The 121,896-nt window shown below is 52.9% G+C and overlaps 5 protein-coding genes across 11 annotated transcripts; 1 reads left to right on the top strand and 4 right to left on the bottom strand.

Moving 5' to 3' along the window:
• Positions 1-604: 604 nt before the first annotated feature.
• LOC135972714 (interferon-induced protein with tetratricopeptide repeats 5-like) lies at positions 605-38,712 on the bottom strand. The gene is made up of 3 exons (XM_065551739.1): positions 36,606-38,712; positions 28,794-34,681; positions 605-11,498 (listed from the first exon to the last, which is right to left on the bottom strand). Exons 1-2 carry the CDS (start codon positions 36,608-36,610, stop codon positions 33,319-33,321), a joined length of 1,368 nt encoding a protein of 455 aa, XP_065407811.1. The 5' UTR covers positions 36,611-38,712; the 3' UTR covers positions 605-11,498; positions 28,794-33,318.
• Positions 38,713-39,293: 581 nt separating this feature from the next.
• On the bottom strand, positions 39,294-43,177 carry LOC135972712 (interferon-induced protein with tetratricopeptide repeats 5-like). Of its 2 annotated transcripts, XM_065551728.1 has the most exons (3): positions 42,859-43,177; positions 42,452-42,520; positions 39,294-41,355 (listed from the first exon to the last, which is right to left on the bottom strand). In XM_065551728.1, exon 3 carries the CDS (start codon positions 41,199-41,201, stop codon positions 39,996-39,998), a length of 1,206 nt encoding a protein of 401 aa, XP_065407800.1. In that variant the 5' UTR covers positions 41,202-41,355; positions 42,452-42,520; positions 42,859-43,177; the 3' UTR covers positions 39,294-39,995. The 2 variants fall into 2 exon arrangements, with proteins under 2 accessions (XP_065407800.1, XP_065407790.1); XM_065551718.1 differs by lacking the exon at positions 42,452-42,520 and having other exon boundaries at positions 42,859-43,166.
• A 2,499-nt stretch (positions 43,178-45,676) lies between these two features.
• LOC101935812 (interferon-induced protein with tetratricopeptide repeats 5-like) lies at positions 45,677-66,033 on the bottom strand. Of its 5 annotated transcripts, none has more exons than XM_065551677.1 (3): positions 65,879-66,024; positions 49,495-49,724; positions 45,677-47,728 (listed from the first exon to the last, which is right to left on the bottom strand). In XM_065551677.1, exons 2-3 carry the CDS (start codon positions 49,497-49,499, stop codon positions 46,369-46,371), a joined length of 1,365 nt encoding a protein of 454 aa, XP_065407749.1. In that variant the 5' UTR covers positions 49,500-49,724; positions 65,879-66,024; the 3' UTR covers positions 45,677-46,368. The 5 variants fall into 5 exon arrangements, with proteins under 5 accessions (XP_065407749.1, XP_065407758.1, XP_065407762.1 ...); XM_065551686.1 differs by having other exon boundaries at positions 49,495-49,707; positions 65,879-66,023; XM_065551690.1 differs by lacking the exons at positions 45,677-47,728; positions 49,495-49,724 and adding exons at positions 56,873-58,905; positions 60,209-60,431 and having other exon boundaries at positions 65,879-66,033.
• Positions 66,034-68,927: 2,894 nt separating this feature from the next.
• Positions 68,928-80,358, bottom strand: LOC112061019 (C-type lectin-like). 2 transcript variants are annotated; one of them, XM_065552017.1, is made up of 6 exons: positions 79,627-80,358; positions 78,392-78,471; positions 74,088-74,182; positions 73,652-73,789; positions 70,443-70,557; positions 68,928-69,271 (listed from the first exon to the last, which is right to left on the bottom strand). In XM_065552017.1, the coding sequence occupies exons 2-6, from the start codon at positions 78,456-78,458 to the stop codon at positions 69,255-69,257; spliced, it is 432 nt and encodes a 143-aa protein (XP_065408089.1). In that variant the 5' UTR covers positions 78,459-78,471; positions 79,627-80,358; the 3' UTR covers positions 68,928-69,254. The 2 variants fall into 2 exon arrangements, with proteins under 2 accessions (XP_065408089.1, XP_023969184.3); XM_024113416.3 differs by lacking the exons at positions 78,392-78,471; positions 79,627-80,358 and having other exon boundaries at positions 74,088-74,396.
• A 14,906-nt stretch (positions 80,359-95,264) lies between these two features.
• LOC101936071 (C-type lectin BpLec-like) lies at positions 95,265-107,107 on the top strand. Its single transcript, XM_065551997.1, has 6 exons — positions 95,265-95,463; positions 96,639-96,718; positions 99,548-99,681; positions 99,965-100,102; positions 104,190-104,301; positions 106,762-107,107. The coding sequence occupies exons 2-6, from the start codon at positions 96,652-96,654 to the stop codon at positions 106,827-106,829; spliced, it is 519 nt and encodes a 172-aa protein (XP_065408069.1). The 5' UTR covers positions 95,265-95,463; positions 96,639-96,651; the 3' UTR covers positions 106,830-107,107.
• The last annotated feature ends 14,789 nt before the right edge of the window (positions 107,108-121,896 follow it).

Genomic DNA, 121,896 nt, shown 5'->3' with positions numbered 1-121,896 from the left:
GGTCCTAATTCTATTAAAGCGTGTACTTTACTCTCTGTAATTATCGGTTCTAACGCTGTAGCTTTTTATGAAGGCAGGAGTAAAATAAAAGCTGCAATAGTTCCACAGTTAACTAAAATGGAAAATGTACATAATTTAAGTCAGACTCCTAGTCTTAATTTTTGCTTCATAAATAAGTCCAGAAGAAAACTCTGTTGGGAAACGGCTACAGTTTACTGAGAACGTGCACTTCTCCAAGGATCCTACCTGTCTGAATACTGGCTGCTCTTCCTTTCTTTGATCTGCAGAGTGACTGATGCTTCTCAGGTATCAGTCGTGGGTACAGGAGGGATTCATTGCATCTTCTCTTGGCCCCAGCTACTGTTCTCCCTTCTTGTTGCATTGATAACAGGTGGGTGTGTCTTGCCTTTTTTTAAAAAATCATATATGCTAGGGACAGTCTTGTCCTCTTCTCCTCTTCTGATGTCAGTGTAGATGCAGGCAGTGCAAAATGTACTACAGTCATATAGTATCTCAAATGCAAAGTTGTGTCGGGGACTTTTTAACCCAGACAGCAAGGTTCGTTGTCTGACCGCAGAGTGAGAGACAGGCAACACCAGCAAGGTCCAATACAAGCTCTTTATTGAAGAGTGCACACAACAATAGAGAGCGGCCCGTCTCCAGGGAGAACCAGCACACCTCTACAACAACTAGTGAGATTATATAGACAGTCCCGTCGCGTCATAGTTAAGCAACTTAAAACCCCCAAACCCCCCTTTACTAGTTAAAAGCTTCTAATATTCATGCATATCTATGTTCTTTGACAGTACAAACAGTTCATGATTCCTCAGCAGCTTCTTATCAGCTTTTTCGTCATGCACTAGAAAGTAGGGAGTTAAGAACAGAAACAGGGAGTGAAGACTGCAAGTCTCCATATGTCCAAACAAACTGTTCCTAGTACATTTGGTACAAGAATACGGCCCCCCCTTTATCTCATTCTTTGAAGCCCAAGCAAGCATGTCCTCATGTTTCACAGAGAGACAGGAATGGCCCAGCAACTACAGTTAGCCTAACTTTGGCTAAGCTGGCCAAACAACCTGTTCTATACTCCATTTTCCTTGGACCTAACAGTCCCCCCTTTGTCCCTGGAGTACCTCGAAGGGACTCCTGGGACAACTAACTGCTATGAGACCGCTATGAGTGGTAAGCTTGGGAGTTGATTACTTTTGGACAGAACACATCTTGGTGCCCATCCAACATCCAATCTTTATCATAACATACAAAGCTAGCAGGCCACATATAATTACAATGGCGCTTCGGAGTACATTATGGAGCCAACCACCTATATCGGGAATCCAATTGAACAAGTTACTCCACTAGGATTCAATTCGCTTCCCTCGTGGTCCTTTGCTACCTCCATAAGGTGGTTTGCTCTTTCCCAAGTGGCATTATAAACGTCTGGGACATACACACAGCATTCTTGTCCAATTAATGCACATGTTCCTCTCTGAGAGGCCAGTAAAATATTTAGAGCCAAGTGGTTCTGGAGAACCATCTGCCTTAGTTTTCTCTGTGCGGTTGCCAAGTCCACCAGGGCATCGGCGTTAGTCTAATTTCCCAGATGTCTCGGTGAATTACCCAATCCCACATGCATCCTCCCCATGGACCCGGCAGAATTCGGTATGTGGGAGCCCACACCTCCCTAACCGGTCCATATGCTTGGAAGGAGCATTGAGAATGTCCGCACTTTCACAAGGAAGTCTCCAAGTATTTCTTTATGGCCACAGATCAGATGGTACTCCTGATGTGTCTGTAAGGGCAGTGGGCCAAGCCTGAACATGCTAGATCCCACTGCAATGCCTTCCCAGCCTCAGTGATATTCAATACCATCTCTATCAGCAACTTTTGGGTCATAGAACTAAGGGCGGAGATAACATGTAACTCACCAATTCCAGCCTGTACCTGGGTTAGCTGTGCTCCACAAATAAGGCTTGTGGCCTTCTTTAGTTGCCCTAATTTCTTATTATGTTTTTGGTTCTTAAAAATATTTTAAACTGCTGCTGTACTATTGGCCTTATTTTATAGGGATCCGGTTAAGTCTCTTTTCTTTCTAGAGGAAATAACCCAAGCCTCTGTTGTGCTAATCTAATAGCAGCCCCTTTTGCATTTAAAATCCAATTAGGGAGGGCAATACATGCTGAAGGACTCATTCAAAACACAGGGCGCAGCCTGTAGAATAAACCCCCAAATCCAATCAATACCACATTCCCAAGCATGGGTCCCACAAGTTTCTTCCTGCCAGTGTATAATTCTTTGTTTCTTCACCAGGGTCAGTTCTTAATGTCTCTTGTAGTCAGGAATTCCTGGACTTTGTGGTTTCAGTGAAGCAAGTGTTCCTTCTTCTCTTTTCCTGAAACAGTGTGGTTTAGCATCATACAGGGGAGAGGTTACTAGCACATCACCCTGTAATGGTTTTGCTTCTTCTAGAAAAATCCAGAGGCACAGTAGGTCTGTCAGTGGACAAGGGAGAGGTTACTAGCACTTCACCTTGTCTTTTTTTTCCTTTTCCCTGCTGTCCAGAAGGCACAGCAGAGTTAGAAGGAGGAATAGGCTGATCATCAGTCGGAGAGTCCTCCCGAGGTGGAGGGGTCTTTTTACAGTGAGAAGCATGGGTCCAGGTAGGCAGTCCTTGGCACTTCACAGCAGTGTTGGTGGTTAACAGGACTTGGAAAGGGCCTTTCCAGCATGGAGTCAAAGCAGTCTTTCGTTGATGGACTTTACGTAGACTCAGTCTCCTGGTTTCAATGAATGGCAGGACTGCTACTGTTTTTAGGTAGTGCTTCTTTACCTGTGAAAAAAATCTAACACATTTCATTAATGCCTGGCAGTGTTTTGCAGATCTCATAGTTGCTTGGGCACATTCAGGCCCCCCTTTTCTTGGCTGTCAGCCAAGTCTTAGCTGTGGACAGTGCCCTTGGATGGGCCAGTATCTTATCTTTAGACTGAGCTTGCTAGCTTTTTTTTTTTCTAGTTAACTCGTTCTGTTCTTTTTCCTTCTTTCCTTCTTGGCTTCTTTTAACCTACAAAGGAAACTTCCACTTTTCACTCATACACCTTTTCCCAACAATGAACACATACACATTGCCATTATACAGTACATTAGTCTTATTATTCAATGTATGCCATGTACACCCTTCCAGTAAAATAACTTTATTACAGAGCTTTGGAGCAACAAACCAGGACAAGCACACCCACTTTTGAGGAGTCCACTTGGTACAACCTCAGGTGTCCAATAGCTTTCCTCCCTCCCCAGCCCTCTGGCTAGAAATCTGAGGTAGCCAGAAGGATCCCATGTGCAATATGGGGAGTGGGTTAACCTTCCATGTCCTTGCTTCCAAAGACTGTTGATATGCAAATTTTAACAACATTTTTTTTTTTCAATTAAAAGATTTGACCAATGAAGCCTTTTTTTTTTTTTACTTAAGCAAATGTATTAGACTTTAGTATATCACATTTTTTTTGATTTATCCAAACACTTTGTATTTCAAGTTGAATAAAACAAGTATCTGCTTTTTTATTTAACCCTTTTATTTAATTTTGAACTAGACTGTCTTATGAAAATATTAAACACAACAATTCTGGTCACAAGACAAACACCACAAGACAGGACAAAGAATACAAAAATAATTCTTATTGTACCAGTAAATGCATGGTACGTTGAATGCTGTTCAGCTGGCATCCGTTTTCTCTGATGATTTAAAAGACATTACTTAAAATATTTCCTTTATATACACATACTTTTGTTGATTTTAGGCAAAACAGAGGAATTACTCCATATTTCTTTGTATTTGTTTTATAGGCAGCCCAGGTTTCAGTGGCTTCTACCTTATTAGTTAGAAAATTGCATTAATACAGATGCTCTCTGGCTTGCTTCCAGATCCAAAGCTATCCACAGCTTAAAGATTCTTACTTTTAAAAAAAGACACAAATAACTTTCCCAGACTTTTGATTGCCTTTTACTTCTAACTCCTGCTTTCAAACGCACAGTGTTCTGAAAAAGACAACACAACCTATATTGGCAGGTTTGCATTTCTTTTACCTCTGCTACAATATACACTGCACATATTCTGGGGAAAATGCACATCCTCTCCACAATTCAATTTCCACAACACTAGCCACATCAATTTCTACACAAGATGTAACTGTTTCTTTTATGCTTACAAAATCTCCATGCCCCCACAGCAAAGTGACAGCTTCACTACACAGAGCCAGGGGCACTGTCTTTCTTTCTCTATACCAGATCTTTTATCTGCTATTTTGTTACCCAAAAACAAATTTAAATCTTATATTCTTCTGGCTTTGACTACCCTGCTGCAGCCACAACTTTTGGTCTTTATTTAAAACATTTTAAATCTTGTAGCATTAAGTCACTTTAAGGATTAAATGCTAAATACCTTAAACAACACTAGTTTCCTGTGCCTGGCAAAAGTATTCTCGGTTTTGCAACTTTAAACAATACCAATTCATCTTAAACTTATAAAATACAGATTGTACACAGCAGGAGTGTTCTTCAGCAAATTAGACTAACGTATTCATAGTCGAATAATTCCACTTAAATAACTTCTTGCCTGGATTACTTACAGAAATTCTTACTAAGTTTCACTGCTTAATTCTCTCTAGCAACTATAGAGTTAACTTCTCACTTTTGGGAGGGCTGTTCTTTTACACCTTGGGGTCTCCTGCCGCGTCAGAGATTCCAGTCCAGGCCAGCTGCCTGGGGCTTCTTCAGCGTCCCCAAACCACACCAGCTCCAGGGTCTCAAAGGCAGACTGTTGGATCTCACTGGACAGTTAAGCTTTGCAAATGTAATCTCAGCACTGTAACTTGTACTGCCTTTGGTTTGCCTCTGTCTATATTTTTTCACAGCCAGCTGGGGCCGAAAGCAGTTTTTCTTTTGGTTTATAGTTATACCATACAAATAAATAATCCATTTCTCCCGGTCTAAGATCCACCAGGATATTCCTGAGGGAATCCATCCTGTCAACAGAAAAGGTTCTGCACCTTGGCCAGTCTTTAGTCGGGGACAAATGAGTAGTAAAGGAAGGCCATTGAATTTGGCATAAGTTTCTCATTTAGATTTAGTCAAACCGGTTGTTCCAGAGATTTCCTTCCAATTTCTAAGTACCAGAGACAATGGGGCGTCCCCCGGGCACTTGCTGCCAAACTGTCCCATTTAGCCTGTAGGGACTCTAACCCTACTCCGGGGACTCTAACCCCTCTCTGGGGACTTTAACCCCTCTCTGGGGACTCTAACCCCTTTCCCGGGGACTCTAACCCCTCTCCGGGGACTTTAACCCCTCTCTGGGGACTCTAACCCCTTTCCCGGGGACTCTAACCCCTTTATGGTGATCGCTTACCTTATTCAGGGACTCGAACCCCAAAGACCTGACCTCCCCAGGGACTCAAACCCCGAAGACCTGGATCCTACTCAACGGGTAGGTGGATATTGCTGGGTTTCTACGGGCTTCAGCTGGTTCACAGAACTCGCCTTATCGCCGATGCAGGGATCAGGTTACCGGGCAAGGCTCCTCGAAGCCAGAGGATGCGCGCTGCGTTGCTTCGGAGTCTGATCCCGCACCGGAGAGTCAGACGAGTCCCGGCGGAGTCGCCAAATTTGTCGGGGACTTTTTAACCCAGACAGCAAGGTTCGTTGTCTGACCGCAGAGTGAGAGACAGGCAACACCAGCAAGGTCCAATACAAGCTCTTTATTGAAGAGTGCACACAACAATAGAGAGCGGCCCGTCTCCAGGGAGAACCAGCACACCTCTACAACAACTAGTGAGATTATATAGACAGTCCCGTCGCGTCATAGTTAAGCAACTTAAAACCCCCAAACCCCCCTTTACTAGTTAAAAGCTTCTAATATTCATGCATATCTATGTTCTTTGACAGTACAAACAGTTCATGATTCCTCAGCAGCTTCTTATCAGCTTTTTCGTCATGCACTAGAAAGTAGGGAGTTAAGAACAGAAACAGGGAGTGAAGACTGCAAGTCTCCATATGTCCAAACAAACTGTTCCTAGTACATTTGGTACAAGAATACGGCCCCCCCTTTATCTCATTCTTTGAAGCCCAAGCAAGCATGTCCTCATGTTTCACAGAGAGACAGGAATGGCCCAGCAACTACAGTTAGCCTAACTTTGGCTAAGCTGGCCAAACAACCTGTTCTATACTCCATTTTCCTTGGACCTAACAGTTGCATTTCACTGATCTGAGGTTCGAAGAACAATGTGGAACTAGCTATTTTACGGGATGTCTAGATTTAAAATTAATGGAGATATCCCATCTCCTAGAATGGGAAGGGACCTTGAAAGGTCATTGAGTCCTGCCCCCTGCCTTCACTAGCAGGACCAAGTAGTGATTTTGCCCCAGATCCCTAAGTGGCCCCTTCAAGGATTGAACTCATAACCCTGGGTTTAGCAGGCCAATGCTCAAACCACAGAGCTATCCCCCCCCTCTCTGTAGTAACAGGATTGGTGATAGGAAAGCAGGAAGAGAGAGAGAGAGAGAGAGAGAGAGAGAGAGTGAGTGTGTGTGTGTGTGTGTGTGTGTCTTAAAAACTCTAACTTTCAGTACTCAGTTTTTCAAAAATGTTAGACTGCCAACCTGTGTCATAGAGATGTCTTTTGTTTTAAAAAAAAAAACCATGAATAAAGCTACTTTAAGGGAAATTACTGCTTTGTCCAACCCCAAAGAGCTATGAGATCTTTGCTCACCAATTCTCATAAAACTTGTATTTGTCATGCCTTTTTGGTGGCTTTAGTATTACGATCTATTATAAATAAAGTGCATTTCATCGATTGATTTTAAAATGAAATTAGTAACTGGAAAAAATGGCCAGTATTTTTTTTTAAACCTGTGATAATTATAAATTACTGTATTCTGTCATTTACTTTCTAGAATCTAAAGTATATCTAAGTATAATCTAAAGTTCTCCTGTGAAATGCCGGCTGTGCAAACCCTTCCTTGGCAGGATCATTCTTGTGTTTTTATTTTAAGTACAAATAAATATGTACAACGAATTTAAAACTATGTAATTAGTAATTTGATATGTCGAGTGGTGCCTTTTTTTGCATTCGCTCCCCCAGATGTTAGAACCTGGCTACACCACTGGCTGCAGCGGGGGCGCAGCCAACGTTATTCCACTTGCTGACGGGGAGTAGCAGCAGTGCTGTAGCCGCGGCGATACAGCGCTCTACGGGCCTTGCCAGTGTGGACGGGGAGTGAGCTAGGGCGCCCGGGGCTGCTTTAATGCACTGTCACTCACAAGTAATTATCAAAGCCAGCCAGTGGCTCAACTGGGGGGAGGTTTGGTGGCTGTGACTGGACTGGGAAGGAGATACAGTGTGAAAGACGTTGGGCCCCTGCCGCCTGTGTTGGGTCGGACCCAGAATGACTGTGTGTTGTGTCACTTGGCGAGTTATTGTTTGAATTCATAACCTGTGCCCAGAGGAAAGGGCCTGAAAGAGCCTTGGGTGTGGTGTTAATGTGACAAAGTGGGGTATTTTCTTCATGTTTTGTATGCCTCGGTTTTCCCTATGTGTTGCATGATTCACCCGGTGGTGGGACAAGGGTGTTTGATCTCTGCAGAGACCCCTAGAGGATCAGGTGTGACGGCCGCCTAGCTGCTTGGACCCAGATAATGGATGTATAGTTTGTGACTTAGCAACTGATGGCCGGGGGGCTACAACTAGTTGGAGAACAAAGAAAGAGAGGTGGAGGCCAGGTGACCAGTTTTGCCTGATGGGAAACTCAACAAAGGACAGAGGAGGGGCAACTGTTGGAAGCAGGACACTGTGTGGTTTGGGGTCTCAGGGGGGAGAGCCCGGGCTCTGACCAGATGGACTTAGCGGTAACTTTCTGGGTTCTGTGCTAACAAAGAACTTTCCTACGCTGTGCTCCAGACCATTAATAAACCCTTCTGTTTTACAGCGCTGCTGGCTGGGAGTCACTGCTGACTGTGAAGTTGGGATGCATGATTCTCCTTTGGGGGGGCGTGTGAGGCTTCTCCCAGGTGGACTCATTGCAGGGCGCGTGGAACAGGGGGGCTGAATGCTCCGAGGTCAGACCCAGCAGGTGCTGAAGCCAAGGGGGCTTGCCCTGGTGAGAACGCGCCCTGCGGGGTGTCACACTGCAGACGGTGCTGCCTGGGTTTGATTGAGAGGTGTCCAGGGCCCCAAGCCTGTGGCAATTAGTCCTTTCTGAGTCGTGCAAACAGTCCAGCAGCAGCCCTTTCCTCTCGTCCAGGCCACACTCATTCTTGTTGCTCTTCTCTGACCCCCCCTCCAGCCCTGCGATAGCCTTTGGGCTGGGGGGGACCTGCACCCCGTATCCAGGCGAGGCTGAATCTTTGATTTAGATACAGACACTACGACATTCCCTGGGTTATCCACCATCCCTTTCCTTACGCAGCCCAGCTTCGTGTTTGCTTTTCTGACGGCCGCTGTCCCTTGAGCGGTCCCAATGCTGCCAGCTCCCGTGCTTGGGTTGAGACAGTCTGTGCAGAGCCCTGGACACCGTCTGAGTAGGTTAAATGTTTCCCTCCAATGTGCCTCACTTCGCATTTATCAGCATTGACCTTCATTCGCCAGCCGGTGCCCCAGAGACCATCCTAGGTGAATACAGTGCAGTTCTGACCGAGCGAACTCGCTGTGGCATCTGCACGTGTTGCTATCGCACGGCTCAGTCTCCTTTTCAGAGCGTAGTACAGGACCTAGTACAGAGCCCCACTGTTAGCCTTTGCCCAGGAGAAAAACTGACCCTTTAGTCCTACTCTTTGCTTCTGTCTTCCAGCCCGTTTTTGACCCAAGACAATACTTTGCAGGACCCAGGGGCACCATTTAGGGAGGGCATGGGGGGCAGGCCCCCTGTTTCATACAGGAGGGTGCCAGCTCCTGTCAGTGGAGTTCTTAACTACAGCACAGTAAGTTCTGCAGAGGAGCGGTGCCCCTGGGGCAGGGAGTCAGGGTTTTGTTTACAAACAGAGGCCCGGTGATTAAGAGAAGAAAGGGCTGGTGATTAAACTAAGGATCTGGAAGTCCTTAGATGAGCCTGTAAAACAGGAATCCCTGGGGGCTGGGGAGAGAACATAGGCAGGGACTCAGGCCTCGGTTACACTTGCAGATGTCCAGCGCTGTGAGTTAAACCTGACTTCGTGCAGCTGAGTAGGGAAAGCGCCGCAGTCTGTCCACACTGACAGCTGCCCAGCGCACGGTCGTGGCCACTTGTGCGGCAATTGCAGCGCTATTGGGAGCGGTGCATTATGGGCAGCTATCCCACAGAGCACCTTTTCCCATTCTGGCGCCGTGGGTTGTGGGAAGGGGGAGTGGGTGCGGGGGATTAAGGGTCCTGTCCCAATGCCCCGTGATGCATCACTTCGCATCCCAGAAATCCCTTTGTTTCCGTCCACCTTTGGCGCCATCTTTCAACGGTTTCTGTGCAGCGTGATCTATCTGCGGGAAATGGGGTCCGAACTGCTGAGGCGTATGCTGACGAGTCTCGCCAGCACATCACGTCTGGCTGTCGAACTGTTCCTTAAGATCCAAAGTGAGAGTGAGGGTGAGGGTGAGGAGTCCGACGATGCTATCGAGCTGCGTAACGCGTACGACACGAAATTGCTTGTGGCATTCACGGACATGCTCAGCACCGTGGAATGCCTCTTTTGGGCTCGGGAAACAAGCACCGAGTGGTGGGATCACATCGTCATGGAAGTCTGGGATGACGAGCAGTGGCTGCAGAACTTTCGGATGAGAAAAGCCACTTTCATGGGACTGTGTGAGGAGCTCGCCCCCACCCTGCGGCACAAGGACACGAGATTGAGAGTTGCCCTGCCAGTGGAGAAGCGGGTGGCTATTGCAATCTGGAAGCTGGCAACTCCAGACAGCTACCGGTTGGTCACAAACCAGTTTGGAGTGGGAAAGTTGACCGTTGGAATCGTGTTGATGCAAGTTTGCAAGGCCATTAATCGCATCCTGCTCAGAAGAATCGTGACTCTGGGTAACGTGCAGGAAATAGTGGATGGCTTTGCACAAATGGGGTTCCCTAACTGTGGAGGGGCGATAGATGGGAAGCACATTCCTATTCTGGCACCACCCCACCTAGGATCCGAGTACGTTAATCGGAAGGGGTATTTCTCTATGGTTCTCCAGGCGCTTGTGGATCACCATGGGCGTTCCATTGACATTAACACAGGCTGGCCCGGAAAGGTGCATGACGCACGCATCTTTCGGAACACTTGGCTGTTCAGGAAGATGCAGGCCGGGACTTTTTCCCCAGAGCGGAAGATCACGGTAGGGGAAGTTGAAATGCCCATTGTGATCCTTGGAGATCCGCTTACCCGTTAATGCCGTGGCTCATGAAACCCTACACAGGGAGCCTTGACAGCAGCAAGGAATGGTTCAACTACAGGCTGAGCCGGTGCCGAATGACTGTGGAGTGTGCCTTTGGCTGTTTAAAGGGCCGCTGGCGATCTCTGTATGGGAAGCTGGACTTGGCCGAAAACAGCATCCCCGCGGTTATATCCGCGTGCTGTGCCCGCCATAATATTTGTGAAGGGAAGGGTGAAAGCTTCACTCAGGCATGGATCTCCGAGGTTCAACACCTGGAGGCTGAATTTGCACAGCCAGAGAGCAGGGCTATTACAGGGGTCCAGCACAGGGCTGCAAGGATTAGGGATGCCTTGAGGGAGCAATTTGAGGCTGAAAACCAGCAGTGATATCTGGTGCTCTGCATGGGAGTGAAGTGCAGTAGTTCCAATCTTTAGGAATCAGTGTCTGCTTAGCAGACTTGCAGTGCCTGTTTATTTCCTGGGCTAGGGAGTCTTTTACTTTATGCAATAATAAAGAATGTTTTCAAAGCCAAAGAATCCATTTATTGAAAAGAAACAAGGGGGTGGAGTGGGGAACGGTACAATCACAGATTCACGTATGTCCTGTCGGGTGGGCTGTGCAGTGAGTGCTGCACTTCAGGATAGCTATACTGCATGGTGATGGCGGTTGAGTGCAGAGGGTAAGGGTCGTGGTTTTCAGGGCTGGGTGGTGAAGATACTGGTGTTGGAGGCAACAGGTGTCGTGAAGAACACGGAAGTAGGGGAAAGTGGGTTGGAGGTGACAGTGGGGCACAACGGAAAGAGCTTTGGGATAAGGGCTGTAGGGGGGGTGGCGTTTGCGTTTGCAGTACTGCTCCTCTTTCTGCATGGCTACGAGCTCCTGGATAGCGTCTGCTTGGTGCTCCAGGATGCTTATGAGCCTATCAGTGCTTTTCCGCCGGTGCGCTGCGTTTTCCTGGCGGATCCTGCTTTCTCTCTCCCTCCAGTTCTGTGCTTTCTCATTCTCTTTAATAGATTGCCGCATCACTTCTTGCAGCATGTCTTCTTTGCTTTTTCGCGGTCTCTTCCTGAGTCTTTGCAGTCTCTGAGCAGGCGATAAGAGGGACGGCTGAGGTCTCAAGGTTGATGCAACTGTATAGGCAAAATGCAACATTTAACAGAGGCAGCATTGTTTATACCAGACAGAGTAATGATCACCCCCCCCCCCCGCACTTAAGGAGTAGAAAACACACAGGGTCTACACAATAGCATAATTTTCCCATCCGAAACAGAGCACACATATCCCACGGGAGCCTCAAAATGGTAAGTAAGGGGGACTGATTGTTTCAGGGCTGCACTGTCCTCTGGGTTTCTGTGCCTTGGGGAGAGCCAACAGCTTCAGGGGGCACCTATACTGGACACTGTCCCAACATTTTCCACAGGAGTTCGTCCTGGACGATATCTCGCTGCTGAGGGTGACCTGGGAAGCAAGGGAGGATCTTCTACTGCAATGCGGCTTCCGCCCTGGCCCATATGCAGCTTGCCTGTGTGCAGCAATGGTCCCCCTGCCCCTCACGGCACAGTGGCGCGGACACGTTAGCCTGGCTGGGACAAGGACCACGGTGGCTCTCCCGATAAACCTGCGCAAGCGCATTGCACACGTTCTGGATGAGACATTCGAGAAGATTACTGAGGCCGATTACTGCGATGTGATAAACCACATCAATGCACTATTCCGCATCTAGGCATGCATGCCTAACCCTCCTCTCCCAAAGAGCCCGCTCCGAAAAAATTCCTTCCCGAAAAAAAAAAACCCGCTTACCGGGAACCTGCTCTTCTGTTTGTCCTCCACCAAGTACCGGCCGCTGCGACTGGCTACCTTCCTCCTGGCTCGAGAAGAGCTCCTGGCTGCATGGCTCCAGGGATTCTGGGGTGTCTCCATCCGGCCCACCATCATCACTCCCATTTTCCTCCTCCTCCTCTTCCTCCCCCCCCCGCACCAGCTCTGAAGTGTCCATGGTGGTGCTCAGAGTGGAGGTGGGGTTAACCCCAAGTATCGCATCCAGCTCTTTGTAGAATCGGCAGGTCCTGGGGGAGCACCCGAGCGGCCGTTTGCGTCGTGGGCTTTGCGGTAGGCACTCCGCAGCTCCTTCACTTTAATCCTGCACTGCAGGGCGTCCCGGTCATGGCCCCTTTCCATCATGTCCTTTGATACCTTCCCGAAGGTATCGTAATTCCTACGGCTGGAGCACAGCTGGGACTGGACAGCTTCCTCCCTGCAAACACTGATGAGGTCCAGCAACTCGCCATTGCTCCATGCTGGGGCTCGCTTGGCACGTGGAGGCATGGTCACCTGGAAAGATTTGCTGATAGCACTCCACGCCACGCCGGGCTGAGCAAACAGGAAGGGGATTTTTAAAATTCCCGGGGAATGTAAAGGGTCGGTCACATGGTTGGTTACCTGAGGCCACGGCAGTAGAGTTTGATGACCAGAGTGGCTAGAACAGGCATTGTGGGATACTGCCGAATAATTCTGGAGGCCATTCACAGCGCATTGGGCGGCCACACTGGCGCCACAGCACTGCAGCGGCAGCGCAATACTCGCTATTCCTCTCGGAGAGGTGAAGTACATGCAGCGCTGCAACCACAGAGATACAGCGCAGCAAATGCCTTGCCAGTGTGGACGGGGAGTGAGTTACAGCGCTGGGGGCGGCTTCACAGCGCTGCAACTCGCAAGTGTAGCCAAGGCCTCAGAGAAAATAAAGCCAAGGCCTCGTGCTGCAGAATTTCCGGCGGCCCAGGTTGAGAGGTATATTCCTTCATGAGATCTGTGCCCATGTGTAAGGCCACTAGGTCTTCTCCAGCCTTTGCCCACCCCTTCTCGCCTCTGGCCCTTGGCATAGGCGCCAACTCTGTGGGTGCTCTGGGGCTGGAGCACCCACGGGGAAAAATTGGTGGGTGCTTATCACCCACCGGCAGCACCCTGCCCCGCCGTCTCAGCTCACCTCCGCTCTGCCTCTGCCTCCTCCCCTGGGCGCACCGCATGCTCGCTTTCCCCCCCTGGCTCCCAGTGCTTGCGCCGCGAAACAGCTGATTCGCGAGGCAAGTGCTGGGAGGGAGGGGGGAGGAGGGGGAATGCAGCGCACTCGGGGAAGAGGCAGAGTTGGGGTGGAGATTTGGGGAAGGGGTCCAATAGGGGCAGGGAGGGGGCGGAGTTGGGGCGGGGACTTTAGGGAAGGGGTTGGAATGGGGGCAGGGAAGGGGTGGAGGCGGGGCAGGGCCATGGAGGCATGAACACCCACCAGCGCCAGGGAAAATTGGCGCATATGGCCCTTGGTATCCTTGGACTTCACTGTAGAGCCACACACTCCCAGGGTTGCACCAGCATCCTTACCACCGTGGATCTCCTCCCTACGATGGCACACTTGATTTCCATTCACTCCCTCCCAACTGCTCAGGGAGTGACTTGCCTTTTTCTAGATCGTGTTTTTCAGCTCCATCGGAGCAGTCTCAGATCGAGGTTCACAATACACTTCCTGTTTTTGGCGTGAACTTTGCAGAGTCCTAGGAATGGAATCGCTTACCTCCTTGGCCTATCGCCCACAGACCAACAGGCAGGCAGAACAAGCGAACCGGATCCTCGAGCAATACCTCCATGGCTCTCTCACTTATCACCAAGCTGACTGGGTGATCCTCCTGCCATATGCAGTTTGCGTACAATTCCTCCACCCATGCATCTGCTGACACAGCCCATTCTATGCAACCTACGGTTTCCACCCTCAACTTCATTCGGCTGCACCTCCAGACTCCCAAGTCCTTGCCACAGCAGATGTAGTTGCCCACTTTCACCAGGTCCACCAAGAGCTTACCGAACACGTTGAAGCCTCCAAGGAGGCACACAGACATCATGGCGACTGAAAATGCCAAGTCACACCAACCTTATCTGTAGAAGATAACATCTGGTTATCCTCAGAACACCTAAAATCCACCCGTCCTTCAGCTAAATTAGTACCTAGTCCTATTTAAGATCGCGGAACAAATTAACCCTGTAGCATTTAGGCTCCAGTTGCCAGACTCCTTGAAGGTCCACCTCATTTTCCACGTGTCTGAAACCTTCTGTGGAGAACCCCTTTCCCAGATGCTCTGCTTCACCACAACTTTCCGTAGTTGTCCAGGACCAAAAGGAATACAAGGTCTTGGAAATTCTAGACTCCGAGCAGGTTCAAGGCCAACTCTCTTATCTGATAGACTGGGAGGGCTATGGACTGGAAGAGCGATTGTAGGAGCGGATAGAAAACATCCATGCTCCAGAAGTTGGAGGTGCCTTCCATGAGAAATAACCCCTGAAACCATGTCCTATGGCCCCTCGCAGGTGCCTGTGCTGGGAGGATACAGCCTGTAGCAGGGCCAGTCTCCTGGCAACCCAATGAGCGCAGCTGGTCCACCCGACGGGCGGCAGGAGTCTGCAGGTTGATACTTAAGCTCAATAGCAGCCGCGGCCCAGTGGCTGCCCAATGCATTCCCAGCCCGCAGCTGCACGTGGTCCTGTCCCTGCCTCCACTGCCTCTAGTCTTGCGCCTCCCCCAGCCTGTATCTGCCCCAGCCTGCAGCTCCTTCCTGACCTCTGACTCCCAGCTCAGACCCTCGGCTCCCTCTCCTGACTGCGACGCCGGCTAAGGCTTTGGTCTCGGACTCTTGGCGAGGCTACGAGCCTTGGCTTCGCTCCTGAACCTGCCCATCTGGATTCAGCTCTAACTGGGAGGCCAGACTCTTGCTCCAACCGCTAGGCCAGACAGCTAACAACTCGGTCACTGAGGGATCTTGAAAGGTGTGTTGTGAGGGGTGTTGAGCATTGTAGCAGTGGAGATATGTCTGCAGGTTTTCCATCTGTTCAGGGCTGGCCTTACCATGAGGAGAACTGAGGCAGCTGCCTCAGGTGCCAGACTGTGGGGGGCACCACTAGGACCCAGAGAGTAGAAAATTGTGTCTGCTGCTGGTGCATATGTATTCTCTCTGCTCTCAATGCACAGAGATGGTGGAGCGCTGTGCTGGAGGAAGGAGGGCACAAGAGACATAACAGGCAGGCAGGAGAAAAGGGGAGAGGGAAGAACAGAAAGCAGCAGGAGCTGCAGGAAGAGAGAGGAGGAGGAGCCTCTTATGTATCTCTCCAGCACCCCCGGGAGCCTGGACTGATTAACACCAGCTTCTCAGGGAGCTTCCTGTTTCCTGCTGCTTCCCTGAACCCACTTGAGGAGAACAGGCAGTCAACGGAAGTAGTAGGAGCCAGTCAGGCCCTTAAGACGCTGATATCTTCCCTCACTCAGGCCCTGCTACCAGCCTGCTTATTTGTCCCCTTCAGTTAAGTGTCGAGAGCCACTCTAGCTGGCACAGAACTGCAGTCATGAGTGAAAGAAGAAAACGCCCCTCTGGGGCAGCATTCAGAAACAGAAAGAAAGCAAAGGAAGCTTTTCTATCTAAGCAGGAAGGAGCTCTCCTGAGATACATAGACACAAATGTTCACGGTGAACCTTCCGGCCCCAGTGAGGATGTGAGTGGTGAGGAGATGCCTGATCTTCCCGTTAGTCAGAGTGCAAGTGACCTGGCAGCTACTGCAGCATCCGTATCTCCATCTCAAATGGATGTAACCATGCACATTCCTGAAGAAAAGTGTAGCTCAGAGAAGAGTGTGGTGGAGGCGCAAGAAACAGCTGCTGCTGAGTTTAGTTCCTTAAGTCTAGATGATCCAGGACTGTGGACCCACTTGAGCAGTAGCCTGAGGGACTTCCTTGTACGGCATGGGCCACAGCAAGTGAAAAACTTCATGTGAAATGAAAACAGAAGTTTCCATCCAACACATTACTGGCGTGAAATCCCCAACGGTGACAAAGTGGAGAGGCCATGGGTTATGTACTCAAAACCCCAGAATGCTGCATACTGTTTTTGTTGCGAACTCTTCCAGTCTAATGTTCCAGCCACATTGGGTTCTACAGGAACAAAGGACTGGACAAATCTGTCTAGAAATCTGGCAACAAAAGTCAAACAGAAGATTGTGGTAAATCTGAAGTCAGCAAGATATTACTCTGTTATTCTGGACTGCACACCTGACATCAGCCATACGGAACAAATGACTTGAATGGTGCGTTTTGTCACAACAACAGAACCTAGTGAAAATGTCCCTGCAGTGGTGACTGTCAGAGCATTTTCTAGAATGTATTGACATTGATGATACTACAGGAGCTGGAATGACAAATGTGCTTCTTAAAAGGTTGGAAGATACAGGAATTGCAATAGCTGACATGAGAGGTCAGGGCTACGATAATGGTGCCAACATGAGTGGAAAGAACAGAGGAGTGCAGACACGGATCCGAGAGTTAAACCCTCGAGCTTTTTTGGTCTCATGCAGTTCTCATTCATTGAACTTGGTGGTCAGTAACGCAGCATCAGCTTCTAGTGAGGCTGCTGAATTTTTTAATGTAATTCAAAGCATCTATGTATTTTTCTCTGCATCAACTCATCGATGGCAAATTTCGAAGCAACATCTGGGAACATCCTCTGACTCTGAAACCACTGAGTGCCACACGATGGGAAAGTCGAGTGGCGGCGATAAAGCCTATCAAACACTAAATTGGGAAGATAGATGATGCCATAGTTGCCATTATGGAGGATAATGCTATGACAGGAACTGTTTGTGGGAGAACAGTGGCAGAGGGAAATGGAATCACCAGAAACATACATAACTTCAAATTAGTGTTGTGGCATGATGTACTGTTTGAAATAAATGTTGTAAGCATGAGACACCAAGGTGTTGACCTTGATATATCTGGAGCAATGGAACAACTGGACAAAGCAAAGTCATACCTACAGTCTTACCGATCAGATGAGGGATTTCAAAACGTTCTGAAGAGTGCACAGAAGTTGGCAGAAGAACTTCACACTGAAGCTATTTTCCCACCCATTCAAGAATACAAGAGTCACCAAAGAAGACGAAATTTGATGACGAGGCATGGGATAATCCCATAAAAGACCCCAAACAACAATTCAAAGTTGAATTCTTTAACCAGGTGCTAGATTGTGCAATACAGTCAGTTGAAGAACGTTTCATGCAGCTCAAGGAACACAGCAGTATATTTGGGGTGTTGTATGATATTCCAAAACTCCTCACTGTACCCGAAGAAGGCCTACACCAGCAATGCAGGGCACTAGAAACAGTGTTGACACATGAGGACATGCGTGATATTGATGCGAGTGATTTAGGTGATAAACTGAAAGCCCTTTCAAGATGCGTTTCAGCAGGATTAACTCCAAAGGCTATTCTGGAATATATGTGCACAAATGAGATGACCACCCTCTTTCCAAATGCTTTTGTTGCTCTGCGCATACTTCTAACACAGGGGCTCTCAAATTTTTTTTACTGGTGACCCCTTTCACATAGCAAGTCTCTGAGTGCGACCCCCCCCCTTATAAATTAAAAACACTTGTTTATATATTTAACACCATTATAAATGCTGGAGGCAAAGCGGAGTTTGGGGTGGAGGTTGCGGGTCTGGGGGCGTCATTTGAGCTCCCCGCCTCAGGTGCCAAAATGTTGTGGGCCGGCCCTGCATCTGTTGATCTGGCAGGGTCTGGGGCTGCTTTGAGTTGGTGGGTCCTGGTCTGTGGGGAGCTTGCTTCTGGTGAGCTTGGCGAGGTTGGGGGGTTGTTTGAAGGCCAGAGGAGAGGGTTCGGGAAAGATTTATTTCAGGATGTGGGCCCCATCAAGCATGGGTTGTAATTGTTTGATGATACTCTGTATGGGATGGTAGGTGACAAATCGGGGTGTGCGGTCAGAGGCCTCCTCCCGCCCTGTTCCTGCATTGAAGCAGATTCTCTTGGGGCATTTGCGGGGCCTGATCCAGGATATAATTGTAGTTACTTGAAGGCTGTGTTTGGCATAAGCTGTTTTGGTTACTGTGAAAGCACTTGGCGCAATGGAAGGAGATTTTCTCTCCAAATCAAAATAAATGTGAAAGTAAGATATGAATAACCGTGGCCCCAAGCACACAGGACGACCCTTGTACTGTGTCACCCCAGTGCGGCTCGGCAGAGGGGAAAAGTCCACTCCCAGGACTCTGGCTGCAAGAGCTGGGCCAGAGCCAATAGTTGCCTCGTCACACGGAGCTTGGACAGTGAAACTCGACCAGGCAGTTTCACTTTGTCGGTGCTCGTGTCACTGGTTCCCCTGCACTAACGCCGGCATGTTTGGGGTTCCAAAGTCGGCCTTCTTTAAATGCCCGGTCCCTTCTCTTATTTTACAAAACCTAACTCCTGGGGCTACGCAGCTTGATTGGGCCTCTTTAAAGTACAGGCCTGACGGGGGCCTGAGCAAATGTGATCAGCAGAGAGCGTCGATCGGGGATTAAAGCAGGGAGCTGGTGACTCAGATTTTCTCTTTCGGAAAAGCCAGGCCAAAACCTCCGTAATTACGTCAGTGCAGAGTGGCTCAGGTGTAACTAGGAGTAGACTAACCTAACATCCCAAACCAATAGGAGCTGGCCTGTGAGATCGGCACAGCAAATGCTGCCAATAATAGGGTTACCATATTTAACAAATAAAAAAAAAGAGGACCCTCCACGGGGCCCTGGCCCTGCCCATTTCCCACCCCTAGCCCCTCCCCAACCCCGCCCTAACTCCGCCCCCTCCTCCCTCCCACTCCCAGCCATGCGAAAAGGGCTGCCCAAGTGCTACCGGTTTCATGGTTTGCCGGGCAGCCCCCAAACCCTGCGCCCCTGGCTGGCGCTTCCCCAGCGCAGCTGGAGCCCGGGAGGGGAAGTGCCCAGCCGGGGGCGCAGGGTCTGGGGGCTGCCCGGCAAACCGTGAAGCCGGTAGCACTTGGGCTTCGGGCAGCCCCTATGCCTCCGGACCCTGCACCCCCAGCCGGGCACTTCCCTTCCCGGGCTCTGGCGGCGCAGGGTCCGGACGTATGGGGGCTGCCCAAAGCCCGTAGCGCTCGGCTCTTAAACAGAGCTGAAGAGTCAGGGGAGGAGCAGAGCCGCCGCAGGAGGGGAAGTGCCCGGCCGGCATTTTCCCGGACATGTTTGGCTTTTTGGCAATTCCCCCCGGACGGGGGTTTGATTGCTGAAAAGCCGGACATGTCTGGGAAAAACCGGACGTATGGTAACCCTATTGGGCCAATAAAGAGCTTGCAAGGATGTGATGTGGCTCCCAAACTCTAGGCCCAGCCCATTGGGGAGGGATAGCTCAGTGGTTTGAGTATTAGCCTGTTAAACCCAGGCTTGTGAGTTCAGCCCTCAAGGGGGTCACTTAGGAATCTGGGGCAAAATCAATACTTGGTTAATGAAGGCAGGGGGCTGACTTGATGACCTTTCAGGGTCCCTTCCAGTTCTATGAGCTAAGTATGTCTTATTATTATTATTTTTTTTAAATCAGTGGGATTCCTTCCAAGGGCTTTGGATTTGCTATTAACAGAGAGGTGACTAGTGCCCTCTGGTGGTGGAAGGTAGGGATGAACCGAAGGCTTTTAGATGAAAAAACAGTTCTGATTTTTTCCTTGTAGTTACAAGGCTTCCCTGCTGTGTACAGGCAAACAACAAAATCCCAAACAGGTTCCCTGAAGAGCACCAGTGAGATTTTCTCTCTCTCTGGGCCGGAAGGAAGAAATCACTTCATATTCTCTGGGCAGGAAACTGGGGAGAAAAAGAAAAACCCCAAACAAAACCTATTTGACATCAAGGCTTTGGAGCGGTCGTGAATATTCGAGAATGAGCGTAATGTCAGTCTCACCCCCGCCAAGCAGTTACCAACACAAAGGTCAGAACAAGCCCAAGTCTTCCCGCTCACGCCTTGAGGAGAGATGGAGCTGGTGTCTAAATGAATGACTACTCAAACTTATCCGCAAAAAGAACAGGAGTACTTGTGGCACCTTAGAGACTAACAAATTTATTAGAGCATAAGCTTTCGTGGACTGCAGCCCACTTCTTCGGATGCATGTTCTTTTACAAATCAGTTTCATCTAGGAGCGGTGACACACACTAAAATACCTTAATCACAGCTGTAGCATTATTGCATGGAAAAAATTAAGCTTTTTCCCCTGCATTTGTAGATTTTAAAGTATTTGGATTTCTTTCAAGTGAAACCTTCATTCTGAATTTCCTGGGTTTGTAATGCTTGCTTTTGGGCTAATTCCAACATCCCTGTAATGGTTCTTTTCTACCTTTAGGCTACTTATATGTACTCTCAACCTGACCTCCATCTCAGTGCAGATTTTAACAAATCTAGAGTTACAAACAGCATCGTCAGAGATGTAATATGCCCCCGCTGCTTTACAAAGTGGGGAATAAGTGGAAAAGTAGCTCCTGGTTGGGTTCATTAAAATCCTATCCGATTCCCCATTGAATGAGGGATCACAGTTGCTCGGCTGGGTGCACAAGGGAGCTCAGTTTCCTAAAACATCTGGCCTAGATCCCCATCAGAGACTGGGGAATATCCAACTGCATGGCCCGTGGGTCTGTTTAGATGAGCCAACCCCTAAGTTCCCAGCAAGGGGCTGTAATATTTGCTGTATGGTGCCAGCTTTCACTCTCCAGAAGGGAGTTAATTTTTTTCCCCAGCTAGCCTTGACCATTTGAAACGCAGAACTGGGAGTTCACGCCGCTGTTACTACTGCCCAGTCGAGCTCAGACACCCAGGCTCAGGCCTGTTCTAGTCACAGTTTTGGTGCTAATTTAGCTACGTTGGGTAGGGTAGTGGCTTCTTACCATCAAGAGTGACATTTTTATGTCACAGGGACCTCTCAAGCGGAGGGTCTAGCTGTAATGAAACCCTCACAGGGGCTTTTGTGAAGGCTAAATCCAAATTTTAATTTGTCCTTCTTCAAATGGGGAAAGGACGTGCCCCTTGCATGAACAAAGCCCACGAGAAATGCAGGTTTCACAGCCCTGGTTTTCAATATATATATTTGTCCCAGGTGTACACTCATTGCATGAGGTTTAACCATCCCAGCACCCAGATTCAGACTGCCTGGAGCTTAGGGCAGGTCAGTTCCCTGCCTAGCAGTTCCATCGTACTGCACTCAACTTGCCACTCTGAATAGCACCAGGCGGCTTCCCACACACCTGCTCATTCAGAGCCACTCCCCTCCTGCCAACTCAGGAAAGCTGTTCTGTACCTGCCTCCGTCCTGATTGGCCCACACTCCGCTTTTCTCACCCAGCCTCAGCGGGTTTTTCAGGATCCAGCCAGGGCAATTAGGTCCTGCTTGTCTTGGCTAATGGTTGTCATGGCAACCCCAACTAGTTTCCAGGTGTCAGCACCCGGAGAAGCTGGAACCTGTTTATTTCCTGGCGAAAGTGAAACTGGGACCAGAACAGGGAAATGCTGCTGCATGAACACACATAAAGCAGAAGGGAGGGAAACCCCCCTCCCCCAGACGGATATTGTCTCTACTCCATTCCTATCACATTCACTTGCTCACACCACATGCAACGTACGTGTTTTAAAAACCACGGAGATGTCATAAAGGTAAGGAAGACAAATTAGAGGATTGGGCCAAAAGAAATCTGATGAGGTTCAACAAGGACAAGTGCAGAGTCCTGCACTTAGGATGGAAGAATCCCATGCACTGCTACAGGCTGGGGACTGACTGGCTAACGGCAGTTCTGCAGAAAAGGACCTAGGGGTTACAGTGGACGAGAAGCTGGATATGAGTCAGTGTGGGCCCTTGTTGCCAAGAAGGCTAACGGCATTTTGGACTGTATAAGTAGGTGCATTGCCGGCAGATTGAGGGATGTGATCATTCCCCTCTATTTGACAATGGTGAGGCCTCATCTGGAGTACTGTGTCCAGTTTGGGGCCCCACACTACAAGAAGGATGTGGAAAAATTGGAAAGAGTCCAGCAGAGGGCAACAAAAATTATTAGGGGGCTGGAGCACATGACTTGTGAGGAGAGGCTGAGAGAACTGGGATTGTTTAGTCTGCAGAAGAGAAGAATGGGGGGGGATTTGATAGCAGCCTTCAACTACCTGAAGGGGGGTTCCAAAGAGGATGGAGCTCGGCTGTTCTCAGTGGTGGCAGATGACAGAACAAGGAGTAATGGTCTCAAGTTGCAGTGAGGGAGGTCTAGGTTGGATATTAGGAAACACTATTTCACTAGGAGGGTGGTGAAGCACTGGAATGGGTTACCTAGGGAGGTGGTGGAATCTCCTTCCTTAGAGGTTTTTAAGGCCCGGCTTGACAAAGCCCTGGCTGGGATGATTTAGTTGGGATTAGGTGCTGCTTTGAGCAGGGGGTTGGACTAGATGACCTCCTAAGGTCCCTTCCAACCTTGATAGTCTATGATTCTAAGGAAAAAAACCTCCCCTAACTTATAACACCCCACAAAGCCCTCAGTCACATGGTACAACCTCTAGTGTTGACGCAGTATAAGGCCAGCGTAAGTATAGCTTATACCCCTTCGCACAGGAGAACATGCTATACCAGTGTAAACGCGTGTGATGGGGAAGAGGTGCAGACGTAGTACGTATAACTCCATTACACCCCCTATTTCCTGGTCCTCAGCTCAACACGGGGCGCGGTTCCGTCTTTTCCCAAAGCATTACAGAGTTAAACCTCAGGGCTAGGGTATGTAAAACCGGGAACGTAGCTGTTAACAGGTCCCAGTCCACTTCAAAGACAAAGAATCGGACAATTCCTTAGTAAAGAAACATTTAATACACACTGTGACAGGGTGTACCAGCCCTGCACTGGCTCGGCAGGGGTTAATCATGCTCTGTGGGGCAAGGAGGCAAAGCTCCCCCTGGATCTGCTGGAACCCGGATATAAAAAGGAGCAATTCAGCTCAGTCTGGGCGGCCCGCTGAAGGGAATGACGGCACGCTGCTGGTTCCTGCGGAGGCCAGCCAGACTGTGACGACCAATGACTCCCAGGCACCACAGAGGAAGAAGAGGCTGTGGGACCTCCGAGATGGCTAACCCCAGAGGAATGGGTAAGAAGTAATCCAGGGAAACGGGTCATAGAACCGGGGCTTGGCTCAGCGTGTTTCGGCAGGATCCCCACTGAGCAGGTGGCAGGGAAACCCTTCTCCGCCGGGGGCCTGGGTTGGAACCCGGTGGTGTAGGGAGGGCCCAGGTCCCCCTAACCCAGCTGCCACCCACCCTGAGGCAATGACCTACTTCCCCAGCCATGCTGGCCATGGGGCCACACAGCCCTGACGAGGAGGGTGGCCTTATTGACTCTGGCCGTTAGGCCATGCCGCCCTGAAAGGGAAGGCCACCTTGTTCACTCTGGCCACTAGGCCACATTGCCCTGAGGCTTATGGTACTCAGTTGGATTCAGCTGTGGGGTTATAATGCCCTCCTCTTGTAGTAAGATGAGGCCCTGAAACAAACTCTTGTGTCAGAGGCCCAGTCTGAGGCCTGAAGCCCGAACCAAAGTACTTCCAGGCATTGCTAAGCAAAAGCTGGGCTGTGAGCCAGAGGCAGGCCCCGCTCACAGAAGTTGGAGAGAAGAGGGTTGTTAGAAGCAGGTGCATTCACACATAAGTGCTAATAAGAGGAACTTGTGCCAAGATGGCACCTGGACAGCCCGATACAAGGACACTCCATAGACATAACAAGTAACAGGCAGACGGATCTTAAAGACAGGACAGCATGATGGATAGATCTGTTTGTCTGAAACAACACGATCAAAGGGGAAGACAGCACCCTAATGAGCCAAGAGGCTGTATCTCAATACGTCAGTAGGGATGAGTAATCTGTCCTGTAACTGTATAAAAGTAGGTCCCGGAGTGCGCATCTTTGGCCAGCCTAGGGGGCAGCGGAAAGTCCCTCCGCTGACTGAGCCAGTCCATTGCCAGGGGGCACAAATTAGTAGTATGTCTTGTGGAGTCTATGGGAAACTATTACTGTGCTTTGTTTGACAATAAACCTGGCTCAGTTCCTTCGTACCTTACTAGAGTCTGTGGTCTTTGGAGGTTCTCTCGGGGTTTGCGGTGTCAGCGATCTGCGCAGAGCCGGGGCAGCACACAGAGGGAACACGCATGCAGCTGACTTATCAGCATCGAACAAGAGCAGAGCACCACACCGGTAGCCACTGACAACACCTCTCATTCCCCAAGGGGAACAGAGTGTACCAGCCCGCGACACACACAAATATGGTGAACCATTTTGGGAATACTGATGAATAATTTTTAAAACCAAAAGTTATTAAGTTCTTATAGAGACTCCCCCCGCCCTTTGGTGCTGTTTGTGTACATTTAAATGCAAGGTTCCAACATACCATCTACACGTCAGCACACCCCTACAAACCCACTCCCCTCTGATCTTCTCTCAGGGATGATTTCACACTCTCTATACGGCGACCAAAACATGCAGCTTGTGTCACCTGGATTCTTTCTAGCTTGGGCAGAATGAGGTGTTTGAAAAGACTGAGATACCGCTAGAGCCGTGTCAGCCAGCCAAAGTTTGCATCTGGCATCGGCCACTATGGGAAGACAAGATGTGATATTATTGACATGAACTGGGACTGTATAGATCATTGTTGCAACCAAGGTCCAGTAGTGGCACCAAATCTTTTATAAAGGGGGTCAAATGGGGTGTCTAAGACAAGGTTATGGTTTGCTGGTTATGATTATGCTGTCTATATGTGTGTATCATTTTTGTAGTTGAAGTTATGAATATTGGCTCTATACTGTCTGTATTTCAAACTTCTGCTGTGCTTCTGGGTGACATCCCAGACAAGTTGGTGTCAGCTCTGCCTAGCCTGCTTGATGGCCCATTAAGGACCATCAGCTATACAATTGACCCATTGAGAGAAGGCAGATATGCCTTGTGACTCAGCAAAGTATGCAGGGACTTGCCCATGTGACTCCAGACTCCATTTTGCTGTAATTTTCCACAGTAAGAACAAAGAGATGTTCTTACATCTGGAAAAGACTATAAAAGGCTGTTGCCTGATCTCCATCTGGTCTTCAATCCTGCTTCTTACCTCTGGAGGGACTTTGCTACAAACAGAAGCTCTAAGGACTGATGACCTGTCCCAGCGGGGGATGTTCCAGAGACTTGATTTGAACCTACAGTTTATTCGATCACTGCTACAAGCCTGAACCAAGAACTTTGCCATTACTGTATGGAACTGATTCATTTAACCAATTCTAGCTCTCATCTCTATCTTTTTCCTTTTATAAATAAACCTTTAAATTTTAGATTCTAAAGGATTGGCAACAGCGTGATTTGTGGGTAAGATCTGATTTGTATATTGACCTGAGTCTGGGGCTTGGTCCTTTGGTTTTCATAACTATTTGTCCCCATAACGAGTGGCACTGGTGGTGATACTGGGACAGAGAAACGTGTAGCAAGTATCCAAAGTGGTAGAGGGATTGGGATCAACACAGAAAATATCCATTCCCCGGAGTTCTCTCAGGCTGTCACTAGAGGGCACTATCTTCTCTCCATAAGCCCTGCAAAGTCAGGTAAAAAAAAAAAAAAGTACAAACCCTCCCTTTGAAAAGCGCTGCCCCAGTCACTCATTAAGTGAGACAACAGGATCCCAGGTTAACGCCTTAGCCAGTAGCTACATGTAAGTTCCATCCGCTCTGTAGCCCTAGCGGGAACGAATGCTTCCCTCCCAGCTCTTCCGCTAGGTCCATAAAGCGCCCCAAAGAGAATCAGACATTATCTTAATGGAGGTTCCCCTAGTAAGTGAAACCTGTCTCCAAAGTGGTACAGGGACTGGTCCCAGCCCTCACAGCAGACCCACCTCTAGATCTTGCATCAGTCAGCGGCTGACTCCCCCATGCTGGCTGTAACTCCTGTATTTCTGTATAACCTTCCCCTCGACACCGAGTAAGGTGAAGTAAAGGTAAGGTGTAAAGTGAGCCATTCCCTCACAGCAGAGGAAGCGGGAGTGAAGGGAAATGCAGGCAGGGTTTATTATGCTGGTATGGGTCTGTATTTCTCGTGTGATTAAACAAAGAGAGAATAAAGTGTTAGACTCTGTGCAACGTGTCTGTATGTTTTCTATGCGGCACACCTACCACGTTCCCCCTGTGAGGATTAAACTAACTGAGGAGGCTCACATCTTTGGTGGGATTCTGGGAGAGGGTGTTGTGATGAGGCAGAGAAACTGGCAGCCAGCACAGCAGGGGTTAAAGTAAGCCTTTGGGCCCAGCTAGCCCCGCCCTGCTATCCCTGCAGCCAATGCCAGGCCTGGAGAGGGGATAAAAGCAGGGAGCCGGGCTGGGTTCAGGGCTGACTAGTGAAGAGGCAGGAGTGAGCTGTCTCCCTGCCCAAAGGGGTGGAGCACTGGCCTGCCAGCAAGAGCAGCTACCAGGAAGTGAGCGCTGCTTTCCCAGCCAAGGGAGAGTGAGGAGGAATCCCCAGCACAGGAGGTAACTGACTGAGCGAACCCCATTGTGGGGCTTGCAGCTGCCCCGCTGAAGGAGTCTGGGGCCACAGCAAGGTGCCGTGCGGACCCGAGAGGGGATCCTGGGGGCAGCAAGCCGCCCGGTAGGTGGACTAGAGGGGCCATGTCCCAAACTGAATGGACCGGAGTCAGTGCCCACGAAAAGTCCCAGCGCAGCCAAGGGAAGACATTCAACTGGCGCCTGCTGAGACCTACGGAAGCTGAAATACCCAGGGAGCCAGAGGTGTGGATTCCCCTCAGAGCCTTCTGGCTCATGGGGCCGGCAGGGGGAGTTGATTGGATCTGTGGTAGTGGATTACACACGTCTCTGCTGGTGTGAGGACATGGGGGATATGAATTCTGTCTGGCGTGATGAGTTTTCTGTATTCACGTGGCACACCCTTGCGCTAAGGAGAGGGGGGAGCAGGACCTGGGTGTCTGCCTCTGAATGGTCATAAAGGACCCTGGACAAGTAAATAGGCCTCGCCCTCACAGAACAACGGGTAAGTAAAAGCAGACCTTTCCAAGTGGCCTACAGAGAGGCCAGTGGGAAAATCCCTGGCCGAGGAACAAAGAGGTGTTTATACAGGCCTCTAAAAACCACAGAGGCTGAAGAATTCAGGGACCGAGATGCAGGGGGCGTGCTTCCCGAGCAAGAGGGAACCTTTTGACTGCCCCACCAGCCAAAGGTGAAGAGAGCTTGGGGCAGGAGTGGGAGGGGAGGAGAAGCCTCAGGTGGAGGATGGAGGTCCAGGAGAGGGAACCTCGAGCCCTGAAAGAACACGGACCCTAATCCCAAAGAAAGCACTGGGGTGGTCAGGAAACGGGGGCAGGGAATGGCATACCAGTGTTTTACAGCAGAACCTCAGCGTTGCGGGCCCCGTGGGAATGGAGGTTGTCTGTGACTCTGAAACGTTCATAACTGTGAACAAAGCACAGTTCAGGCACCAGATCCAGCAGTTGATATTCCAGGCCAGGCTTCAGCAGCAACTGAGCTCCCGCCCCAGCTCCGGCAACACTTCCTGCAGGGAGCTGCTTTCCTTGGGTTGGACTGAGTCTGCAGTGTGTGTGTGTGTGTGTGTGTGTGTGGAGGGGGGGTTGGACTGAGTTTGCAGTGTGGGTGGGTTGGTCTGAGCTTGCAGTGTGTGTGGGTAGGTGGGTGTGGAGGGGGGGTTGGACTGAGTTTGCGTGTGTGGGGGGTGAGGGGGTTGGACTGAGTTTGCGTGTGTGTGTGTGTGTAGGGGGGGTTGGACTGAGTTTGCGTGTGTGTGTGTGTGTAGGGGGGGTTGGACTGAGTTTGCGTGTGTGTGTGTGTGTAGGGGGGGTTGGACTGAGTTTGCGTGTGTGTGTGTGTGTAGGGGGGGTTGGACTGAGTTTGCGTGTGTGTGTGGAGGGGGGGGGTTGGACTGAGTTTGGTGCGTGTGTGTGTGGAGGGGGGGGGTTGGACTGAGTTTGGTGCGTGTGTGTGTGGAGGGGGGGTTGGACTGAGTTTGGTGTGTGTGTGTAGGGGGGGTTGGACTGAGTTTGCGTGTGTGTGTGTGTGTGTACAGTGCGTCCCCCTCCCAGCAGGGGGTGGGGATGAGGGGTGAAAGAGGTGCGGATCCCAGCTGGTTCTGTTAGCCCCAGCATCTTCATCGTTTAGCGGTAAGTGCCTGCCCCATGTGTGGGGCCAGACAGCCCAGATGGGCCGACCTTTAAGATGCAATACAGGCACAGTACAGCATTTGCTTTTGTTTTTTTTGTCTCTGCTGCTGTCTGATTGGTTACTTCTGGTTTCACCTGGTGTCCAGTTGACGGGTCAGCCCCTAACTCTGGTGTTCATATCTTTGATGTTCTACTGTATCATCTTGCCTCAATCTGAATCTCTTTTGTGATGTCTGAGTAAAGGGTTTTGGTTTTAAAAATTCCTCTGCAAAGTCTGGGTGTTAGTTGCTTCAACTATCATATGTCCCTGAAGGGTCAAATTATAAATCAGAGTGCCCACATGGGTGGAGCTTGGGGGGGTGCTTATGCTGTGGGGGAGTCTTGGGGGGCTTAACAGGGGGCACTCACCTCTTGAGCACCACCTGCTGCTGCGAGCGGTACGGCAGCCTTTTTCCTGCTGGCACTCCCCGTGAGCTGTCGGCCTCGCTTGGTGGGTCTTCAGTGGCTCAGCCCTCCAGCCACGTCATGCAATCAAAACGAAACCCTTTCCGGGTAACAAAGTCCAGCAAGACTATCTGCCCTCACCAGCGTCTTCAGCCCTGGCTCTGAGCCCTTTAATTTCAGCCTTTCGCTTGGGCTTCCAAATGAAATGTGTCCCCTTCTTGAGGATCCCACTTTGCTGGTGGGGGGCACCTAGGCCCACCCCATAGCCCAACCCAGGGACTCCGTGCACAGCAGCCGTGCACCACTCACTGCAATTCCTTGCTGCTACTTTCCCTGCCCCCTCATAGCTCAGGGTTTCTCTGTTTCTCAGCTTCAGCAAATGCAGCTAGAACCAAACTCAAGTTGTCCCCAGAGTTCCTTTGCCTGGAGAGGAGAGGAGTGTGAGTGCCCATGTCCCTGCCCCTGTGGCCCCAGCCAGAAACTGCCCTGCTACCGCCCACAGCTCCTTTTATCTGAGCCTGCTGGGCTCTGATTGGCTGCTTCCATGGGGCTTCTCTAGGCAGCCCTGGAGGACCCACTTTTGCTGCTCTTTTCCTGGGGCAGGATGTGGTAGGACCACAGGACCTCCAGTAGGGGCCCAGAAAGGCCGCGTGCAGCCTGTCACATGGGCCCATGAGCCATGGGGCCCCACTTTCGAGAAGGGGTGCCTGACCAGAGTCTAGGACCAGGGAGTGAGCCTAGAGGCCGAAGAAGCAAGTAGTGCTAAGGCCTGTCCAGAATCCAGTGATATAGGCACTGACTGCGTGGGTGCTCTGGGGCTGGAGGACCCATGGGGAAAAAAAATTGTCGGTGCTTAGCACCTACTGGCAGCCCTGCGGATCAGATCCTCTCCCTCCCCCCTGCCCTCCCACCCACTAGCAGGTGCCACCAATCAGCACCTCCCACGGTCAGCTGTTCAGCAGGGTGCAGGAGGTGCTGGGGTGTGGGGGAGGAGTGGAGGCAGGAAGAGGTTGGGGGTGTGATGGGTTGGATCACAAAACCCCCCCTGGGAGCTGCCAACTGATGTGCCAAGACTACCCCTGCTGCTATTTTCCCTGCCAGCTCAGGACTCCAGCACCTCGTCTTGCTGAGCCAGACACTCCCGTCTGCTCCAACAAAGACCCAGGGTCTGAATTACGTGCCCCAAAGTTGCAAGTTTACCTGAAAACAGCTCACAGAAGTGTGCTTGTCTTTAGCACTCAGATGCCCAACTCCCAATGGGGTCTAAACCCAAATAAATCCATTTTACCCTGTATAAAGCTTATGCAGGGTGAACTCATAAATTGTTCTCCCTCTATAACACTGATAGAGAGATATGCACAGCTGTTTGCCCACCCAGATATTAACAAATACTCTGAGTTACTTAATAAGTAAAAAGTGATTTTATTAAATACAGACAGTAGGATTTTCATAGATTCATAGATTCTAGGACTGGAAGGGACCTCAAGAGGTCATCGAGTCCAGTCCCCTGTCCGCATGGCAGGACCAAATACTGTCTAGACCATCCCTGATAGACATTTATCTAACCTACTCTTAAATATCTCCGGAGATGGAGATTCCACAACCTCCCTAGGCAATTTATTCCAGTGTTTAACCAACCTGACAGTTAGGAACTTTTTCCTAATGTCCAACCTAGACCTCCCTTGCTGCAGTTTAAACCCATTGCTTCTGGTTCTATCCTTAGAGGCTAAGGTGAACAAGTTTTCTCCCTCCTCCTTATGACACCCTTTTAAATACCTGAAAACTGCTATCATGTCCCCTCTCAGTCTTCTCTTTTCCAAACTAAACAAACCCAATTCTTTCAGCCTTCCTTCATAGGTCATGTTCTCAAGACCTTTAATCATTCTTGTTGCTCTTCTCTGGACCCTTTCCAATTTCTCCACATCTTTTTTAAAATGCGTTGCCCAGAACTGGACACAATACTCCAGCTGAGGCCTAACCAGAGCAGAGTAGAGCGGAAGAATGACTTCTCGTGTCTTGCTCACAACACACCTGTTAATACATCCCAGAATCATGTTTGCTTTGTTTGCAACAGCATCACACTGTTGACTCATATTTAGCTTGTGGTCCACTATAACCCCTAGATCCCTTTCTGCCGTACTCCTTCCTAGACAGTCTCTTCCCATTCTGTATGTGTGAAACTGATTTTTTCTTAAAAAAAAAATCAGATTTAAGTGGTTCCAAGTAGTAACAGACAGAACAAAGTAAGTCACCAAGCAAAATAAAATAAAATGCGCAAATCTATGTCTAATCAAACTGAATACAGATAATCTCACCCTCAGAGATGCTTCAGTAAGTGGTTTTTTTCCCCCCTCAGACTGGACACTTTCCAGGCCTGGGCACAATTATTTCCCCGGTACAGCTCTTGTTCTAGCTCAGGTGGTAGCTAGGGGATTCTTCATGATGGCTCCTCTCTCTCCTTGTTCTGTTCCACCCCTTTATATATCTTTTGCATAAGGCGGGAACCCTTTGTCCTTCTGGGTTTCCACCCCCCCTCACTGGAAAAGCACCAGCTTAAAGATGGATTCCAGTTCAGGTGACATGATCACATGTCACTGCAAGACTTCATTGCCCACTTGCCAGCACACATATACAGGAAGACTAACAGGTAAACACAGGCATCTGCAGACAATGGCCCTGGTTAATGGGAGTATCACGATTCCAAACCACCATTAATGGCCCACACTTTGCATAATTACAATAGGCCCTCAGAGTTATATTTTATATTTCTAGTTTTAGATATAAGAGTGGTACATTTATACGAATAGGATGATCACACTCAGTAGATTATAAGCTTTGTAATGATACCTTACAAGAGACCTTTTGCATGAAGCATATTTCAGTTACATCGTATTCACTTATTATTAAATTTTTATAAAACCATATCGACTGCACAGCATCACAGGGGGAGGGGCAGGAAGAGGTGGGGCAGGAGTGGGGGCTTGGGGAAGGTCTGGAGTGGGGGTGGGGTCAGGGGTGGAGCACACCCCCCCTGGAACTCAGGAAGTCGGCCCTTCTGCCGAGGGATATCAGAAAGACACCGATCCAGTTCTGGGAGCCGATCCCAACAGCCTGGTAAGCGTCCAGCACAGGTGACCTCAACCAGGGCTGGGACAACTGGCCAGGCAGCAGCAGCCACCCAGAGGAGCTGTACCAATGGAGCGAAAGCAGCTCCGTGTTTGTGTGTCCACCAGCCCTTAGCAACAGACTGAAAAAGCGTCACAAGCCCTGATTCTCATTTACTTCTCACTGACCCTGTTCGGACACTTCCGAAACTTCAGCCTTGGCTCCTAAGTACATGAGAACGACCAGACTGGGTCAGACCAATGGTCCATGTAGACCAGTCTCCTGTCTTCTGACAGCGGCCAATGCCAGGTGCTTCAGAGGGAATGAACAGAACAGGGAATCATCAAGTGATCCATCCACTGTCGCCCATTCCCAGCTTCTGGCAAACAGAGGCTAGGGACACCATCCCTGCCCATCCTGGCTAATAGCCATTGATAGTCCTATCCTCCAGGAACTTATCTAGTTCTTTTTTGAACCCTGTTATAGTCTTGGTCTTCACAACATCCTCTGGCAAGGAGTTCCACAGATTGACTGTTCATTGTGTGTAGAAATACTTCCTTTTGTTTGTTTTAAACCTGCTGCCTATTAATTTCATTTGGTGACCCCTAGTTTTTGTGTTATGAGAAGAAACAAATAACACTTCCTTATTTACTTTCTCCACACCAGTCATGATTTTATAGACATCAATCATATCCACCCTTAGTCATCCCTGTTCCAAGCTGAAAAGTCCCAGTATTATTAATCCCTCCCAGCTGGGGAAACTGGTGCCATGTAAATGGGAGTCATGGTCAGGGTGAGGTGCAGAAAGCAAAGATGGGACTCATGATATAGACACACGACAGGCCCTCAGCTATGCAGATACAAGAACTCAAGGCTGTTCGAAGAAACTCCACACCTATTTGCTGCGTGGATGTTAGAAGGCAGCAGAGCTGGCAGGTAGGTTTGCTTAGAGACAAGGATGGTCGCACCGTCCCCTCTGGGTAGAAACAGCTGCTCAGGATCAGAAGCTAAACTCTCCTCTGCGGTGATGCTTACAAAACACTGGACAGTGGCTGGGTAGCTGGTGGGCTGAGACCACTGTCCATTTTGCTGACCAGTATCGTCTGCCTGTGCTCCCCCGTCTGTCTGCTGGTTCCCTCCTGTTGTCTCTGGTCGCAGACTGAAGACTCTTTGGGGCCAGACGCAATGGGGTCCTGGTCCATGTCTGGGCTTCTAGGCGCTATCACAATACAGGTAGCTAATGATAGTTATAAGAAGCAGCAGCAGCATGTGCCGTGGTGTGAACTATTCCAGGGGCCCAGAATCATTTGGAACACGAATGCCTTTGTTACACAGGTGGGGAAAGTGACTCACTTCAGACAGTGTGTCCAGGGAAGGGAAAGGATCACACATTTTCTCTACATCTCCAGTCTCCTGCTCTGTTGCTGCCAGCAGTGGATCTCCCCTTGTACTGTGGAGTTTCAGTCTGTTGAATGAAGTCATGTATGTCCTCGGCCTCAGCGGTTTGGGAGCTCTGCTGGAATTCTCCTGCCACCTCTTCCAACCTGGTTTTCAGTTGTAGCCTCTCCGGATAGTCGTCTGGAATGGCGAAACCTGCTTTGTACATCTCAGCTGCCTCCCGCAGTGACTTCTGCTTGTAGAAGAGGAAATCCCCCCAGTGAAGGTAGACGGCCTGCTGACACTTCTTGCTGAGGCTGGGCATTTCACTCATGAGATTGAGATAAATCTCTTCTTGGTAGTGAGGTGTATTTTCTCCATACATTTCAGCTAAAGCCAGCTTTGAAAATACAGAGGCTGGATCTTTCTGCAAAGCCTTTTTGAAGGCCTCAATAGCTGCTGCCAATATTTCTTCTCTACTGCCTGATTTGGCCTCCTCCAGTTGTTTCTTGTAGCAATACCCAAGGTCATAGTGAAGGAGATGATAATTGGGGTTCAGAGATATTGCTCGCTCTAGAATAGAGATTGATTTTTCTATGAATTCTGGTTGAAAGAACTTGGCTGCATTTCTCAGGACATCAGGGTCCAGGCTATTCTGGAGAACATCTTCTAAGAGGGCTTCTGCTTGCTCTCTATCGTCCCTCTTAAGGATCTTGGCTAAATACACCTTAACTTCATAGTTTTGCTGCTGTTCACGGATAATGGCGCCCAACTTCTTTTTGGCTGCTTCCCAAAATACAGGCTTGTGTGTGTGAGTCCATGATGCAAAGACCGCGATTGCCAACCCAGCAAGAAACTCCCCATTTGCTTCGTCTTCTCTCAATGCCATTTGGAAACACTTTGTGGCTTCTCTGCCATTGCGTAAGCCTGCTGCCAGGAGAGACCAGCCTTTCTGTGCATGTATCTCAGGGATCTGAGCTACATATGGAGAGCGGCTCTTCAGGGAGCTGCAGATCTTTCTAACCTTGTCCAGGTAAAGCTCAACCAAATCATAGTGGGCCAAGTGATAATAGAGCCAGGCGTAGTTTCCGTAAATGACCAGGACCTGCCGGGGGAAGTTATCTGGGTGATCTCTTTGCAGAATCTCCTCGGCTTCTCTAAGGCTTTGCAGAGCGTCTTCATATTGCCCTTGCAGGTGGCAGAGATAAGCCTGCATGGCAAGGAGCACGGGCTGGTTCTGGTAGTGAGTGTGGGCAATCCTGAGAGCCAGAGTTTGGAGGATGTGAGTTGCATCTACCTTGTCTCTGATTTCAAAGTTCCAGGTGAAGTGGCACTGGAGGGCCTGCAGCGTCTCCTTCAGACGCAGGGGGCTGCAAAGAGAGGGGGAAATGAGACTCCATCTGGGCTGAATGAATTTCCACTGCCCGCTGCAATCATCCCCACCACTATGACAGGGAGCGACACTGCCCCCCACCTCCACTGTGTACCCCACTGCAGGTACCCCCTCCAACACCCCCCAACTGTACCCCCCGTTCCCTCCCCCTCCCCACCCGGCAGTGTCCTCTTTCTGGGAACAAGCACCGCACTGAATAATAGAACAACCCCTGCCCCCCGCCTTGCTAGACACCCCGACCCCCCCGCTTGCTAGACACATCAACACCCCCCCCGCCTTGCTAGACACCCTGACCCCCCCGCCCCTTGCTAGACACATCAACCCCCGCCCCTTGCTAGACACCCCGCCCCCCGCCTTGCTAGACACCCCGCCCCCCCGCCCCATGCTAGACCCCCCGACCCGCCCGCTTGCTAGACACATCGACACCCCCGCCACCTGGCTAGACACCCCGACCCCCCGCCCCTTGCTAGACACATCGACACCCCCCCCGCCTTGCTAGACACATCGACACCCCCCACCGCCTTGCTAGACACCCCGACCCCCCGCCCCTTGCTAGACACATCAACACCCCCCTGCCTTGCTAGACCCCCCGACCCCCCCGCCCCTTGCTAGACACCTCAACACCCCCCCCCGCCTTGCTAGACACCCCGCCCCCCCGCTTGCTAGACACATCGACACCCCCCCCGCCTTGCTAGACACCCCGCCCCCCCGCCCCTTGCTAGACACATCGACACCCCCCACCGCCTTTCTAGACACTCCGACCCCCCCCGCCCCTTGCTAGACACACCGACCCCCCCCCCCAAGCTGTGCCCGCTCTCTGGTCTGGGGCCGGTGCCCTGCGCTGAGGGGCGAGGGGGGGGGGTGACGTGGTCTCAGTCCAGGCTGAGCGTTCACAAGACACCCCCCCCCCCCTGCAAGCAGCTGGTTTCCCCTCCCTGCAGCCTCCTCCTCCATCGCTCCGTTCTCCTGCTGCCTCTGCTCGCTGCATCTCCCGGGCGGGTCCCGTCCCGCCCCCCGGCTGGCCCTTGGCTCCAGCCCCCCGGGGATCGGAGTTAATCCCCGTCCCCCGGTGTGTGCGGAGCGGAGCAGGAGTTAAGGCCGCTGCCTAGTCTGGTAACAGCCACGTGGATGTTTAAAACCACAACAGGGAGAGGGGACGGGCGGGGTCTCTCCCCGGCTCCTCGGTTGATGCGGAGTGAAGCCGGAGTGACCGCTGGCCAGAGCGGGGAGTTCTCCGGGAAGTGACAGCAAGGTGAGCTCGCAGGGTGAGGTGTAACCAGTGCCCTGCTCTAGCCCTGGGAGTCACCAGCCTGGAGCAGCAACAGGCTGCAAATGACCCCGGATTCACCCCGCCCCAGAGTTTTAAAAGCCGGAGATTGACAGCCCCAGAAATGCGCAGAGGGGTGGGAAGGTGTCTGGATTGAGCCCTTGCTGGAAATGCCCCCCCCCCCCCCCGCCCAGCGACCCCAATGCTCCTACCTCCAGGGCCGGCTTTGGGAAGTGCGGGGCCCGATTTGAACAGTTTCGAAGGGGCCCCGACAGGGATGACTAAAAAAAAAAAAAAAAAACCACGTAAAAAAACCACGTGGGGCTTGTACTCACCAGGCCTTGCTCCTAGTCTTTGGCGGCGGGTCCTTCACTCACTCCGGGTCTTCGGCGGCACTGAAGGACCCGCCGCCAAAGTGCCCCCAAAGATCCGGAGCGAGTGAAGGACCTGCTGCCAAAGACCTGGAGCGCCGCTGGGTGAGTAAAAATTAAAAAGGTGCCTCTAGCCAGGGAAGGGATTCTCTGCCACTTGCCCCCCACTCTGCGCAGCCCTGCCACTGGGCGCGGGGCCCTCTTAAGCGCGGGGCCCGATTCGGGGGAATTGGTGGAATTGGCCTAAAGCCGGCCCTGCCTACCTCATTGCGATCCGCTGAGTCCCCAGCCCAGCCAGGGAGGTGACGGCTCCTGTCACTGCACTGGGTTTCTTCCCGAGCTGGAGAAGTGCCCGGTTCTGGGAGAGACCCGAGTTCTGTCTGGGGCCAGATCGGACTGTGTCTGCTCGGACCCTCCTGCCCCTTTATAGCCAGCCTGGGCTGCGGGCTGGGGAGCTCACGGGGCTGGCTGGGGAACTGAAAGCGAGAGTGAGCTGGGGAAAAGGAAACTGAAACTTAACTTTCAGTTCCACTTGTCATCTTCAGCTTCCACTCTGCCTGACTTGCCATCTGCAGCTCCATGGGTGACATGGGACTGGTTACAGGGTGTGTGTGCGTGTGTGTGTGTTTGTGTCTCTACGCACACACGTTCGCCCATGTACAATCCTGCCCTGGGTTTCCCCGCACACAGACGGGTCACTCACCATTACCACACCACAGTGCGCTCCCTGTTACGCTCCCAATCAACTCCACAGCCCCGTGCAGTGACCAGGTTGGCCGTGTCCCGGCCTCCGGCCAGCCCTTCCCCGCCACCTTGGGGTGTTCGTGTCGCCCGGGTGGGAACAGCCTGCGCTGCCCTGAGCACAGGGGCTGCGGTTGTGTGCAGAGGATGGGGCCCATAGCACAGAGGAGCTCTCCCTCATTCACTTCAAGGTACCTGCACAGGGCAGTGGGCAGCCCGGCTCGTGCTACACACAGGGACTGTGCGGCACAGTTGGCAGCCTGTCCCCGCCCCCGGCACGGGGCACTTAGCAGTGAGGAGCAGAGGGAAATGACTGCGGCAGGGCGATTAGCAAAATGTGAGCACTTTGTACCTGCTCCCCCAGGTCTCCTCCTCCTCCCCGAACCCTCCCCAGCTTTATCTGTGCAGGGGGCGATTTTCAAAAGTGCCCCCCTGATTTAGACGCCCAGGCCCCATTGGCTGCCAGCGTGATCCATGCTCCTCAGTCACTTCGGTGCTTTTCAAAATGCCTCCCCCACATAAAAATGAAACCCTCTGAAGTGAGGAAATAATAGTCGGGTTCCCTGTGCAGCCTCATCTCTGCCCTTTGCACTGGTTGTGGCGTGCTGGAGCTGCCCGGGGGTGGGGGAGTGGCGTGCTGGAGCCGGAGCAGCCCCGGGGTGGGGGTGGGGGAGTGACGTGCTGGAGCTGCCTGGGGGTGGGGGAGTGGCGTGCTGGAGCCGGAGCAGCCGGGGGGTGGGTCTCTACCCGGCTCCCAGTGGTGATACATCCAGCCACAAACAGCTGCTGGGAGGGGCCCCCAACCCTGGACAGCCCCAGGGCAGGTACCTGTTGACTGCCCAGGTTTGCTGTGGAAAAGGATCGGGGCTGGAGGCAGGGCACCTGCTCTGCGTGTGAAGCAGCCCCCAACCAGATAAGAACCTTCCTGTGTTTTGCCCTTCCCCAAGCTCCCTGTGGATCTGCGCCCCGTCCCCTCCAGCACCCCCCGACAGGGGAAACCTGCCAGTTCCCACCCCCCTCACTCGCACCCAGCCTGCCCTGGCTGTCTGCTGATCCCTTCATCACAGCGCAAAGGAGTCCATGGTGTTTGGACGCGCCTGGCCAGTCGGCAGCGCTGGGGCGAGCCTGTTCCCCTGCACCTGATGGGGTCCCTGTGCCTGAGGGGTTGGAGCACACAGGACCCCGGGAGGGCTTTTGAACATGCCAGGTAAGGAGCCTTTACCCACGCCTCTGCCCCATCCCTTTGTCCACCTCACCCACCTGGGAGCTTAGGGTCCTTTATGGTAATGCCTTGAGTGCCCAGCAGACCTCAAAGATACCCCGTTAGCTGCCTAAGCTTCTATGGCCGCTTTTCAATAGTGCTAGCAGTGTCCACTGAGAACAATGGAGAATCGTCCTCACCCCACCCCCATTGGGAACAATCAGGGCCGGTACAATCCATTAGGTGACCTAGGCGGTCGCCTAGGGCGCTAGCATTTAGGGGGCGGCATTTCGGGTCCTTCGGCAGTGACCGCGGAGGCCGGATCTTCGGCGCCCCCGGTCATCGTCGGCATTTAAGCAGAGGGAGCTGGGGCGTCGGGGTGTGGGAAGGGCCGCCTGCAGCAAGTAAGGGGGGCAGCACGCAGGGGAACTCCCCGCCCCGGCTCACCTCTGCTCCGCCTCCTCCCCTGAGCACACCGCCCTGCTCTGCTTCTCTCCCTCCCAGGCTTGCGGCGCCAGGGAGACGGGAGAAGTGGAGCGGCGACAGCGTGCTCAGGGAGGAGGCGGAGCAGAGGTGAGCTGGGGCGGGGAGCTGCCACACGGCTCCCCGGGCCGGGGGAGCTGCCGCGGGGGGGGAGGGGGAGGGGCGCCTCATGGTAGAGGGGGGGTGGGGAGCTGCTGCAAGGGTGAGCGCCTTACGGCGGAGGGCCTAGGGAGCGAAACATCCTTGCACCCGCCCTGAGAACAATGGAGCATTCCACCGCACCCCATCCCCTGAGAACAGTGCAGGGGGCTCGGACCCCAGCTGAGAACGACGGGAGCTGTTGGGTGCTGAGCTATTGGGTCAATCTGGATACTCATTTCCTCCAAGTCAACTTCCGAAACTCCAGCCTTGGCTCCTGCTCTATCAGTGACTGTCCCGGTGCTTTACTGTGAGCTGGACGTGCCCGTGTGCTGCTCACCCCGATGCAACCGAAGGGCAGGGAAAGGAACGTTCCAAGATGGTGGAATTGATTTATTTCTGTTTTCTCAGTTACTTTTATTATAAATGAAATAAAAACATAGCAGATCCCTGACAAGCTGGGGGTGAAGGTGCCATGTAAATGGGAGTCATGGTCAGGGAGAGGTGCAGAAAGCAAAGATGGGACTCATGATATAGACACACGACAGGCCCTCAGCTATGCAGATACAAGAACTCAAGGCTGTTCGAAGAAACTCCACACCTATTTGCTGTGTGGATGTTAGAAGGCAGCAGAGCAGGGAGGTAGGTTTGCTTAGAGACAAGGATGGTCGCACCGTCCCCTCTGGGTAGAAACAGCTGCTCAGGATCAGAAGCTAAACTCTCCTCTGCGGTGATGCTTACAAAACACTGGACAGTGGCTGGGTAGCTGGTGGGCTGAGACCACTGTCCATTTTGCTGACCAGTATCGTCTGCCTGTGCTCCCCCGTCTGTCTGCTGGTTCCCTCCTGTTGTCTCTGGTCGCAGACTGAAGACTCTTTGGGGCCAGACGCAATGGGGTCCTGGTCCATGTCTGGGCTTCTAGGCGCTATCACAATACAGGTAGCTAATGATAATTATAAGAAGCAGCAGCAGCATGTGCCATGGTGTGAACTATTCCGGGGGCCCAGAAGCATTTGCAACACGAATGCCATTGTTACACAGGTGGGGAAAGTGACTCACTTCAGACAGTGTGTCCAGGGAAGGGAAAGGATCACACATTTTCTCTACATCTCCAGTCTCCTGCTCTGTTGCTGCCAGCAGTGGATCTCCCCATGTACCATGGAGTTTCAGTCTGTTGAATGAAGTCATGTATGTCCTCAGCCTCAGCGGTTTGGGAGCTCTGCTGGAATTCTCCTGCCACCTCCTCCAACCTGGTTTTCAGTTGTAGCCTCTCCGGATAGTCGTCTGGAATGGCGAAACCTGCTTTGTACATCTCAGCTGCCTCCCGCAGTGACTTCTGCTTGTAGAAGAGGAAATCCCCCCAGTGACGGTAGACGGCCTGCTGACACTTCTTGCTGAGGCTGGGCATTTCACTCATGAGATTGAGATAAATCTCTTCTTGGTAGTGAGGTGTATTTTCTCCATACATTTCAGCTAAAGCCAGCTTTGAAAATACAGAGGCTGGATCTTTTTGCAAAGCCTTTTTGAAGGCCTCAATAGCTGCTGCCAATATTTCTCCTCTGCCTGACTTGGCCTCCTCCAGTTGTTTCTTGTAGCAATACCCAAGGTCATAGTGAAGGAGATGATAATTGGGGTTCAGAGATATTGCTCGCTCTAGAATAGAGATTGATTTTTCTATGAATTCTGGTTGAAAGAACTTGGCTGCATTTCTCAGGACATCAGGGTCCAGGCTATTCTGGAGAACATCTTCTAAGAGGGCTTCTGCTTGCTCTCTATCGTCCCTCTTAAGGATCTTGGCTAAATACACCTTAGCTTCATAGTTTTGCTGCTGTTCACGGATAATGGCGCCCAACTTCTTTTTGGCTGCTTCCCAAAATACAGGCTTGTGTGTGTGAGTCCATGATGCAAAGACCGCGATTGCCAACCCAGCAAGAAACTCCCCATTTGCTTCGTCTTCTCTCAATGCCATTTGGAAACACTTTGTGGCTTCTCTGCCATTGCGTAAGCCTGCTGCCAGGAGAGACCAGCCTTTCTGTGCATGTATCTCAGGGATCTGAGCTACATATGGAGAGCGGCTCTTCAGGGAGCTGCAGATCTTTCTAACCTTGTCCAGGTAAAGCTCAACCAAATCATAGTGGGCCAAGTGATAATAGAGCCAGGCGTAGTTTCCGTAAATGACCAGGACCTGCCGGGGGAAGTTATCTGGGTGATCTCTTTGCAGAATCTCCTCGGCTTCTCTAAGGCTTTGCAGAGCGTCTTCATATTGCCCTTGCAGGTGGCAGAGATAAGCCTGCATGGCAAGGAGCACGGGCTGATTCTGGTAGTGAGTGTGGGCAATCCTGAGAGCCAGAGTTTGGAGGATGTGAGTTGCATCTACCTTGTCTCTGATTTCAAAGTTCCAGGTGAAGTGGCACTGGAGGGCCTGCAGCTTCTCCTTCAGACGCAGGGGGCTGCAAAGAGAGGGGGAAATGAGACTCCATCTGGGCTGAATGAATTTCCATTACACGCTGCAATCATCCCCACCACTATGACAGGGAGCGACACTGCCCCCCACCTCCACTGTGTACCCCACTGCAGGTACCCCCTCCAGCACCCCCCAACTGTACCCCCCGTTCCCTCCCCCTCCCCACCCGGCAGTGTCCTCTTTCTGGGAACAAGCACCGCACTGAATAATAGAACAACCCCTGCCCCCCGCCTTGCTAGACACCCCGACCCCCCCGCTTGCTAGACACATCAACACCCCCCCCGCCTTGCTAGACACCCCGCCCCCCCCCGCCCCTTGCTAGACACATCGACACCCCCCACCGCCTTGCTAGACACCCCGCCCCCCCCGCCCCTTGCTAGACACACCGACCCCCCCCCCCAAGCTGTGCCCGCTCTCTGGTCTGGGGCCGGTGCCCTGCGCTGAGGGGCGGGGGGGGGAGGGGTGACGTGGTCTCAGTCCAGGCTGAGCGTTCACAAGACCCCCCCCCCCCTCTGCAAGCAGCTGGTTTCCCCTCCCTGCAGCCTCCTCCTCCATCGCTCCGTTCTCCTGCTGCCTCTTCTCGCTGCATCTCCCGGGCGGGTCCCGTCCCGCCCCCCGGCTGCCCCTTGGCTCCAGCCCCCCGGGGATCGGAGTTAATCCCCCTCCCCCGGTGTGTGCGGAGGGGAGCGGGAGTTAAGGCTGGTGCCTAGTCTGGTAACAGCCACGTGGATGTTTAAAACCACAACAGGGAGAGGGGGCGGGCGGGGTCTCTCCCCGGCTCCTCGGTTGATGCGGAGTGAAGCCGGAGTGACCGCTGGCCAGAGCGGGGAGTTCTCCGGGAAGTGACAGCAAGGTGAGCTCGCAGGGTGAGGTGTTAACAGTGCCCTGCTCTAGCCCTGGGAGTCACCAGCCTGGAGCAGCAACAGGCTGCAAATGACCCCAGATTCACCCCGCCCCAGAGGTAGAAAAGCCGGAGATTGACAGCCCCAGAAATGCGCAGAGGGGTGGGAAGGTGTCTGGATTGAGCCCTTGGTGGAAATGCCCCCCCCCGCCCGCCCGCCCAGCGACCCCAATGCTCCTACCTCCAGGGCCGGCTTTAGGAAGTGCGGGGCCCGATTTGAACAGTTTCGACGGGGCCCCGACAGGGATGACTAAAAAAAAAAAAAAAACCACGTGGGGCTTGTACTCACCAGGCCTTGCTCCTAGTCTTTGGCGGCGGGTCCTTCACTCACTCCGGGTCTTCGGCGGCACTGAAGGACCCGCCACCAAAGTACCCCCAAAGATCCGGAGCGAGTGAAGGACCTGCTGCCAAAGACCTGGAGCGCCGCTGGGTGAGTAAAAATTAAAAAGGTGCCTCTAGCCAGGGAAGGGATTCTCTGCCACTTGCCCCCCACTCTGCGCAGCCCTGCCACTGGGTGCGGGGCCCTCTTAAGCGCAGGGCCCGATTCGGGGGAATTGGTGGAATTGGCCTAAAGCCGGCCCTGCCTACCTCATTGCGATCCGCTGAGTCCCCAGCCCAGCCAGGGAGGTGACGGCTCCTGTCACTGCACTGGGTTTCTTCCCGAGCTGGAGAAGTGCCCGGTTCTGGGAGAGACCCGAGTTCTGTCTGGGGCCAGATCGGACTGTGTCTGCTCGGACCCCCCTGCCCCTTTATAGCCAGCCTGGGCTGCGGGCTGGGGAGCTCACGGGGCTGGCTGGGGAAATGAAAGCGAGAGTGAGCTGGGGAAAAGGAAACTGAAACTTAACTTTCAGTTCCACTTGTCATCTTCAGCTTCCACTCTGCCTGACTTGCCATCTGCAGCTCCATGGGTGACATGGGACTGGTTACAGGGTGTGTGTCTGTGTGTGTGTGTTTGTGTCTCTACGCATACACATTTCCACACGTACAATCCTGCCCTGGGTTTCCCCGCACACAGACGGGTCACTCACCATTACCACACCGCAGTGCGCTCCCTGTTACGCACCCAATCAACTCCACAGCCCCGTGCAGTGACCAGGTTGGCCGTGTCCCAGCCTCCGGCCAGCCCTTCCCCGCCACCTTGGGGTGTTCGTGTCGCCCAGGTGGGTATTCTCACTCGTGAGCCACTCCAGCCAGTGTGACTATAAATACGCTTCGCTATGGCCCTGGGGAGCCACCTCTGGGCTCTCCCGGCGCATGGGGGCTTGGAGCTCCGATGGACACAGCTCTCCATAGCCCTGCAGAGCCGCCCATGTGACTGGCACAGCCTCCCGCCCTGACACAGAGGGTGGCTCAGGCCTGCATTGCCCTCTAGGCCCTGCCCTCACCCGCCACGCGGCCAATGAGTGACGTTTTCCGCAGGCAGTTTGGCTGCTGTCTCCCATTACTCCCAGTGGGGCTGACGTCAGCCAGAAGCCGTCTCGGTGTAAGGGGGCTGCTGGCCCCCCAGGGGAACTGAGTGGGGTTGTTTGGCTGCCCTGTCCCAGTACTGGGAAAGGACCATGGAGAAATCAGCATCCAGAGACTGAGTCCCTGGGGCCAATGCTCCAGGACAGGCTGATTGACAGGGCGGGCAGGCCAATGAGGGAGTCAGAAGCCCGGGGTCCCGTCCTGTGTGAGCTGGAGTTGCCTGACCCAGGGCAGGGCTGAGCTAAGGGGAGGGCGGGGCTGGAGCCGGAGCAGCCCCGGGGTGGGCGGGGCTGGAGCCGGAGTAGCCCTGGGGGGTGGAGGGGTTGTGGCGTGCTGGAGCTGCCCGGGGGTGGGGGAGTGGCGTGCTGGAGCCGGAGCAGCCCCGGGGTGGGGGTGGGGGAGTGACGTGCTGGAGCTGCCTGGGGGTGGGGGAGTGGCGTGCTGGAGCCGGAGCAGCCGGGGGGTGGGTCTCTACCCGGCTCCCAGTGGTGATACATCCAGCCACAAACAGCTGCTGGGAGGGGCCCCCAACCCTGGACAGCCCCAGGGCAGGTACCTGTTGACTGCCCAGGTTTGCTGTGGAAAAGGATTGTGGCTGGAAGCAGGGCAGCTGCTCTGCGTGTGAAGCAGCCCCCAACCAGATAAGAACCTTCCTGTGTTTTGCCCCTTCCCCAAGCTCCCTGTGGATCTGCGCCCCGTCCCCTCCAGCACCCCCCGACAGGGGAAACCTGCCAGTTCCCACCCCCTCACTCGCACCCAGCCTGCCCTGGCTGTCTGCTGATCCCTTCATCGCAGCGCAAAGGGGCCCGTGGTGTTTGGATGCGCCTGGCCAGTCGGCAGCGCTGGGGCGAGCGTGTTCCCCTGCACCTGATGGGGTCCCTGTGCCTGAGGGGTTGGACCCCGGGAGGGCTTTTGAACATGCCAGGTAAGGAGCCTTTACCCACGACTCTGCCCCATCCCTTTGTCCACCTCACCCACCTGGGAGCTTAGGGTCCTTTATGGTAATCCCTTGAGTGCCCAGCAGACCTCAAAGATACCCCGTTAGCTGCCTAAGCTTCTATGGCCGCTTTTCAAAAGTGCTAGCAGTGTCCACCGAGAACAATGGAGAATCGTCCTCACCCCACCCCCATTGGGAACAATCAGGGCCAGTGTAACCCATTAGGCGACCTAGGCAGTCGCCTAGGGCACTAGCATTTGGGGGGCGGCATTTCGGGTCCTTTGGCGGTGACCGCGGAGGCCGGATCTTCGGGCGCCCCGGTCATCGTCGGCATTTAGGCAGAGGGAGCTGGGGCGTGGGGGTGTGGGGAGGGCCGCCTGCAGCAAGTAAGGGGGGGGCGGCACGCAGGGGAACTCCCCTCCCCGGCTCACCTCTGCTCCGCCTCCTCCCCTGAGCACGCTGCCCTGCTCTGCTTCTCTCCCTCCCAGGCTTGCGGCGCCAGGGAGGCGGGAGAAGTGGAGCGGCGACAGCGTGCTCAGGGAGGAGGCGGAGCAGAGGTGAGCTGGGGCGGGGAGCTGCCACACGGCTCCCTGGGCCGGGGGGAGCTGCCGCGGGGGGGAGGGGGAGGGGCGCCTCATGGTAGAGGGGGGGTGGGGAGCTGCTGCAAGGGTGAGCGCCTTACGGCGGAGGGCCTAGGGAGCGAAACATCCTTGCACCCGCCCTGAGAACAATGGAGCATTCCACCGCACCCCATCCCCTGAGAACAGTGCAGGGGGCTCGGACCCCAGCTGAGAACGACGGGAGGTGTTGGGTGCTGAGCTATTGGGTCAATCTGGACACTCATTTCCTCCAAGTCAACTTCCGAAACTCCAGCCTTGGTTCCTGCTCTATCAGTGACTGTCCCGGTGCTTTACTGTGAGCTGGACGTGCCCGTGTGCTGCTCACCCCGATGCAACCGAAGGGCAGGGAAAGGAACGTTCCAAGATGGTGGAATTGATTTATTTCTGTTTTCTCGTTACTTTTATTGTAAATGAAATAAAAACATAGCAGATCCCTGACAAGCTGGGGGTGAAGGTGCCATGTAAATGGGAGTCATGGTCAGGGAGAGGTGCAGAAAGCAAAGATGGGACTCATGATATAGACACACGACAGGCCCTCAGCTATGCAGATACAAGAACTCAACGCTGTTCGGAGAAACTCCACACCTATTTGCTGTGTGGATGTTAGAAGGCAGCAGAGCTGGCAGGTAGGTTTGCTTAGAGACAAGGATGGTCGCACCGTCCCCTCTGGGTAGAAACAGCTGCTCAGGATCAGAAGCTAAACTCTCCTCTGCGGTGATGCTTACAAAACACTGGACAGTGGCTGGGTAGCTGGTGGGCTGAGACCACTGTCCATTTTGCTGACCAGTATCGTCTGCCTGTGCTCCCCCGTCTGTCTGCTGGTTCCCTCCTGTTGTCTCTGGTCGCAGACTGAAGACTCTTTGGGGCCAGACGCAATGGGGTCCTGGTCCATGTCTGGGCTTCTAGACGCTATCACAATACAGGTAGCTAATGATAATTATAAGAAGCAGCAGCAGCATGTGCCGTGGTGTGAACTATTCCGGGGGCCCAGAATCATTTGCAACACGAATGCCATTGTTACACAGGTGGGGAAAGTGACTCACTTCAGACAGTGTGTCCAGGGAAGGGAAAGGATCACACATTTTCTCTACATCTCCAGTCTCCTGCTCTGTTGCTGCCACCAGTGGATCTCCCCTTGTACCGTGGAGTTTCAGTCTGTTGAATGAAGTCATGTATGTCCTCAGCCTCAGCGGTTTGGGAGCTCTGCTGGAATTCTCCTGCCACCTCTTCCAACCTGGTTTTCAGTTGTAGCCTCTCCGGATAGTCGTCTGGAATGGCGAAACCTGCTTTGTACATCTCAGCTGCCTCCCGCAGTGACTTCTGCTTGTAGAAGAGGAAATCCCCCCAGTGACGGTAGACGGCCTGCTGACACTTCTTGCTGAGGCTGGGCATTTCACTCATGAGATTGAGATAAATCTCTTCTTGGTAGTGAGGTGTATTTTCTCCATACATTTCAGCTAAAGCCAGCTTTGAAAATACAGAGGCTGGATCTTTCTGCAAAGCCTTTTTGAAGGCCTCAATAGCTGCTGCCAATATTTCTCCTCTGCCTGACTTGGCCTCCTCCAGTTGTTTCTTGTAGCAATAACCAAGGTCATAGTGAAGGAGATGATAATTGGGGTTCAGAGATATTGCTCGCTCTAGAATAGAGATTGATTTTTCTATGAATTCTGGTTGAAAGAACTTGGCTGCATTTCTCAGGACATCAGGGTCCAGGCTATTCTGGAGAACATCTTCTAAGAGGGCTTCTGCTTGCTCTCTATCGTCCCTCTTAAGGATCTTGGCTAAATACACCTTAGCTTCATAGTTTTGCTGCTGTTCACGGATAATGGCGCCCAACTTCTTTTTGGCTGCTTCCCAAAATACAGGCTTGTGTGTGTGAGTCCATGATGCAAAGACCGCGATTGCCAACCCAGCAAGAAACTCCCCATTTGCTTCGTCTTCTCTCAATGCCATTTGGAAACACTTTGTGGCTTCTCTGCCATTGCGTAAGCCTGCTGCCAGGAGAGACCAGCCTTTCTGTGCATGTATCTCAGGGATCTGAGCTGCATATGGAGAGCGGCTCTTCAGGGAGCTGCAGATCTTTCTAACCTTGTCCAGGTAAAGCTCAACCAAATCATAGTGGGCCAAGTGATAATAGAGCCAGGCGTAGTTTCCGTAAATGACCAGGACCTGCCGGGGGAAGTTATCTGGGTGATCTCTTTGCAGAATCTCCTCGGCTTCTCTGAGGCTTTGCAGAGCGTCTTCATATTGCCCTTGCAGGTGGCAGAGATAAGCCTGCATGGCAAGGAGCACGGGCTGGTTCTGGTAGTGAGTGTGGGCAATCCTGAGAGCCAGAGTTTGGAGGATGTGAGTTGCATCTACCTTGTCTCTGATTTCAAAGTTCCAGGTGAAGTGGCACTGGAGGGCCTGCAGCTTCTCCTTCAGACGCAGGGGGCTGCAAAGAGAGGGGGAAATGAGACTCCATCTGGGCTGAATGAATTTCCATTACACGCTGCAATCATCCCCACCACTATGACAGGGAGCGACACTGCCCCCCACCTCCACTGTGTACCCCACTGCAGGTACCCCCTCCAACACCCCCCAACTGTACCCCCCGTTCCCTCCCCCTCCCCACCCGGCAGTGTCCTCTTTCTGGGAACAAGCACCGCACTGAATAATAGAACAACCCCCGCCCCCCGCCTTGCTAGACACCCCGACCCCCCCGCTTGCTAGACACATCAACACCCCCCCCGCCTTGCTAGACACCCCGACCCCCCGCCCCTTGCTAGACACATCAACCCCCGCCCCTTGCTAGACACCTCAACACCCCCCCGCCTTGCTAGACACCCCGCCCCCCCGCCCCTTGCTAGACACATCAACACCCCCCTGCCTTGCTAGACACCCCGCCTCCCCCGCCCCTTGCTAGACACATCAACACCCCCCCCCCGGCTTGCTAGACACCCCGCCCCCCCGCCCCTTGCTAGACACCCCGCCCCCCCGCCCCTTGCTAGACACATCAACACCCCCCTGCCTTGCTAGACACCCCGCCCCCCGCGCCCGTTGCTAGACACATCGACACCCCCCACCGCCTTGCTAGACACCCTGCCTCCCCGCCCCTTGCTAGACACCCCGCCCCCCGCTAGACACATCAACACCCCCCGCCTTGCTAGACACCCCGCCCCCCCCGCCCCTTGCTAGACACATCAACACCCCCCCCCGGCTTGCTAGACACCCCGCCCCCCCGCCCCTTGCTAGACATATCAACACCCCCCACCGCCTTGCTAGACACCCCCCCCCGCTTTGCTAGACACCCCGCCCCCCCGCCCCTTGCTAGACACATCGACACCCCCCCGCCTTGCTAGACACCCCGCCCCCCCCGCCCCTTGCTAGACACATCGACACCCCCCCCCGCTTTGCTAGACACCCCGACCCCCCCCGCCCCTTGCTAGACACATCGACACCCCTCCCGGCTTGCTAGACACCCCGCCCCCCCGCCCCTTGCTAGACACCCCGACCTCCCGCCCCTTGCTAGACACACCGACCCCCCCCCCCAAGCTGTGCCCGCTCTCTGGTCTGGGGCCGGTGCCCTGCGCTGAGGGGCGGGGGGGGGGTGACGTGGTCTCAGTCCAGGCTGAGCGTTCACAAGACCCCCCCCCACTTCTGCAAGCAGCTGGTTTCCCCTCCCTGCAGCCTCCTCCTCCATCGCTCCGTTCTCCTGCTGCCTCTTCTCGCTGCATCTCCCGGGCGGGTCCCGTCCCGCCCCCCGGCTGCCCCTTGGCTCCAGCCCCCCGGGGATCGGAGTTAATCCCCCTCCCCCGGTGTGTGCGGAGCGGAGCGGGAGTTAAGGCTGGTGCCTAGTCTGGTAACAGGCACGTGGATGTTTAAAACCACAACAGGGAGAGGGGGCGGGCGGGGTCTCTCCCCGGCTCCTCGGTTGATGCGGAGTGAAGCCGGAGTGACCGCTGGCCAGAGCGGGGAGTTCTCCGGGAAGTGACAGCAAGGTGAGCTCGCAGGGTGAGGTGTAACCAGTGCCCTGCTCTAGCCCTGGGAGTCACCAGCCTGGAGCAGCAACAGGCTGCAAATGACCCCGGATTCACCCCGCCCCAGAGGTAGAAAAGCCGGAGATTGACAGCCCCAGAAATGCGCAGAGGGGTGGGAAGGTGTCTGGATTGAGCCCTTGCTGGAAATGCCCCCCCCGCCCAGCGACCCCAATGCTCCTACCTCATTGCGATCCGCTGAGTCCCCAGCCCAGCCAGGGAGGTGACGGCTCCTGTCACTGCACTGGGTTTCTTCCCGAGCTGGAGAAGTGCCCGGTTCTGGGAGAGACCCGAGTTCTGTCTGGGGCCAGATCGGACTGTGTCTGCTGGGACCCTCCTGCCCCTTTATAGCCAGCCTGGGCTGCGGGCTGGGGAGCTCACGGGGCTGGCTGGGGAACTGAAAGCGAGAGTGAGCTGGGAAAAGGAAACTGAAACTTAACTTTCAGTTCCACTTGTCATCTTCAGCTTCCACTCTGCCTGGCTTGCCATCTGCAGCTCCATGGGTGACATGGGACTGGTTACAGGGTGTGTGTCTGTGTGCGTGTGTTTGTGTCTGTACGCACACACATTTCCACACATACAATCCTGCCCTGGGTTTCCCCGCACACAGACGGGGTCACTCACCATTACCACACCGCAGTGCGCTCCCTGTTACGCACCCAATCAACTCCACAGCCCCGTGCAGTGACCAGGTTGGCCTTGTCCCAGCCTCCGGCCAGCCCTTCCCCGCCACCTTGGGGTGTTCGTGTCGCCCGGGTGGGAACAGCCTGCGCTGCCCTGAGCACAGGGGCTGCGGTTGTGTGCAGAGGATGGGGCCCATAGCACAGAGGAGCTCTCCCTCATTCACTTCCAGGTACCTGCACAGGGCAGTGGGCAGCCCGGCTCGTGCTACACACGGGGACTGTGCGGCACAGTTGGCAGCCTGTCCCCGCCCCCGGCACAGGGCACTTAGCAGTGAGGAGCAGAGGGAAATGACTGCGGCAGGGCGATTAGCAAAATGTGAGCACTTTGTACCTGCTCCCCCAGGTCTCCTCCTCCTCCCCGAACCCTCCCCAGCTTTATCCGTGCAGGGGGCAATCTTCAAAAGTGCCCCCCTGATTTAGACGCCCAGGCCCCATTGGCTGCCAGCGTGATCCATGCTCCTCAATCACTTCAGTGCTTTTCAAAATGCCTCCCCCACATAAAAATCAAACCCTCTGAAGTGAGGAAATAATAGTCGGGTTCCCTGTGCAGCCTCATCTCTGCCCTTTGCACCGCCGCAGGCTGGTGCACTCTGGAATTACACGATCGCGTTCTATCTCCGTGGGGCCCTGCCTGGTTCACTGCGCTGTGGGGACACTGTGGGGTCTCTTCTGTTCCGTCCTACATAGCTTCTTACCCTCTGCTCCTCCCTGCAGTGTCTGGGCCCTTTCCGTCTGCGCATTAACCGCCGTGACTATCACCTGCCACGGGTTTGGGTTCTCCGCTCCCTAGGGGGAGAAGCGCCTCGTTTTGATATGTTTTTCTTTGTTTCAGAAGGTGGAGGATGTAACTGAGGGCCTCTGTTTTTTTATCTGATTCGGACGAACAGGGAGGAACCTCCCTCCAGGGTGCTGGCCCTCTCCACCAGATCCCTTTCTACCTCTGCCGTGTTACTCAGAGAAGTTCCTGTTGTGGAGATTTGCATGGCTGCATCTTGGCTTCTGTACACACCCTTTCCAAGCATTGTGTGGTGGCACAGGCTTCTTGACCAAATGCTGCCCTTGGAAATGCAGTTCGGTCCTCAGTCTTGGATTTGGCTCCAAAGCCCCTTCCCCCAGCTGGGGGTTCTGCTCAGGAGTCCCCAGAAGTGGGGCACATGTAGGGACACTGCTCGAAGAAGAAGGAGAGGTAATCCCCCTGTGCAGTCACTGGACATCTTCGAGATGTGTGTCCCTGTGGGTGCCCCACCACCCGCCCTGCTTTCCACTGTTTCAGAGTTCCCGTATGGGAATTTGTGGCAGAGGAGGAACCGAGGGCAGCTTGTCTGTGCAGTGCTGTGTAGTCTGGTGCAGGGCACGAGGAGATGGGGGTCAAGGATGCATGGGGGGTTAAATGGAGCATGAAGAGATTACATAAAAACAGCCATATTGAGTCAGACCAATGGTCCATGTAGCCCAGTATCCCGTCTTCCGACAGCGGCCAGTGCCAGGTGCCCCCGAGGGAATGGACAGAACAGGGAATCATCACAAGGTCCATCCCCTGTCGTCCAGTCCCAGCTTCTGGTAAACAGAGGCTAGGGACACTCAGCGCTTGGCGTTGCATCCCTGCCCATCCTGCTAATAGCCCTTGATGGGCCTATCCTCCAGGAACTTACCTTGTTCTTTTTTGAACCCTGTTATTGGTTTGGCCTCACAACATCCCCTGGAACCAGTTCCACAGGTTGACTGTACATTATATAAAGAAGTACTTCCTGCTGCCTATTAATTTCATTGGGTGAGCTCTAGTTCTTGTGTTATGTAAAGGACTAACTAACACTTCCTTATTCACTTTCTCCACACCAGTCAAGATTTTATAGACCTCTATCATATTCCCCCCTTAGCCATCTCTTTTCCAAGGTGAAAACTTCCAGTTTTTTAAATCTCTCCTCATGTGGAAGCTGTTCTTGAGTGGTAACCGTTAATTCAGAACCCATCATTTTGTATGTATAGTTGGGATTATGTTTTCCAATGTGCATTACTTTGCATTTATCAACATAGAATTTCATCGGCCATTTTGTTGCCCAGTCACCCCGTTTTGTGAGATCCCTTTAACTCTTCTCAGTCTGCTTTGGACTTAACTACCTTGCGTAATTTTGTATCATCTGCAAACTTTGCTACATCACGGTTTACCCCTTTTTCCAGATCAGTTATAAATATGCTGAACAGTACTGGTCCCCGTTCTGACCCCTGGGGAACACCACTGTTCACCTCTCTCCAGTCTAAAAACTGACCATTTATTCCTACTGTTTTTTTCCTGTCTTTTAATCAGTTACTGATCCATGAGAGGATCTTCCTTCTTAACCCATGACAGCTTACTTTGCTTAAAAGCCTTTTGTAAGGGACCTTGTCAAAGGCTTTCTGTCAGAGCCCCCGGATCAGCCTTGTCTTTGTTGACCTCCTCCAAGAATTCTAATAGATTGGTGAGGCATGATTTCCTTGTAGAAAACCCATGTTGACTCTTCCCCAACAAATAGGATGTATTAGCAGGAGTGTTGTAAGCAAGACACAAGAAGTAATTTTTCTGCTCTACTCCACGTTGATACAGCTTCAAATGGAGCATTGTGTCCAGTTCTGGGCACCACATTTCAGGAAGGATGTGGACAAATTGGAGAAAGTCCAGAGGAGAGCAACAAATATGATTAAAGGTCTATAAAACATGACTTATGAGGAAAGATTGAAAAAACTGGGTTTAGTCTGGAGAAGAGAAGACTGAGAGGGGATATTATAACAGTTTTCAAGTACATAACAGGTTGTTACAAGGAGGAGAGAGAAAAATTGTTCTTATTAACCTCCGAGGATAGGATAAAAATCAATGGACTTAAATTGCAGCAAGGGTGGTTTAGGTTGGATATAAGGAAAAAGTTCCTAACTGTGAGGGTGGTTATGCGCTGGAATAAAGTGCCTAGGGAGTGTGATGGCGTGGCTGCTTCTCACTGGCAGAAATGGGGTTAAAAGCAGCCCTACGGAGGGTGCGCTGTAAGCAGCCAATTAGAAGTGGGCTGAGAGGAGCAGCCAATCATGGCCCGGCAGGCTCATATAAGAAGGGCTGCACGGCATAGCAGAGTTCAGTAGCTGAATGGAGCTTGTGGGGAGAAGACCAGGCTCTGAGCAGGAGGAATGTGTGCCAGCACCTGGGATAGAGAAGTGCTGCAAGCAGGGGCCCGGGGGGCTAGAGAGAGCTCCGGGCTGGCTGCTACGGCCTGCGGGCTGGCTGCTACGGACCTGAGGTGTGGGCAGAAAAGGGTGCTGCAGCTGCATGGGAAGTGGCCCTGGGACAATGCACTGCAGTAGCCAATGAAGGAGTGGCTGGACAGATACTGTGGGTCCCCCGGAAATGGGGAACACCGAGTGTGGCACAGCCAGAGGGCAGTGTCACTGAAGAGGACGTGGGTCCTGGAACAAAAGCGATGGCGACAAGGCACTACCAGAGGCGGGTGCCCTGGTGAATAAGGTAATTACCATGACAGCCAGTAGGAGACGCCAGAGCGGTGAATCCCATCCCGTCACAGGGAGGTTGTGGAATCTCTGTCAAAGAGCAGGTTAGATAATCACTTGTCAGCGATGGTCTAGATAATACTCCCTTCTGCCTTGAGTGCAGGGGACTGAACTAGAAGACCTCTTGAGGTCCCTTCCAGTCCTATGATTCTATGAAATGGTGTTTATCTACGTGTCTGATAATTCTCTTCCTCGTTATAGTTTCAACCAATTGCCAGGATCGCATCTGGAGCTTTTTTAGAAACTGGTGTCACATTAACTCTCCTCCAGTCATCTGGTACAGAGGCTGGTTTCAATGATAGGTTACATACATAGGTTTTAGGACTGTACATTTAGTTTCTGTTTAACTAGCATTCTCATTACTGTGTAGTTCCCCTTTCTGAAATTAAAGGCTTCTGTGTTGGACTTCTTTGGTGGTGTCCCCCGCCCCCCGATATGTTAAATTTAATTATTTTATGGTCGCTATTACAAAGCGGTTCAGCATATTCACCTCTTGGACCGAATCCTGTGCTCCACTTAGAACTAAATCAAGCAGGTAGAAGCACTCCTCCCAGACTCTAGGGAGATGGGGATAAAAATCTCGGCGCAGAAGGAATTATGGTCCTTTTATCCTGTTTGGATTCTCAGGGGCAAAGATTCCTAAACACAAGCCAGAAATGTGCAGGACTAACCTGGGTTCGCTCTAATGCACATATCTAGCGGGCGTATTTCAGCAGCTCTAGCACCTAAGACGGCAATATGTTTTTGTGTGTATGGTTCTTTGTTTTAACCTTGTAAATAATGCTCTGATTTCTTTTTCCTGGTTCATAAATCCTGGTTTACTAGAGAAATGTCTACAAGTGTTGTCTTTGGTGGGAGATGTAAGGTGCAAATTGAGCTGGGTGTCCGTGACGGGTCCTTTGTGAGTGAGACTAACCTGAATATTTTGTGATCCTTGGTGTAAAGCGACCACATACCACAGAGCAAGCTGGCCTGGGTGGCGAGATAGAGCGGAATGCCCCGGGGGAGTGTCTGTGGCCCCACGGTAAAGCTGCTTTCAGCCTGAGGGGTTCAAACTTGTCACTTGGTTGATGAAAGCGAAGTCTAGAATTCCCAGCCAGTTTGGGGCTTGTGCTGTGGGTCTTCAAAGTCTGCCCTAGGCTGGTATTGTCACTCGTGAGCCACTCCAGCCAGTGTGACTATAAATACGCTTCGCTATGGCCCTGGGGAGCCAACTCTGGGCTCTCCCGGCGCATGGGGGCTTGGAGCTCCGATGGACACAGCTCTCCATAGCCCTGCAGAGCCGCCCATGTGACTGGCACAGCCTCCCGCCCTGACACAGAGGGTGGCTCAGGCCTGCATTGCCCTCTAGGCCCTGCCCTCACCCGCCACGCTGCCAATGAGTGACGTTTTCCGCAGCCAGTTTGGCTGCTGTCTCCCATTACTCTCAGTGGGGCTGACGTCAGCCAGAAGCCGTCTCGGTGTAAGGGGGCTGCTGGCCCCCCAGGGGAACTGAGTGGGGTTGTTTGGCTGCCCTGTCCCAGTACTGGGAAAGGACCATGGAGAAATCAGCATCCAGAGACTGAGTCCCTGGGGCCAATGCTCCAGGACAGGCTGATTGACAGGGCGGGCAGGCCAATGAGGGAGTCAGAAGCCTGGGGTCCCGTCCTGTGTGAGCTGGAGTTGCCTGACCCAGGGCAGGGCTGAGCTAAGGGGAGGGCGGGGCTGGAGCCGGAGCAGCCCTGGGGTGGGCGGGGCTGGAGCCGGAGCAGTCCCGGGGTGGGGGTGGGGAAGTGACGTGCTGGAGCTGCCCGGGGGTGGGGGAGTGGCGTGCTGGAGCCGGAGCAGCCGGGGGTGGGTCTCTACCCGGCTCCCAGTGGTGATACATCCAGCCACAAACAGCTGCTGGGAGGGGCCCCCAACCCTGGACAGCCCGAGGGCAGGTACCTGTTGACTGCCCAGGTTTGCTGTGGAAAAGGGGCTGGAGGCAGGGCACCTGCTCTGCGTGTGAAGCAGCCCCCAACCAGATAAGAACCTTCCTGTGTTTTGCCCCTTCCCCAAGCTCCCTGAGGATCTGCGCCCCGTCCCCTCCAGCACCCCCCGACAGGGGAAACCTGCCAGTTCCCACCCCCCTCACTCGCACCCAGCCTGCCCTGGCTGTCTGCTGATCCCTTCATCGCAGCGCAAAGGAGTCCATGGTGTTTGGACGCGCATGGCCAGTCGGCAGCGCTGGGGCGAGCCTGTTCCCCTGCACCTGATGGGGTCCCTGTGCCTGAGGGGTTGGAGCACACAGGACCCCTCGGAGGACTTTTGAACATGCCAGGTAAGGAGCCTTTACCCACGCCTCTGCCCCATCCCTTTGTCCACCTCACCCACCCGGGAGCTTAGGGTCCTTTATGGTAATCCCTTGAGTGCCCAGCAGACCTCAAAGATACCCCGTTAGCTGCCTAAGCTTCTATGGCCGCTTTTCAATAGTGCTAGCAGTGTCCACTGAGAACAATGGAGAATCGGCCTCACCCCACCCCCATTGGGAACAATCAGGGCCGGTACAATCCATTAGGTGACCTAGGCGGTCGCCTAGGGCACTAGCATTTGGGGGGGCGGCATTTCGGGTCCTTCGGCAGTGACCGCGGAGGCCGGATCTTCGGGCGCCCCGGTCATCGTCGGCATTTCGGCGGAGGGAGCTGGGGCGGGGGTGTGTGGGGAGAGCCGCCTGCAGTAAGTAAGATGGGGGCGGCACGCAGGGGAACTCCCCGCCCCGGCTCACCTCTGCTCCACCTCCTCCCCTGAGCACACCGCCCCGCTCTGCTTCTCTCCCTCCCAGGCTTGCGGCGCCAGGGAGGCGGGAGAAGTGGAGCGGCGACAGCGTGCTCAGGGAGGAGGCGGAGCAGACGTGAGCTGGGGCGGGGATCTGCCACACGGCTCCGCGGGCCGGGGGGAGCTGCCGCGGTGGGGGGGGCCCCTCAGGGTGGGGGTGGGGGTGGGGAGCTGCTGTAGGGGTGGGCGCCTTAGGGCGGAGTGGAGAGATGCCACAGGGCTTGGGGGGGGGGTGCAAGGTGGAAATTTCGCCTAGGGCACGAAACATCCTTGCACCCGCCCTGAGAACAATAGAGCATTCCACCGCACCCATCCCCTGAGAATAGTGCAGGGGACTCGGACCCCAGCTGAGAACGACGGGAGCTGCTGGGTGCTGAGCTATTGGGTCAATCTGGACACTCATTTCCACCAAGTCAACTTCCGAAACTCCAGCCTTGGCTCCTGCTCTATCAGTGACTGTCCCGGTGCTTTACTGTGAGCTGGACGTGCCCGTGTGCTGCTCACCCCGATGCAACCGAAGGGCAGGGAAAGGAACGTTCCAAGATGGTGGAATTGATTTATTTCTGTTTTCTCAGTTACTTTTATTGTAAATGAAATAAAAACATAGCAGATCCCTGACAAGCTGGGGGTGAAGGTGCCATGTAAATGGGAGTCATTGTCAGTGAGAGGTGCAGAAAGCAAAGATGGGACTCATGATATAGACACACGACAGGCCCTCAGCTATGCAGATACAAGAACTCAACGCTGTTCGAAGAAACTCCACACCTATCTGCTGTGTGGATGTTAGAAGGCAGCAGAGCTGGCAGGTAGGTTTGCTTAGAGACAAGGATGGTCGCACCGTCCCCTCTGGGTAGAAACAGCTGCTCAGGATCAGAAGCTAAACTCTCCTCTGCGGTGATGCTTACAAAACACTGGACAGTGGCTGGGTAGCTGGTGGGCTGAGACCACTGTCCATTTTGCTGACCAGTATCGTCTGCCTGTGCTCCCCCGTCTGTCTGCTGGTTCCCTCCTGTTGTCTCTGGTCGCAGACTGAAGACTCTTTGGGGCCAGACGCAATGGGGTCCTGGTCCATGTCTGGGCTCCTAGGCGCTATCACAATACAGGTAGCTAATGATAATTATAAGAAGCAGCAGCAGCATGTGCCGTGGTGTGAACTATTCCAGGGGCCCAGAATCATTTGGAACACGAATGCCATTGTTACACAGGTGGGGAAAGTGACTCACTTCAGACAGTGTGTCCAGGGAAGGGAAAGGATCACACATTTTCTCTACATCTCCAGTCTCCCCTTGTACCGTGGAGTTTCAGTCTGTTGAATGAAGTCATGTATGTCCTCAGCCTCAGCGGTTTGGGAGCTCTGCTGGAATTCTCCTGCCACCTCTTCCAACCTGGTTTTCAGTTGTAGCCTCTCCGGATAGCCGTCTGGAATGGTGAAACCTGCTTTGTACATCTCAGCTGCCTCCCACAGTGACTTCTGCTTGTAGAAGAGGAAATCCCCCCAGTGAAGGTAGACGGCCTGCTGACACCTCTTGCTGAGGCTGGGCATTTCACTCATGAGATTGAGATAAATCTCTTCTTGGTAGTGAGGTGTATTTTCTCCATACATTTCAGCTAAAGCCAGCTTTGAAAATACAGAGGCTGGATCTTTCTGCAAAGCCTTTTTGAAGGCCTCAATAGCTGCTGCCAATATTTCTCCTCTGCCTGATTTGGCCTCCTCCAGTTGTTTCTTGTAGCAGACGCCAAGGTCATAGTGAAGGAGATGATAATTGGGGTTCAGAGATATTGCTCGCTCTAGAATAGAGATTGATTTTTCTACGAATTCTCGTTGAAAGAACTTGGCTGCATTTCTCAGGACCTCAGGGTCCAGGCTATTCTGAACAACATCTTCTAAGAGGGCTTCTGCTTGCTCTCTATTCACGCTCTTAAGGGTCTTGGCTAAATACACCTTAGCTTCATAGTTTTGCTGCTGTTCACGGATAATGGCGCCCAACTTCTCTCTGGCAGCATTCCGAGATGCAGAATTGGGTGAGTGAGTCCATGATGCAAATGCTGCGATTGCCAACCCACCAAGAAACTCCCCATTTGCTTCGTCTTCTCTCAATGCCATTTGGAAACACTCTGTGGCTTCTCTGCCATTGCGGAAGCCTGCTGCCAGGAGAGACCAGCCTTTCTGTGCATGTATCTCAGGGATCTGAGCTGCATATGGAGAGCGGCTCTTCAGGGAGCTGCAGATCTTTCTAACCTTGTCCAGGTAAAGCTCAGCCAAATCATAGTGGGCCAAGTGATAATAGAGCCAGGCGTAGTTTCCGTAAATGACCAGGACCTGCCGGGGGAAGTTATCTGGGTGATCTCTTTGCAGAATCTCCTCGGCTTCTCTAAGGCTTTGCAGAGCGTCTTCATATTGCCCTTGCAGGTGGCAGAGATAAGCCTGCATGGCAAGGAACGTGGGCTTGTTCTGGTAGTGAGTGTAGGCAATCCTGAGAGTCAGAGTTTGGAGGATGTGAGTTGCATCTACCTTGTCTCTGATTTCAAAGTTCCAGGTGAAGTGGCACTGGAGGGCCTGCAGCTTCTCCTTCAGGCGCAGGGGGCTGCAAAGAGAGGGGGAAATGAGACTCCATCTGGGCTGAATGAATTTCCACTGCCCGCTGCAATCATCCCCACCACTATGACAGGGAGCGACACTGCCCCCCACCTCCAGTGAGCTCCCCACTGCAGGTACCCCATCCAGCACCCCGAACTGTACCCCCGTTCCCTCCCCATTCCCACCCGGCAGTGTCCTCTTTCTGGGAACAAGCACCGCACTGAATAATAGAACAACCCCTGCCCCCCGCCCCTTGCTAGACACACCGCCTCCCCCGCCCCTTGCTAGACACCACGACACCCCCCCCGCCTTGCTAGACACATTAACACCCCCCCCCCGCCTTGGTAGACACCCAGTCCCCCCCGCCCCTTGCTAGACACATCGACACCCCCCCCGCCTTGCTAGACACACCGACCCCCCCCCCAAGCTGTGTCCGCTCTCTGGTCTGGGGCCGGTGCCCTGCGCTGAGGGGCGGGGGGGGGGGGGGGTGACGTGGTCTCAGTCCAGGCTGAGCGTTCACAAGACACCCCCCCTCTGCAAGCAGCTGGTTTCCCCTCCCTGCAGCCTCCTCCTCCATCGCTCCGTTCTCCTGCTGCCTCTTCTCGCTGCATCTCCCGGGCGGGTCCCGTCCCGCCCCCCCGGCTGCCCCTTGGCTCCAGCCCCCCGGGGATCGGAGTTAATCCCCCTCCCCCGGTTTGTGCGGAGGGGAGCGGGAGTTAAGGCTGGTGCCTAGTCTGGTAACAGCCACGTGGATGTTTAAAACCACAACAGGGAGATGTTTCAGAGTAGCAGCCGTGTTAGTCTGTATCCGTAAAAAGAACAGGAGTACTTGTGGCACCTTAGAGACTAACACATTTATTAGAGCATAAGCTTCTATATGCATCCGAAGAAGTGGGCTGTAGCCCACGAAAGCTTATGCTCTAATACATTTGTTAGTCTCTAAGGTGCCACAAGTACTCCTGTTCTTCTTACAACAGGGAGAGGGGGCGGGCGGGGTCTCTCACCGGCTCTTCGGTTGATGTGGAGTGAAGCCGGAGTGACCGCTGGCCAGAGCGGGGAGTTCTCCGGGAAGTGACAGCAAGGGGAGCTCGCAGGGTGAGGTGTAACCAGTGCCCTGCTCTAGCCCTGGGAGTCACCAGCCTGGAGCAGCAACAGGCTGCAAATGACCCCGGATTCACCCCGCCCCAGAGGTAGAAAAGCCGGAGATTGACAGCCCCAGAAATGCGCAGAGGGGTGGGAAGGTGTCTGGATTGAGCCCTTGCTGGAAATGCCCCCCCCGCCCGCCCGCCCAGCGACCCCAATGCTCCTACCTCATTGCGATCCGCTGAGTCCCCAGCCCAGCCAGGGAGGTGACGGCTCCTGTCACTGCACTGGGTTTCTTCCCGAGCTGGAGAAGTGCCCGGTTCTGGGAGAGACCCGAGTTCTGTCTGGGGCCAGATCGGACTGTGTCTGCTCGGACCCCCCTGCCCCTTTATAGCCAGCCTGGGCTGCGGAGCTCACAGGGCTGGCTGGGGAACTGAAAGTGAGAGTGAGCTGGGAAAAGGAAACTGAAACTTAACTTTCAGCTCCACTTGTCATCTTCAGCTTCCACTCTGCCTGGCTTGCCACCTGCCGCTCCATGGGTGACATGGGACTGGTTACAGGGTGTGTGTCTGTGTGTGTGTGTTTGTGTCTCTACGCACACACGTTTGCACACATACAATCCTGCCCTGGGTTTCCCCGCACACAGACAGGTCACTCACCATTACCACACCGCAGTGCGCTCCCTGTTACACACCCAATCAACTCCACAGCCCCGTGTAGTGACCAGGTTGGCCGTGTCCCGGCCTCCGGCCAGCCCTTCCCTGCCACCTTGGGGTGTTCGTGTCGCCCGGGTGGGAACAGCCTGCGCTGCCCTGAGCACAGGGGCTGCGGTTGTGTGCAGAGGATGGGGCCCATAGCACAGAGGAGCTCTCCCTCATTCACTTCCAGGTACCTGCACAGGGCAGTGGGCAGCCCGGCTCGTGCTACACACAGGGACTGTGCGGCACAGTTGGCAGCCTGTCCCCACCCCCGGCACGGGGCACTTAGCAGTGAGGAGCAGAGGGAAATGAGTGAGGCAGGGCGATTAGCAAAATGTGAGCACTTTGTACCTGTTAGAGCAAAAAAGGTCAACTATTGCCTATAAGCCCAGCTGTTATATCAGGAGCAACGACTGTTTCTGCAAAACACCCGCTGCAGCCTTCTGTGCAGCAAGATTATGTGATAACACAAGGCGGCCAAACCACCAGCCTAGGTGAGACAGACAGGCACTGCCATTTCAGTCTAACATGTGCCTCAGAGTGGAGTGCGGGGGGGGGGGGGGGAAGGGGGTGGCTGTGGAAAGAAGCGATGAGTTCAAGCAAATGTTAAACCGCATCCTGTTATGTATCCATTCCCTTGCCTCTCTCTCAATCCTTCCGCATACGCGTATCAGGTATGCATGCTAAGTTGTTTGTTGCTAGGTATAAAAGGGCTTGCTCCGCACTTGTAAGGGGCTCTCTCTCTGGCATTAGCCGAGGAGAGCGCCCACTCAGCTGACCGGTCAATAAAAACTTAAAGCCGTCTTCTAGACTCCCGTGCCTCCTTGGGGTAATTGGGCAGCTCCAGGGGGAAACGAGCCCATTTGGCTAACATACCTGCTCCCCCAGGTCTCCTCCTCCTCCCCGATCCCTCCCCCAGCTTTATCCGTGCAGGGGGCGATTTTCAAAAGTGCCCCCCTGATTTAGACGCCCAGGCCCCATTGGCTGCCAGCATGATCCATGCTCCTCAGTCACTTCGGTGCTTTTGAAAATGCCTCCCCCACATAAAAATCAAACCCTCTGAAGTGAGGAAATAATAGTTGGGTTCCCTGTGCAGCCTCATCTCTGCCCTTTGCACCATCGCAGGCTGGTGCACTCTGGAATTACACGATCGCGTTCTATCTCCGTGGGGCCCTGCCTGGTTCACTGCGCTGTGGGGACACTGCGGGGTCTCTTCTGTTCAGTCCTACGTAGGTTCTTACCCTCTGCTCCTCTCTGCAGTGTCTGGGCTCGGTCTGGCTGTGCATTAACCACTGTCACTATCACCTGGCCCGTGTTTGGGTTCTCTGCTCCCCAGCGGGAGAACTAAGTGTCTTGTTTCCATACGGTTTTTTGAAAGATACATTTTGTTTTGTTTCAGAAGGTGTGGGATGTGAGGGGGGACGGCCGGTGGCTAGTTGCAATTTCTGACGAATAGGGAGGAGCTGGCTGTGAATCTGAAGGTGGAAGGCAACTTGGGGGAAAGTGACCACAGAGTTTGTGATCCTGGGGGAAGGAAGGAGGGGGAGCAGCAGCATAAAGACAATACACTTAAAAAGCCGATTTCAACAAACTCGGGGACTCATTTGCCTGGTTCTCTGCCCTCAATCGGTGGGGGGGACTCTCCCATCATTGAGGGGTGAGGGGGGAACAGCCAGCACCCTAGGGCCACACCTAGAGCAATTGATTTAAAGGGGCTGCAAAGATGCGGTCGCTTTTTGTTGGGGGGTGTCAATGCCTGAGGTCTGGGCGTGCGAGGGTTAACGGGCCCTGACCAGCTCCCAGCTGAGAGCCCCTTGCTGGAGATGCACAAAAGGCTCTTTAAAGGCACAAATCCCATCATGTCCCCTGTGCTCCGCAGCCCCGGTCACACGAGGCTCTCAGAGCAGCCTGAGGCCTTGCCAGCCGAGTGCATTCGCCCCAGAGTGGGGCAGGCTGGCAGGGGGTGGGGGCTGCCAGCCGAGTGCATTCGCCCCAGAGTGGGGCAGGCTGGCAGGGGGGTGGGGGCTGCCAGCCGAGTGCATTCGCCCCAGAGTGGGGCAGGCTGGCGGGGGGGTGGGGGCTGCCAGGCGAGTGCATTCGCCCCAGAGTGGGGCAGGCTGGCAGGGGGGTGGGGGCTGCCAGCCGAGTGCATTCGCCCCAGAGTGGGGCAGACTGGCAGGGGGGTGGGGGTTGCCAGCCGAGTGCATTCGCCCCAGAGTGGGGCAGGCTGGCAGGGGGGTGGGAGCTGCCAGGCGAGTGCATTCGCCCCAGAGTGGGGCAGGCTGGGAGGGGGGTGGGGGCTGCCAGGCGAGTGCATTCGCCCCAGAGTGGGGCAGGCTGGCAGGGGGGTGGGGGCTGCCAGGCGAGTGCATTCGCCCCAGAGTGGGGCAGGCTGGCAGGGGGCTGGGGGCTGCCAGCAGAGTGCATTCGCCCCAGAGTGGGGCAGGCTGGCAGGGGGTGGGGGCTGCCAGCCGAGTGCATTCGCCCCAGAGTGGGGCAGGCTGGCGGGGGGCTGGGGGCTGCCAGCCGAGTGCATTCGCCCCAGAGTGGGGCAGGCTGGCAGAGGGGTGGGGGCTGCCAGCCGAGTGCATTCGCCCCAGAGTGGGGCAGGCTGGCAGGGGGTGGGGGCTGGGGGCTGCCAGCCGAGTGCATTCGCCCCAGAGTGGGGCAGGCTGGCAGGGGGTGGGGGCTGCCAGGCGAGTGCATTCGCCCCAGAGTGGGGCAGGCTGGCGGCGGGGTGGGGGCTGCCAGGCGAGTGCATTCGCCCCAGAGTGGGGCAGGCTGGCGGGGGGGTGGGGCTGCCAGCCGAGTGCATTCGCCCCAGAGTGGGGCAGGCTGGCGGGGGGGTGGGGCTGCCAGCCGAGTGCATTCGCCCCAGAGTGGGGCAGGCTGGCAGAGGGGTGGGGGCTGCCAGCTGAGTGCATTCGCCCCAGAGTGGGGCAGGCTGGCAGGGGGTGGGGGCTGCCAGGCGAGTGCATTCGCCCCAGAGTGGGGCAGGCTGGCAGGGGGTGGAGGCTGCCAGGCGAGTGCATTCGCCCCAGAGTGGGGCAGGCTGGCAGGGGGTGGGGGCTGCCAGGCAAGTGCATTCGCCCCAGAGTGGGGCAGGCTGGCAGGGGGTGGGGGGCTGCCAGGCAAGTGCATTCGCCCCAGAGTGGGGCAGGCTGGCAGGGGGTGGGGGCTGCCAGGCGAGTGCATTCGCCCCAGAGTGGGGCAGGCTGGCAGGGGGTGGGGGCTGCCAGGCGAGTGCATTCGCCCCAGAGTGGGGCAGGCTGGCGGGGGGGTGGGGGCTGCCAGCCGAGTGCATTCGCCCCAGAGTGGGGCAGGCTGGCGGGGGGGTGGGGGCTGCCAGCCGAGTGCATTCGCCCCAGAGTGGGGCAGGCTGGCGGGGGGGTGGGGGCTGCCAGCCGAGTGCATTCGCCCCAGAGTGGGGCAGGCTGGCAGGGGGCTGGAGGCTGCCAGCCGAGTGCATTCGCCCCAGAGTGGGGCAGGCTGGCAGGGGGCTGGAGGCTGCCAGCCGAGTGCATTCGCCCCAGAGTGGGGCAGGCTGGCAGGGGGGTGGGGGCTGCCAGGCGAGTGCATTCGCCCCAGAGTGGGGCAGGCTGGCAGGGGGGTGGGGGCTGCCAGCCGAGTGCATTCGCCCCAGAGTGGGGCAGGCTGGCGGGGGGCTGGAGGCTGCCAGCCGAGTGCATTCGCCCCAGAGTGGGGCAGGCTGGCAGGGGGTGGGGGCTGCCAGCCGAGTGCATTCGCCCCAGAGTGGGGCAGGCTGGCGGGGGGCTGGGGGCTGCCAGCCGAGTGCATTCGCCCCAGAGTGGGGCAGGCTGGCGGGGGGATGGAGGCTGCCAGCCGAGTGCATTGGCCCCAGAGTGGGGCAGGCTGGCAGGGGGTGGGGGCTGCCAGCCGAGTGCATTGGCCCCAGAGTGGGGCAGGCTGGCAGGGGGTGGGGGCTGCCAGCCGAGTGCATTGGCCCCAGAGTGGGGCAGGCTGGCAGGGGGTGGAGGCTGCCAGCCGAGTGCATTGGCCCCAGAGTGGGGCAGGCTGGCAGGGGGTGGGGGCTGCCAGCCGAGTGCATTGGCCCCAGAGTGGGGCAGGCTGGCAGGGGGTGGGGGCTGCCAGCCGAGTGCATTGGCCCCAGAGTGGGGCAGGCTGGCAGGGGGTGGGGGCTGCCAGCCGAGTGCATTGGCCCCAGAGTGGGGCAGGCTGGCAGGGGGTGGGGGCTGCCAGCCGAGTGCATTGGCCCCAGAGTGGGGCAGGCTGGCAGGGGGCTGGGGGCTGCCAGGCGAGTGCATTCGCCCCAGAGTGGGGCAGGCTGGCAGGGGGTGGGGGCTGCCAGGCGAGTGCATTCGCCCCAGAGTGGGGCAGGCTGGCAGGGGGCTGGGGGCTGCCAGCAGAGTGCATTCGCCCCAGAGTGGGGCAGGCTGGCAGGGGGTGGGGGCTGCCAGCCGAGTGCATTCGCCCCAGAGTGGGGCAGGCTGGCAGGGGGTGGGAGCTGCCAGCAGAGTGCATTCGCCCCAGAGTGGGGCAGGCTGGCAGGGGGTGGGGGCTGCCAGCCGAGTGCATTCGCCCCAGAGTGGGGCAGGCTGGCAGGGGGGTGGGGGCTGCCAGGCGAGTGCATTGGCCCCAGAGTGGGGCAGGCTGGCAGGGGGGTGGGGGCTGCCAGGCGAGTGCATTGGCCCCAGAGTGGGGCAGGCTGGCAGGGGGTGGGGGCTGCCAGCCGAGTGCATTGGCCCCAGAGTGGGGCAGGCTGGCAGGGGGCTGGGGGCTGCCAGGCGAGTGCATTCGCCCCAGAGTGGGGCAGGCTGGCAGGGGGTGGGGGCTGCCAGGCGAGTGCATTCGCCCCAGAGTGGGGCAGGCTGGCAGGGGGCTGGGGGCTGCTAGCAGAGTGTATTCGCCCCAGAGTGGGGCAGGCTGGCAGGGGGTGGGGGCTGCCAGCCGAGTGCATTCGCCCCAGAGTGGGGCAGGCTGGCAGGGGGTGGGAGCTGCCAGCAGAGTGCATTCGCCCCAGAGTGGGGCAGGCTGGCAGGGGGTGGGGGCTGCCAGCCGAGTGCATTCGCCCCAGAGTGGGGCAGGCTGGCAGGGGGGTGGGGGCTGCCAGCAGAGTGCATTCGCCCCAGAGTGGGGCAGGCTGGCAGGGGGGTGGGGGCTGCCAGGCGAGTGCATTCGCCCCAGAGTGGGGCAGGCTGGCGGGGGGTGGAGGCTCACCACAGCCCGCTGCGTTTCCTGGCCCTGCTCTTTCTGTTTTCTCACAGCCCCTTTAGGTTTCATTTCTCTGAGTTTCAGCTTCCTGACCCCTTGCAAGAAGAGCTGGCAGGCGTCCAGGACGGGGGGCGGGGCAGCAGCAGAGACATCAACAACCCTCCCCTCTGTGAACTCCCCCCGCCCACTGTGAATTCTCACCATTCACACGCATGCTCCCTGAGAACACATCTCCTCCCCCATCCCCCCCACACTGCTGTGCTGGGGCTGATCCTGGCTCTGTTGGGCCCTGCAGAGGGTTGCAGGGGTTGGGGGGGGGGGGATAGAAGCAGGGCTGCATCTGCGCCCCATGCCTGGTCTCTGCAGGGTTCAGTCACTGGGGGGCCTGGCTGGTGGGAGGGAGCCACGTTCCCCACAGGCCTGTTAACCCTCCCAATACCTCCCTGTTGTCAGCGCCCAGTGGTTATGTGCAGGGAGTGAATGAGCTCTCCCCTGAGATCTAGTGATGGGCTGGGGGAAAAGACTCCTGTGTTTACATGAGTACATAAAAGGTTGTTACAAGGAGGAGGGAGAAAAACATTTTTCTTACCTCTGAGGATAGGATAAGAAGCAATGGGCTTAAACTGCAGCAAGGGAGCAACTGTCAGGGTGGTTAAGCACTGGAATAAATTGCCCAGGGCGGTTGTGGAATCTCCATCACTGGAGATTTTTAAGAGCAGGTTGGACAAACACCTGTCAGGGATGGTGTAGATCAGTGGTCTCCAAAGTGGGGTGCTCAAGACCATCCATTGGGGGCCACGGCCGGAGGAGCACCATGGGAGCAAACAGGGCAGCGCAATGCTCCTCGGGCCGCGCCACCCTGTTAGCTCTGGCAGTGCCCTGCCGCGCCGTCCTGTTAGCTCCCGCGGCGCTCCTCCAGCCACGCCGCCCTGTTTGTTCCCGTAGCGCTCCTCCGGCCACGCCGCCCTGTTAGCGCCCACAGCGCTCCTCCGGCCGTGGCCCCCAATGGATGCATGTCCCGGGGGTGGGAGGTGAACCCACATGAAGGCCCCTCTGAGCTCTGGGTCTTTGTTGGCCAACCGTAAGTGGGGTGCAGTGGAGGGAGAGGGGAGCGATGTACTAACGGGACATTCATTCCTCAGACTTTCCCACCACAATATGGGAAACTGAGGCAAAGGGCACTGCCCAGCGTGGTGTGGGGTCGCATTGGCTGATGATCACACATGTTTGAATGACGTTGTGGTGTTTTCCCAAACTAATGCTGGGTTCCCTGTCCCCTTCAATAGCAGTTCTCTTTGGTTACACACAGACTCCGTGCCTATGAGTGGGGAAGTCTCTTGGAAACACCCGGGATGGTGTTAAGTTTTCCCAGGTTACTGGGTGGGGGCTCGAGCTGGTTGTTTGTGGCAGTGTTAAACGGGACCCCTAGATACTGAACCCGGCCCTTGGTGCTGCAACTCCCCCTGGCAGAAGGGTGAAGTTACATTGTGGTAGGCCATGCCTAGAGGCCCCACTCAGGTCAGGGTCTGTGGTATTAATTTGGATGGAATAGATGGGCCAAAGGTGTTAACTACTCCTGAGGGAATTCTGCGCCAAAAATAAAAAGTCTGTGCACAGTATTTTAAAATTCAGCAAATGTTATTTGTCAGTAAATAAATGCGGCCGATCTAGTGTGGCCGTGGGGAGCACAGGCCACTGGCTGCACAGAAGTGGGAGATCACGCTGCAGCGCCCCCCAACCCCCCAGGACAGGACTCGGCAGTGAGGTTGCTCCGGACCCTGATACAGCACAAGGGCTGGACCTCCCCAGAACACCCCGGTCCCCTGCCCCTCTGCACCAGACACACCAGGTGTGGGTAGGCAGGCTCTGCCCAGCGGGATCCAAGTGTGGAGGGGCTCAGTGTGGGGGGATCCAGCTGTGGGGTGAGAGGTTTCTGTGTGGGGCAGTCTGGGTGTGGGTGGCTCAGTGGGGGATCTGGATGCACAGGGGCTCATTGGTGGGTTCCAGGCACGGGGGAAATGGGACTCTCCAGGGTGGTTGGGGCTCAGCAGAGGGGGCTGGGTATGGGAGGCCCAGCGGGGGAGGGGCGGGGGGGTTGGGTGCAGAGGAGGTGGGGCTCATTACCGGGCTCCTGCTGCCCTCCTGCCCCTGCTTCCCCTATCCTCTTCTCTTTCCCACTGCCCTATCCCCTCCCAACGCCCTCCTTCCCCACTGTCTCTTTCCCACACTACGCCACCTCGCCCCCCTTGCCCTGCCCCACTGTGGGCATTCAGTACTGTACAGAAAACAGGATGGCTCCCAGCCCACGGAAAGGGAGCGCAAGTGGCACTAGGACCCAGGAAGAAGCATCCGGCTTCAAAGTCGGCAGAGCCCAGAGACAGCCTCTTTCAGACATGCAGCTCCGCGCTCGCTCACAGAAATGGGGGGTGGGAGGGAGCAGTGGCATGTAACCCCGTGTGCCCCCCACCTCACCTCTGTTCGGGGGAAAATCCTCCAAAATTTCACCCCTCCCCAGCAAACCCCCCCCCCTTTCTGCAGGGAAGCAAAGACATTTAGTGTAGGGGGGGGGGGGCGGAGGCGGGGGAAGGGGATGGGGGCATATTTTCTGCACACGCAGTGGTGCAGAATTCCCCCAGGAGCAGTAACATAACCCAGTCACTGTCCAACACTGACCAGCTGGAAACAAGGTCCAGGGGGTGGTATTCAGCGACCTCATACTGCTTAGTACCATGGCAAATGCTTCCAGCTCTGAAGGACAATGATGTTTACACAACAGCTGGACACGTCCCTGCTTTGAGGAGCTCAGGGTCTGAGTGGAGAGGAGACCAGGAGGAGATGGGTGGGCCAGAAGAGAGGAAACTCTGGGTATTGCAGATATCTGGAGGAAAACCAAGTCATTTCTGTTATCCAAAAGGCCAGGCCCATCCTGCCTCCCTCTGGGGGTCTCCGTCCTTTCCTCCACTGGGATCTGGGCGGTTCAGGACACAGGCAGAGGGGGCTGGATGGACGCCTCTACATGGGGCCAGGAATGGAACAGAGGAGACACACACAGAACTACATGCTCAGGAGAGTTTATTCTTGTCGTGGGCTGCAGCCACTGAGGGGAAGAGGGGGAAGGGGCAGGCATGTAACTAGAACAGAGACACTTGGGGGAAGAGAGTTTGCAGCTGGGGAAGTGCGATCTGGTCTCTCAGGGAGGGAGGGGACAGGCCCTCGATGCAGCAAAGGCATCGGAAAGTCTGGGCCGTTGTCTGATCACAGCCAAGGAGCCCAGTTCTTTTGCATCCCAGGCGCTGAGCTCCCCCTTCAGGTGCAGGCGTGTGACTCCCCTCGCTAGGGTCGATACTTGCAAACGTAGCCGTTTTGCGTATGACAGTCTTTATCATTCCAGTTCAAAATCTAGAAGGTAAAACAGAAATCACTGGGGCGGGGGAAGGGCGAGTGGGGCCATTCCTGCCCTTACAGTGACACCCCCCCCCCCCCATGCACCCTGCTGAGAGAAGGCCCCAGCTCCTGGGCATGAGGCTGTGAGGAAGAGGAGGCTGGAGATGAAGCCCCATGTGCCTCAGACAGAGACAGGCTCTATCGCTCCCTGAGGGACGCTGTGTCAGCGTGACAGTGGGAGACCCTCTTCTATTGTGCTGGAATGTGTCTGATGAGAGCACGACGGGGCCTCTTGGTGCTAGGTGCTGTGTTCATACACACACCCACAGACAGTCCCTGCCCCAGAGAGCGCACAGTCTAAATAGACAAGAGGTAGAAGGGGAAACTGAGGCCCACAGAGGGGAAGTGACTTGCCCAAGGTCACCAGCAGATCAGTGGCGGGGCTGGGAATAGAACACGCAGACTCGTGAGCATCGGAGGGTGGGCGGGGCTGTGTGACTAGCAGGGCCCATGAAGAATGAGTTACTCATGAATTAGCGAGTGAGCTTTCCCTGTTCAGCCAGCTCTCCGTCCTATTGTCAGTGAATGGGGTGAGACCTTCAGCCCTGCTCCACCCCGCATGCCACTCCAGCAACACGGACAGCCAGAAAATGGCTTACATGGCCATCTGGGGGTTCCTCTTGCGTAGGGGAACCCAGAAGAGAGACAGCTGCCCTGCCCAGTCCTGGCCTCCCCAGCATAGGGGACAGGCTGGGATGTGGCTGAAGCCCCTGTGCTCTGGCCATCCAGGTTTTTACTGCCACTGTTAGAGCAGCCCTGAGGCTGCTCTAAATTGCCCTGGGGCCAAAATAGCCCCCGGCTGCCTCCAGAATCAGGGTGCCAAAGGCACCAACGGAAGAACCCGTACCCCGCCTGCATATCACTTAGTGGGCAATAGCCAGGCTTGGGTCTTTCCCTTTAACTGATCGTCTGGGGCCAAATGTACTGTGTGGCCTGCCTCTGACTGGAGCTGAGCCTCAAACTGGGACACATGGGGGAGGAATTTTCGGGTGAGATCAGGGGAGAGAGCGCGGCAATGTGAACTGAGGGAGAGAGGCAGGGTGACAGGACAGGAGGCCACCTCCGCAGAGAAAGCTGGAGTGTGTGGCTCCTTCGTTGGCACATGTGTATTTGAGCGTCTGCTTACCCCTTTGGTTCAGCAGTTCAACACAGTATTCGACACCATAGTTATTGTTTGGTTCCACGGTGTTCCAAGCCTTGTAGTAATACCGGGAGCCATCGGTCCACCTCCAGCGTCTGTACTGCAGAGACGGGGGAGAAAAGTCTTAGGGTCCCCAAAAGGAGAGACCTTGGTGACAAGGCACCAAAGAAATACCTAAACCCAACACAGAAGTGCCCCACTCAGGCAGTGGGAGAGTCGGGGAAGGGCCGTGGGACAGTGGTGGGGAGAGGCCAGCTCAGGGGGACGGGACCTGGAGACGCTGATCTAATAGTAACACTTAGCTAGGTTTCAGAGTAGCAGCCGTGTTAGTCTGTATCCGCAAAAAGAACAGGAGTACTTGTGGCACCTTAGAGACTAACAAATTTATTAGAGCATAAGCTTTCGTGGACTACAGCCCACTTCTTCGGATGCCATCCGAAGAAGTGGGCTGTAGTCCACGAAAGCTTATGCTCTAATAAATTTGTTAGTCTCTAAGGTGCCACAAGTACTCCTGTTCTTTTTACTTAGCTAGGGTTACCATCCATCCGGGTTTCCCCGGACATGTCCGGCTTTTTCAGCCTTAAATGGCCGTCCGGGGGGAGATTTCTAATCAAGTAGAAATGTCCAGGATTTCCCCCTTCCCCTCATGCGGAGTGCGGCGCGGCTGATTGGACGCCTGGCCTGATTGAAAGCCGCTCGCAGCTACTGGGGCCTCTAACAGCCAGAGTCCCTCCCCCCCCACAGAGCAGCGCGGCAGTGTTTGATTCCACGTGGAGCCTGTATTTCTCCCTCTGCCGGGTGAGCGGGGGGAGCAGGGCAGGCGGCGGGGTGTGTGTGTGCGTAGAGGCTGCAGGGGCAGGGCAGGCAGGGGGTGCAGAGGCTGCAGGGGCAGGGCAGGCAGGGGGCGCAGAGGCTGCAGGGCGAGTGGGGAGCAGGGGGCACAGAGGCTGCAGGGGCTGGGGGGTGCAGAGGCTGCAGGGCGAGTGGGGAGCAGGGGGCACAGAGGCTGCAGAGGCGGGGGGGTGCAGAGGCTGCAGGGCGCGTGGGGAGCAGGGGGCACAGAGGCTGCAGGAACTGGGGGGTGCAGAGGCTGCAGGGCGAGTGGGGAGCAGGGGGCACAGAGGCTGCAGGGGCGGGGGGGTGCAGAGGCTGCAGGGCGAGTGGGGAGCAGGGGGCACAGAGGCTGCAGGGGCGGGGGGGGGGTGCAGAGGCTGCAGGGCGAGTGGGGAGCAGGGGGCACAGAGGCTGCAGGGTGAGTGGGGAGCAGGGGGCACAGAGGCTGCAGGGGCGGGGGTGTGCAGAGGCTGCAGGGCGAGTGGGGAGCAGGGGGCACAGAGGCTGCAGGGGCGGGGGGGTGCAGAGGCTGCAGGGCGAGTGGGGAGCAGGGGGCACAGAGGCTGCAGGGGCGGGGGGGGTGCAGAGGCTGCAGGGCGAATGGGGAGCAGGGGGCACAGAGGCTGCAGGGCGAGTGGGAAGCAGGGGGCACAGAGGCTGCAGGGCGAGTGGGGAGCAGGGGGCGCAGAGGCTGCAGGGCGAGTGGGGAGCAGGGGGCACAGAGGCTGCAGGGGCGGGGGGGTGCAGAGGCTGCAGGGCGAGGAGGAGCAGGGCAGGCAAGGGCATAGGGGCTGCGGGGTGAGTGGGGAGCAGGGAAGCACTTAGCAACCCCCAACCAAGATCAGAGTGGGAGGGAGGAGGGGGAATGCAGGGTGCTCAGAAGAGGGGGCAGAGTTGGGGCACGGACTTTGGGGAAGGGGTTGGAATGGGAGCGTAGAAGGGGTGGGATTGGGGTGGGGCTGGGGGCGGGGAAGGGGCGGAGTTGGGGCAGGGCCGGGGGCAGGGCCGGGGCCCCGTGGAGTGTCCTCTTTTTTAAATGTTTGAATATGGTAACCCTAACTTAGCACATGTACTTCACCATCTCCCTTCCAAGCTCTTTGCCTGTATTAACAAATCTCCGCACCATGAAGCAGTCGCTCTGCAGTGTGTTCTAGTCCCTAGTGGACACAGCCCGCCGGGGGCACTGGTGGTTTTAAGGTGAGTGATCTCGTCCTGTGTAAGCAAAATAAAAGTGCGTCTGTGATGGAGATGCTGGATGGATCAGTGAATGGGACACGGGGCCTTTTCCCCTCCAGCGTCAGTCTGGCCCCAAGTTAGCAGGACTGGCTAGTGCAGTAGAATCAGAGAAGGGGACATGGGGCCTTTCACCTCTGGGGGTGCTGGCTCTGGCCTGGCCTCAGCTCCTGAGAATACTCACTGGCTTCGTGGGTCAGAGAACTGGATCCAATCCATTGCCAGGCCGGGGGGAGCTGGAGGGCTGAGGACACTAGAGAAAGGGATACAGAGCCCCTCACTCCTCCTGCACTGGGTCCAGTCTAGTCTCCAGTCTGGGGCGGGGGATCCAGGGGCTGAGTCTGTGGGTGCTATTCGGGGAGCCTCTTGACCCCAGAGCCTCCCTGGCAGGGGGGGGGGAAAGGAAACTGATGGAGACAAAGCTTCAGATGGAGGTTGATAAGTTTACGCAGGGGGCGGTGTGACGGGGTTGCTGGCCATAGCACAGGCTGGACTCGGTGACCCCGGAGGTTCTTTCCAGTTCTATGTTCATAATGGCTCCTTCGCCCCCTGGGGCCCCTTCCCAGCCTGCGACTGCTCCCCCTTCGTCTCCCTGCCCTAAGGAGCTGGGGGCTCTCCTAAGGAGAACCAGGTGAGGACGGGATCCCCAAGCTGAGGGAGCGACCAGCAGTGACAGGGGCAGCGCAGAGGTCAAGGGGGAGCAGAGACTCAAGTCTTGGGCAGGAAAAAGTGGCTAGAAAACTTGGTGAGAGTCGAGTGGAGACGGGATGTGGGGTGTACGGGGAGGACATGGCATATTGCATGAGCTGGGAGGAGGAAGGGAGACCGGGCAGTAGCTGGAGAGGTCAAAGGTCGGTTTGATGATGGGGAGAGCAGGGCCTGGCTGTATTTAGAAGGGAAAAGCTAAAGGGGAGTCGGAGCTTATGGTAGGATAGAGACGGAAGGGGTGCGGGAGGGCAGGGGTTAAAGGTGGAGTGCAGATGGGAGACTCTGGGAGCGGGAGAGGGAGATCCTGGCAGCCCCTATGAAGGGCTCATGGGACATGGTCTCGCACAGCCCCTGGGAAACAGAGTCATGGGGCGGGGAGGGAGCAGCTGCCAGAGGCAAAGCAGGCTCTGGGCACTCACCTTCCGGGGGTCGTGGAGTCCGATCCAGACATTATCCTTGAAGTGTGACTCCCTGATGTATCTGGCCACCATGGTCCCTTCTGCCTCAGTGAGAATGGAGGCGAGATGGGCCCCATTGTGGTGATACTGACACTGGACCTGCAGCAGGGACATCAGTGAGGCCTGTTACCTCCCTGCAAGAGGACGCTGTTTGGCACAGGTGGGGCGTTCCCCACCAGGCTGCAGCAGGAGCAGGGATGGCTGTGAGGGGAGAGAGCCCCCTCTCGGTGCCTCTTCCCGAGCCCCAGGGCCTGGCACCAGCCACGTCACTTCTGCAGCCTCCCCACCCCACCTCTGCAATGATTCACCCCGGGGCCAATGGTGATGTCACCAAACCCCTTCAGCCCCTGTCCACTAACCCTCCCTGCCCGGTGGACCCCTGAGAAGAGTCTCGTACCTCAGCCTCCGACCAGGACACTTTTTCAGGGAAGAACGCATAGCATCGACCTTGGTAGAACAGCCAGTCACTGGGACAGGGCGTGGCCCCAATTCCTGATCCGAGAGAGGGGATGGGACGGGGAGAGAGAACAGTGTGGTGAGAGGCTGTTTCGGAGAAGAGAATCGGAGCAGAGCTGCCGGCTGTCATCCTTCCAGCTTCTCCGGATCTCCCCAAATCCCGTGAACGTTTGCCCTCTGTCAAAATGGCCACTATCTCCTATGACTTTCAATGGGGCTGAAGCCACTCAGTTAAAACAGCTGCCACTCCCTTGCCACCTTTGTCAGTAGCAGTGTGGCTGTCCTACTGAAAATCACCACTGTCTCCTCTCCTAGGGGACAGGAGCTGGGCCGTCCTCAGTGAAGATGGTCACCTCCTATCTTCTGTGCAGGACCACTGGGGGACCTGATGGGGAGGGAAAGTAGCAACACGGTTGAATCAAAGTACACAGGCGACATGGGGGTGAGGATGGGGAGCACTCCTGGAGGGTGGGTGAGGTCCCAGAGGACTGGAGAAGGGCAAACATAGCACCTGTCTTTAAAAAGGGGAACAAAGAAGATCTGGGAAATTATAGACCAGTAGCCTAACTTCGATACCTGGGAAGAGACTGGAACAAATTATGAAACAATCAATTTGTAAGCATCTAGAGCAGTGGTTCCCAAACTTTAACAACCTGTGAACCCCTTTCATTAAAATGTCAAGTCTCGCGAACCCCCGCCTCAAAATGAATATTTACAGGGATTTTCTCCTTTACCTGAATATAAATTATAAAAGCAGTGATCTTGGAAATATAAAATTTGTTTTTATGACATGCTTATTACATACTATTATTAATTATTGTTTATAATTACAGTATTTTTATTACATTATGAAAATTGCAATGCTCTTCCAAGATCTCACTTTCGTAGCTTGTATCACTTTGAAGAAGCCTGTTATAAGACAAGGCTCCTACGTTTCATCAAGGAGTATCAGATGTGAAACAGCAGGAAGGTATTTAAGAAGCCAACTCAAAGAGTTCCTCCTACACAAGCATTCAGGTCTTGAGCAGTCCAGGCAAACAACGCACATTACAACAAACCTTAAACTTGTTCTTCATAATAATTTTAAAAACAAGACTAGCTACTATTTAATTTTAAAAACAGCAAAAAATATCCACCCCTCTTTCTATTTCTTATAAGGAGTCTTGAAGTTTGATAGCTATGCTAGCTTTCATCTGTTTAGCTCTTGGAAGTCCAGGGGCTCCAGGTGGCTGGCCCCATGCTGCCCGGGGTCCCTAGGGACAGCTCTGTCCACCATTAGGGAATTTTTTCCTGAGAACCCCCTGTAACATTTCGTGAACCCCCAGGGCTTCTCGAACCCCAGTTTGGGAACCATTGATTTAGAGGATAATTGGGTTATAAGTAAAAGCCAGCATGGAATTATCAAGATCATATTATGCCAAGCCAACCTCATTTCCTTCTTTAACAGGATTACTGGCCCCGTGACGCTGTGGAAGTTGTAGACTTGACAGATCTTGATTTTAGTAATGCTTTTGACACAGTCCCACATGATCGTCTCATAAGCAAACTAAGGAACTGTGATCCAGATGAAATTACTATAAGGTGGGTGCACAACCAGTTGAGAGACCATACTCAAAGAGTAGTTATCAATGCTTTGCTGTCAAAGATAGTAACATATCTAGTGAGGTCCATCAGGGGTCTGTCCTGGGTGTGGTACTATACAACATTTTCATTAATGCCTTGGATAATGTAGTGGAAAGTACGCCTATAAATTTTATGGATGACACCAAGCTAGGAGGGGTTGCTAGCACTTTGGAGGACAGGATTAGAATTCAAATGGCCTTAACAAAGAGCAGATTTGGTCGGAAATCAACAAGATGAAATTCAATAAAGACAGGTGCAAAGTACTTCACTTAGGAAGGAAAAAATCAAATGCACAACTACAAAATGGGGAATAACTAACTTGGTGGTAGTACTGTTGAAAAGGTTCTGGGGGTTATAGTGGATCAGAAATTGAATATGAGTCAACAATGTGATGCAGTGGACAAAAAGGCTAATATCATTGTGGGGTGTGTTAACAGGAGTGTTGTATGGAAGACACAGGAGGTCATTGTCCCACTCTTCTCGGCTCTGGTGAGGTCTCACTGGAATGTTCAGGTCTGGGTGCCGCACTTTCAGAAAGACGTGGATAAGATGGAGAGTTTCCAGAGGAGAGCAACAAAAATTATAAAAGTTTTAGAAAACCTGCCCTATGAGAATAATGGGCATGTTTAGTCTACAGAAAAGAAGACTGAGGGGGAACCAGACAATCAGAGATCCTAGAAATCCGTTTGCTGTGGAAAAATGTGGATTTTGCATTTTTTACAGAGAATCTTTAGTTTTTACATTTTGTGAAAAAATAAAAATATATATTAACTATTAAATAAATTTTATTGAAAGTACCAGTGCCACTTATGCAATGCATGCAACCTCCCCCTCTTGTGGTTGATTTTTGAATGTGCTTTAAATTTACATAGCTAAACATACTCCAATAAACTACTTCCGGCGTATAGATCTTACTGAATGGCATATAGGGGTTTGTGTTTTAATGCATTTCAAATTTCACTGCAGCCTCCATATGTGAGTAATTAAAGTTATGAAAAGATGCCAAAAACTTTAAGAATCACCCCTAAAGATCAAGTCACTGAGTTGGAAGGACAAATTTCACGTTGATGGTAATGTGCTGTTCTGTTCTGTAGGCGGCAAGGCTGTAGATAATGTTCAAAGGCAGACAACTGTAGAACACATGGAAAGCACTAAACATGAGCTGAATGAAAAGACGCAAAACCGAGTCTGAAACAGCAGGGTCATCGACAACAGCAATGGAACAATGCACTGTGACTGGATCATTCCATCGTTTTACAACTGTAAATATATCAGAAAAACGTGTTCAACTGATACCTATATATATTGTGGCTAGGGAAACTAAAGTTCAGCATTTAATTATAATCACAGAAAAACACAGATTTTTATATTTATTTTTTAGCTGAGAATTTTTTTTATCTTGGAAAACTAGGATCCCTCCTGGAACAGTCTTCACATCTGTTAAGGGCTGTTCTAAAGAGGATGGTGATCAATTGTTCTCCATGTCCACTGAGGGTAGGACAAGAAGGAATTGGCTTAATCCGCAGCAAGAGAGATTTAGGTTAGATATTAGGAAAAAATTGCTAACTCTCAAAGTAGTTAAGCTCTGGAATAGGCATCCAAGTGTGTTTGTGGATTCCCTGTCACTGGAGGTTTTTAAGAACAGGTTGGACAAATACCTGCCAGGAATTATGTAGATTTACTTGGTCCTGCCTCAGTGTGGGGGGCTGGATTAGGTGAGCTCTGGAGATCCCTTCCTGCCCTACATTTCTACGATTCTCTGATAGCTGAGGGCCCAGAGAGGGAAGGGAAGGCAGAGAGCTAGTGACAGATGGGTGGGGGAAGGGATTAGGGGTATGTGGAGTAAGTGCAGAGATTTGTGGGGATACGTAAGGAAGGGGTGCAGGGGGAGAGAAATACGCTGTGGGTCCCAGAATTTTTCTTTGCACAGGAGGAGGGGGGAAGGGTTTGGATTATCCGTAGCACAGGGATGAAGCTCACGAAGAGGCGGCATTTTGAGCCCAATGAAAAGAGATGGCTGTCACTTGTCTGGGATGTTATCAGGGTCGACAGGGTGTGTGTGTGTGTGTGTGTGTGTGTGGGGAAGCTGGTACATATTACCGGGGCCCGGCAGTCCGGAAGGGGGCCCGGGGCCCGACTTCCCCCCGCTCTCGTCGGCCCTGTTTAGCTGGTCCGCCCTTGCTGGGGGGCCCGAATAATTGTTTTCACCGGGGCACGAATCTGCTCTCGGTGGTCCTGGACGTTACTGGCACATTCTGTTCCCTGGTTGGGAGGGGACCCCTCTGTCCCAGTGCGGAAAGTCCCCCTCTAAGCCGCAGCAGGAGCTGGGGGCGGGTTTAGCTCCCAGCCTGTCTCTCACACTCAGCCCCAGGAGGTCTCAGGGATTCCCTCTGCACTCAGAGCCAGGGGCAGCAGGAAGCTGCCTCTCGGCTTGGGCAGATGCTGAACCGCTGGCTGGGGTCTGGATTGATGGATTTGGTGGGGAAGGGGCTCTGGGGACCCAGCTGTGATGGCTGCTCCAACATGGTGGGGCTGGGGCCTCTGAGTGAAATGGATTCACTTCCCATCAAGGGCAAACAGAGCCTGGGGTCTCCAGCTCCGAGGGGCCGGGCAGGGACTCACCTTCCAGCGAGGGGTTAAAGATAAGGCAGCCGAGGAGGCAGAGGCCGAAGTAGGTGACTGGTCCCATCTTCTCTCTTCTCCTGGTGAGAAAACACACAAGGGAGATGTTGCATGACAGCCTGAGACAGCCCCTGGAGCGACCCCCCCATCCCTCATGGGGCATTTCAGTTCTTTGGAGCAGAGGCTGTTTGCTAAAGGGCCTGGCCAGGCTGGAAGGGCCCCGAGAGGGATCCCGTCCCCCAGCCCGAGGGGATACAGCTTGGAGCCCATGTCCCTGGTTCCGAAGGGCCCTTCTGCCTCTAACCCTCACCGAGCCGTGCCCCAGGGACAGAACTGGACACCCGGCAGGGAGCCAGGTCCCAGCTCCTCAGTGACTGGGCTCTGCAAGCCACACTGCCAGGGACTCCCCGAACCAGGGCTGCAGATAGGGAGGAGCTGGGGGGCAGCAGGGAGGCCAGGCCAACTCAGAGGCAACAGGGTCCCAGGCAACAGGGTCCTGTTTACAGAGCAAAGTGGTTCTCGTAAGGGGCATTTGCCATCTCCCACTGTCCCTCTCTCCCCAGTGCTGGGACTGGCAGGTCCCCACAGTAGCCACCTACATGGAACGTGGAGGGAGGGCACAGGTGGGAGGAGGGAAGTTTGGAAGAGGCCCCAGTGCCACCAGGATGGAGGCCAGTCTGTGTGCACAGGGCTGGAATGCCGGCTGCAGGTGCAGCACCTCTGCAATAGTTCTCTGACTAGAGACCAGTTCAGTGTTAGAAACATGGAGCCTCTCGTGTTATCACCCACTGACCCCACCCCGGGGCCTTTCCCCCACTAACAGGTGTTTGAATCACACTCATATTTCCAGCTCCAGGGTGATCGAGTGTCTGGGAAGCCAACACTGTGTGTCTGGGATGCGGGGAGGGGTGATAGTTACTGCACCTCGTGGTGGGGGTTGGGATCCCCGTGGCACCATGACTGGGAGAAGGGGTCCAATGGGAGAGCCGCCCGGCAGAGTGATGCTCCATTGGGGACTGGACACAGGACTGGTGGGAAGGGCAGGGCGCTCGGCATGGCTCCGCAGGCATTAGGGTGCCACCTGCAGGGCTGTGCTGGGTGGGAGGAAGGGGTGAGACAGAGACGGTCCCAGGGTCAGAGGACGCACAGGGCAAGCCTGCCCACGCACCCCAGTAGTGGATCCTCAGCCACCCGGAGCAGAAGGAGGAAGAAGCTGGAGGAAGCCAGGCTCTCACCTGATTGTCTCTCTGCGTAGCCGCTCTGGTGCAAGGTCGGATCAAGTGCAGCCTGCATGGGACACTGGCCGCGCCTGGGGCATTTGTAGACCAGTCTGGGGAGGGGACCAGGTGTCAACACTGAACATGCAAATCTGTCCAGATGGCAGATACAAACATTTAATGCCCAGGCAGACAGATAAGAGGAGCCACAACCCACCCATCTGCTGGGCTGTGAGCAGGAGGAAGCACTTGGCAGGGCTCAGATAACAGATAAAATAAAAGCTGTCCCCCTCCCCCCTCCCCTGGCAGCGCTGAGGTCAGTGTGGCTGCAGGGAGCCCTCGTGCCCTGGCCCTGACTGGCCCAACTGCTCACGTCCGTCTTGTCCCATGGAAAGTTCCGGGCAGATCCCCAGGGTGTGTAAATCCGCTGGAACGTCCTTCTTGAACTGTGGGCACCAGAACTGGACACAGGATTCCAGCAGCCGTTGGCTGTGGCACCACTGCCAAACACAGGGGAAAAAACCCTCTCCACTGCTAAACCAGATTCCCCTGTTTGTGCATCCCAGGATTGCACGAGCCTTTTTGGCCACAGCGTTGTGCTGGGAGCTCATGTTCAACTGATTATCCATCCCCACCCCCAAATCTTTCACAGAGTCGCTGCTTCCCAGGATAGAGTCCCCCATCCTGTAAGTCTGGCCTATGTTCTTTCCTCCTAGATGTCGACATTTACATTTAGCTGTACTACAACCCAGATCAACGACCTGTCCTCTTCATTATTTGCCAGTTCCCGCAACAGACTTTTTTGCAAATTGCAAATACAATTAACATCCTCGTCTTCAAAGATTTGCCTCAGAAATGTTTTCCTCAGCAAATATTGATTCACAGTTTACTGCCATTCCTGGAACCTGTATTCAGCCCCTGCACAGCTAGCCAACTTTACTGCTCACCTCGACTATCGCATGTCACAGAATAAATATGATCAACTCCCATAAGCCAATAGCTGTGGGGACCAGTTGTCCCTCTGGCCCATTTTGCAGCTGTTGAACCCTCCTCAGTGATGGTCAGACACCCAGAAGTTCAGTGAAAGCCACCAACGGGTGGGGCAGAGCCAAAATATCTAAACATTTTGGGCCTCACTGTGGGACCCTCGGCACCCGCAGTCTCAGGCAGCGTGGGGATAGAGGGGCTCTACAAGGGTCCTTATTTGTCTCACACAGAAGGTCTGGCTGAGAGCTGCAGTTTCACTCATTTGCTCCAGTTCTCTTTCAACACTGAGAGTGGGATTGCTTGGACGAGCCTTCAGCTCTGCCCCATATTCCCACGTGGGCGCTGCCTGGGAACAGGGGGCTGTAGGAGAGGGTAGGGTGTGGGGCAGCAGCTCTCAGATAGCATTATACCGTGGTCTCTTCTTAAGAGGGAGACCCACTCATGAACCCCGATCAGCGCTACCCCATTGTAACTCTAGCTAGGACCCCTTGTATAGAGCGGGGCGGAATTTTTTATTCAAATGATTGTTGTGCTGAAAAATGCAGATGCAGGTCGACGGCAACAATTCCTGAACCCCGGTCAATTCTGGATCATGGTTTTGTTGGATTACAACGAATACATTTCGGAAATGTCGAAACATTTTGACTTTCCATTTGAGAAAGCCATTTTGGCATTTCATTGAGTTTTATTTTACAGAAACCTTAAAAAAGGTTTGAAAACATCAAGAATGAAATGAAACAAAATGTTTTTGTTTTGCCAGAGACTCAATTTTTTTCCTTTTGGTTTTTCAGTTCAGTCACTGAACCAAAATACTGATTATTTGGACATCTCTACCCGGTCCTCAGGGCCAAGCTGGCAGCAAAATCTGCAGCAAGGTTCCTCCCTCCTCAATTTCTGCAGCGCTCCTGTGGGACAGGCTGGAGATTCTGGGGCAGAGTCACCGGTCTCTCGGAAACGCAGGTTTCCATTGAATTCAGCAGGAAGGTGAAGAACCAGCATCCTGGCCCTGTTCCTCCCAGGCTCGGATTCCCTGTTTTTAGCCCCAGCCCTGGATTTCCCGGCTGGTGCAGGGCACGGGGCTGGCAGCGTGTTGCTGCATTGCAGAAGATGTCAGGGAAGGGGTTGGCACTAGTGGCTGCTGGGAAAGGAACAGCTGCGGCCCGGCCACTCCGGCCTCTCCACCCCGACCGCAGCAGAGCCAGGCCGCAGCAGAGTTGGGGCCGGAGGAGGGGCACCCCAGCTGCGGCAGGTTGGGGACCAGGGGAGGGGCACCCCTCCCCCGGGCAGTCCCCAGGCGGGATCTCTGCTTCCCCCACCCCCTGCCCAGGAAACTGCCATCACCACAGGGAAACCCCCTGGTGGCTGCATTTGAGAAACGGTGTCTAGCAGATACCGTGGAACCTGGGAACCCTCTCCTGTCGCTAGGTTCTCCTGGCACAATCTACCTTTTGTAAACCCATGTTATAATCTATCCCAATTACCATTTACCTCTGTGTCCTTAACTACCTTCTCCTCAGCATTTGCACACAGTTGAGGTCAAATTAACAGGCCTGTAGTTTCCTGGAAAACGTTTTTTTCTCCTTTCTCAAAAATAGGTACTATGTTAGCAATTCTCCAGTCACAGGGTACGACCCATGAGTTTACAGATACATTAAAAATCCTTGCTACTGGGCTCCCAATTTCGTGTGCCAGTTCCTTTAATAGTCTTGGATGGAGACTATCCGGGCCCCTGATTTAGTCCCATTAAGCTGTTTGACTTCCACCCGATGTGGTAATTTCTACGTCCATATCCTCGTTCACATTAGCTTTCCTGCTACTATCGGTAAGCTCTTCATTAGCCTTATTAAAGGTGCCAGAGAAGGGGTGGCGGCATGGCGCTGGAGGAAAGGTGGGGTGCTCGGTGAGCTAGCAGCTGGAAGAGATGTCAGAGAGACAGCTGGAGACTTGGGCTTGACTGGGGGAGGAGAGGTAGGTGGGGAGTCACAGGCCAAACCGCAGGCACCAATCATCAGCAAATATTGACCTGCTTTGCATTTCATCTGGAGATGGGCATTCACCTACAGGCTCTTATCATTCTTCTGCTTCTCAGGGCTCATTAAGTGGCCACCAGCATTTCTTGGAAACTACGCTCCTGTTGATTTAAGGGGCACATGAGCCAGCCCCGAATCAGCATTCGTCCCTGTGCGGGGACACTGGTGCTCTGTGGGCAGCCCATGGGGAGAATCAGTGAGAGGCAATGGGGGTGCAAAGGGAAGGACCTCCCTGCTCACAGAGACATTCGCCGTGCTCCAGATAATTGCATTTAGCTGGCATTGGGGCAGCGCGGTTTCGGGGAGGGATTGGGCCCTAGGAGCGGCCTGAGGGCCAGGGGAGCAGCTGCTTCCTATCAAGGGCTGCCTGGGTGGGGAAATAGGAGTTCAAGCCTCCCCAAAGTATAGTCACCCTGACCCTGCCCACAAACGGGAGGGAGAATTGCATCGTCAGCTGCCTCCAGAACCCAGATGTCCTCTCACCTGTCGTGGAAAAAGTCACCCACGCATTGAGTTTAGTTCACAGACTCAAGCCTGAGGCCAGTTTATTGCAATACATACCAACGCATTGGGGTAGCAGTCCGAAAACTACCACCCCTAGCACAGCACGCAGGCTGCCTTTATTCCATCAAACCGCAAGCAGAGTACAAATAATACATCATTTATGTGAAAATAAGGGTTGGGGGCTGTCCCTTTTTCCCGGCAGCTTCCTCATGATTTACGAGAATTGGGTGCCTTTTGGGTGGGGGGTTGCTTGGTGGTTTCCGCCATGGGTGGTACTTGGCACCAGTTGGAGTGTTGTTCTCATCAAGGTACATATTGTTTTTTTCCGGGGTTTTACGGTTAAGGGCATAGGGGTTTATTACGGGACGCCCAAAGATGATATATGATTGGCTAGTTTGGCAGTTAGCTGGAACTACAGGAGAAGTTGGCCTTTACTAGAAGCAATTTCTTCATATAAGCGGTTATCCTGTTTCCTAAACAAGCGGTTATTTTGTTGCTGAGGCCTTTTGCATTGCTCCTTCTCCCTCCCTCCTCTGGTCATGACCCTTGACCGAGTTTGGCAGGAGGCTGTGTCACTTAGCCTGGTTCCGGCTTGTGGCCTGCAGGGCGGGCCTATATGACGAGTCTTCGCCGATGTTCTGATCGGTGCAAGGGAGGCCAGCCAGGCCTATTCCCCCACAATTTCCCTCCTCTGATGCCATGTAGGCATCATTATTATAATTTGCTAAAGAGGCCATAGTGCAGTATTTAGGCTTAGGTTCTTGTAAAAGGGGCTCAGTGGACACGAGACTGGTAGTGCCGGAGGGATGGACACTAAGGTGACTAACTTCTGGGTCTGTAGGAGAGTTTAGTGTTGTGTTTGGGGTATCGATGGGAAAAAGAAGGTCTTGGGGTGGTGATTGAACCTGCAGCTGGGGTAAACGACACACCCTGCACAGGCAACAAAGGGTGGCGATTAATAAAACGCAACAGATTGCAAGAATTAGACCAGCTAGTATTTTTAAGACTGAGGATGTGAAGAGGTTGGGTGTGGCTTGGGTGATTTCTTTAGAGGTAAAACACAAAACGTCGTGGGAAGAACATAGGGTACCCACCCAGTAGGCATTCTGAAATGCTTTGGCCTCTCTGTTGTATTCAACCTCTATTACATGTATTTGGTCTTGGAGGTGAGATATGTTTGAGAGGATGGAAATCAGAAAAGTCAAATTTAAGAAGCGGTTTGGGATGAGGAGACGGCTGGATGGAGGGTTACGTAGATTTGGGGATTAGCAGGCCATGTGATAAAGCGGCTACCCTGAGGAGTCGCAGGCCCACCCTGACAACGTCCACGTATGCCTCCATTTCCACAGCTCGGGTGGCACTCCTGCAGTAGTGTTAAGGGCTTTGGGCCATCGCTGACTGAGGACATTGCTCCGTATTTCTGCTAAGAGACCATTAAAGAAATCCTGCATCTGGCTACAAGCTGAATCCCATCCGGTGTCTTTTCCTATTAAAACGAGGGTGTTTATTAATTTTGTTAAGAGGGTTTGGGTTGTGGCTCCCAGTCCTGACAGGGCATGGAGGGTTTCTATATTTGAGTGGGTGCTGGTTAACCCTGCCTCAGTAAGGAGGCCCGACGCCCTTTTCAAATTTCCCAGGCGTTGTTCATGGTCTTGGGCCTTGTTTATTGTCCAGATAGTGGCTGCTCCAGTTAGACCATGCAAGGCCCCTTCTAGACTTGCCGATACTTAATACAATTTTTGCTAGAAGTTTCTGGGCCACTGCACCAAGGGCGGAGATAATATGTAATTTGAAAACTGGATAAGGACAGCGTGAACTTAATGGTCCCTAATGTGGCATTAATTACAGTTTATCAGTGTTTCAACACACTAACACATTTTTCCCTGTGAAGAATTATACCACATTTGTTGGCTAAACACCTTTACAAAGGGCAGAGAGGCACTAATATTAATGGTATAAGTAGGGGTATATTGCAATATGATACAGGCTAAATCGGAGGCTACTGATTAGCTAAGATTTAGAAAAATATTACTTTTCCCCTCCCCACCCCAAGTTCGTTAAGGAGGAGAGGCTGAGGAATATTAAAAGTTTCATCTTCAGGTAGTTTTGGCTAGCTTCCGCAAGCTATTCTTCGAGATTTCGTAGTCTTAGTTCACTTAGCTGTCCGGCAATGAGGCTGCAAGGGAGGGGTTACTAGCACAATCACCTTGCTTGGTTGGAGGCTTTATTATGTCCTCAGGTGGAGAGGTTGTTTTCTTCGCAAGATCCAAAGGCACAGTGGGTTTGTCAGCGGACAAAGGAGAGGTCACCAGCTTTTTACCTTGTCCTTCACTTTTGCCGTCCAGAAGGAGCAACAACAATAGACCGATCAGTCGAAGAGCCATTTCAATGAGAAACATGGGCCGGTAGTCAATTCTCAGTACTTTCCAGCGGTGTTGATAATTAACAGGACTTAATAAGAGTCCTTTAGCATGGGGCCAGGGCAGTTCTCTGCTGATGGACCTCTATGTAGACCCAGTCTCCTGGTTTCAGTGAGTGGCAGGACTGCTGTATATAAAAAGACCTAACACATTTCGTTAGTGCCTGACTCTTGTGTAATTTATTAAACGACTGTTTATCTGAGCCAGGGCCAGCAGGGCACTGCCGGTAGTCGCATCGGGCGATTCTGTTAGAAATTTATGAGAGCTGAGTTCGGGTTTTTGATTTAGAGTGGTCTTTAAAAGCATTTGGCCATATTGATAAAGCTGCACACAACTTGTTACAGTTTGTTTAGGTGTGCCAAATTGTGATATCAAATTCCTAAACCAAGCTCCACAACAGCTTCGGCAAACCAAGAAACACCTTTGTCCAAACTGCTGCAGCAACTCGTCCAAGAACCCTTCCCATTTTCCTGGCTTTGTCTGCCCTGCTGCACCCACAACATTGGTTTTATTTAAAACAATTTAAATTTTGTAAAGCATTAAGTTACTTTAAAGATTAAATGCTAAATACCCAAATCAAACAACACTAGTTTACCTTGTTTGGCAAAAGTATTTTTTGGTTTTACAACCCCAAAGCAACACCAATTAATTTTAAACTTATAAAACAAAAATTGTACACACCAGGAGTGGTTTTTTTAAGCAAATTTGAATAATTGTTTATAGTTAAATGATTTCACTTAAATAATCCTTTTGCCTGGATTCCTTACAGACACTCCCAAAGGAATGGCTGCAAAGAAACCAAGAATTTTTTTTTATAATACCTTTTTTTTAACGTTTACGTAGTGTTACTGCTTAATTTTTTTCCAGTAACTACAGAGTTAACTCTTTTACTTTCTTGCTTTTAACTTCCTTAAACTGCGGTTGCTTGCTTGTCTGGGGCCGATCCTTTTTTCTTGCTGGTTCACTTTTTTTTCCCATGGGCACAGGCATTGTTTTACTACCAATTCAGCAAAGTGGGTGGGCTTTTTGGCTAACCCCCATTTTATTTATTTATACTTTTTAGCTAAATGAAGGAGGTGATTAATTTAACGCTATAATATTCACTGAATGATTAAACAATACAGGATTACTGCGATAAGCCCTGGCCTCCTTATCCAGGTGAGGCCAACTCCCAAGCCTCCTTACAGGGCTTGCTCCAGGCACCAGCCGAGCAAGCTGGTGCTTGGGGTGGCAGATTGAACGAGGCGGCATTCTGCCCAATCCGAGCCTGGGAGGAACAGGGCCAGGATGCTGGTTTTTCACCTTCCTGCTGAATTCAATGGAAACCTGCGTTTCCGAGAGACCGGTGACTCTGCCACAGAATCTCCAGCCTGTCCCACAGGAGCGCTGCAGAAATTGAGGAGGGAGGAACCTTGCTGCAGATTTTGCTGCCAGCTTGGCCCTGAGGACTGGGTAGAGATGTCCAAATAATCAGTATTTCGGTTCAGTGACTGAACTGAAAAACCAAAAGGAAAAAAATTGAGTCTCTGGCAAAAAGAAAACATTTTGTTTCGGGTCAAAGAAACGTTTCGTTTCATTCTTGATGTTTTCAAACCTTTCTTAAAGTTTCTGTAAAATAAAATTCAATGAAATGCCAAAATGGCTTTCTCAAATGGAAAGTCAAAATGTTGCATTTAAGAAAGGCCGGGACAAACCATTTCGACATTTCCAAAATGTATTCGTTGTAATCCAACAAAACCATGATCCAGAACTGACCCAGGTTCAGGAATTGTTGCCGTCGACCTGCATCTGCATTTTTCAGCACAACAATAATTTGATTGTTGATCATATTTATTCTGTGACATGCGATAGTCGGGGTGAGCAGTAAAGCTGGCTAGCTGTGCAGGGCTGAATACAGGTTCCAGGAATGGCAGTAAACTGTGAATCAATATTTGCTGAGGAAAACATTTCTGAGGCAAAGCTTTGAAGACCAGGATGTTAATTGTATTTGCAATTTGCAAAAAAGTCTGTTGCGGGAACTGGCAAATAATGAAGAGGACAGGTCATTGATCTGGGTTGTAGTACAGCTAAATGTAAATATCGACATCTAGGAAGAAAGAACATAGGCCAGACTTACAGGATGGGGGACTCTATCCTGGGAAGCAGCGACTCTGTGAAAGATTTGGGGGTGGGGATGGATAACCCTGCTCTACAGCCAAAATGCTTCTGAAATAAATGTAGTCAAACTTTACTAATTCTGGGTCACTGAGAACGAAAATGATGCTTAAAATTGTTGATTGGCTCTAGTTTTCAAGATATGCTATTGGGTCAGTATATACGACCCTTGACTTGGGAATGGTGGAGGATAAGTGAGTTATAAAGTGAAGGGATCTCAATTTAAACCAGAAATGACTAAAATACATCTTTGCCTGGATCTATGAATAAATCTATGACTGGGTTTGGACAGTACTTGCTTTTTAGGCAAAACAATGAATGATGCAATCTGAAGCTGGTATTGCGTCATACATGATATGAATTGCATCATGTTATTCCTAGAAGTCATGGATGATGCAATCATAACGAAGCTTACATCACTCTGCTGAACAAATTGCCCTCTATCAGCTCTAGAAATCATACAGTGTCGGGCTCCCTTATTTGTCAGTGTTTGATTTTGCAAAGGGACACATTTCTGTTTAGCCAAAGTGAACAGAGATGCCCGGTACTTGTGTGAACAGTGCAGATAACTTCTGCTATGTTTGTGGTGAAGTGACTTTTGCATCACAAAAGCGCAGTATAACCACTATGGTTAAGAAAGTCTATCACCTTTATTTTGGCTGCAAAATTGGAGATCAGGACAAGAGGTGGGCCCCACACATATGCTGCAACACTTGTGCAACAAATCTTCACCAGTGGTTGAACAGGAAAAGGAAATCTATGCCTTTTGCAGTGCCAATGATTTGGAGACAGCCAACAGATCATACCAGCAATTGTTACTTCTGCATGGTGCCTCCAGTTGGGAAAGGTGTGTCAAAGAAGAAAAAGTGGACTGTGCATTATCCAAACATTCCATCAGCTATACGCCTAGTACCCCACGGAGAAGGACTGCCGGTTCCTGATGCACCAGAATCATTCTCACTTGAGTCAGACGAGGAAGAGGAAAAGGATGAAACTTCTGGTCCTGAACCATCAATGTCACAGGACCCACATTTTCTCCCATCCTCCTCCTCTGAACCACACCTCATAACACAAGGTGAACTGAATGACCTTGTCAGGGATTTGGAACTACCCAAGAGTAAGGCAGAGCTGTTGGGCTCCAGACTACAGCAGTGGAATCTCCTGGCAGGTGATGTTAGGGTTTCCATGTTCTGTGACCATCAAAAGGATCTTGTCCCATTCTTCTTCATGGAAGGTGATCTTGTAGCCTGCAACAACATCGATGGTGTGATGGCAGCCCTCAACATCGTTCATGATCCAGATGAGTGGAGACTGTTCATTGATTCATCGAAGATGAGTCTTAAAGCTGTTTTACTGCATAATGGCAATGTTTTGCCATCAATTCCAGTTGGTCATGCAGTCCATATGAAGGAAACCTATGACAACATGAAACAACTTTTGAGGTGCATAAACTATGACCAACATCAGTGGCAGCTTTATGGCGATTTGAAGGTTGTTGCTCTCTTGCTTGGTCTGCAGACTGGATACACAAAGTACTGCTGTTTTCTCTGCGAATGGGATAGTTGTGCAAGAGATTCCCACTACATCAAGAAAGATTGGCCACTCCGACAGTCATTGGAGCCTGGGAGGAAAAGTCTTCAGCATCCACCACTTGTTGAATCAAGGAAGATTTTGTTACCACCCTTACACATCAAGCTGGGTCTGATGAAGAACTTTGTCAAGGCCATTAACAAAACACAAGCAGCTTTCAAGTACCTCCGTGGAAAATTTCCAAGGTTAAGTGAAGCTAAGATAAAGGAAGGTGTCTTTGTTGGTCCTCAGATTCGTGAACTTCTTCAAGATGATGCATTTGACCATGCACTGTGTGGCAAGGAAAAGACGGCACGGAAAGCCTTCCAGTTAGTGGCAATAAATTTTCTCGGAAACAACAAGGCAGACAACTACAGGTTGTTGGTGGAAAACCTCCTCAAGGCATACAAAAGCCTTGGCTGCAACATGTCACTAAAGATACATTTTTTGCACTCTCATCTAGATTTTTTCCCACCGAACTGCGGAGCAGTGAGCGACGAGCACGGCGAGCGATTTCACCAGGACATTGCAACAATGGAGAAACGCTATCAGGGTAAATGGAGCCCATCAATGCTTGCAGACTATTGCTGGACAGTGACAAGAGATGCTCCATTTAATGAATACAAGAGACAAGCCAAGAAGCGCTGAGTAGACACTGAATAGGACTAAACTATGTACATAATAGTTTTTTGCCTTTTGTTTCATAATAAATGTTATTTATATAACCCTTTTGCTGATTTTTAAAGTGTTACATAAACAGGACAGGTGAAATATTATCATATAAAGCAACCATAATCACATGGAAAGACCTAGGTTTACAATTTATGATTAAAACTCTACTATCTACACAATATACATAGACATAAAATGTTAAAACTTAAATATCTTAGAAACAGTAGCCAATCGGTTGTTTTAATTGTCATATTTGAATTCAGCACATCAAAATACATAATAAATACCACATTTTATCTCTGAAGCAGACGACTTCTCAAAAATTGTAGACCAGTGTAATCAGTTGAACATGAGCTCCCAGCACAACGCCGTGGCCAAAAGGGCTCATGTGATCCTGGGATGCACAAACAGGGGGATCTGGTTTATCAGTGGAGAGGTTATTTTTTCCTCTGTGTTTGGCAGTGGTGCAACGTTTGCTGGAACGCTGTCTCCAGTTCTGGTGCCCACGATTCAAGAAAGATGTTGATTCTTTGAAGAGGGTTCAGAGAAGAGCCGCCAGAACAATTAAAGGATGAGAAAACCTGCCTTATCGTGATAGACTCAAGGAGTTCAAGCTGTTTAGCTTAACAAAGAGAAGCTTAAGGGATGGTTTGATCAGTCTATAAGTACCTACATGGGTTACAACTATTTAGCGATGGGCTCGTCAGTCTAGCAGACAAAGATGCAACAGAGTCCGGTGGCTGGAAGTTGAAGCTAAACAAATTCGGATTGGAAATAAGGCGTGAATGTTTAACAGTGAAGGTAATTGGAACAATTTATCAAGGGTCTTGGTAGATTCCCCATCACTGGCAATTTTAGAATCCAGATTGGATGTTTTTCTGTAAGATCTGCTCTAGGAATTATTCTGGGGCAAGTCTCTGGCCTGTTTTTTAAAGGGGTCAGACTACATGATCACAGTGTTTCTTCCTGGCCTTGGAATCTAGGCATAAAATTCGAATTAGGTACTTGGAAATGAGATGAGTGAAGTTACGATGTGTCATGAACTCACAGGGTCTATGCTATGCGCGGCCTTTAAACAGTCTCTGGAGTGCAGCCCCTTTGGTCTGTTGGACCCCAAAGGTCTAAGCTGTTGCACAAGGGCAGGTCCAGGACTTCAATGACTGCAAGTCTGGGCCCTCGGGATCCAACAGCCCGTGTCTGTCTGTGACTCCCTGCAGCGAGTCCACCTGAAGTCAGACTCCTGAGAGAGACATTTTACCCCTTCTGGGTGCAACACACTTCAGTCTTTGCAGCGACACTGGGGAGCCTTCTCAAAACACGGTAACATTTATTAGTCACTGCAAATACAGCAGCTGGAAGAGTCTTTTGGCCAGCATGAGCGGTAAGCTTAGGACAGAATTCACCTTGGTGGAAGCCATGGCTTTGCCATGCCCTGCTTATCTGACCTCCTTCTTCTCTCTTCCGTTCTCGGAGTCCCAGAATGAAAGCTGCTGTGTGTCTGTGAACCCTGCTTTTAACACAGGCCCCTGACACCTGCTGTCCATTGTCCTCCTGCTGCCAGCCATGCTGAGTTCACATGTTCAGCCTGCCTCGACTTCCCAGTCATTCAGTGTTAGTGTCCTGGTCTTTGGCTTTCCCTTTGTATCACCTGATCCTCCTCTCACCTCTGTAGGTTCTATTCCGTTCATGTTCATGATTCTGGTCTCCAACCAGAGAGCTACATGAATTCAAACACCTCATCCCTTCCCTCCATTCCAGGGGAAGCATTTTAACCTCTCTGCATCCAGTGAGTAATAATACAAAGGCCAGTGGGCAACGGAAGTGCACAGTGTTCATAAAAACGTTACAGACCATTCCCGGTTCGGTCACACCAGGAGAGAACAGAGCCCCTGTGTGGGGATCATTTGTTTCAGACTGGCTCTCCCTTAATCCTGTCATGACCGTGTAGGGACTAAGGCCCCAAATTATGACTGATTGTTAAGCATTGGCTACGCATCGGTGCTTTTTAGTAAAGATGGGACAAAGGCCTGAGAGAGTTAAATAAAACCCTCAAAGTCTAATGGCAGGGGTTGTTACTCAGGAATTGTTTGTTGGTTTGCAGTAGGGGAAGGGGACAGCGGATCAGGGTCGCAACCTGTAATTTTCCACATCGTAGCCCGTGAGTTGATTTACAGTTACATTCCATTATTGATTCGGGCTCAGGTAGACAGCCTGGTCGGGTAAGAAGATATGTCAGAAGGAAAGGGAACATCTGGAAAGAAAGAAAAGCTGGAAATGGTTTGGGGTAACCGCTTGGCAGATTTTATGGTCTCTGGAAGCCTGGGAGTTTTACTGGTTCCAGAGCATTCTTGCAGCTCCGTAAGCAGATGTTAGTGATGCTAGTAGAGAAAGTGATAAATCAGTTAAAGGCAGAAATAGAAGAGTTAAAGAAAGAGAAAACCGAGAAAGACAAAGAAATACCCAGCCTGAGGGCTGCTCGGATAGTGGCACTGCAGAAGCAGGGGTGTGACAGTGAGCGAGAGAATAACAGGCTGGAGCAGGAAGTGTCTGGATCGAAACAGTGGAGAGTGAAGGAATTGTTAGGGTCTTACTGAAGAATTCTCAGAATAAGACCCAGGCGGATCCTGGGGAAAGTAAGAGACAATCTTGTGCTCTGATAGCCATGTTGGGAGAGCAGAAGAGAACAGTGATTGTGATTTGATGGAGTCGTAGGCTAGGAAGGGTGGTGGGTCAGAGGAAGATCTCGACTTGTATCTTTCTCATTATGAGGATGAGAGGGACGATCCCCATGGGCTTCCTTTTTCCCTTGCGCTCTTCTGGGCAGTCCCCAGATGGCTACTGAAAGAGGGCTGGAAGCTGGATTGAGTCAGAACCAGGGAACAGGGCTCCACCCTGTGTCTTATGCCTCCACATTTTAAGTGAAGTAAGAGGGGATTCACCTCCTGTCTAAAGAAGGTTTTGATACTAGTTGGGCTTTGCAGCAGTGGGACTAGCTGGTGGGATTGTCCCCTGTGTTACTGAAAACTATCCATTCTTCAGTGAAATATGTACTTACTGACAAGATTAATCATTGTCATTTGTCCAGCCCCAGAAAGCCCTAAGCCCTGCCCCCTGCCACTGTAAAAGGAGCCATGATGACCAATAAATATCCCCAGATATAAGCAGCCAAACCAAAGACATGTGAAAACAGAGTCACTTCGGGTGCACGTCTTACACCGCAGCACCTAGATACCAGGGTAACAGGCTGCTTTGAAATGCAGCAGAGAGACAGACACGAGGGAGTGTGGGGAGCCCATTACAGAGCCAATACCTCGGCCACAGGCAGCGCCCTCAAGTTATAGTCCAGTCCTCGTGGGCCTGACTTTCCCCTGGCCCCACACGTCACCATTTACACCAGAGCCCGGTACGTGTAAATCGCCGCCCAGGGAGGACGGTGCATTTCCCAGTCTCTTCGCACAGGTATAAATGACAACACCCAGTGCAGGGCGCTGACGAGCCAAGCACAGGGCGCGTGATGGGCCGAGTGCTCCCCGGGCTTGAGGGCCAGGAATTGCCATTTTACCCTGCAATGATGGGGGCCAGGCCCCAGCTGGTGTGTCTCCATTGACTCCCGTGAAGCACTGGCCAGTTTACCCCCGGTGCGGTTCTAGCCCCAGTGATTCCAGCGGAGCTCTGAGCAACACCCACCTGCTGGGGTCTGACCCCAACGACTCCAGTAGCCCCACACCAGACTGTACCCGCTGGCGGTCTGACCCCAACGACTCCAATAGCCCCACACCAGACTGTACCCGCTGGGGGTCTGACCCCAACGACTCCAATAGCCCCACACCAGACTGTACCCGCTGGGGGTCTGACCCCAACGACTCCAATAGCCCCACACCAGACTGTACCCGCTGGGGATCTGACCCCAATGACTCCAATAGCCCCACACCAGACTGTACCCGCTGGGGATCTGACCCCAACGACTCCAATAGCCCCACACCAGACTGTACCCGCTGGGGTCTGACCCCAACGACTCCAATAGCCCCACACCAGACTGTACCCGCTGGGGGTCTGACCCTAATGACTCCAGTAGCCCCACCCCAGACTGTACCCGCTGGGGGTCTGACCCCAATGACTCCAGTAGCCCCACACCAGACTGTACCTGCTGGGGGTCTGACTCCAATGACTCCAGTAGCCCCACCCCAGACTGTACCTGCTGGGGGTCTGACCCCAATGACTCCAATAGCCCCACACCAGACTGTACCCGCTGGGGGTCTGACCCCAATGACTCCAATAGCCCCACACCAGACTGTACCCGCTGGGGGTCTGACCCCAACGACTCCAATAGCCCCACACCAGACTGTACCCGCTGGGGGTCTGACCCCAACGACTCCAATAGCCCCACACCAGACTGTACCCGCTGGGGGTCTGACCCCAACGACTCCAATAGCCCCACACCAGACTGTACCCGCTGGCGGTCTGACCCCAATGACTCCAATAGCCCCACACCAGACTGTACCCGCTGGGGGTCTGACCCCAATGACTCCAGTAGCCCCACACCAGACTGTACCCGCTGGGGGTCTGACCCCAACGACTCCAATAGCCCCACACCAGACTGTACCCGCTGGCGGTCTGACCCCAATGACTCCAATAGCCCCACACCAGACTGTACCCGCTGGGGGTCTGACCCCAATGACTCCAGTAGCCCCACACCAGACTGTACCCGCTGGGGGTCTGACCCCAATGACTCCAATAGCCCCACACCAGACTGTACCCGCTGGGGGTCTGACCCCAATGACTCCAATAGCCCCACACCAGACTGTACCCGCTGGGGGTCTGACCCCAATGACTCCAATAGCCCCACACCAGACTGTACCCGCTGGGGATCTGACCCCAACGACTCCAATAGCCCCACACCAGACTGTACCCGCTGGGGGTCTGACCCCAATGACTCCAGTAGCCCCACACCAGACTGTACCTGCTGGGGGTCTGACCCCAACGACTCCAGTAGCCCCACCCCAGACTGGACCCGCTGGGGGTCTGACCCCAATGACTCCAATAGCCCCACACCAGACTGTACCCGCTGGGGATCCCCCCACTGACTTCAGGGGGACTCCAGCTGATTTACACTCCCTGGGGATCTGCCCGGAACTTTCCATGGGACAAGATGGACGTGAGCAGTTGGGCCTGTCAGGGCCAGGGCACGAGGGCTCCCTACAGCCACACTGACCTCAGCGCTGTCAGATGAGGGGGGAGGGGACAGCTTTTATTTTATCTGTTATATGAGCCCTGACAAGTGCTTCCTCCTGCTCACAGCCCAGCAGATGGGTGGGTCATGGCTCCTCTTATCTCTGTTTGCCCGGGATTAAATTATTGTATTTGTCATGAGGATACATTTGCATGTTCAGTATTGACACCTGGTTCCCTCTTCCCCTTTCCTGGACTGGTCTATAAATGCCCCAGGCGCAGCCAGTGTCCCATGCAGGCTGCACTTGATCCGACCTTGCACCAGAGCGGCTACGCAGAGAGACAATCAGGTGAGACCCTTCAGAGCTTCCTCCAGCTTCTTCCTCCTCCTGCTCGGGGTGGCTGGCGGCAGCTGATCCGTTACAGGGGCGGGTGCCGGTGTGAGTCCCCTGATCCGGGGCCGTCTCTGTCTCACCCCTTCCTCCCACCCAGCACAGCCCTGCATGTGGCACCCTAACGCCTGCAGAGCCATGCCGAGCGCCCTGCCCCTCCCTGAGCTGGGCCCAGCATCCAGTCCTCTGTCCAGTCCCCAATGGAGCATCACTCTACTGAGCAGCTCTCCCATTGGACCCCTTCTCCCAGTCATGGTACCACGGGGATCCCAGCCCTCACCATGAGGTGCAATGACTATCACCCCTCCCCTCCTTCCCCTGCCCCAAACACACAGTGTTGGCTTCCCAGACACTCAGTCTCCCTGGAGCTGGAAATATGAGTGTGATTCAAACACCTGTTAGTGGGGGAAAGGCCCCGGGGTGGGGTCAGTGGGTGATAACACGAGAGGCTCCATGTTTCTAACACTGAACTGGTCTCTAGTCAAAGAACTATTGCAGAGGTGCTGCACCTGCAGCTGGCATTCCAGCCCTGTGCACACAGACTGGCCTCTATCCTGGTGGCACTGGGGCCTCTTCCAAACTCTTCCCTCCTCCCACCATGTTCCATGTAGGTGGCTACTGTGGGGATCTGCCAGTCCAGCACTGGGGAGAGAGGGACAGCAGGAAATGGCAAATGGCCCTTCTGAGGACCACTTTGTCTGTAAACAGGACCCTGTTGCCTAGGACCCAGGCCCTATCTGAGTGACCCTGGCCTCCCTGCTGACCCCCGATTCCTCCCCACCTGCAGCCCTGGTTCGGGGAGTCCCTGGCAGTGCGGCGTGCAGAGCCCAGTCACTGAGGAGCTGGGACCTGGCTCCCTGCCGGGTGTCCAGTTCTGTCCCTGGGGCACGGCTCGGTGAGGGCTAGAGGCAAAAGGGCCCTTCGGAACCAGGGACATGGGCTCCAAGCTGCATCCCCTCGGGCTGGGGGACGGGATCCGTCTCGGGGCCCTTCCAGCCCAGCCAGGTCACTTAGAAAACAGCCCCAGCTGCAAAACGCCTCCCCCTGTGAAATGCCACGCAGGGGAGAGGGGTCGCTCCAGGGGGTGTCTCAGGCTGTCATGCACCATCTCCCTTGTGTATATTCCCCCCCAGGGGAAGCGAGAAGATGGGGCCAGTCGCCTACTTCAGCCTCTGCCTCCTCGGCTGCCTGATCTTTAACCCTGCGCTGGAAGGTGAGTCCCTGCTCGGAGCTGGAGACCCCAGGCTCTGTTTTCCCCCAATGGGAAGTGAATTCATTTCACTCAGGGGCCCTCAGCCCCATCATGGAGGAGCAGCCGACACAGCTGGGTCCCCAGAGCCCCTTCCCCACTAACCCCACTAATCCAGACCCCAACAACGGTTCAGCACCTGCCTGAGGAGAGAGGCGGCTTCCTGCTGCCCCTGGCTCTGAGTGCAGAGGGAATCCCTGAGACCTCCTGGGGCTGAGTGTGAGAGACAGGCTGGGAGCTAAACCCGCCCCCATCTGCTGCGGCTTAGAGGGGGACTTTCCCCATCAGGGCAGAGGGGTCCCCTCCCAACCAGGGAACAGTATGTGCCAATAACATCCCAGACAAGTGACAGCCAGCTCTTTTCACTGGGCTCAAAATGGCATCTCTTCATGAGCTTCATCCTTGTGCTATGGATAATCCAAACCCTGTGCAAAGAAAAATCCTGGGATCCTCAGAGTATTTCTCTCCCGAGAACCCCTTCCTTACGTATCCCCACAAATCTCTGCACTTACTCCACATACTGCTAATCCCTCCCCGCACCCATCTGTCACTAGCTCTCTGTCTTCCCTTCCCTCTCTGGGCCCTCAGCTATCAGAGAATCGTAGAAATGTAGGGCTGGAAGGGATCTCCAGAGGTCACCTTGTCCAGCCCCCCACACTGAGGCAGGACCAAGTAAATCTACATCATCCTTGACACGTGTTTTTCCAACCTGTTCTTAAAAACCTCCAGTGAAAGGGAACTCACAACCTCCCTTGGAAGCCTGTTCCAGAGCTGAACTACCCTTAGTGTCAGGAAGTTGTCCCTAAAATCTAACCTAAATCTCCCTGCTGCAGATTAAGCCCATTGCTTCTTATCCTACCATCAGTGGATATGGAGAACAATTGATCACAATCTTCTTTATAACAGCCCGTAATAGATGTGAAGACCGTTCTCTGGTCACTCCTCAGTCTTCTTTTCTATGGACTGAACATGTCCATTTTTTTAAACTTTCCTCACAGATCAGGTTTCTAAACCTTTTAGCTTTTTTGTTGTTGTCCTCTGGAATCTCTCCATCTTGTCCACGTCTTTCTGAAAATGCGGCACCCAGACCTGAACACAGAACTCCAGCTGAGACCCCACCAGAGCCGAGCAGAGCAGGACAATAACGGCCCGTGTTTTACATACAACGCTCCTGTTAATACACCCCAGAATGACATTAGCCTTTTTCTCAGCTGCACCACATTGTTGACTCATATTTAATATGTGGTCCACTATAGCCTCCAGATCTCTTTCAGCAGTACTACCGCCTCGCAAGTTATTCCCCATTTTGTAGTTGTGCATTTGATTTTGCCTTTCTAAGTGAAGTACTTTGTATCTGTCTTGATTGAAGTTCATCTTGTTGATTTCAGACCAAGTCTCCATTTTCTTAATGCCATTTGGATTCTAATCCTGTCCTCCAAAGTACTGGCAACCCCTCCCAGCTGGGTGTCATCCACCAAATTTATAAGCGTACTCTCCACTCCATTATCCAAGTCATTCATGGAAATGTTGAACAGTATCAAAGCCAGGAGAGACCCCTGGGGTACCCCACCAGACATGTTTGCCCAGTTTGACAGTAAACAAGTACACCTCCCCAATTACTCTTTGAGTAGGGTCTTCCAACCAGTTATGCAACCACCTCATAGTAATTTCATCTGGATCACATTTCTATAGTTTGCTTATGAGAACATCATGTGGGACTGTCAAAAGCATGACTAAAACCAAGATACACCAAGTCTACAGTTTCCCGCACTTCATGGGGCCAGTAACCCTGTTAAAGATGAAAATTAGGTTGGCTTGGCATAATTTGATATTGACAATTCCATGTTGGCTTTTTCTTTTAACCTAGTTATCCTGTCGATGCTTACAAATTCATTGTTTCATAAATTGGTCCAGTGTATTTCCAGGTTTCAAAGTTAAGCTACTGGTCTATAATTTCCCAGATCTTCTTCATTCCCCTTTTAAAAGACAGTTAATATGTTTGCCTGTCCTTCCTGAACAAGCTATACCTCTCTCTACCAATATTCCAGTCAGGAGATTTATCCCACCAAGTCTCTGGGATGCCGATTAAGTCATAATGTATCTTATATACTAATACTTCCAGTTCTTCCATTTATTCCCCATACTCCTTGCATTTGTATATAGACATCTGAGACATACAGCAGATTCCCACAGTTATCCCTCTTGTTGCTACTATGATTCGATTGTAATTTTCCATTTCCCTCCCAACATTTAGCCTTCTGATAAGGTCACCTGTGGGATTTTGTCACCCGCCCCTTTTGAACCTACTTCTAAACCCTGCTCACTAGGTTGGCAAATCGGTGTGTGGTGTCCCTTCAGCCTCTACTATATGCCAATGTCCGCAACCTCCCCTCTGCTCCCAGCCTCACCAGTTTCCCCATGACACCCAGTGCTCCCCACCCTTACCCCATCGTCCCCTGTGTACTCTGACGTAACCCCCTGATACCTCACCCTGTCAGGTTCCCCAATGCTGCACAGAAGATAGGAGGTGACCATCTTCCTTGAGGACAGCCCAGTTCCTGTCCCCTTGGAAGGAAGACAGTGGTAATTTTCAGTAGGTCAGACGCACGGCCACAGACAAAGGTGGCAAGGGAGTGGCAGCTGTTTTAACTGAGTGGCTTCAGCCCCATTGAAAGTCATAGGAGATAGTGGCCATTTTGACAGAGGACAAAATTTCACAGCATTTGTGGAGATCCAGATAAGCTAGAATGATGACAACTGACAGCTCTGCTCCCATTCCCTTCTCCAAAACAGCTGCTCCCCACACTGTCCTCTCTCCCCGTCTTGGACGAGGAATACGGACCACATCCTGTCGTCGTGGCTGGCTGCACTACAACTACCAATGCTATAGGTTCTTCCCCGAAAAGAAGACCTGGTCAGAAGCTGAGGTATGAGGCTCTTCTCAGGGATCCACTGGGCAGGGAGGGTTAGTGGGCAGGGGCTGAAGGGCTTTGGTGACATCACCATTGGCCCCGGGGTATCCCTGCAGAGGTGGGATGGGGAAGGCTGGTGCCAGGCCCTGGGGCTCGGGAAGAGGCACCGAGAGGGGGCTCTCTCCCCTCACAGCCGTCCCTGCTCTGGCTGCAGCCTGGTGGGGCAGGACCCCACACCAGTGCCAAACAGCGTCCTCCTGCAGGGGGGTAACAGGCCTCGCCGATGTCCCTGCTGCAGGTGCAGTGTCAGCATCACCGCAGGGGGTCCCATCTCGCCTCCATTCTCACTGAAGCAGAAGGGAACATGGTGGCCAACTATATCACCCGGTCAGGCTCCAAGGATTACGTCTGGATCGGCCTCCATGACCCCGAGAAGGTGAGTGCTCAGCGCCTGGTTTGCCTCTGGCAGTTGCGTCTCCCATTGGCTAATTCCCAGGGGCTGGGCAGAGACCCTGGCCCATGAGCCCTTCATAGGGGCTGCCAGACTAAGTTCCCTGTAAGCTGTGCGCAGCCTATGAAGTGCCACGCAGCTGCTCAGGGAACCCGCCCGGACAGGACCTGCCATGGCTGGGGAGGGGCACTCCTCCTCCAGCCCCAACTCAGCCCCAGACCTGCCTCGGCCAGGGGAGGGGCACCCCCCCCAGGCCCCAATCCAGCCTCAGCCCGGACCTTCCACGGCCGGGGGCAGGGCGCCTATCCCACGGCTCCAACCCCAGAGCTGCTGCGGCGGGGAGAGGCACCTCTCCCACCCAGTCCAGGTGCTGCTGCGGGGAGAGAGAGCTGGGAGAAGACCTCTTTCTCTCTCTTCACCGTAGCCCTAGGGCAGCTTGCACCCCAAACCCCTCATCCATGGCCCCATCCCAGAGACCGTAGCCCAAGCTGGACCCCTCACACCCCTGTGCCCCAGCCCTGAGCCCCCTCCCACATTCCGATCTCCTCAGCCCCACCTCCACCACATGAATTTTGTCATGTGCACCAATATGGAGGTGATGTGTCACACATCAGTACACAGCCAGTACAGACAACAAAAAAAGCATGTGGTAAGAAATGTTTTGCTTTGAATTCATTTAGCTTGTTAAGTTATAGGTTAGTTGCATTTTACCTTTTTATTTTCTTTGTAACCAATTCTGATATTTATGCCTCATTACTTGTGATCACTTAAATCTTTCTTTGTGTAGTTAATAAACGTGTTCTATTGTTTTATCTAAACCAGTGTGTTTGGATTGAAGTGTTTGGGACCCTCCATTTGAGATAACAGGGTTTGTGCATGTCATTTTCTATTAATGAAATGATGGATTTTATATGAGCTTGTATTGCCTAGAAGGAGAGAACTGGGCAGTACAAGACGCACATTTCTGGGGACACGTCTGGGACTGGGAATTTGCTCGTGTTAATCTGTAATATAATTCAGGAGTGGCTGGCCATAGCACTCATACAGTATAGCTGGGAGTGATTTACTGGCTGACGGCTGTGTCTGAGTGGCTCAGGAGTGGTTGCTCTCAGAGCGAAGCAGTGTGAAAGGCACCCCAGGTTGGAGAGTTGAGGGGACACAGCTGTCCATCCATCCAGCTGATACCCTGGGCAATGTCAGAGTGACAAGGTGAGTCGCAGGGAATATGCCCGGCTTGTTGTTTTAAGGGAGGTTTACATTTTAAGCACTGGTCTAGCGATTTTAAGTGAGACTCAGGTGTGGTGATTGCGGACGGTTACAGGTTGTTGCTTTCTGTGTGCTTATTTCGGGTCAGGGAAGTAGAAACAGTAAAGCGTAAAAACGAGTGACCGTGAAACAGTTGTAAAGTTAGACCTGGGGGGAGGGCAGGCAGCAGAAAAAGAGAGCGAGAACGCTAGTTCCAGAGGTGGGAAGCAGAAATGAGACAGAAAAAAGCAGCTATTAGACTGGAAGAAAATGAGATGGAGCTGAAGGAGAAAGAAGCAGCCGCTGCGCTGGAAGCTGAAGCCCATAAAAGAGCCATGGAGATGAAACAAGAAGCCGAGGGGAAGGAAAAGGAGCAGAAATACAGGCTAGAACTGCTAGAAAAGCATGGACGGCTCCCAGCGTCGCCAACATCTCCCTCCACTCAAAGAATCCCCAGCTGTGTCCTGCATACAAAGAGACAGACTGCACTGAACAGCACACCCCCACCTTTGAAAACCTATGTGAAGTTCATAACATTCCTGAGGAAAACAAGGTCCCCACACGGATTGCAAAACTGCCTGGTAAAGCTCGGAATGTAATGAAATGATGGACTTTCTATGAGCTCATATTGCCCAGAAGAAGAGAGTGGGGCAGTGCAGGACACACATTTCTGGGGACAAGTCTGGGACTGGGAATTTGCTGGTGTTATATAATTCAGGAGTGGCTGGCTATAGCATTCTTACGGTGGAGCTGGGAGTGATTTACATGCTAGAGCAGCATCTCTCAAATAGGGCCACCGTATGAACAGGGGACCAGTGTGATTTCCCCACCTTCCTGAGGGCGGTGGGGCTTGGGCTTCGGCACTGGGGTGCTGGGTAACAGGCTCTGGCTGTGTGGCGGGGGACTCCATCCCCCAGCCACGGGGTTTCCGGCTCCAGCCCTGGACTCAACCCTCCCACTGCTCCTGGCCCTCCCTGCCTCCCTCCCCACCTTCCCATCTAGGGCTTAATTTGTCCCGCTGCTTGCAAAGGCTGAGTAAGGGTACGTCTATACTTACCCGCTGGTTCGGCGGCAAGCAATCGATCTTCTGGGATCGATTTATCGCATCTTGTCTAGACGCGATAAATCGATCCCGGAAGTGCTCGCTGTCGATGCCGGTAATCCTGCTCCGCGAGAGGAGTAGGTGGAGTCGACGGGGAGGCCTGCCTGCCGCGTGTGGACCCGCGGTAAGTACCTTTAAGTTCGAACTAAGATATTTCGACTTCAGCTACGTTATTCACGTAGCTGAAGTTGCGTATCTTAGTTCGAACTGGGGGCTTAGTGTGGACCAGCCCTAAGTCTGCTGTGAAAAGTGATATTAACAAATATACCAACAACCCTTTTCACAGTAGCATATTTACTAGCTAGCACGTCTAAAAAACAAAATCAACCAAATAAAGCAAAACATGCGAAGCACCTTCTTTGTGTTTCTATTCTGTTTAGGTCCAGTGAAGAATAGAGACAATTGTACATCACTTTTATTATTGAGTCTGCCAAAAAAAACCCAAAACCCTACATCAATAAATTACAATGATTTGGATGTGGATCTGTACATATTTATTTGTTTTTCCTAAAATTAATAAAGTAATTTAGGAAAAATTGTCAGAGCGGCCACCAGCAAGGGTTGGTGGCCACACTGAGGCCACCAAAAAATGTGTTGTGATATTCTCTGTGCTAGGGACTGTGTGAGAACAGATCAGGAGCGGTAGCTCTCACAGAAGAGCAGGGTAAAAGGCACCCCAGGTTGGAGAGTTGAGGGGACACAGCCCTCCATCAGTCCAGATTATACCCTGGGTCACATCACATGGGGTCAGGAATCAGGGGGTAGCCGTGTTAGTCTGTATCTACAAAAACAACAAGGAGTCTGGTGGCACCTTAAAGACTAACAGATTTATTTGGGCATAAGCTTTCGTGAGTAAAAACCTCACTTCTTCGGATGCATCCGAAGAAGTGAGGTTTTTACTCACGAAAGCTTATGCCCAAATAAATCTGTTAGTCTTTAAGGTGCCACCAGACTCCTTGTTGTTTTTATGGGGTCAGGAGGCTCCCTGAACAGCACACACAGACTCAGCCCAAGGATCCCCTGCCCCAGACTGGAGGCTGGGCTGGACCCAGTGCGGGAGGAGTGAGAGGCTCTGTATCCCGTTTTCTAGTGTCCTCAGTCATCCAGCTCCCCCCGGCCTGGCAATGGATTGGATCCAGTTCTCTAACCCCCCAAAGCCGGCTAGTCCCCCCATGAGCTGAGGCCAGGCCAGAGTCAGCACCCCCAGAGGTGAAAGGCCCCATGTCCCCTTCTCTGATTCTACTGCACTAGCCAGTCCTGCTAACTTGGGGCCAGGCTGACGCTGAGCCCACTGGAGGGGAAAGGCCCCGTGTCCCATTCACTGATCCATCCAGCGTCTCCATCACAGATGCACTTTTATTTTGCTTACACAGGACAAGATCACCCATCTTAAAACCACCAGTGCCCCACGGCGGGCTGTGTCCACTAGGGACTAGAACACACTGCAGAGTGACTGCGTCATGGTGTGAAGATTTGTTAATACAGGCAAAGAGCTTGGAAGGGAGAAGGTGAAGTTCATGTGCTAAGTGTTACTATTAGATCAGTGTCTCCAGGTCCCGTCCCCCTGAGCTGGCCTCTCCCCACCCACTGCCCCTCGGCCCTTCCCCGACTCTCCCACTGCCTGAGTGGGGCACTTCTGTGTTGGATTTAGGTGTTTCTATGGTGCCTTGTTACCAAGGTCTCTTCTCCGTGGGACCCCACGACCTTTCTCACCTGTCTCTGCAGGACAGAACCTGGACATGGACAGATGGCTCCCTGTATCGCTACAAAGCTTGGATAGCTGGAGAACCACGCGACCTGAACAACGAGTACTGCACTGAGCTGCTGAAATACAGGGGTAAACAGATGCTCAAATACACATGCACCAACAAAGGAGGCAGACAGGACCCTGGCCACACACTCCAGCTCTCTCTGTGGGGATGGCCTCCTGTCCTGTCACCCTGCCTCTCTCCCGCAGCTCACACTGCCCTTCTCCAGAGATAATCCCCTTATAAAGAGGTAAACCCTGGTAACTCCTCCCCCATACCTGCCAGTTTGAGGTTCAGCTCCAGTCAGAGGCAGGCCACACAGTACATTAGGCCCCCGATGATCAGTTAAAGGGAAAGACCAGAACATAGACACACACACAAAATGGGAAATGAGTGTGTAGGAAGGAGTATCGCAGAAAGGGATCTGGGGGGGTCATAGTGCATCACAAGCTAAATATGAGTCAACAAAAAGAGCAAACATCATTCAGGGATGTATTAGCAGGAATGTTGTCAGCAAGATGCAAGAAGTAATTCTTCCACTGTACTCTGTGCTGATTTGGCTTCAACTGGGGTATTGTCTCCAGGTCTGGGTGCCCCATTTCAGGAAAGATGTGGACAAATTGGAGAAAGTCCAGAGAAGAGCAAGAAAAATGATTAAAGGTCTAGAAAATATGACCTGAGGGAAGTTTGAAAAAACTGGGTTTGTTTAGTCTGGAGGAGGGAAGACTGAGAGGGGGCATGATAGCAGTTTTCAAGTACATAAAATGTGGTTACAAGGTGGAGAGACAACAATTGTTCTCATTAACCTCTGAGGATAGGACAAGAAGCAATGGGCTTAAATTGCAGCAAGGGAGGTTTAGGTTGGACATTAAGAAAAACTTCCTCACTGTCAGGGTGGTTAAGCACTGGAATAAATTGCCCAGGGAGGTGGTGAAATCTCCATCATTGGAGTTTTTTAAGTACAGATTAGACAACACCTGTCAGGGATGCTCTAGCTAATATTTAGTCCTGCCTTGAATGCAGGGACTAGACTAGAAGACCTCTCAAGGTCCCTTCCAGTTCTATGATTCTATAACTATCGCCCACTTGTTGATATGCAGGTGGGGTATGGATTCTTCGGTTTGATGCATTGGTGGCTTTTGCCACTCTGATTCTGGAGGCAGACAGGGGGCTATTTTGGCCCCAGGACAATTTAGAGCAGCCTCAGGGCTGCTCTGACAGTGGCAGTAACAACTCGGATGGCCAGAGCACAGGGGCTTCAGCCACATCCCAGCTTGTCCCCTATGCTGGGGAGGCCAGGGCTGGGCAGGGCAGCTGTCTCTGATGGGTTCCCCTACACAAGAAGAACCCCCAGCTGGCCATTAAGCCAGCTTCCTGCTGTCCGTGTTGCTGGAGAGGTGTAGGGGGCAGAGCGGGGCTAAAGGCCTTGTCCCCTTGCTGGCAGTAGGACATGGAGCTGGCTGAACAGGGAAATCTCACTTGCTAATTCATGAGTAACTCATTCTTCCTGGGCCATGCTAGTCACACGGCCCCGCCCACCCTCCGATGCTCCTGAGTCGGAGTGTTCAGCAGCATTGGCACAAATGCTCCGTCCCCCAAACTCACACTGGGCAGGATTCCCCCCCCCACTGTCTCCTACTTAGAAGTGTCACTCATCCAATCCTGGAGCAGGAACAATGCCATGTGACCTGCACGACCAATCACACACAGCTAATAGTTGAAGTGAAACCTTTTGCAAAACGATTGTGGGCACCGTTTCTGAATAACGTTCCCGGGGCTGTGGGGCTCTGCGAACAGGAAAGAGGGTGAAATTCACAGCAATTCATCAACCCCAATCCGTAGTGCTGTCCCCTGGGGCGAGACGCTGCCTCTGGGCCACGCCCAAACCCAGAGCTGTAGGAGATGGAGGTAGGGCCGACTCGTTCAGCACAGAGCGAGCCGGCGTCCCTCTTCCCGAGCTTGTCTCCCCGCTGGCAGCTGGCCAGAGCTCTGTGCTCTCCTTTCTGGCCTTTTGAGGGGGGTGTTGAGGGAAGGGAGGTAACAGCAGTCGCAGGTGGAGAAGCAGCGTGGCCTAGTGGAATTGTAGGGACTGTGACTCAGGAGACCTAACTGCTATTCCCAGCCCTGCCACTGGTCTGCTGGGTGACCTTGGGCAACTCACTTCCCCACTCTGTGCCTCAGTTTCCCCTCCCACCTCTTGTCTATTTAGACTGTGCGCTCCCTGTGGCAGGAACTGTCTGTGGGTGGGTGTATGAACACAGCACCTAGCACCAAGAGGCCCCGTCGTGCTCCCATCAGACACATTCCAACACAATAGAAGAGGGTCTCCCACTGTCACGCTGACCCAGCGTCCCTCAGGGAGCGATGGAGCCTGTCTCTGTCTGAGGCACATGGGGCTTCGTCTCCAGCCTCCTCTTCCTCGCAGCCCCATGCCCAGGAGCTGGGGCCTTCTCTCAGCAGGGTGCAATGGGGTGTGTGTGTCACTGTAAGGGCAGGAATGGCCCCACTCGCCCTTCCCCTGCCCCAGTGATTTCTGTTTTACTTTCTAGGTTTTAAGGAATGGAACAATGTTAGCTGTGCATCAAAAAATGCCTTCATTTGCAAGTATGAACTCTAGTGAGGGGAGTCACACGCCTGCGCCTGAAGAGAGAGCTCAGCGCCTGGGATGCAAAAGAACTGGGCTCCTTGGGCATGATCAGGCAACGTCCCAGACTTTCCGATGCCTTTGCTGCATCGAGGGCCTGTCCCCTCCCTCCCTGAGAGACCAGATCGCACTTCCCGAGCTGCAAACTCTCTTCCCCCAAGTGTGTCTGTTCTAGTTACACGCCTGCCCCTTCCCTCCCTTCCCTTCAGTGGCTGCAGCCCACGACAAGAATAAACTCTCCTGAGCACGTAGTTCTGTGTGTGTCTCCTCTGTTCCATTCCTGGTCCCGCGTAGAGGCGTCCATCCAGCCCCCTCTGACTGTGTCCTGAACCGCCCAGATCCCAGTGGAGGAGAGGAAGGGGACCCCCAGAGGGAGGCAGGGCCTTTTGGCTAAGGGACAGGACATGATCTCCCTCCAGATATCTGCAATACCCAGAGTTTCCTCTCTTCTGGCCCACCCATCTCCTCCTGGTCTCCTCTCCACTCAGACCCTGAGCTCCTCAAAGTAGGGACGTGTCCAGCTGTTGTGTAAACATCATTGTCCTTCAGAGCTGGAAGCAGGACCCTGCACAGTGAGAGAGAAAGCTGTAGCAGACTCCTGAGATCAGGCACTGAGAAGTACACCTAGCACACACGGCTCAGTGGGTACACAGGCTCCATGCACATCTACTGTAGGGTGCTACAGAAATCAAACTTCATTAATAGAGCAAAAGACTGAGCCAGGACTCCTGGGTTCCATTGCTGGCCTGGCCGCCATCGGCTTCCTGTGTGACCATCCCTGGGGAAAGCCCCTCCCCATCTCAGTCTGTGCAGTGGAGCTAATGATCCTGACCTGCTGCTCAGAGCGGGGAAGAAGGTAACACCCGGAGTGTCTGTGATGCACTTGGGGATCATCGGATGGACGTGTGACAGGTTCAGTCACAGAGACCCCCTTGGGACTGTCACCTGATGTGCTGAGACTACCTCTGAGCCCGTTTCCTCTGCCAGTTTGGGCCTCCAGAACCCTGCCTTGTTGATCCAGACACACCAGCCTGCTCCAACACAGACCCAGGGTCCGAGCCATGTGCCCCAAAGCTGCAGACTTAACTCAAAACAGCTTAAGAAGAGTTCCTGTCTCTAGCACCCAGACACCCAGCTCCCAGTGGGATCCAAACCCCTAATGAATCCGTTTTACCCTGTACAAATATTATACAGGGTAAAGTCATAAATTGTCCCCTCTCTATAACACTGATAGAGAGATATGCACAGCTGTTTGCTCCCCCAGTAAGTTAATCACTTACTCTGGGTTAATTTATAAGCAAAAAGTGATTTTATTAAGCATAAAAAGTAGGTTTTAAGCAGTTCCAAGTAATAACAGACAAAACAAAGTAAGTTACCAAGCAAAATAAAACAAAAACACGCAAATCTAAGCCTAATACATTAAGAAACTGATTACAGATAAATCTCACCCTCAGAGATGTTCCAATGAGCTTCTTTCACAGACCAGACTCCTTCCTAGTCTGGGCCCAATCCTTTCCCCTGGTACAGACCTCGTTCCAGCTCAGGTGGTAGCTAGGGGATTTCTCATGACTGCAGCCCCCTTTGTTCTGTTCCACCCCCTTATATACCTTTGGCAGAAGGCAGGAATCTTTTCTCTCTCTGGGTTCCCACCTCTCCTTCTAAATGGAAAAGCACGAGATTTAAGATGGATTCCAGTACCAGGTGATATGGTCACATGTTCTGCGAGACTCTAAGCCTCCATTCTTCCTGGCCTGACTCACAGGAAGGCTTGCAAGTAAACAGAGCCAGCTACAGTCCATTGTCCTGGTTGATGGGAGCCACCAAGATTGCAAACCACCATTAATGGCCCACACTCTGCATAATTATTATAGGCCCTCAGAGTTATATTTCATATTCCTAGTTTCAGATACAAGAGTGATACATTTATACAAATAGGATGACCACACTCAGTAGATTATAAGCTTTGTAATGATCCCTTACAAGAGACCTTTTGTATAAAGCATATCCCAGTTACGTTATATTCACACTTATTAGCATATTTTCATAAAATCATATGGAGTGCAACGTCACGGGATGGTCCCCTAGGGCAGCATTTCTCAAATTTTTTGCAGCCATGACAGCCTCCAAAGAATGGGCAGAGATTGGGGAGCATGGGGGGTGTTGTCCCACAAACTGTATATGTTGATAATGGGGGGGGGGGCACAGTTTAAAGGTTTGTCTGCCCCTGAACAGCTCAAGTCACGGTGCCCCCCCGGGCAGGCCCCTCCCTTACCCTGTCTCCCCTCCCAGAAAGCAGCGGCCTCCTCCCTGCAGCCCCCACCTGTTACTCCTGAATAGCTGTTACCCAGGGCAGGGAGAGCTGCCTTGGTGTTCGCGCTGGCTCTGCCAGCAGGGGTGAGCAGCCTGCACCGCGCAACCTCCTCGGAGCTCCGGGCACAACTCCTGGAGAAACGTGGGGCCGGTGTGCATGGCGCCAGAGGCAGCTCTTGTCAGTGGAGGCAGCTGTGCCATTCGCTCCTCTGGGCAGCTCCCCTGCTCCCTCCTGGCCAGGGGACGGGGACCCTGGGACTCCGCCGGTGGCAGGTGAGTTCCCAACCACCTTCCCCAGGGTGAGGTCTCGCTGAAGGGCCACGGGAGGCAGAGACAGAGACATGGGTGGACACTTAGATGTATCTATACGCATGTTTATTTGTTTTTCCCGAAGTTAATTACGTATTTTAGGAAAAATTGTCAGAGCGGCCACCAGCAAGCGTTGGTGACATGCAGCCCCTGGAGCTCACCGGTTGGAGGGGGCTCTAGCCAGCTATGCCCTAGGGGGGTCTGGGAGTGGGCCCTGTCCCTGGGGGACTGATCCCCTGAGCAGGGAGAGGCTGAGGGTCTTGTGCTCATCCCTGTCTGAAGGTGCTTAGGTGGGCATGGGCGCCTGTCCCAATGACATGGCTGCTGAGACTCCCAGCCTCCTGTGGGCACTAACCCACTCTGCCCAGGGACACCCAGGGCTCACAGCCTGGCCCTTCCCTGGGAGCACTTCACACCAGCTCCTCCCAGCTGTGAGTTCATCACATCCTGGCCTGCCTGCCGCTCCTTCCCCAGACAAGGAGTGTGAGTGCAGAGCACACCCCCCGGCCTGGGTTGTCTCATCCTATTACATCTGGTCTGGTTTGGACTGTTGGCTCTTTGGGGCTGACACTGTCACAGGGTCTGCGCAGCACCAAGCACCGTGGGGCCCGGTGTGATAACGGGGCCTCGGCCTTTACCCTCAGTGTGAGCTCGTAAGGTGTCACAATAACGTCTGACAACAACTGTGGATGAGAACAGAAGCACATGCTCTTCATGGTTAATTTCCAAGCAGGCAAAAAGTTATAGGCCCAGTTGTCACAACAAAACCCCACAACGACGGCCTTTTTCACAAGTATATCACATTCTATTTGAGATCCACTAAAACCCTCAGATCTTTGTCAGCAGCACCACCACCTCGCCGTTCTTCCCCATTTTATAGTTGCACATTTTGCTTTTCCTTCCTAAGTGCTCTACTTTGCACTTGTCTTTACTGAATTTCATCTTGTTGACTTCAGACCAATCCTCCAATTAGTCAAGATCATTTTGAATTCTAATCCCGCCCTCCCAAGTGCTTGCAGCCCCTCCCAGCTTGGTGTCATCTGCTAATTTGCTAAGTATTTCCCTCCCTCCATTATCCAAGTCATAAAGGAAAATATTGACTGGTACTGGCCCCAGGGCTGGCCCCAATGGGCCCCCCTAAATTCACGCTCCCAGTCTGACAGCGAACCATTGATAACCACACTTGGAGTACAGTCTTTCAACCAGTTGAGCACCCATCTTATCGTAATTTCATCTCACCCACATTTCTCTAGTTTCTTTGTGGGACCACGTCAACAACCTTGTGCGACTGGCAGACCAGGTGCCAGCTCATGCCCAAGCTCCTAGGTCTCAGCTGAACACTGACAATACAGAGGTGGAGCCAGTCTGGTCACTCGTGTGTTGGTATGTTTACAATGGGGATGAGAATTAAGAATGTGATTAGTGTTTTGGACTCTGTGAAATGCTTGTAAATTGCTGCCTGCATTAATCTCACTTATCACCTCTGTATTGCATGTGATAAGGTAACGAAGTCTTTGCTCTTTAACGGCTAATCTCCAGACAGGAGAGAGGCATTGTCAGGGTTCCCCCCCGACTCTGAACTTGGGGTTACAGATGTGGGGACCTGCATGAAAGGTCCCCACATCTGTAAAAAAAGGTCTAAGCTTATTTTTACCAGCTTAGGTTAAAAACTTCCCCAAGGCACAAATTCCTTTCCTTGTCCTTGGGCAGCATTGCTGCCACCACCAAGTGATTTACACAAAATTTCAGGGAAGGGTCACTTGGAATCCCTATCCCACAAAATATTCTCCCAAGTCCCTTTCACCCCCTTTCCTGGGGAGGCTTGAGAATAATATACTAACCAATTGGTTAGCAATGTGAGCACAGACCAGACCCTTTGTCTTCAGGACACTGAAAATCAATCAGGTTCTTAAAGAAGAACTTTATTAATAAAGAAAAAGTAAAAGAATCACAGGTTTGCTGTGACCCTCAGTGTAGCCTCTCTCCCCTCCTAGAGGCAGAGCTTACTGAGCCACCTTTATCATTGGCCAGTCAACGAGTTCGGTGTAAGAGCCCTCTTTAGTCCCTGTCATCCTACTCAGGGAGCGTTTTTGTAGCAGTGTGGGGAGGGTTGTGGGGAACCCAGGCCCGCCCTCTTCCCCAGCTTCCAGCCCAGAGACCCTAATGGCACCAGCAGCAGGTAGTTTCCCTTCCCTGGGCTACTTCCTCAAACGGCTCCTCCTAGCACCCTCCTTGGTACCTGACCACACTTGTCCTCCTGGCTCCTTCACTGCGCACCTTCTTTCTCCCAGTCTTCCCACAACGCACCTTCTTACTCCCTGCGCCTACCAGCCAGCCTCGTTGAAGGGGCTTCCCTTTTAAACTAGTCCCAGCCGGTTCTAAATGGGCTTCAGGTGATCTGATTAGCCTGTTTCCCTTGATTGCTTCTAATCCGTTCTTAATTGGTTCCAGGTGTCTTATGGAGTCTGCCTGACTTAATTGCTTCTAGCACCTTCCTGACTGCTCTGGGGCAGCCCCTGCCCTGGTCACACAGGGAACAGAAAATTATTCTTATTTAATCTTTTTATTACTGACCTTGGCACAAAAAGTGGAAATGTGCTAATAAAGTTTGTGGATGACATGAAGCTGGGAGGTATTGCCAATACAGAGAGGGACCAGGATATCCTACAGGAAGATCTGGATGACTTTGTAAACTGGAGTAATAGTAATAGGATGAAATTTAATAGTGAAAAGTGCAAGGTCATGCATTTCGGGATTAATAACAAGAATTTTTGTTATAAATGGGGACGCATCAGTTGGAAGTAACAGAGGAGGAGAAGGACCTCGGAGTATTGGTTGATCACAGGATGACTATGAGCCGCCAAAGTGATATGGCCATTAAAAAAGCTAATGCGGTCTTGGGATGCATCAGGCGAGGTATTTCCAGTAGAGATAAGGAGGTGTTAGTACCATTATACAAGGCACTGGTGAGACTTCATCTGGAATACTGTGTGCAGTTCTGGTCTCCCATGTTTAAGAAGGATGAATTCAAACTGGAACAGGTACAGAGAAGGGCTACTAGGATGATCCGAGGAATGGAAAACCTGTCTTATGAAAGGAGACTCAAAGAGCTTGGCTTGTTTAGCCTAACCAAAAGAAGGCTGAGGGGAGATATGATTGCTCTCTATAAATATATCAGAGGGATAAATATCAGGGAGGGAGAGGAATTATTCAAGCTTAGTACCAATGTGGACACAAGAACAAATGGATATAAACTGGACATTAGGAAGTTTAGACTTGAAATTAGACAAAGGTTTCTAACCATCAGAGGAGTGAAGTTCTGGAACAGCCTTCCAAGGGGAGTAGTGGGGGCAAAAGACATATCTGGCTTCAAGACTAAGCTTGATAAGTTTATGGAGGGGATGGTATGATGGGATAACCTAATTTTGGCAATTAATTGATCTTTGACTATTAGCGGTAAATATGCCCAATGGCATGTGATGGGACACTACATAGGGTGGAATCTGAGTTACTACAGAGAATTCTTTCCTGGGTATCTGGCTGGTGAGTCTTGCCCACATGCTCAGGGTTTAGCTGATCGCCATATTTGGGGTCGGGAAGGAATTTTCCTCGAGGGCAGATTGGCAGAGGCCCTGGGGGTTTTTCACCTTCCTCTGCAGTGTGGGGCACGGGTCACTTGCTGGAGGATTCTCTGCACCTTGAAGTCTTTAAACCACAAGTTGAGGACTTCAATAGCTCAGACATAGGTCAGGGGTTTGTTGCAGGAGTGGGTGGGTGAGATTCTGTGGCCTGCGTTGTGCAGGAGGTCAGACTAGAAGATCATAATGGTCCCTTCTGACCTTAAAGTCTATGAATCTATGAGTCTATTCATCCAGCGTCCAGTATATTTTCTTTCTACCAGACTCCTGCACCCAACCGGTCTGGGTCTGTCACAGAACCAAAATTGGTGTGTTGGAAATCAGGCCTATTGGTGGACAAAATAATGGGGGATGGGCTGTTCCACCTGCCACTCCCTTTTGGGGGCCTTAAAGAAAGAGATATTGGGGGGAAAATTAGCTACTGGAGTGAGCGTCTCATGGCTGCCACCCCCACCGTCTCCTGGGACCCCGGACCTTCATTATCCTGATCCTGAGAAATGTTCTGGCCAGAGCCGGCAGGAGAGAGGGACCCAGGTGACATCGCCACCTTCACGGGCTTCGGCTGAATCTCAAACACCACCTGGGATTTGAAACAGGATCAGACTTTAATAACAGCACCAACGCCGGCTCCAACCCATTGTAACTAACGTCGTCTTCTCCCGAGGACAGTTATTACCATCTTTCATCCCACCGCAGAGACTGTCACACAAGGGGGGAGGGGACCTTTTAAACGCTCTCTCCAGCTAAGAGGAAAGGGAAGAAGGGATGCTGTGAAGATAAAAGGCTTGCTGAACACTTCACATTTCAATGCTCCTGGCCCCGTTTTGGTTTTTCTCGTTTTTCTGTTTCGGTCCATCCATTTCTAAGCTCTGCTCGGAACTTTATAATGTATTAGCCACGGCGCTAAGCAGGGTGAGGTCTCTAAATACCAACCCCCGGACCTTGTTTAACACTGTTCAGTGCTGGACAGCGACTGGGTTATGGTAACACCTTTGTCCTACACATTCCATCTAAATTAACACACAAGGCCCTGACCTGGGTGGGGCCTCCAGGCGCTGCCTACCACAATGTAACTGTCACCCGTCTGCCAGGTGGGGTCGGCAGCACCCACACATGGGTTCAATATTTAGGGGTTCCTCTTAACACTGTGACAGAGAACTGGCTCCAGCCCCGACTCAGTAACCTGGGAAAACTTAACACCGTCGCCGGCGTCTCCAAGAGGCTTCCCCACTCACAGGCACGGAGTCTGTGTGTAGCCAAAGAGAACTGCTATTGAAGGGGACAGGGAACCCAGCATTAGTTTGGGAAAACACCACAACCACATTCAAACATGTGTGATCATCAGCCAACCCGACCCACACCACGCTGGGCAGTGTCCTTTGCCTCAGTTTCCCATATTGTGGTGGGAAAGTCTGAGGAATGAATGTCCCCTTAGCACATCGCTCCCCTCTCCCTCCACTGCACCCCACTCACAGTTGGCCAACAAAGACCCAGAGCTCAGTGGGGCCTTCCTGTGGGTTCACCTCCCACCCCTGGGACGTGCATGGAGCACAACTGACCCTGCTGCCACCATTCGCTCCGCCACCATCGGTCACTCCGGCGCTGCTGCTGTGTTATTTTGGATGTAAGGGGAGTGTGTACTTAGAATGTAATTAAGCCAACTGCAACCATATTATGTGCACTTAATACAATAAAACACTACATAGTTAAGGGTTAATTAAAAACAGGCTTTTAAAGGCAAGGTTAAAACTAGCTGTCAGTTTTTGATAATTAAAATAAAAAAAACAGTCAACAAGTATAACTAAAAACCTTGATCAACAAAAGGCCTTAAATCTGGGCGCCTTCAATATAAAAGTTTATTGAAAGTTAGGAAAAGTAATAGTTTAGTAGGGGTCATTATGACCTATGTGTTTTGTAAAAGTTAATTATAAAAAACTAGTTAATATCGTGTACTATAAAGCAGTCCTCTGAAGCCATCTTAAGAGACTTTTTCCTGACACCTTTTCTCCCTGGTGGGTGAACAACTGGCCATCGCGTACCCGCTGTTAATTACTCGATACCCTTCCAGATTTTAGGTAAATATCTGCACTGTTCTAAACCTATTGCTTCTGTCTGTGTGTGTGCTTAAATCTAATAAACTGCAGTTTTAAATAAAGGAGGCTTACTTGCGTTAATCTTTTATCAGACGGAATTGCTATGTTCCCATTGATTTAGTCATGACGCCGCCTAACATGAAATAGTTAAGTTGCCCCTGCTGTGTGTTCTGAAAACCCTGAGTAATCGATTTTGGCAAGCCAGCCAGGAGTGGTGTAGAGGAAGGGAACGATTAATGTCAGTGGTTTCTTTGTTTCATTGTTTCTTTGGCCTGGTCTACACTACAGGTTTAGGTCGACTTTAGCAGCGTTAAATCGAATTAAGCCTGGACACGTCCACACGACGAAGCCCTTTCTTTCGACTTAAAGGGTCCTTTAAACCGGTTTCTTTACACCACCTTTGACGAGGGGATTAGCGATAAAACCGGCCTTTGCGGGTCGGAATTGGGGTAGTGTGGACGGAATTCGACATTATTGGCCTCCGGGAGCTATCCCACAGTGCTTCATTGTGACCGCTCTGGACAGCACTCTCAACTCAGATGCACTGACCAGGTAGACAGGAAAAGACCCGCGAACGTTTGAATTTCATTTCCTGTTTGCTCAGCGTGGAGAGCACAGGTGACCACGCAGAGCTCATCAGCACAGGTAACCGTGATGGAGTCCCAGGATCGCAAAAGAGCTCCAGCATGGACCGAACGGGAGGTACGGGATCTGCTCGCCATATGGGGAGATGAATCAGTGCTAGCTGAACTCCGTAGCAGTAAAAGAAATGGCAAAGTATTAGAAAAGGTCTCCAAGGCCATGAAGGACAGAGGCCATAACAGGGATGCACAGCAGTGCCGCGTGAAAATTAAGGAGCTACGGCAAGCCTACATCAAAGCCAGAGAAGCAAACGGAAGGTCTGGGGCAGAGCCGCAAACTTGCCGCTTCTACGCGGAGCTGCATGCCATTCTAGGGGGTGCAGCCACCACTACCCCAACCGTGTGCTATGACTCCGTCAATGGAGAAACACACAGGGAAGACGGTTCAGGGAACGAGGAAGATGAGGATGGAGGTACTGTAGGTAGCTCACAGCAGCAAGGAAGCGGAGAAACCGGTTTCCCCAACAGCCAGGATATGTTTGTGACCCTGGACCTGGAACCAGTAACCCCCGAACTCACCCAAGGCCCTCAGGGCACACAGGAGACCTCTGGTGAGTGTAGCTTTGTAAATATTTGTAAACATTACACATGGTTTAAAAGCAAGCGTGTTTAATGATTAATTTGCCCTGGCAATCGCGGCCAGTACATCTACTGGAAAAGTCTGTTAACGTGTATGGGGATGGAGCGGAAATCCCCCAGGGACATCTCCAGAAAGCTCTCCTTCATGTACTCCAGGCCAGTAGCACGTAGTCTGGAATCATTGCATAACAAAGCATGGCAGCGTATGGTCCTGGTGTTTGCTGGCATGCAGACAATATCCATTCCTTATCTCTCTTTGTTATCCTCAGGAGAGTGATATCATTCACGGTCACCTGGTTGAAATGGGGTGATTTTATTAAGGGGACATTCAGAGGTGCCTTCTCCTGCTCTTCTGAACAGAAACGGCATGAACCTGCCCCAGTGACACCATGATTTCCACATTGCTGGGGCCTGTGCCTTGTGAGAGGTCTATGTCCATGTCAATTTCCTCATCACTCTCTTCGCCGCGCTGCAATCGCCTCCTCGGCTGGTCCGGGTTTCGCCTTGGCATGTTCTGGCTCTGCATATACTCCAGGACAATGCGCGTGGTGTTCATAGTGCTCATAATTGCCGCGGTGATCTGAGCGGGCTCCATGATCCCAGTGCTATGGCGCCTGGTCAGAAAAAAGGCGCGAAACTAGTATCTGACGGACCAGGAGAAGGAGGGAGGGCGGGAGGGAGGGAGGGCCGAGTGACGACATGGCGTACAGGTACAGGTACAGGGAATTAAAATCAAGAAAGGTGGCTGTGCATCAGGGAGAAACACAAACAACTGTCACACAGAATGGTCCCCCCAAAGATTAAACTGAAAACCCTGGGCTTAGCAGGCCGTTGATTTCACAGAGGAAGGGGAAGCAAATGAATACAGAACAAATCTATTTTTTACATCTTAAGCTGGCAGCCAACGGTGCAGCATGAGTGATAGCCTCTGCAGTATGATGACGACAGATACCAGTCATAATATACCATCTTCTACCAAAAGGCAAGGGGCTGCTGCTGTGTAGCAATGCAGCCCCACGTCTGCCAGCCCCACGTCTGCCAGCACCCAGATTGCCCTCGGCCTCTTCTGGGTGCTTAGCAGACAATACTGGGCAATTGGCAGAAAATAGTATACTACGACTGATAGCCATCATCATCGAGACAGTAGCATGTCTGCCCAGGTGCCCATGATTGACAGCCACTGCAGTGTGATGACGACGGTTACCAGTCGTAATATACCATCTTCTACCAAAGGGCAAGGGGCTGGTGCAATGCAGCCCTACGGCTGCCAGCCCCACGGCTATTAGTCATGCTACACCGTCTACCGCCAAAAGGCAGTTAGCAGCTGCTGCTGTGTAGCAATGCAGTCCCACGTCTGCCGGCACCCAGAGGACATATGGTGACGGTGAGCTGAGCTGAGCGGGCTCCATGCTTGCCGTGGTATGTTGTCTGCACAGGTAACCCAGGTAAAAAGGTGCAAATCTATTGTCTGCCGTTGCTGTGACGGAGGGGGAGGGGCCTGACGACATGTACCCAGAACCCACCGCGGCACTGTTTTGCATCATCCGGGCATTGGGATCTCAACCCAGAATTCCAATGGGCGGCGGAGACTGCGGGAACTGTGGGATAGCTGTGGGATAGCTACCCATAGTGCAATGCTCCGGAAGTCGACGCTAGCCTCGGTACTGTGGACGCGGTCCGCCAACTAGAGCACTTAGAGCATTTTATGTGGGGACACACACAATCGGCTGTATACAACCGATTTCTATAAAACCGGCTTCTATTAATTCGACCTAATTTCGTAGTGTAGACATACCCTTTGTTGCAATAGGTGAAGGGGGCAGTGGAACAGGGTCGCACCCTGTAATTCTCCACGCCATAGCCCGCGAGTTCATTTACAGTCACATTTGGTTGTTGAGTTACGGGCTCGGGCTGAAAAGCCTGGTTGAGTAATGTCAGAAGGACAGGGGACACCTGGAGAGAAAGAAAAGCTGGAAGTAGATTTGTGTAATAGCTTGGCAGCTTTCATGCAGGAGCATGACCATGGTTTTTGGAAGCCTGGGAGCTGCACCAGTCCTGGAGCCTTCCTGCAGCTTTATAAGTAGATGGTAGAATTAAAGACAAAAATTAAGAAGTTAAAAAAAATTAAAAAGACAAAGAAATACCCAGACTAAGGGCAGCTCAGATAGTGGTACTGCAGAAGCAGACGTGTGCCAGTAAGAGAGAGAATGGCGCAGGCTGGAGCAGAAAGTGTCTGGATTGAATCAACAGAAAATGAAGAGTGGCCCTCGCATGGGGAATCAGGGCTGGTGCGTTAGCTGATATGTTGTGTGGTCCATGGTGGATCAGGGCTCTCTGGATAGACAAGCCGTTACTTGTTGTCTGAGAAAGAGAAGACCTGGCAGAAGAGCAGAGATGTTTGTGCTGTGATGTCGGCCAGTCTGGTGAAGAGAGACACCCAGGAGGAGCTGGTCCAGAGCCACCTCCAGTTCTCTTCTTTATTGATATTGGTGCCGATAGCAAAATGACGTACACACTGAGTATCTGTGGCAATCTGGGGAGGAGCAAAGGGGGGGATTGACTGGCTCAGGAGGATGTGGAATGGGACATGAGGCCTTTCACCTCTCGAGCACCAGTGCCAGCCCAGACCCAGGTCAGTAATGACACCTTCCATTGAGTTCCCAGTGGGGCAGGTGTTAACTGGCCTCCTTGTTGTCACCCTCGTTAGAGTCCACGGATAGAATGGGCTATGGGAGCTAACACCCCTTTCCCCTCTAGAAGTCACCATGAAGAGCACGAGGAGGGGGGAGCTTGCCCTCACCCTCAGAGTCCAGTCTCTGCTTCTGTCATTGCAGATCCTTTCAGGAGTACAAAGTGCATTTAAAGACCAGTTAGGCCTCGTTAATAGAACTAGTGTTTGGGAAACCCATTGCAAATGACTGAGATTTGTGAGCTGACAATGAAGTGAAAAGGGCAAGATAATTATCTATGGAACTCACTTCTGCAGGATACTGAGGCAAATAATTTAGGGAGATTTGGGAAAGGATGAGATTCCTGCCTGAATGAGAAAATCATTTTCTAGTGTAGCAACACGAGCTAGGATCAGAGGCCCGGGGCCATTGATCCTTGTGCTTCAGGGAACAAACAGATCAGCTGGCTGGGTGGTCAGGGAGGAGTGACCTTCATTCTGCTGTATTGCACAATGGGCAAGATGCATTATGGGTCTTTTGCCCCTCCTTGTGAGGCACCCAGCACTGGCCCCTCATGGTGGTGAGCTACTGCCGGAGAGGGACCATCGCTGTGCTCTGATTTGGCAGTTCCTGTGTCCTTGGCCCTGGCTTTTATTCCTGCTTCCAGTCAAGAATGATCTGTGGGGATCTTGTTTGGGGGCAGCCCAGAGGGGGAGGATGGTGTAAAGGTGTGGGCTGCCCCTACAAGCCACCTTGTGGCGTAGGGTGGTGCTGCAGATGGGCCCCACCTGAATTCCCCACGAGTGGAGAGGGAACAGGTTTGCTTCAGCAGCCCGGGGCAAGCAGAGACCAACACACACATTATCAAAACAGCACATCCCCTTTGACCGAGGCTTCAGGACAGGAGCAATTAGAACAAGCTATTCATAAGATCCTCTCCTGGACGGCTTGAACCCCCTCTCTCCTGCACGGCTAGCTTCCTGTTCCTGTTTCAATAGCCCAGCCCTCGGGCTGCGCCCCCGATCACCCCCAGCCTGTCCCTTAAAGGGGTAGTGCACTCCTCCACACACTGTCTGGGGTGTCACTGTCGAGGCTGCTCAGGGCTGGAGCACACCAAGCCCCAAGGGTGCCAGTCGCACGCCAGCTGGACAGCGATTCGGAGCCAGCCCTGTAGGTGCTCGGCCTTGTAGGCGTTGGCCCTGGTGGGCCCCAGTCACCACTCAGTCCCCTGGCTCAGGGAAGGGGATTGGACTGGGCTGGCAACACAGGGACGGTTGCCGATTCCCTAGGCCCAGAGGTGTAACAGTTACAGCCGAGGTGAGCAATACCAGCTCTTGGTCCAGTCCAGTCGAGGTTCGGGGCTATTCCAGGCTGGTGCCTGGGGGACTCTCTCCAGTCCAGTCAACGAAGGTGATTTCAGGTGGATTAAGAAAAGGACTTGCAAAGCCATAGCAGTTGTGGTGCTACCTGAGAGTCACTCTCGATTTGCTTGTACATTCCAGAACAAACAGGTCACATTTCAACGTGTTCCCGTGGGATACCCCGGTGCTCCAGCTACTGCATAGAACATGCACATGTGACAAGAATGTGGGATCAACTCCCTGATTTGGATAAGCCGTGGGTTACTTCTGATGTGGATGACATACTGATAACAGCCGTTTCCCAGGAGGAGTGTAAACATCAAACTAAGCTGGTCCTGGGAATGGTGGAGAAAACAGGCTTTAAATGATCACGGGACAAGCAAAGCCAGTGGATGTGCGTTCAGTTTGAGTGTTGTTAGGAGCTATGGGATTTGTTCAGGATTTTATAACACATTTTGCTGAAATTTGTAGAGCCCTGTGGCTCCTAATAAATAGACACCAACAATGGGACTGGGGCCCAGAACATGATGAGGCATTCAGGAAGGTAACGGAAGCCGTTATGACTGCACCAGCATTAGCATATCCAGATCCAACTAAGTCTTTTTAGTCAATGGTATCCAGGGGTGAAAGTAACTCCAGACACTTACCCTTATGGGGCTGGGGCTGGCTCCGGATTCTTCGGCGGCATTTTGGCAGCGGGGGGGAGTCCGCTCTGGGGTCTTCGGCAGCATTTCGGCAGTGGTGGGGAGGGTCTGCTCCGGGGTCTTCGGCGGCATTTCGGTGGCGGGGGGTCCTTCAGTGCTGCAGAAGATGCGGAGTGGACCCCCCCGCCGCCAAAGTGCCGCCGAAGACCCGGACCACTGCCGGGTATTCAAATCGGGCCCTGCAGGTCCTAAAGCCGGCCCTGGCAGGAAACACGTGGAAAACAATGCCCTATTGCTTATGGAAGCTGCAAATTAACACCCCATGAGTCCACATTTTCTCTATGTGAACTACAATGCTTGGCTATTATATGGGCCTTACAGAAATGGGAATACATAACAGGACAAGCACCTATTATTGTAACCACAGCCAGGGCCGGCTCCAGGCACCAGCGAAGGAATCAGATGCCTGGGGCAGCCAATAGAAAGGGGCGGCACTTCGTCCACGATTGGGGCGGCACGTCCGGGTCTTCGGCGGCAATTTGGCGGCGGGTCCTCCTTCACTCCCCTTCTTCTTCGGTGGCACTTCGGCGGCAGCTCCATCGGGGTGGGGTTTTTTTTGGTTTTTTTCTTCGCCGCTTGGGGTGGCAAAAAAGCTGGAGCCGGCCCTGACCACAGCTCACACCCCTGTGAAGCTGATGCTGCAAGGGAAGATTTCTGAAATTAGAGTAAGTGAACATCGTTTGGCTAAGTGGGCTCGGATTCTACAGAACCGCAGGCTTGTGGTGGATAAAGTAAA

Source organism: Chrysemys picta, chromosome 1 (assembly GCF_011386835.1).
Source record: "Chrysemys picta bellii isolate R12L10 chromosome 1, ASM1138683v2, whole genome shotgun sequence".
In the NCBI taxonomy this organism is placed as follows: Eukaryota; Metazoa; Chordata; order Testudines; family Emydidae; genus Chrysemys; species Chrysemys picta.
This window is presented reverse-complemented; position numbering and strand designations above follow the sequence as displayed.

What these genes read in the sequence shown, in the direction of transcription:
- LOC112061019 (XM_024113416.3), bottom strand. Translation starts at nt 74,276, where the DNA reads ATGACAGCCGGCAGCTCTGCTCCGATTCTCTTCTCCGAAACAGCCTCT. An exon ending in TGTCCTGGTCGGAGGCTGAG is followed by an intron (nt 73,790 to 74,087) that starts GTACGAGACTCT and finishes TCCCTGCTGCAG; the next exon opens with GTCCAGTGTCAGTATCACCA. An exon ending in GACTCCACGACCCCCGGAAG is followed by an intron (nt 70,558 to 73,651) that starts GTGAGTGCCCAG and finishes CCGTCTCTGCAG; the next exon opens with TACAGACGCTGGAGGTGGAC.
- LOC101936071 (XM_065551997.1), top strand. Translation starts at nt 96,652, where the DNA reads ATGGGGCCAGTCGCCTACTTCAGCCTCTGCCTCCTCGGCTGCCTGATC. An exon ending in CTTTAACCCTGCGCTGGAAG is followed by an intron (nt 96,719 to 99,547) that starts GTGAGTCCCTGC and finishes TCTCCAAAACAG; the next exon opens with CTGCTCCCCACACTGTCCTC. An exon ending in GCCTCCATGACCCCGAGAAG is followed by an intron (nt 100,103 to 104,189) that starts GTGAGTGCTCAG and finishes CTGTCTCTGCAG; the next exon opens with GACAGAACCTGGACATGGAC.